Below are 144,179 nucleotides of genomic sequence, written 5' to 3' on the forward strand. Positions count from 1 at the left end.
TTATAATGTCCAACAAAAAGAGCATAGTTGTTGATTCCATGATGTAGGGGGTTTCCACTGTTTTGTTTGCTTTGCCACACACCAGCAAAAACCAACGAATCTAGTGACTTTGATGTGCATGCAACAAATCTAGTGATTTTGATGTGCATATAGGTACATGAGAACGGTAGACACAGGTTACATGTAAGTGAAAGTCAAAGGATGATCACACAATTATGCTAGAGTAGAAGGGTTGACATCAGTTCCTTACATGTTGACTATTCAATAGGGTCACGACATTGATAATAAATTTTAATTTTACTCATGCTATAAAACATTAGAGGTGGACTTCATATATTCTCTTTGTAGGGAAAGGCATTAGGCCTCTTTGGTTTTTATGCAATGATAGAATTAAAGGACTCTTCTTTGGACTATAGCTTTATGAGCTTCTTCTATGACTCCTGGATGAAAGGGTTCCATTAGTGGATGATGGTAGCCAATTACTGAAAGCACTAAATATGTTGATGCTAAAGATATTGATGAGAATTATACTCTTTTGATTTTCTATTAATGTAACCATATGTTTTTACATTCCAAACATTTTATTGTAACCAATTTTTGAAGTGATTTGGATTATCTTCCTAATTTAACCTTAGATATGTTAAATTTGTCATTAAACTTTATGTTAGTATGAACTTTTTGAACATAAGTATTAGACTTTGATAGGATGTTTGGGTTGACACTTGCAAACACAAAGGTTTCTAAGATCCTATTACCTATATTGTAAGTTGTATGGGCATGGTTTCTCACGCACCTTATGTAATTGTGAGGTTTTCATCTAATTGTTTGATTCAAAGTGTGAACAAAGAACAAAATTGTTGACAATATGATATTGTATTCTCTTACCAATTATACTAAAATTGTCACAACATTTAATATTACTAAGTAACACTATTCCACTTTAACTAAACCTACTAACTAAATTGAAAATTATATTATTCTAATTAGAAATCAATATTTTCAAAAAAAATCCTACTTAATATTTTCACTTAAACTACTTTTGAGTGATTAAGATCTCATCTTCCTCATACGTAAGAAAACATCGTAATGACCCCAAAATAGAGGTCTCCGGAATAACTAGCACTTTGTGCCCTTATGGACCACCAAACAAGTCATTTCAGCTGCCCACATTTTCTCTACATAAAATGATGTCCCTGCAATTGGGGATCTTGCAAGTGGGGGTATTGAAGTTGTATCAACAAAACTTGGCTAATACCCTCTTGGAATGTTTTTTGGACTGGTTTTGAAATTTCACATGGGAAAGAATCCAACCATGTAGAAAATGAACTTTGGAAAGAAAGAGAAGTAGCAATGTGTAAGGTGATAGTTTGAACCAACCAAGGTTTCACTTCCAGAGATGTTGGTTTGTCTATGAAGGGAATTTCAATACAATAACATTCTATTAACATGCATGGTAGAGAAGAGCATCATATTCGATTAAATTATCTCATCTTAAACATGCCCATTTGAATTTGTGAAGTAACCACCAAATTTTCTATGGTACCTATATCATCACTCTTATGTTAAATTAGACTGATTAAGTGCAATTTATCTAATTTAAATTTCTTGATGCAATAAATGAAACTTGATAGAATGTAGTATGTTGTTGCCCTTCATCAACGGTGCCAAGAAGTTGAGGGATCAGAGCCAGGGCTCATTAGGGGAATTTTGAGGTCTAAAATGGGCCTCCTAAGAAAACTGTACATCCAAAATAAACTTTATAAGAACCAATAGGATTCAATATGATGATGTCAGCCATGGGGGATGATTCACCATTTTTGGATTAAAAAAGTGAAAAGATTAAAAGATAATAAAATAATAAAACTACCTCTTCAACTTATCTCCCTAAGGTTTTACACAAATTTCGAGCGGGATTACTATTTGGATGCAAAATTTAATTCCTAATCCAAGGAGTACCCATATTGAATACTTTTGATGGACCCTGCTACATGAAAAATGAGAAATACATGAAAAGTGTGATTGCGATCACATTATTCATGTATTTCTGATTTTTCATGTAGTAGGGCCCATTAAGAGTATGTAACATGGCTACTCATTGGATGAGGAATCAAATTATACATCCAGCAAGTGTTTCCACTCGAAACTTGAGTAAACCCATCGGGAGATAAGTTGACAATACGAGCTGAAAAAATAGTCTTTTCCTTCTTTCCCTCTAAAATTTGAGGATGTAATCTAATATTATTTTATTATTGCCATTATTATTTTATAGTTTGCATAGGAGGCCCATTTTAGATCTCACAATTACCTTAATGCATGTTTTAAAATTCCTTTTAAATTAGTTGAGGAATCATTAATAAGGCCCCTAAGTCAAAAGACAGTGAAATGACCCATGGGGGGCCACTATCAGGGCCTAGAGCTATAGAGGAAGGTCTGAAGGAATAAACGCTACTCACGGGACCCCTAGCAGAAAAAAACAACAAGGCAGAGGGACGTTTTTGCACATGTGCGCGTCACTGGTTAAAGGTCGAGTAGTTTCCAAGCATATCATCGTCCATCCCCACCGACCACCCCCTGGAAGCACTTTGGGGGTGGGGTAACCTGTGGAGGCAATAAATAAGCGCCCCCCCCTTCCCCCTTCAGATTTGAAAAGTCAGACATGGATCTAATAGTCCCTATTGATTTTGGGGGGAGAGTGTGGGGTCCGACATCCCGTTATCCGACCCGCCGAAGGATTGTGGGAGTGGGGACCATGCGCCACATGGGCCAATCCATAGCCACCTTATCAAGCCAACACAAATTCAAAAGGTAAAATGGTAACTCCATTGGCCCTCGCTCTTGTACACTTGTCCTCGTCATCATTGTTGGGTGCAGGAATTGCACTTAAGAAAAATCATCAATACTTAATTGTCAACAAATGATGACAGGCTTTGGACCCCTACCTCTTTTAGGCATTCATTTCAAAAAATGACAAAACAAAATTTCAATAAAAACTGTTGCAACTTAAAAATAACACGACACCTATAAATTCCTTCAAGAAAATAGAAGCACACTGCAGAAAAAATAATAGCAGACTTACCCCTATTGCAAAAAATGGAAAATTCTTACCAATTCAAATCGCCTCCCCGGCAACGGCGCCAAAATGTTGGGTACAAGAATTTCACTTAAGAAAACTCCTCAACACTTAATTGTCAACCCAGGGGTTTTGTAAACTTAGAGACGAAGCACAGACAATGCTAGAAGTGGTATGGACTTTTCCTGTTCCTAATCCTACTTCGTAAATGAAATGTTGCAGAATCAGACGGAAAGCAATCTTAAAGACAATCAATACCAAAGCGATTCTAGTGATAGAATGTAAAAGAATAATTTGCGAGGAAATCAATTAAAGGAACTTTCACACAACTGTAAGCAATCTTAAATGCTGAAATGAAATACTATATTTATCTTCAGTACAGATGGCTAACAGTTTAACAAGTGGGCCCTTGCGAGATATGTTTCCCAAATGATCTTTCTTCTACACCAAAAAACTTGTTCTTGTACTATTGCAATATGCTTGCACTAGTGCAGGTACAATACTTTTTGTGAAAAAGTATCTTTTACCTTCTTGCTGAAGACATATGTCTTTATGGAGGTTCTCTAAGCCTCAAGGCTTAGAGCACTTTCTTCCTGTGACAAGAGATCAGCTCTTGCACGGAGACAGAGCTTCCTTCACCAAAGTTTTCAACTTACTTTCGAAAGAATTAAAAGACACGTTGAAAAGATTTACAATTGCAAGCTAGCTTATGAGATAAATTACATGTGAAAAATAATGCTTTAATTAACTCAAATTTGCAATGAAAGTAAATTTCATAAAGAAAAAATAATTCAAAATAATCAAGCAATAGTTAAAGTAATTTGCGTGCATCAACTTACTTTCGGCAATTCGCTTATAACATTTATGTTCCTTGTTCTTAAGTCACAAACTACAAGTATAAAGTAAAGTTTTTGTAATAACATTCTTTCTTAATTGATGTAAAGATACTTCAGAAGTATAATTCTTAGCATTGAGAATGATTACATGAATTGACAATACGTTTGATTGCAGGAATAAATGAGATTATAAGCAGGAAAGGAACATAAGACTTGCTGTAAAGTAAAACCGAAGTGTAGGGAACTACATGCACTGGTATAGGAAGAATGTTGCACGACCCAAGTGGAAGCAAACTAAGGCAAAAATTGCAAGAAAGTAATTTGCATGAAAGAAATTGCAAGAAAGAAATAAACTTAATTAAACTTCCAAACTATGGATCCATTCACGCTTGACTATAAAATGAATTAATCTCAGAAATCTAAAATAAACATAAGAGCAATCAAAGCCACGCAACTACAAATGAATAAATGTTCACATAGAATTTTTAAATGGCGAAAGCAAGGGTAAACGAGTTGGGTTGGCTAGGTCCTAGCCAACCAGCTCGTTTCCTATTTAGGAAATGAAACGATTCGACACTTAATCACACATAAAATAGAAATTAAACAAAATGTGAAGAAAACATGGCATGTTCCTTGTATTAACTTGATCAACAAATATACATGATAGTGCAGGTCTAGCCCAGAACTAAGGGCGATACAAAATTACAAGTAAACAAAATTACAACTCAGAGATTGCTAGCTTGGATCTACCTAGAGTCTTCATTATATACAGTCTCTCGGCCTTAGCCATATTCTGCTAATTATAGTCATTTCCTATTCAAGCCTTTTGGCTGAACGAACTAACAAACGAACTTTGAAAAACTGGCTAATGGTTATAATAAAACACGGACTTTGTTGGCCGTAGACCATATTCTCAGCAAGCATCCTTGACTATACGCCACCAATGTCCATCCTCAGATAGTCTGCAACTGAACTAGGAGTTGTGGATCAAAAACGCCCGCGTGGAATATCACGGAGATCACGGAGCAACATTGTTGGCGGTGCAGGAATCTACCTGCACTGATCACACTAAATGATGATTAACACTTAGTTCTTCAATTACTTTTTAGGAAAGTTAAACATAAGTTACAAGAGATACTAAAACGCATGAAATCTATGTAAAGTAATTAATAAAGCACTTAATAAATCTTAATTATGAAATACGAAGTATATGTAGGAATAGATGATTATCTTGGAGTAGTGCAGGAATGAGAGGGTTGAATAAAGATAAAACATAGGTTAAGGCTTATGGGAATAGGGTAAAAAAAGAGCAATTTGGGAAACCAACATCCTCCCATCCCTAAGTTTTTGTGTGTCCTCACACAACATTTTAACTTCTGCAAAAAATCTTCAAAAATGGGTGGCCAGCTATCAATCCTGTACTTCAATATTTATCCCTGCTTTCACTACCTTTGTCTTTTTACCTCAGGCTGCTTCCAGTTGTTTAGTCACCTTCTTGAGAAGTTTGTAGCACTTGGAAGTCTGATACTTCCATACTTTCACTTTCTATTTCTGCTTCTTGACTTCTACGAGCAACTCTACCTCACCTTGCTTTTGCCAATTTTTCTCCTTCATGACCTGGTTCAAAGCCTCCAGGTCATGAACTTGCTTCTCTAATTCCACTGCTAGGTTGTTGAGGTAGAGGGTAGAGGGATGCATGCTCAGATCCTCTAGTGTAAATACCTTCTCTGCAACGGATTCCAAGCAAGTCCCGTTATTGTCGAGACTAAGGTTTTCCAGTGTTTTCATTATGACATCGCCAGAATTTTCTGCACCTGGGGTTTCCTTATCACTGAGGGTTTTGATGCCCTCCACGGCCTTCGTGCCAAGGGTTTCAGTACCTTTTGCACTTAACTCCACAGGGTTTTTAATGCCCTGTTATTCCAATTCCTCAGGGATTCAGTACCTTGTTCATATAAACTAGCAGGGGCTTCAGTACCCTGTTTATCAAAAACATCAAGGGCTTCAGTACCCTATTCATCAAAAACATTGAGGGTTTCGATGTCCTGTTCATTGAAATTGTTGAGGAGCTCCATGTGTTGTGCCTCGTCATCCTCGTGACCCTCTACCTGGACTTCTTCTACACTCGGTGCCATCTTCTTCTTTCTTAATCTATGAACATCGATAGACAACAATATGGTGTCTTCCTTTTCCACGTTTTCTTCGTTTACCATAGTGTGGGTTGCTGCATCTGCAAGAACTAAAAGGTTATGGTCTTTAGGTGAAACCTGAGGTGATTCATCAATCACAATCAGAGAGCTTGACTGATACTGATTTGTCCCAGTCTTCTTCCTTGTCGAGGTTCTGGTTTTTCTTTTCTTTGCTGAGGGCAGAGTGTCTTCAACAGACTTCTTTTCTGCTTGCACCGGTGTGCTTTTACCCTTTTTCTTGGCAGGGGACAATGTCTCTACCTTCCTTTTCTTGCTTGTACTCGTGCCAGTAGAATTCCCTGCACTACTCGCCTGAAACTCCTTCAGGAATGCCTTCCAGGTCACTCCCTTCTCTTCTAGCACTTTCTTGACAAGGATTGTGATAAGCCCATGATGATATAGCTTATTTGTGACTTGGCTTGCATTCCCACTCTGCACACCCTTCACCATTTTCTCGAGACTTTGGAGCAGATAGTAAGGAAAATTAATAAGTTTCCCTGACTCAAAGTGCAACAACAATTTCATGTGGTACACGAATGCTAATGTGTAATGTCCCTCGTAGGTCACAAATTTCTATAGTATGAACAGGAGGTCTTGCCATTTTCCAAGCATGGCACTCTGCGGAAGCCCATTCTTCCAGTTAACCTCAAGCTTTTTGTCACTCACAAACCGATGCCATCATTTCTTTTCAAGCTGCTCCTTTTTGAACCACTGCTCCTCTGTAGTTGGAAAGCCTGTAGATCATGCAATGGACTCCTTCGTGACTTTAAATTCTAATGAGTCGACTCTGGCTCAGCCTCCTTCAAACGTCTTCGAAAGCTCCAGCACCACGACCATGTTGAAGCCATCAAACTTCTGCAAAAATGGAAGGAATCTGGATTCTTGCAATAGTGCAAGATTGTTCTAGTATTTCGCAGTCTATTCTATCTCCTTCAAGGATGATGGCTCATTCCTTACAGGTGCCATGTTCGAATTTTCCACAATTCCCTATCACAACCTCAAAAGGATTTTCGCGAGCGAGACCAATGGTTGCTGAGAGTTGTATGCCGGAGTTCCATCCATCCTTTGTCCTTTTAGTCACATCCAACCGATCATGTTTAATGATAAAATAATGGCTCCTTGGTTCAAATGCGGATACGTACCATCCTTCTACGAGTGAGAAATAATGATTAGATGTGGCAGAGGCTTGTGCAGCGGCAGTGTAAATGTCATAATGATCGGGTTAGGAGGTAAGACAATGATGAACAAGTGATGGGAGATTGGTTCGAAGGGAGGTGAGTTATGAGTTTTCGAACAACCTGTACTATCCCACGGTCTACCTCATAATTCAATTAAGACATATTTCAGTACCCATTAAAAAATTAGATTTCAAAACCAAATATATCTTGTACTTTAAAAATTTTCCTAAGTCAGTAAATGATAAGAAAAAGTATCAAATAAAATATATAATTCTATGATCTATCAGTGCAAGAATCACTCATGTACAAAGTAATAAAATTCCATAAACATTCCTCATAAGACGCTCATGTACTGTGTGAAATTTATTTTACACTTGCTTCCACAGTCGGTCGCGCTCCTGCACTAATCCTGCTTAGACTACATCGTGCTTGCACTGATTGCTTGCACTGCATCATGCTTGCACTAACTTCTTGCACTACGCATCTTGCACCAAGGATTTTACCAAATAACAATTTTGATAGAACACAATTCTGTAGCTGGAACTTATTTTTTCCTCAATATACAAGGAAAGTTTTATTCACCATCCTTTGGTGTTTCACGAGCATGCCTTCTGGATTGAATACATCAAGTTCTACAATCAATTTATGAGGGAATAAAGAAGTGGGAAATGGGTAATTTTAAGAATGGGTAGGAACATTACTGCAGGGATTCCAGGAACAATATCGCCAAGGGGGATAAATGAGAATGGGATGTGGAAAAAAATTCAAGGGAAGTAAAGGGATTTTACGAGATCAGGTAAGGGTATTTTTCTTTAGAAGAAGAAGGAGGGTAATTCATTGGGGATTTATAAAAAGAAAAGTAGTGGGAAATACGAAACGGTAAAATAGAAGAAAGGCAGAATTTTATCTTCAATGTCTTCCTACACTGGTGCTGGAAAAAGTAATTGCAACGTGAATTAAGTGTTCACTTGGATACAAATTTCCATGCTAGTTACCCCAAACTTGGGTAGGGGCTAGGTTCCTTGAACCTGCTTCTTCTTGGTGGCAGCCAGCATATCTAAAAATCAAGTAACATTCCCTTTTTATTGAAATTTTGATCTTCTTGCTAGCATGTTGGTTTTTAGGTTGATCTTTCTGCAATCATGCTAGTCAACTGATTTTCATAATGTCATTTTTCTTTTTTCTTTCTATTATTATTTTTTCTAATTAGGAAAAGAAAGAATAAAATATTTAACAAGTTGGTGTTACCACCTACCAACTCCTTTTCAAATTTCTATTGGACTTTCAAATCTCCCTTAGTAAGGGGCTGAAAATATACCTTCAATCTATGCCCATTTACCAGGAACACAGAATTCCATCCATCAATAGTTTTTATCTCTACCACTCCATTCTCAAACACTTTGACCACCTCATAGGGTCCCATCCAGCGTGTATGGAATTTCTGTTTAAAATATTTGAAACTAGAATCGTAAAGGAGCACCCAATCACCTGGTTCGAATTGCTTCTTTTGGATAGACTTGTCATGCCACTTCTTACGATGTTGTTGAACCAAGATGTTATGCTGAATAGCATCCCTTCGGAATTCATCTAACTCATTCAGTTGTAGAAGACATTGTTGTTGTGCTTCAGAGAGATCTAGCCCCAATTGGACTGCAGTCCTGAAAGTCTTGATCTAGAATTCTATTGGCAAGAGGACTTGTTTCCCATACACCAGCTCATATGGTGTGTGTCCTGTGTTGTTCCTCCAAGTGGTTCGGTATGCCCACAATGTTTCTGGTAATTTGTGAGCCCAATCCTTTCTGTGAATATTTACTGTCTTTTTGAGGATGGATTCAATCACTTTGCTTGTGGACTCCACCTGACCATTTTCTTGCGGGTGATATGGTGTAGATTTCCTGTGCCGTATTTTGTACTGCTCCATAACACCCTATACCAGATTAGAAATAAATTGTGATCCATTGTCAGAAACAATTTCTATAGTCACACCAAATATAGTAAAGATTTCATTAAAAAGAAAATCAACAACAACTCTTTCAGTAGCAAAATAAATAGCTTTAACTTCTACCCATTTTGTAATGAAATCTGTACAAACCAAAATATTATTTTTATTTAATGATGTTGGATTTATTGGTCCTACAAAATCAATGGCCCATTTTTCAAAAGGCTTAATCATAACCTGAGGACATAAAGGCATTTCATTGGTTTTATTAGGTTGGCCAATTCGCTGACAGTTGTCACATCGCTTGATGTACTGTTTGGCATCCTTAAACAAGGAGGGCCAAAAATAGCCAGCTTGTAACACTTTGTATGCAGTCTGCTTATCGACGAAGTGACCCCCGCAAGGTTCATCATGGGAATATTTTAAAATATCAAACACTTCTTCCTCTCTTACACATCTACGGATAATGAGATCTGCTCCAGTGTAAAAGAGGTCTCCTTGAATCTAGGAATATGCAATGCTTTTCTATATGATATTCCGATTTTCATGAGCGGATAAGTGAGGTGGTAATTTCCCAGTGACTAAATAGTTAGCTATGTTAGAAAACCATGGGGATTATGTTGACACAACAAAAAGATGTTCGGGAAAATCATCATCATCAGGAATTCCTTCACCGGGATTATTAAATCTTGAAAGATAACCTGCTACTACATTAGATTTCTTGGTCTATCAATATGGTAATATCAAATTCCTATAACAATAATAACTACCTAATCACTCTACTGCTAATTAATGGTTTATTGATCAAACATCTTATTGTGGAATGGTCAGTATGCACAAAAACTTCATATCATGTAGTATAATGTCTATTTAATTAATGGAAAAAATTACAGCTAAAAACTCTTTCTCAGTAATCATATAATTTAGTTTTGTGGGTGAAAAGATTTTACTAATGAAATAAATAATATAAGATTTTTGGTCTTCTTCTTGTCCTAGAGCTGCACCAATAGAAGTATCTGAGGCATCAGAGGAAATATGAAATGGTAGGGACCAGTTTGGTCCTCTCAAAACTAGTGCCTCGACTAGTTTTTCCTTCAATGTCTCAAAGGACTGTTGGCAAGATGTGGACCAAGAAAACTCACTATCTTTAGCCAAAAGACGAAAAGGGGGGTAGCTATTTATTGAGAAATTCTCAATGAATCTCCTATAGTAGCCCGCATGTCCTAGAAAACCCCTCACTTCCCTCTGATTTTTGGGTATAGGAAGACTCAAAATAATTTCTATTTTTGCAGGATCAACCTGGATACCTTTGTCAGAAACAAGATGGCCAAGAACCACCCCTTCCTTGCACATTATTCTACATTTTTTATCACTCAAGGTGAGATGAGCTTCTTGGCAGCGAAGAAGCACTTTTTCTAGATTCTTGAGGGTTTCCTTAAATGAATCACCAAACACAGAAAAGTCATCCATATATATTTCCACACTCAAGGTCAGCAAAAATGGCCAAGTTCGCCCTTTGAAAGGTAGTCGGGGCATTACATAGCCCAAAGGGAAGCACACCGTAAGAAAATATACCCCATGGACATGTAAAACTAGTTTTGTCTTGATCCTCGGGTGTAATCTGTATCTGGTTATACCCACTAAAGCCATCTAGAAAAGAAAAGTACTTCTTACCAGCAAGGGTATCAAGTACCTGATCGATGAAAGGAAGGGGGAAGTAATCTTTTGGAGTGGCTTTGTGATGAGACTCATCATTGGGTAATTATATGGGCCTTAATTCACCTCATAGCTTAGTCAAACCAACTATTCTCATAACTTATTGCATACTTTTGATTATATTTGGTTTATGAGATGAGTTAGAGTTGGATATTTTCCTTTGTGGTCTAATGTGCATTTAATGCAGGATTAAAGGATAAAAGCAAGGAATTTTGACAAAGAACAAGGTCAAAACTCAAATGGGACAAGAGATAGGGATTATAGGAGGTAAATAATCCTCATTTACTACCCCTCCATTCAAATATTCTTCCATCAGCTTGGAGTGCAAATAGCCAAGTCATGAGGACTAGAAGGCAGCCGAGCAAGTGAAAGACAAAGCACTAGTTTATCTTGAGTATGGGAGTCGATCCTCCCTAATTTTAAGGAATTCTTTGGAGACTTCAAATGTATAAGTAGAGAGGCCTAGGACCTCAGTAGGATTCAGATTTTTGATTGTAAAAATATACTCTATTTTCGAGCTGCAAAACCTGTGACAGTTTTTGATGTAATCCATTGTTTGGTAATAAGAATGAGTTTTGTTTTGAGCCAACACTGAGTTAACTCAGAGTGTTGAAGCTCTTGGGTTAGGGCCCAAACCTAACAGCTAAGGCTCCTCTTTATTGTACATGTATGCTAGTGTAGATTCATAGCTTAATTGTTCATTTGTTTGGTAGCTGCATTTCCATTACAGCAGTGTAGGTTAGATTGGTTGTGTGATAGTTTTCTTCCATTTGTGCCTTATTTCAAGTAACAGGTTATCAAGGAGAAAAAGGATCACCACAAGGTTGTCATCGGGTGTCTCGGCCTCACTTCCTCCCTCTGGGACCATGACTTGAGGAAGGGACCCTTCAGCAGCCCCAAAAACACAGATTTCTAGTTCTTGTATGAGCTTTGGAGTTTGTTGTCTTTGATTCAGTACTTGGTTAATGTTGCAAGGAAGATTTCATTGTCATATTTTTCCATCTCCATTTCTACAATAAGATCTCACTCATGCTTTCATTCCCTTCAGCAACTTCCTTCATGCATAATATAGGTAATTGATTCATGCTTTTCTAGTTTATGAAAACGTATCTAGTTGCATAGTTCTTGGAAGACACACATGTTTTAAGTAGAGAAGGTACTTCAAGAGGGGACCAAGACTTCATCACCAACAACCACCTTCCACTTCATCCACCTTAGCCATCCCTTTTTTCACCATCACCCTCACTAGTTTTTCATCATTTTTCATTGAAATTCCCCTAGATACATTGAGCGAATCTAGCCATCTCTTATCTTGGATATTGACTCCTGAGTGCTCCTAGACCTTCTAACACCCCATTCCACCCATCACACACCTTTCCCAAGCTTCCCAACACCTCACAATTATCTCTCGGTTGTATCCTGCAGGTTTCCTATAATTCCTACAGGATCATCCTATAGGTTTCTAGTTCATCCTGTAGGTTTTCCTGAAACGACCTGTTTTGAGGCCAAATGATCCAGGAGGATTTTGTTGATTCAGTTGCATAGATGTTCAAGTGTCGTCATCAGTGTTTAGTGTCATCATCAATTTAGTTTAGCTTCGACAGTTCGACGGTGTTGGTTATGGATCAGGTTGTTCAGGTACTGTTATGGTCTTCATGGTGTTCAGTTGATATGGGTTTGTACCTGGATGTTGACTTGTGTTCATCAACAGTTCTACCAGGATTGGTCGATGACATGTGTGTTTTCGTTCATCTTCACAAGTTTTGGTGTCAACCTAGGTGTTGTCCATTGTAGAGGTTTGATATGGTTCGTCGTCAGGTTGTCGTCACAACTGTGGTACGTATCAACGATATGCATTGGAATGTCATCATGCAACAAATGTCACTAATGTCGCTTAGTGATGAAAGATTGTACAAGGGTGACAAATGAATTATAAAAACCCTAGTCCTAATCCAAAACCTAAATCATAAAACCTAATCTATCCAAGCCATGTATCAAAACCTAAAGCTCTAGACCTAAACCCTAAAGTTCTATTAATATCGAAGTTAAATACATTGAAAACCTATTGTATAAAATCCATCACCTAATCTAAGTCTAAAACAAAATACATTTGCATATGTATTAAATACTAGTTCGAAAACCTAAGTGGTAATGCTAAACCTAAACCAAGAACTAGTTCTAATCTATCGAACCTATCGCATGAAACCATGTATTAACCCTAAGCCTAAGTCCTAAGCTATACCAACTCTCAGCCTTGTTAACAAACATTACATTACAAAACTATTAAAAAACACAGTTAACCTCCACCTAAACTGCTAGCACTAACCACGTCGGAGGTTTAGGCACATGTGACAGGTTTTTATAGACCGTCGGGTTTGTAACCACAAATAGTTGGTTACACCACAGTGGAAAGGTTAGTGGTAACCGTCGGGGTTAGAGGTGGTTATGTGAACAGTTTGTAAGTTTTTGGGTTAGCATTTGGAGTTAACCGCATCTGGTTCTAAAGCCGCAGTTTACATGTGAACAGGTTGATAATCGTCGGAGTAGGAAACCATAAGATATAACCACCAGAGCACCGTCAACTGAGACCACCGGAAACAGATGTCACATGCATTGTCTTATCCTCCGCGCGGTTAGCAAACAACTAACGGTCTTTGAGTTATCATAAAGTTATTTTTGGTGTTTTATTGGATTTTTATGGTTTCAAACTAGTGCGGCCACCATGTAACCTGACTAGGTGTCAAATTACAACTAGACCGAGCCCAAACTTATCCGGATGGAAACCACATTCACCTCGAACATAGCCAAGGTGGTTTTGATGTATTTGCAGGCCTTTAAAAGGAAATTTTCCTTCATTGATCAAAAGAGAGTGGTTTTTACTTTTGTTTGCAGATTCTGGAGGTCATAGATAGTTTTGTTTTAAGTGTTACGGGATAATCCAGAGTTGGAATTGGAATCCGTAAGAGGCATTGGAAAGTTGTTTCAGAGGGATATCTGATGATAGAAATCAGAAGTGCTTGCATACATATTCAGATTGATCAAATCTCTGTGTAATCAACTCCCTCTTTCCATTCCCTAATAAAAACGGTCACCCATCTTGAAAGCGGACCCAGAGACGTAGTCCATCAGGGATGAACTTCGTCATCAATATTTCTGTCTGGTATCACTTTGTTTTTATTGTTTTCACGTCTGTTATGCATCTTTATTATGTTTAATAAGTTGTCATAAAGTCATCTTCTCAAGCAGTTTTCATCGATTCTGTACTTTTCAGTTAACATTCAAATCATAAATGGCTAATGACTTCTACATTAGTTTTAGTTTATGATCATTTCAGATCATATAATTTGGTATCAGAGCATGTTGCATTTGTAGAATTTTCCATTGAATGTTAGCTAGGTCAAAGTCGCAATGAGGAGAAGGAATCCTTGAGAAGATCAATCCAGAGATTGGAAAGCAACTACTTGTTTATAAATCGACCATGTCAGGATCTGATGCAAGTAAAAACATTGAAACTAAGATGAGTGAAGAAAAATTTTAGCAAGCATTCTTGACTATTGTTATAGACATATTTTGGCACTATAACCCCAATCTTATATGTCGATAAACCAAGGGCTCTTTAACCCCTAAAAGTGTTGTTTCATACCCTAAAGGATCATGGTCAATTGATTACATCATTCCCCAAAAGTTCCACCTGAAAAACCACTCAGAACTCGCCAAAATTGGACCATACTAACTGCTCCATGTCAAGGTGCAATGAATACTGACTTCTACACTAGCCAGGTGCGATGCATACTGAAGAGGCCTTCTGTGGGCTGCAATGAGTGAGGATGGACAAATGTCTGAGACAATTTGCTAAGTGGATGCTCATGGAATCTTCCAGAAATTTCTCCTATGACACTTACCTCTCTGAATTCGCCCAGGGATGAGTAAGAGATCCAAGAAATCTCCAAGTGGAACCAAAAACAACAAGTGGAATGACACTAATCAAAAACCCAGAGATGACTCACACCCTTGTAGACATCTATAAATGGATCCCTCATCTGAGAGATATAGAAGCTGGAATTTGGTAATTTGTAAGGAAGTGCTGATAGTTTGTCTTTGAGAAAGAGCATTGTATTGTTGGGTGATTTTTCTTTTCATGAGGTGAAGAGGGCTTTGATGCTGGGAGGATGATGCTGGATCAGACAGCTGGGTTGTAACTCTCCCTTCTATTTTAATAAATTTCTTTGATTTTTCCTCCATATAATCATGTATTTGTGGATCTTGTTATTTGTGAATGCTATTGAATGTTCAATGTATTTCTAATTCTACATTGTTTATGATATAATAGATCGAGATGCTTTAATGGTGTTTTGTTACTTTGTTTCTACAGATATTCTCTAAGCAGGACAAGTAGGAGAGGAGTTGCAAGATCTATCAAGGGGGAGAGAAATCAAGCAAGGAGTCAAGCAGAAGATCTAGGTTGGTCTTTTTGCCTCTCTCTTATCTATCATACATAGAGGAAATCACAAATTACTTTGATTGTTTGTTTCTAGGATAGCTGCCAATCCTAGTGGGACTAGCAAATCGAAAAGACACTAGTTTTCCAGGAAACAAAATGGCGACTCCACTGGGGATCGAATAGTTTGTTTGTTTGTTTTTGATTTTTTGTTTTATAAACTATAAACGGAGCCTAAATTTATCCAAATAGCCTTTGAACTGCTCTTGCTTTGCAATTGCAAAATACATGAATGCTGCTTCAGTCGATCTCCGGTTTAGTTTATGATTTGAACATCTTACTTACAAGCATTCTAGATGCCCTATTGGTAGCTCAATAACCTTCCAAGATCATACCCCTGTAATTTTTTCTTCACTGTCCATAATACCTCAGCTTAAATCACTGAAATCAGCTGCAAATTTGAGCCAAAACCCATCTAAGTTGCGTTCCCTAGCCCATCACACTATCTATCACTGGAAGCAAGTATGCATCACACTTCTCGAGTGTAACAGGTGAGATGCATCCCTGTTTCTGTGAATCACAGGTGTGATGACTGAGTAATCCTATTTCTTTCCTTGAAATTTGGGTTTTTTGTCCTTGTTTTCAGCTCTCTTTAGTTGTTTTGCTGCTTATGAACAGTATCTCATTACTGAAGCCTCCTTCCATTACATAAACTAGCCTCCATTGATTAGGATTAGTAAATTTTTTTGTGTATTTATCCATCATTTACAATCCTTTGTCGAAAAGTTGCTTAAATCGTTCTGTCATCTTGGTGTAAAAAGTGTTGTAACTGTAGTTTTGTGTGAAAAAGATGAGTGTCGTAAAGTCTTCCTTCTCTAAATAGTTGATTTAACTTTTTTGTCATGTATTTGATTTGATTTTTTTATATTTGAAGTGTCGAAAGCATCTTCTATTCAAAATTGAAAAGTTTCATTTAAGTCTTCCTTTCATTTTGAAAAGGAAATTGTCGAAATGTTGCTTTGAAGAAAATATTTCAGATCTATACTTAGTTTTCCTTTTTTGCATTTCTCACATTAAGGGAACGAAAAAAAATACATTCATTTGCATTTGCATTTAGACTGTGTGAAAAAAATTATTTAGGAAAAGTGCATTTAGTGTGTGTTGTTTGCTCTTTGTTTGAAAGAATCGTAATCTTCTTTCCTTACTAGCTAGGATTTTCATTGCTAAAAATAAACAACGATTGTTTATCATTTTAGATTGCATTTTTAGGAATTTTACATATACATCACGTCGTGAACCATTGAAATGCAAAATTCTAAGCAAGATCAACTCTAAAATAAATTTCAATGAACTTAACAACGCTTTGGAACCTAACGCAACAAATTTAGAGGTCTAGGCTAGAGATGTGTTCCGACATCGTAAAATCTAGTAAATATCATTTTCATCGAAGGTTGGGTGATTCCTCCTCTTTGATATGACAAGTGCTAGCATGGACCTATGCTCCCCATACCATTGAGTCTATATTGGGAGACCACAATAGGCTTATATCCTTTATCCATAGGAAGCCCTGTCTGCCACCCTATCGATCGCAATGCACTGAACATAGCTTTCAGGAAGATTGACTGTCATACATAAGTCTTTGGTAATTTCTCTTTAATTTATCACCAAGGTGTATTTTTCAGTTTTGCGATTGGTTTGGTAATCCCTCGGTCTAGATATCCAGAGTAGTCACTTTCATTCCTTTTCGACTCCTTAAAAGAAAGGTCCATCTGAGCACTTGTCACTTCAGGCTCATTAAAAATCGAAGGGGACTAGAGTCATATTTAGCTTTTTCTCGACTCTTAAAAATTGAAAAAGCAAAGTTGTGTCAAAGTGTCATTAAAATTTATTTAAATTCGGAATAACATTATTTTCCCCTTAATTTTGAGTTGATCTAGTAATCTGCAATGGTGGAAGAAAGTCAATCAAAACCCCATAGTTCGTGGATATTGGTGAGTCAATCGTCTTTGACTCTAGAAATGAAACCATTCCGAGCAAAATGGTCTCATTTAACTGAGTCCAATTCACCTGATTTATTTGAAACTTGTGTTTCAACATCATCAGAGACTACAGTTACTCCGATCATTTCTGGTACATCTGCCTTTAGAGAAGGAATTCTGCAGTTGCAAGAGGACATTAGAACTGATCCTAGTGTAACGGTAGACACTTCTATACCTGAAACAGCTCTAGATAGAGCTGATCCAGAGACTGAAGTTCACTTACCTGAACATCTGGAAGTTGAGTTCTAGAATTCAGAAGGTGTCACCCCTTCGGTATCTGTCACTGCAGAAGCAATACCTTCTTCGGCTCCAGAAGTATTTTACGGACCTGACGTTCTACCTCTTCCACATGGACTAATTGCAATAGAAGAGATAGTAGAGGATATTCCATCCAATACCCCATTGCATTTTGGAACTGGGATTCACTTATATCCTTCTACTCCTGAAGTTAGTTCTTTTAATCATCCTTCATCACAAGTTCTTGTTGAATCGCTAGAAAATCTTTTGGATAGACTAAATATGTCTGAACAACCATCAACATGTAGGACTGTATCATCTGATATAGCTACAGCAGAACCTCCTGTTGCCGTTGCTACAATGTTTGCTGGTATAACATCTGTCCCGGCTAGTTACCAATCACTAGCTGGAGTCCATTTAGGGACTCTTTTGACAACATGGTCTATTCCTATTTGTTCATGCGGAATCCCATCTGGTATTTCATATGTTGAGACTCAGCAAATTGATCTTGCATTCCAATATCAATTTGGGAAGTCCAGTCTTCAAAGACCAATATATCCTTTGAACACTGGACTGCCGCCATATGGAGGGCAGCATGCTTTTTCATTGTTCACTTCTGGAGAACAACCATATGAGAGTTTACAACAAGATTCAGGTCAAACTGGAATTACATCCAGTGGTTGGGTACCAATACTGCCTCAATAACCAAGGGTTGTATATTAAATGCAACCGACCCAACCTATGTCGAATATTCCCACTACACTTGTTATTGTGACTGTGTCACAAGTACAAGCACTGTCTGTTGTTTGTCAACCTCAAGTCTCTCAGGTTGCAATACAACATCCTCTTGTCTCTACAGCTCAATCACAACCTCAGGTTAGTGCTTCCTTACCTGGAACGACTCAGGCCCAAACGGGTATAATCACTCTGCATCTTGGTCAATATTCCAGTATTGGGCAACAGCAAATGGTCCAACAACCATTGCTGGTACAATACCAACAACCGCAATTCCAGCAAATCTACTGAGGACTTGAGCAACAAGGCTTTGTAGGTAATGGACAACAACATTTTCAAAACGGTTATCAATAACCATACTATAATGGTTATTTCCAACAGCCTTATCAAAGTTACCAGCATCAGGTACATTATGCTGGTATGCAAAGACCTATTGCTCAGGTGATTCCATCTTATCCTGGGTATGCTTTGCCTAACCTGAATCAACAGTTGCCTTTTGTGGCGACCCTAGAGTTACCGTATTTGAATTGGCTGACTAATGATCCAATTGCTTATGCCCCTTGGTGGCCAACGATTCCTCATAAACTTCCCTCTGATATTCCTAAATTCAATGGAAATCCAGGTGAAGATCCATCAAATCGCATAATGACCTTTCATTTGTGGTGCTCATCTAACACCCTAACTTATGATTTGATTAGGCTTCGCCTTTTTTCAGAGAATGCTCACTGGTCCGGTAGCAAAATGGTATATCGAATTTCCTAGAGCTTTGTTCGATAACTTCAGCACCCTTGCCACTACCTTTTTAACCCATTTTCAGTTACCAATAAGGTACGAAACAGGGACATGACTCCTTACCAATTTTAAATAGACCACGGCCACTCACATATCTGATCATATTCATGAGTGGCAATGCCATCGTCCAATGGTAAAGACGTATGTTCCTAATTAGATTCTAGCTGAGTGGTTTCTTAAGTCAGTATTGCCTTCTATTACTAAGGATGTGGCTAAGAGAGGATTTGTCACTGAAGAGCAAGTCATTGCTCGTGCACAATATTTAGACTTGATCTATACTTAGTCTGGCACGCTCTATAACAAAATTCCTGACGCTCCTAGACCAGAATTTTCTATTCCTCCCCCTCCTAAATCAAACAGGGACTCTCACACCGATGATGGTTTAATTGGTGTCTCAAGCGCGCAAACCGCAAAGGCTCCATCTAAAAAAGCCCTTGCAGTTTCTAGTAAAAAGGCAAATGATGAACCTCCTACCTCAGAGATTAATGTCGTGTCATCTGACGAGGGCAAGAATCCAAAGCAACCATGTTATAGACATTTTTGGGCACTACAACCCCAAGCATGAAATGTCCATAAACCAAGGGCTCCTAAGTCCCTAAAAGTGTTGTTCTAACCCCTAAAGGAACAAGGTCAACTGATTACAGCTTCTCCAAGAAGTTCTCCATGAAAAACTGCTCAGAATTGGTCAAAACAGGATCATTTCAGTTGCTCCATAAGCAAGGTGTGTTGCATCTCACCTAAACACACTGTGTGGGTGCGTTGCATTTCAAAAATACCTTCTATGGGGTGCAATGGGCCAGAAGTGACAAATGGCAGTGTCATTCCGTGAGGTGGAGAGGCATGGAAACTTCCAGAAACTTCTCCTGTGACACTTGCCTCTCTGAATTTGACCAAGGATGAGTAAGAGATCATCAATCTCCAAGTGGAAGCAAGAACTATCAGAGGGAAGACACTAATCAAATCACAAGCTGACTCATCTCCCTTACAGATATCTATATATGGATCCCTCATCCCAGAGATCCAGAGGCTGGAATTTTTCATATTGTAAGGAATTTTTGTTGGTTTCTTGAGACAAACATCAGATTGTTGGGTGATCTAAGCTCTGTATGAGGTGAAGAGGGGCTTCCTTGTTGAGAGGATGATGCTGGGTCAGAACAGCTGGTTGTAACTCCCCTTGGCTCTTTCTTGTTTATCAATAAAAGCTATACAAGTTTTCCTCCATACTCTCGTGTAATTTATGTTTTATGCATTTGTATGGTCAATTTACATCTGATCCTAGATTGTTTGTGATTATAGATCCATGTTCTTGTATAGTGCTATGCTACTGTGATCTTAAAGGTACTCTGTGAAGCTGGGCGTGCAAGGGAACAAGTAGCGAAAGACTATCAAGAGAGAGAGGAATCGAACTAGGAGATTAGCGCAAGACAGAGGTTGGTCTTCTTTGTTCTTCTCTCATCTATACTTCATAAAGGAAAAACGAAAGTAGCTTTACTTTGTTTGTTTCTAAGGTAGCTATCACACCTTAGTGGGATAAGCAGTTCGGAGTAGACACTTTTCCATGTAACAAAATGGCGACTCCACTGGGGACAAATTAGTTTGTTTGTTTATCTTCCTTGTTGTCTATTTTATAAACTTACAGATGGAGCCTGAAGTCGAGCCAGGTAGCTTTCGAACTGCATTTTCTATGCAAATGCAAAGTAGATAAATGTCGCTTCAGTCAATAGCCGTGATTTGTTTATAAATTAAACAACTGATTTACGAACTCTCTGATTGCCCCTTGTGGTAGCTCTTAGATCCTCCTTAGATCTACCCCTGATTGTTGAATTACTGATTACCATTTGCTCGGAAAAAACCCATGAACTGAACTGCAAACTGTGACCCAGAACCCAAGCAAAGTCTCGTCTCTGGCCCAGCGCAGGTACTGTTCTGTGAATCTGAAATTCAGCGCACTTCCCGAGTGTAGTAGGTGCGCTGAATTTCAAATTCCCTGTGTTACAGGTGCGCTGATCAGACTAGGCATTGTTCAGTTTTGTTTCTGTAGTTCATTCTTTCCAGTTCTATTCATGAATTTTGCTGCCTGTGATCAGTATATCTCTGTTTGAAACCCCTTTTCCTCGCTGTTATTCTGCCTCCTTTGTACAAAAGAACTGTAAATGTTTTTGTGTGTTTTTTGAGTCATTTTTAGTTCTCCTTTGCAAAAAGTAACATAATCGCACTGTCGTCCTTTGATTTGAAAGTGTCGCAAGTATCGTTTTCAGGCATAGGAAAGAGTTTGATTGCTGTATATAGTCTATTATCCTGTTACTATTGTATTTGGTCTGAAATTGTAGTTTTTCTAGTGTCAAAAACAAGTATTCATTTAAAAATCGTAAGGTGTTGTGATTGTATCCATTTTTGATTTCGAAAAGAAACTTGTTGATAATTGTCGCTTGAAAAGTAATTCAGATTTGTGCATCAACTTTCTTGTTACCATTTATATACTAAGAAAGTCGAAAACAAATACATGCATGTGCATTTGCATTTAGACAGTATGATTGGTTTGATTTAGGAAAGTGCATTTAGAGTGTGCTCTTTGCTCTTTGTGACAGAATTTTGTCTTTCTTTCCTTAGTAGATAGGATTTTCATTGCACAAAGAAGATAAAAAGATTTTTTATCATCTTAGATTGCATTTTAGGAATTATACTACATCCCACGGTGAACCTGAAAGGCAAACTTCATAAACAAGATCAACTATAAAATAAATTCAATGAATCTAACAACGTTTTTGGAACCTAACACACAACATTTAGAAGTCTAGGCTAGAGACGTATTCCGGTGTCGTAAAGCCTGGTAACTGTTGTTCTCACTAATGGTTGGGTGATTCCTTCACTTTGAGACGATAAGTACCAGTACGGACTTGTGCTCCCATGTACCGTCAAGTATATTTTGGGAGACCCCAATAGGCTTAATACTTTATCCATAGGAAGCCGTGTCTACCGCCCTAGCGATCGCAATGCACTGAACACAGCATTCGGGAAGATTGACTGTCGTACCGTAAAAAGTATTTTGTAGTTTTGCGATTGGTTTGGTAATCCCTCTACCTAGATTTCCAGAGTAGTCCCTTTCGTTCCTTTTCAGACTCCTTAACGGAAAAGGTCCATCTGAGCACTTGTCACTTCAGGCTCATTAAAAATCGAAGGCAACTAGAGTCATCTTTTGTTTTTTCTCGACTCTTTAAAATTGGAAAAACAAGTTGTGTCAAAGCGTCTAAAATTTATTTTAAACAAAATAATCATCACCTTTTCCTACGTTGATCTTAGGTTGAGAAAATGGAACCCACCAACCAAGGAATTCCCCTTGGAGGAAATCCTAGTCCCTTCTCCTCTTGGGGAGATGTTGGTGCACCCAATATGGCCACATTGTCGCTTCCAGGATTGACAATCGGCTTGCCCGTATGGCTCTTCTCAACCTCTGTCGTTAAAAACACTGCAATTTCTGAACAATGGGAGTAAGCAACTAGACGCGTCCAGAGCTACCCACCAACCTTCTACTTCCTCCAATTCTTCCTCTCCTCCTTCTTCTTCGCTTGATGGGGTTAGTAAAGCCAAAAATAAAGTACCTGAGAAGAAGAAGGAAAAGAAGAAGAAAGAGAAGAAGAAGAAGGAGCCAAAACCGAAAGGGAGCAACCAAGCATCGTCTAGCGAAAATCCACACACTGCACCGACCAGCTCTAAATCGCCATGTGTCATTTGCAAAGGATACCACTATAATAGAGATTTTCCTTGCATCCCTCGGATCTTAAGGGACTTGTCTCCTCGTTTGCACAACCTGGTGTCGTCAACCTCTGATGATCATGTTGAAAACACACCGTCGACTAGTGAAAGTGAAGCCCCAGGACAAAAAGGAAAATATAGATTTCCTTGTAAACTATGCGAAGGCGACCATGCCGTCCACTATTGTCCCTTCTTAGACGAGGCTAAAAGAGTTTTGGACGATCGTCTGGTCTCACCGTTACAACTTCCTCCTGGATATAAAAAAATCTTGCCGAGTCCGTCACTAGTTGAAAAGCCAGCTGACCCGCTCAGGTGGTCGGCCAAAGCATCTATCCTTGAAGACAAACCATCTAAACCCATACCAGACAAAATTCAAAAGGTCGAGGCAGTAGTTGACGCGGTCTTGCCTTCAGAGGTTCCATCTTCAAATGATATAGTCATTGAAGAGAACAAGGATGGCACCGTCCAAATTCTTTTTGTAAGCATAGACTCCGATGAACATGGGGGAAATTTACCCATTCCTTTACTGCAGGAAGGAAGTTTGTAAGAGTCGTACCCGGCCATCTATTCGGTCCCACCTCCAAGCAACCTAGTTGTCTCCTTTGACTGGAATCAACTAGGAACACCCCGCTTACCGGCTAGTGTACCATTCCGAATCATTGTTCAAATATATAGAATGGTTATGGCCGGTACCATCATAGATGAAGGGGCTTCTGTGAGTATCCTTTCCTCGACTGCTTGGAAAGTGCTTGGTTCGCCATCGCTTTTGCCTGAAATGAGAAATCTAACAGGCTTTGACAAAGGAACGAGTCGACCGTTAGGGATCCTTCCCAATGTGCCCATAACATTGAGGGGGAAAACCGTTCAAATGAATGTAATGGTAGTTCAAGGACCCCTGGATTATAATCTACTCCTTGGACAAGACTATATTTATTGCATGGGAGCGATTGTATCCTCACTCTTTAGAGTAATGTGTTTTCCGCATGAAGGAAGAGTGGTCAAGCTCGTAGACCAGCTTTCATTTCCCGGATCACACAGAGAAAATCGTCATATACCATCCCTGAATGGTCTTTTCACACAGGGAATGTCTCATCAATCTCCAGTTCGTCCGCCTGATGAGCGCGAGTGATTCGGGGGACATGACTGAAACCCAGGGGGCATGCACCCTGGTCTGCTTCGGCAAGAAAACTTCGAGTATAGGATAGGTTTCCACGAGAAGTATATTACCTCTGTACTCCCATCCGTGATTGGAAGAGGGAGTTAGACTGGAATAAGATTCTCTTGTCAAAGTTATGTGGGTTGGCAGGCATTGCCACTCACCTTTGTTTATTTTGATAAACATCGCCGAAGAAATGTTTTGTTTACGCCGTGAATAGAACAATCTTTGGTAACCTGTAAGAGGTAGGCCTCTCTCAGTAAAACAAATGTTTTAACGGAAGGAAGAAGGGGTAACCTTGAAATTCTGTTTTATACCTGGGGGCATGCAAGCCTTTGGCGTGCAAGTGAAGAGTGACTATTTATTTTTTTAAATTTGTAGGTCCTCTAACCCTTTAAACTCGTAGGATTGGTCGTTTCCTAACTTGCATAAAGAAAGGATGTGGAGAAAAACTCTAAAAGTTGTTGTTTTTATATATGAGACATTCTTATTATACGACTAGATTCATCGAGCAGTTTTACGACATAGTTCAAGCTCGTTAAAAAATAAACATAAGTCATGAGAAAATGTTTCCCCCTAGTGTTTAATCTCAATAAAAAGGAAATGAACCGATTTCCCGGTAAATAACCATCGTGAATGTAGTATTTCAGCATTTAAAAGCCTTGGTCATGTTCTCATCATCACCTCCACTCTGTATTGGCCGATCATTCACCTCCATTTGATTGTTTACCCATTTTTGAGGAACAGCTGCGAAGAGTGATCTCACTAGCCATCCTTGTAACACTGCCGTGATTGGAAAATTCCAAACCTTACCTGGAATCAGTTGCTACCCAATTTTATCACTCGTTCCTTAAAAGACGAGTCTCCTTTAAGCTCTTTTCAACTGACTCGTAAAATATGAAAAGATTGCCGAGCCATTGGCCTCTCCAGCTCGTTAAAGGGACCGGAATTGCTATCCCTCCTCTAAATTTTAATCTTTTTTGACTTGAGGGATTATTACACAAAAAGATCGAGCGCTTGTTTTGCTCGGCTCGTTAAAAGTATCGAAAATTCATCCCTTCTGTATTGTTTTATACTTTTTCAGACTTAAGGGATTAGATAATGAAAAAGGAATTTTGGAGTTTCCTTTACGTTCCTTTTCAGACTCTCTAAAATTGAAAAGGACTGAGTTATCTTTGTCGTTAAACTCGTTAAAATTTAATAGCGACAAACTTGTCTATAGACGAGAACAAGTTTCACTATCACTAGGCTCGTTAAAACATAGTGATGGGTTTGCCCGAAGGGCAAATTATAGAACAAGCATATGTTATCCTCCTCAAGCTTGACAAAAATAAAGAGGTACTGGTTAGCAATGACTGGGGAAAATTGGGAAGAAAACTTGAAGAAACTCTGTTGGTAGCAAGTCGCTCTTGAACATGACACTTTCACTCCGCATCCAAGTCGGGTTGGGTTGTTTCATTCACCGGTGAGATCACCATGGTCCCATCACACCATCCACATTTGGGGTTAATGCTACCAATCCATCACGTCAGTGTCGCCGATATGTTCAAGAGAAGTCATTCAGAGAATTCACTTGTGTCTCACCCGCTACAATACATTTACACTCCATTCTTTCATGACCGCCACCCTGAACCTTATATCACCAGATCGTTTTCACCTCCACTAAAATCATTTGCTCCGTTCCATGTCATTGATGTGGGATTCATTAAGGCCCTCCTGTGATGGATCGCTTCTTGTCAACATCAGCTCATTATCCAAGAAGTCGATCTAGGAACACCCCATTCAGTACTTTGAAGCTTGCATGCCTCAATGGCAAGTTTCTCACTTCCGGTGACAGGTTTACATCAATGACCTTTGACCAAAAGATTTTGCATGGTGTTCGACGCCAAGTCCTTTATTCACACCACGTGAATTGTACTGCAGTACCTTGAGGGTCATTATCATTATCGGTGATTCCTCTCGTGCTTGTTAACATCTTACATCATTGGCTGGTAATCAGGTGATGTCTTTCCATGTTTGACTCCAGAACATCTCTCACATGGATAGACTTTTACTTCGAGTGAAGATCGAACGAGATTGAAGACCTTGGATCTAGTTTCATCCATCCGGGTTGTGATATATATTCAGGGAAATAAAGGCATAAAATGTACATCATTGCTGCACAAATAATCATCCAATCAAAGGGAAGATGGCTCTACTAGAATCATCAGTCTACACTCAGAAGATTGTCTGTCCTATGTACATGAAAATGAATTTATAAAGATGAGCATGGGAATGCCTGCCTCAGCTAGATCATGAAAATATTATGAAGATAATGTATTGTATTGTATCTTATTACAGGTCTCCTCCCAGCTTGAAAGAACTTTGGATCCTCATAATAAAGCATTTCACCCGACATCAAAAGATTAAAGACCTCATGCTTTAGGGGACAACTGTTATAGACATTTTTGGGCACTACAACCCCAAGCATGAAATTTCCATAAACCAAGGGCTCCTAAGTCCCTAAAAGTGTTGTTCTAACCCCTAAAGGAACAAGGTCAACTGATTACAGCTTCTCCCAGAAGTTCTCCATGAAAAACTGCTCAGAATTGGTCAAAACAGGATCATTTCAGCTGCTCCATAGGCAAGGTGCGTTGCATCTCACCTAAACACACTGTGTGGGTGCGTTGCATTTCAAAAATCCCTTCTATGGGGTGCAATGGGCGAGAAGTGACAAATGGCAGTATCATTCCGCGAGGTGGATGGCATGGAAACTTCCAGAAACTTCTCTTGTGACACTTGCCTCTCTGAATTCGACCAAGGATGAGTAAGAGATCATCAATCTCCAAGTGGAAGCAAGAACTATCAGAGGGAAGACACTAATCAAATCACAAGCTGACTCATCTCCCTTACATATATCTATAGATGGATCCCTCATCCCAGAGATCCAGAGGCTGGAATTTTGCATATTGTAAGGAATTTCTGTTGGTTTCTTGAGACAAACATCAGATTTTTGGGTGATATAAGCTTTGTATGAGGTGAAGAGGGGCTTCCTTGCTGAGAGGATGATGCTGGGTCAGAACAACTGGTTGTAACTTCCCTTGGCTCTTTCTTGTTTATCAATAAAAGCTATTCAAGTTTTCCTCCATACTCTCGTGTAATTTATGTTTTATGCATTTGTATGGTCAATTTACATCTAATCCTAGATTGTTTGTGATTATAGATCCATGTTCTTGTATAGTGCTATGCTACTGTGATCTTATAGGTACTCTGTGAAGCTGGGCGTGCAAGGGAACAAGTAGCGAAAGACTATCAAGAGAGAGAGGAATCGAACTAGGAGATTAGCGCAAGACAGAGGTTGGTCTTCTTTGTTCTTCTCTCATCTATACTTCATAAAGGAAAAACGAAAGTATCTTTACTTTGTTTGTTTCTAAGGCAGCTATCACACCTTAGTGGGATAAGCAGTTTTGAGTAGACACTTTTCCCTGTAACAAACTAGGGGTCAAGAAGAAAGGGAAAAATAATATGAAGAAACAGGAGAATTCAACTCCTGAAAAATCTTCTGAAAACCATACTGGGAAAAAGAAACCTAGTCAACCATGTTTCATATGTAATGAGGACCATTTCATGAAGAATTTTCCACATCGAGCTGAGGTTGCAAAATTTTTAAAGACTTCAAGTATCTCAACGGTGTTGACTGGTCCGTTTTTGAACCCAGAAACTAATCTGGTTGTTATCGATCATGCTTCCCCATCCCAAGTGCTTATGCTATCCATCTCGAAACAGCAAAATGATGCTTTGATATCGACAAGGAATAAATATTATGGGAATCCACCATCGTCAAACAACAAGGCTACAGATCAACCCAGTAGTTCGACAACAACTTCGCCAGAAGTTATTCCACCCATCATTCGTGGACTAACTATAAAGCCACCAAAGGGAGTGGTACATAAATAGACATTTAATCCTCGTGCTCGAGTAGCACAAAATTATAATATAGTGGAGGATTTGGCTCAATCGCCATCCGCTATGTTGACACTTGAAGTACTGCAAAATTTCCCCTCCCAAAAGCAGGTTTTGTTGTCAGCAATAGGTGGGATTGACCCAACGGATTTGAATCTTGTGGCTTTTAACCATAAAGGATATGAACTTCAGTTACCAGCCCAACTCGCTTTCCTTATATAGGTAAAAGCCCTCAATAAAATTTTTCATTGAATAATCATTGATGAGGGGGAATCTACTTGTATTATGTCAATGAGTTGCTGGAAAACTTTAGGCTCACCACCCTTGTCACGATCATCAACGACATTGAAAGCATTCGATGGAAGAACATACACACTGTATGGGATATTAAGTAACCTGAAAGTTGAACTAGGGGGCAAGACAATAGAAATTGAAGTCGAGGTCATTGATGGAAACCTTGACTACAATATCTTGCTAGGAAGGCCTTGGATTTATGGTATGGCCGCCGTTGTGTCAACATATTTTAAAAATATTGCATTTCCCTTCCAAGGTGGAATTACAATCATTGACCAACTAACCTTTTTCCCCAACAGTTCACAAGCTACTGGAAGCATTCCATTGATCCATGGAAGTTCTCAATCACTTCAAAGTGTCGGAGTAGATCTCCTGAAAGACCCTTCCTTGATGGGTACTTTTGCCCTCCCGCCTCCAAGTAATTTGGCGGAAGTGGCCACAGTGGAAATCTATCATATGATATCTTCTACATCATCAATGATTAAAAATAATTCTGACCATTTTGATAGAGTGGATCATCGCGAGGTGTTGCCCCCAAGCCCCATAGAATCTTTGTAGCAATCAATTTTTTGGGCCTGGGCGGCGAACCCAAATCAACACTCAGTGAGTGTTTGGCTAGATAGGTCTCTAGAGTATGGTACCTATTCCGATCCTTGGTCTCGTGTACATTCCACAGATGAAGGAATCATTTAGTCGATGATGATAGGAGAGACACCATGGGAAGAATACCACCATCATTCCCACCTTCAAGATAACAATGAAGATTATTCAAGCAACCTTAATCATCCTTCAGTTTTTTATTTTCTATCAAATACTGTAAATACAGCGGATTCCGAGTGAAATCTGTGCAATATTGAAGAAACTATTGCCATTAATATCTCGACCAAACCTAATGTTGTAGAGAATATTCTTGTTGGAAAATCACGTTCTTCATCAGAACTAGAAATTTACTACACTCTCTTTCGCGAATTCAGAGATGTCTTTGTTGTTGTGTGTGAAGCATGATTGTTCAGAGGTCTTTGTTTCAACCGGATGTATACCCCAGGAAGTTTTGTACACCCCTCCACGCAGGGGGGACTTGTCCCCCCCGCGGGGGTCTGGGGGAGCCCATCCCCCTCAGCTGGGGGTCCGGGGGCCAGCGGTCCCCCGGTGGGGGCTCGGGGGCAGCGCCCCCGAAGCCAAAAATAAATGTCAAATTGCCTTGTAAAAGTATAGTAATTTCTAGTCAATCTGGGCCATTAATTAGGCGGATGATCTGACGGTAGAACTTGTGTTTAGTTTAGGGTTTTTTGCCCTAGAAGGCAACCCCTCTCTTTGTATGAGGGAATTGTATTTGAGGCTGTGTGATAGATGTGTACTTCGTGAGCGAGAAACAGAGAGGTGAGACTGTGAGAGAAAACAGAGAATATTACACCGGATTTGCTGTAGGTTGTGTCTCTTCATTTTGCTGGATAATAGAAAGGAAGGACTGGCTGTTCGGGGTGGACGTAGCCCAAACTGGGTGAACCACGTATATCTGTGTCTCTCTTGTTTTGCGCGTTTTCTGTGTTTATATTTCTGCAATATTTTATGTGTTCCATTGCTCCGTAATATATAACTTTCTAACATTTGCATGGTCATATGAAGAAATGTCAGGCATTGACTCGATCATCGTTGAACATGAGATCAAGATGTATCCAGATGTCAAACCAGTATGACAACGACTTCGACCGGTTCACTCGAAGAAAGCCGCTGCCATTAAGGCAGAAGTTGAAAAACTTTTGCATGCTAGTTTCATTTACCCTGTTCCTCTCACTGATTGGGTATCGAACATTGTTCCTGTAATGAAAAAACAAGGAACAATTAGAGTGTGCATCGATTATAGGGATGTAAATCAATCCTGTCCAAATGACAACTATCCTACACCCTTCACCGACCAGATAATTGATGAATGTGCTGGATGCGAAATCTTTTCATTTATGGATGGATTTTCCAGATATAATCAAATCAATATCCGCCAACAGGACCAGTCAAAGAATGCATTTATATGTCCATGGGGAACATTCGCATATCACAAATTACCTTTCGGTTTGAAGAACATAGGGGCAACTTTTCAGAGGGCAATGAACTACGCCTTCCATGACATCAAACACATCGTTCAACTGTATCTCGACGATTTACCGACTCATTCGCGAAAGCGGACTGATCATGAACAAGTGTGTGTTTTATGTTGGTTCCGGTCTATTACCTGGTTTTGTAGTTTCTAAGGACAAAATTCAACTCAACCCATGTAAGGTTTAGGAAATCCTTGACATGCCTCCACCTTCAAATTTGCTTCAGATTCAGAAACTCCAAGGGAAAGTAAACTTTCTAAGGAGGTTCATTCCACATTACGCCGAACTTGCATGTCTTTTGAAAAAAGAAGTACCCTTCAACTGGGATAAGGTTGCACAAGCTTCCTTTGATGCTTTAAAATATACCCTGATAAAAGCATCATTAATGTATGCTCGTGACTATCAAAAAGACTTTAACCTGTATCTCATTGCCACAGATACAACCGTCGCTATGGTTTTAGTGCAATAAAATGATGGAATAGAACATCCTATATATTATTTAAGTCGAAACTTAAATGATACAGAAAGAAAATACTCCTATGTTGAAAAGCTAGCTTTAGCAGCTGTTCAAGCAGTACAGAGATTTCGACACTATATACTCTTTCGCAAAACTACCATTGTGTCAGATTGCAACCCTATGACCTACATTCTGTCGCGTCAATTATTGGGGGGCAAATATTCCAAATGGATAGCCATTTTGCAAGAGTTTGATCTGGAATTCACCAAATCCAAATCAAAGAAGTCTCTTGTCTTCGCGGAGTTACTTTGTGACCTTCCATCATCATCCAACGATTTAACATCTAAAGCATCAATCGTGGATGAGACTCTGTTTCTGATATCGTCAAGCGATCCATGGTATGGAGATATACTAATCTATCTCCAAACCCAAACTTTTAGGCCAAACACCTCTTGCTCAAAACAGTGACGTATTCAATACCAAGCCAAAGACTACATGATCGTCGGTGATACACTTTACCATCGTGGTGTCGATACAGTTCTACGAAGGTGCCTCATGCATGAGGAGGCCGAAAAAGTTCTGAATGACTGTCATTCAGGTGCGTGTGGGGGGCATCTATCTAGTTACACTACTGCACAAAATATCTTACGAGCTGGTTACTTCTGGCCCACTATATTCAAAGATTGCATAATTGCAGTCAGAAGTTTCCATGCTTGTCAAATTTTTTATCACAAAACCAGATTACCACCTGCACCACTGCATCTAGTAGTTGTTGTTGGGCCATTCGCTAAATGGGGAATTGATTTCATGACATGTAACCCCACCTCGGCTGAGAGGCATGGCTACATTAAACAACAGCGGCAAAACGACTGCTCTTTTCTTTTTCAATCATGTAGTCTCTAGATTCGGTGTTCCACAGGCTATAGTCACAGATCATGGATCGCATTTTCGCAATCACATGATGGTTGAATTGATTGCCAAATTAGGACTATCCCACGATAGTTCTACTCCATATTATTGGAAGGCTAACGAATAGGTTGAGGCGATCAAAAAATTCCTTAAGCGCATGCTACAGAGAATGATTGGAGTCCACAAAAGGAATTGGCATTTAATCATGTACTCATCTCTATGGGCATATAGGACTTTGTTGATAAATGTGACTAGATTTACGCCTTTTTAGTTGGTGTATGGTCTGGAAGTTGTCTTACCAATTCAGTGCGAAATTTTGTCTCTCAAGCTTGCAATTGATCTGCTTCCTGGAACTTCGGAGAAAGAGGCCCGTTTCTTAGAACTAATCCACTTGGATGAAACCCGTCGTGATGTCGCGTTGGCTAACGAAGCACACAAGAAATGTGTCAAGGTGCAATTTGACAAAAATGTCAAGCCTCATGTCTTCTCAGAAGGTGACCTGGTCTTGCTTTACGATTGGGACTCTGACAAATTTGGAGCATGAAAATTCGAACCATTATGGATGGGCCCCTACATTGTTAAACGAGTATTGACAAAAGGGGCCTATGAGCTGATGTATTATGATGGGATTCCACTGTCGTAACCCCGAAACAGGTTGTATATTAAGTGTTACTATGCTTAATTAAGTGTAGTACACTCTTTGTATATATACTTTCGTTACATTTTTGTTTTCTTTTAGAGTTATCATTTTGGTTAGGTAATCCACTTTGCATTTGTTGCAGATGTCAGACTTTTTGGAACCATTTTTTGGGTATGCCGACGGAGCTAGTCGTAATGCGTGAAATCTATCTTCTGCGGCCTGGGCCATTTTCAATCCAAGAAGTGAGTTAGTGAGTTTCGGGGGGATATGTATTGGTCGATCGACGAACAACATCGCTGAGTATAGCACATTGATTGAACTTCTCTTTGATGCCATTTCTCATGGCATATGTCGACTCGTTGTTAGGCTAGATTCACAACTCGTCATTCTACAGCTCACTGGTGTTTATTCCGTTCAGAACCCGACTATTTATCGTATGTTCCTAAGAGTCAGGATTTTGGAAAGACAGTTTGATTCCATTCAATATCAACATATTTCCAGAAACTTAAACACATTAACTGATTCATTAGCAAACTATGTGTTAGATAGACATTTGCAGCATTTGTAAAGAAAGCATTTTACATTAATATTTGCATCAGGATTGCATAACTTAACCAAAATAAAACTCTGAAAATAAAAAATATATAACTGTTTGTAGTTTTTACAAAATGTTTTGTGTCCAAGACAAAATCGGTCACATGACCAAGAAACTTAAAAAATGAATGCAGAAAAGCATCCTAGACTAATGATGCTGGTGGTAACATGTCACCGCCTATGCGATCATGCGCAAGAGTTGGGTCCATCGACTTGGCATGCCAGTAGTGTGGTGCTGTAACCTCATGGGTAACTTATCGGTCATGGCATACTAAATACCGAGAGTGAGGCCCTCGATCTGATCCTGCAGCACTGCCAGTGTCTCTGATATGTCCAGATCTCAAAGGACGGCCCTCCCTATAGCCTCTCATGTTGGAGCTTCAACTGCCACCCATGGGCGTGCCACTGGTCGCACTGGCCTAATATCTGTGCACACATATGATTTCGATTAGTCTTGATAACTTTTAAAAACACAAAAACATTATAAAACTGAAAAACAAAGATGTGGTCGGATCTTTTTACCTATCGCACTCCACTACTCACCAACTGGTAGCACCGAATCCAGGTCGCCTCGGAAATCCATCCCGACATATGGATACTCTGCAAAGACCATCTCTTGACAGTCGAACCACTCAAAGAAGGAATGAGAGAAAGAAATTTGTGACTGACCAGCATGTTTTGCCATAAGATCAACCCATCTCTGCATCTGTGGTTCCCTCGGTGCTGGCAATCCTAGTGAAATGTACTGAGGCTGCATCAGTGGAATCCTCTCCAAGGAAAAAGTAGTTAATATGGAACCGTAGCCAAAATTCTTGGATCTTCCATTCTTTATCGGAAGTACCGCCTCACACCAGTTGAACACCTTTGGTTCTAGGCATTCTAGGGCATAATGCATGTAATATTTGTTTGCCAAATGAAGAGCCGCGCTACCAGCCAATCTAGCAAAGGTAAATAAGATGGTCGTCAAGGGTTGATCAGTGACATCCCGGATATTGATCTTGCCGTCTCTGCTAGGCTGAGTTCCATCTCCATAAAATTGGCGGATATAATCTCTCACAGATTCACCCCCACGGACGGATCCTGATAGTGAAAGAGGGACACCTTGTCTCAATAACCCCGTCAGAAAGTAAATATCCTCAATTGTCAATGGAATATATTTGCCGCTGATCTAGAATACCTAGTTGATCGGATCCCAAGCATCAAGAAAATATTGCAAACAAACTGATTTGTTGCCTCATGCTAGATATGCGGAAGAATTTGAGCAAACCACAATTTCGTAATGTAGTAACTGTGCCCTAATGGTGTAAGGAAATCATGTCCTCTTTTTCATGCTCTCGTTCACGCCATGTGACAACCATCTTGATCCAACAGATATCTGAAACACAGACAAAAGATAAGTTAGGATCCAAATTTGAGCAAAAAGCAGGCAAAAATTTCATGAAAAATCATTGTGTGAAGTTTCCCTTTTGCGCCCATCGCACCCTGCCTTTGAACAAGCTGAGATGCATACTGACTGGCCAGTGTACAACTCGGTATGCATTGTTCCTTTCAATGTAGGACATGTGCGATGATGGGAGAACAAATTCTTCAAACCCCAGGGGCCCAGAAGAATTGGAAAACTTGCTCAAAATCAAGAAAGGACAGAATGAAAATGAAGAGCTCAGGGTTAGCTCCTACCTAGTCCTGACGGCACAGAGAATATTCCACTAGATCTCCCAAAATCAGCTGGTGAAATTTGAGGGGGAAAACCACTCCAGAGCTCGAAAATCCCAAATTTGAAATGAAATGATGAAAATGAAAGGTAAAACTAATTTTTTTGTTACTATTCATGTACTTCAAGTAAAATGTTAGTTTTCATTCATTTATCATGCATATATATGTATTTCTAATTAATTTGATGGAGTGATTGAGCAGGTTGAACGACCTATGAAAGAATCTAAACTGCTAAACGGTGAATTGAACATTTCTGACCACTAATATGATCAATGTTTCCGCAAGGTTCAAACTCGTTAAAAAATAAACCTGCCAACTGAGCATATGTTCCCCTAGAGTTCAAGCTCGTTAAAAAAGGAACCCACCTTCGATAAATAACCTTTGTGATTGCCATTACATCAGCCTTTTGAGCCTTAGTTGTGTTCCTTCCATCACCTCCATCCGTTTGGCCGATCATACACTTCCACTTGATTGTTTACCATTTTGAGGAACAGCTGCAATGAGTGGCCCTATTAGCCACCCTCTTCACATCACCATGTTTTGAGAAGTTCCAAGCTCAACCAGAACCAGTTGCTACCCTGAAACACCTCTCGTTCCTCAAAAAATGAGTCCACTTTAAACCCTTTTTAGACTCACTAAATACGAAAATATTGTCGATCAATTAGCCTCTCCAGCTCGCTAAAGTGATTGGAAGCACCATCCCTCCTGTATATTTTAAACTTTTCAGACCTGAGGGATTATCTCGTGAAAAAGTTCGAGCACTTGTCTTTTTCGGCTCGCTAAAGTGATCGGAAAAGTCATCCGTTTTGTATTATTTTAATCTTTTTCAGACTTAAGGGATTATGCTACGAAAAAAAACTACCAGAGTTTTCTTTTTGTCCCTTTTCAAACTCTCTAAACATGAAAAGGACTGAGTTGTCTTTGTCGTTAAACTCGTTAAAACAATAGCAACAAACTTGTCCACCCAGACAAGAATGATTTTCACTGTCGCTAGACTCGCTAAAACATATTGATAGGTTTGCCTGAAGGGAAAACTATAGAACAAGCATATGTTATCCTCCTCAATCTTGACAAAAATAAAGAGGTACTGGTCAGCAATGACTGGGGAAAAGGGAAGAAAACTTGAAGAATTTTATGGTAGCAAGTCGCTCTTGAACATGACACTTGCACTCCATTTCCATGATTGAGTCGGGTTGGGTTATTCCGTTCACCAGTCATATCACCATTGGTCCTCCATACCATCCATCTTTTGGGGTTAACACTACCAATCCATCTCAGTGTCACCGATATGTTCAAGAGAATTCATTCATAGAATTCACCATCCAGTTAATGCTTCATCCACTACAATACCTTCACCCTCCATTTTTCATGACCGCCATTCCTGAATCTTATACCATCAGATCGCTTTCACCTCCAGAAAATCATTTTCTTCGTTTCGTGTCGTAGATGTGGGATACATTAAGGCCCTCCTACGATGGGTCACTTCTTGTTGACATCAGCTCATTATCCAAGAAGTTGACCTAGAAACAACCCTTTCAGTACTTTGAAGCTTGCATGCCTCAATGGCAAGTTTCTCACTTCCGGTGACAGGTTTACATCAATGGCCTTTGACAAAAATATTTTACGTGGTGTTCGGCATCGGATCATATATTCACACCACGTGAATTGTACTGTAGTACCTTGAGGGTCATTATCATTATCGGTGATTCCTCTCGCGCCTATTAATAGCTTACATTATTGGCTGGTAATCAGGCGATGTCTTTCCATTTTCGACTTCAAGACATCTTTTCACATGGATTGACTTGTACATCGAGCGAAGATTGAACGAGTTTGAAGACCTCAGATCTAGTTTCATCCATCCAGGCTGCAATATATTCAAGGATATAAGGACATCAAATGTACACAGAAGCTGCACAGATCATCATCTAAGCCAGGGAAGATGACTCTTCATATGAAGAATCACCAGTCTACAACTACAGATGATTGTCTGTCCTATGTACGCAAAAATGAATTTATAAAGCTGAGCATGGGAATGCCCGCCTTAGCTAGATCATGAAAATAATATAATGATGATGTATTGTATTGTATCTTATATAGGTCACCTTCCAGTTTGAATACCTCTGATCCTCATGATAAAGCATTTCACTCGACATCAAAAGATTTATGATTCATGCTTTAGGGGGCAACTGTTATAGACATATTTGGGAACTGCAACTCCGATCTGATAAGTCGATAAAACAAGGGCTCTTTAACCCCTAAAAGTGTTGTTTCATACCCTAAAGGATCATGGTCAACTAATTACATCATTCCCCAAAAGTTCCATTTGAAAAACCACTCATAACTAGACAAAACTGGACCATACTAACTGCTCCACTGTCAAAGTGCGATGCATACTGACTTCTACACTAGCCAGGTGCGATGCATACTGAAGAGGCCTTCTGTGGGGTGCGATGAGCAAGGATGGACAAATGTCTGAGACAGTTTGCTAAGTGGATGCTCATGGAATCTTCTAGAAACTTCTCCTATGACACTTGCCTCTCTGAATTCACCCAGGGATGAGTAAGAGATCCAAGAAATCTCCAAGTGGAACCAAGAACAACAAGTGGAATGACACTAATCAAAAAACCAGAGATGACTCACACCCTTGCAGACATTTATAAATGGATCCCTCATCTGAGATATCTAGAGGCTAGAATTTGGTAATCTGTAAGGAAGTGCTGATAGTTTGTCTTTGAGAAAGAGCATTGTATTGTTGGGTGATTTTGCTTTTCATGAGGTGAAGAGGGCTTTGATGCTGGATCAGACAGCTAGGTTGTAATTCTCCCTTCTATTTTAATAAAGTTCTTTGAGTTTTCCTCCATACAATCGTGTATTTGTGGATCTTGTTATTTGTGAATGCTATTGTATGTTCAATGTATTTCTAATTCTGCATTGTTTACGATATAATAGATTGAGATGCTTTGATGGTGTTTTGTTACTTTGTTTCTACAAATATTCTCTAAGCGGGACAAGTAGGAGAGGAGTTGAAAGCTCTATCAAGTGGGGGCGAAATCAAGCAAGGAGTCAAGCGGAAGATCCAGGTTGGTCCCTTTGCCTCTCTCTTATCTATCATACATAGAGGAAATTGCAAATTAATTTAATTGTTTGTTTCTAGGATAGCTGCCAATCCTAGTGGGACTAGCATATCGAAAAGACACTAGTTTTCCCGAAAACAACTATGCAATAGATGTTGGCAGAAATGTACGAAGACAAGAAGGCGAGAGATGCAGCTTCTTCTACAAAGACATCGAATAAGAACAAAGGTAAAGGGAAGAATGAGTTACCTTTCTATGATGGAAAAATGAGTCCTGAAAAGTTAGATAATTGGATAAAGCAGTTAGAAGTGTATTGTCGCATTTAGAACATTTCTAGCGATAAAACTAAAATTCAGTTAGCTACACTTAGAATGGGGAGAACAAATTCATGGTATAAGTTTTTACTTCAGTTAGTAAAACTCAGATAGATGTAAAGAGTAAAGGAAAAGTCATCTCTTCATGGTATAAGTTTTAAAAGCCCTTAGGAAACAATTCTATCCTTTAGGATACATGCAGCAAGTTGTTATTGATTGGCAGCATCTGAAGCAAGGTAAAGGGCAGAGTGTTTAGGAGTTTATTCAGGACTTCAGAAAGAAATCATTGGCGCTTGGTATTTCATTAGATACACATGAAACTTTGTTAAAATACATTGGCAATTTACATTCATATTTGCAGCATACTTTATTGATGTTTAAACCTGATGATTTTGATGAGGTGTGTGTTCAGGCCATACATATTGAATCAGGTGGTAGACCATTAAATTTTTCATTGTAGTCATCCAAATAGTTGGAAACCAAAGATTCCAGTGACAGTAAGGGGAAGAACATTTCGAAGAGAAAGAAATCAGTGATCGTTTAGAAGGAAATACCTACTTGTTCTCATTGCCAGAGAATCGTTCATGATGAATCAAAGTGCTGGAAACCTCGTCTAGAACTTAAGCCCAAAAATTTCCTTAAGGAGAAGGATGAAAAGAAGGCCATTGCAGCAGTCTAGCAGGATCTAGGTTCAGATTCAGGTGATGAAAGGAGGATAACCACCATGGTTACAACAAGTAAAACTTCTAACACTGGTTCAAGTTCGAAAAATATTGCATCTTCATCAAACATAAATCCTTCACATGAGGATAAAAGAGTTGAATTGTTTAACATAAGGATAAATTCTAAGCATACAAAGATAGATACAATGTTTGACAGTGGATCTCAGGTGAATTTAATATCTGAATATTTAGTTAAAATTTTGGGTTTGGAAACACGGAATCATCCAAGACCTTACTCATTAGGATGGCTAAATAAATCAACTCAGATAAAAGTCACCAAACAATGCCGATTAAGATTTTCCATAATAGCTAATTATATTGATGAGGTGGAATTAGTTGTGGTTCCAGTAGACATATCTGGAGTTGTCTTAGGAAGTCCTTATCTTTATGATCGTGATGCAATATTTTACAGGAGAGAGCATAAATATCACCTTAAGAAAGATGAGGTTGAATTTATTATTAGGGCACATCAAAATAAAAATCACTTGAATTCAGTTAATGTTAATCAGATGAAGCGATTAATAAGTTCAAACAAGAGGTTTGTAATCATGTGTGTAAAGGATCAACATATCAGTCAACATGATTCTTGTTTAAGTTGTGCAACTCAGCTTAAAGATAGTTTAAGTAAAGAGATAGAAACTATTCCAGTTCTATGTGAAACCAAACATCTTACTCATAAGAAAGGAATACAACATGAAATATAGTTTGTGCCTAAAGCTCCTCTTCCCAATGTCAGAATGAATCAATTCAGTTTAAGTTAGGAACTTAACAGTTGCAGGGATATAGATCAATATTAGGGAAAGTCGGTGTTCAATTTCTCTTGTATTGTGTCCCCATGTCATGTCTCGAACAGTTTGGAAACCTCTTTTCAAGTGGAGAGGAAATCTATTTGTTTTCATATCCAAGCCTTTTCTAAAGCAGTGTCAAAGTGTCTAAGGGAAACTTATGCATCAGAGGAAAGTGCTAATCAATGGAAACATCATGTAATAAATGAAGAAAAAGTGATTCAAACAAATCAACAACTAAATCAATACTTTCAAAGACAAACTAAGTTGCAGCAAATTTCACCTTACAGTTGGATAGGTTCATTGCAGCAAGTTCACTTAGTAATCAGGAATCAGGAAAGTATAGCTGGTTTGATATCAAGAATATCTTTTATTGTCTCTTTCATTCCGCAAAATAGATTGTTTATACATGTTGATGGTATTAAACAACATTTAGTAGAGACTATTTTCAAAGATTATGAATCACTAACTCATGGTTCTTCATGGAAAGAAATCAATTGCCATGTTCATAACAAGTTGTTTGCCCATCGTCGCAAGTTGTGTATACTGCAGATGGATGAAATAGGTCACTGACTCAAAAGGTACCATGGTCAGCATCATCAGGGTCATCACTTGCAGGTGATTGATCGAATGTATTGGTACATCGTCAGGTCAAGGTGGAAAGAGAGGGAGTTCTACCCTCATCGACTATTTGTTTAGTCAAACTTTTGTGGTCCAAAATATTTCAAGTGGAGAGGAATGATCCAGGAGGATTCTGTTGATTCAGTTGCATAGGTGTTCAAGTGTCGTCGTCAGTGTTCAGTGTCGTCGTCAATTCAGTTCAGCTTCGACAGTTCAACAGTGTTGGTTATGGATCAGGTTGTTCAGGTAATGTTATGGTTTTCATGGCGTTCAGTTGATATAGGTTTGTACCTGGCTGTCGACTTGTGTTCATCGATAGTTCCACCAGGATTGGTCGACGACATGTGTTTTTTCGTTCGTCTTCGCAGGTTTTGGTGTCGACCTAGGTGTCATCCATTGTAGAGGTTCGATATGGTTCGTCGTCAGGTTGTCATCACAACTGTGGTATGTGTCGACGATATGCATTGGTATGTCATCATGCGACAAATGTCACTAATGTTGCTTAGTGATGAAAGATTGTACAAGGGTGAAAAATGTATTATAAAAACCCTAATCCTAATCCAAAACCTAAATCATAAAACCTAATCTATCCAAGCCATGTATCAAAACCTAAAGTTCTAGATCTAAACCCTAAAGTTCTATGACTATCGAACTTAAATACATTGCAAAGCTATTGTATTAAATCCATCACCTAATCTAAGTCTAAAACAAAATATATTTGCACATGTATTAAAGAATAGTTCAAAAACCTAAGTCCTAAGGATAAACCTAAACCAAGGCATAGTTCTAATCTATCAAACCTATTGCATGAAACCATGTATTAACCCTAAGCCTAAGTCCTAAGTTATACCAACTCTCGGCCTTGTTAACAAACATTACATTTCAAAACAATTAAAAAACACAGTTAACTGCCACCTAAACTGCTAGCGCTAACCACATCGGAGGTCTGGGCACATGTGACAGGATTGTATAGACTGTCGGGGTTTGTAACCACAGAAAGTTGGTTAGACCACAACGAAAAGGTTAGTGGTAACTGTCAGGGTTAGAGGTGGTTATGTGAATAGTGTGTAAGTCATCGGGTTAGCGTTAGGATTTAACGCATCGAGGTCTAAAGCCGTGGTTGACATGTGGAGAGGTTGATAATCATTGGAGCAAGAAACCGTAAGATATAACCACCAGAGCACCACCAGCCAAGACTGACAGAAGCTGCTATCACATGTGTTTTCTTCTCCTCCGCGTGGTTAGTGAACAGCTAACGGTCTTCGAGTTATCATAAATTTATTTTTTGTGTTTTGTCGGATTTTTATGGTTTCAAACTAATGTGACCACCATGTAACTTGACTAGTTGTCAAATTACAACTAGACCGAGCCCAAACTTATCTAGATGGAAACCACATTGACCTTGAACCTAGCCAAGGTGGTTTTGGTGTATTTGCAGGCCTTTAAAAGGTATTTTTCCTTCATTGATCAGAAGAGAGTGATTTTGACTTTTGTTTGCAGATTTTGGAGGTCATAGGCAGTTTTGTTTTCAGTGTTACAGGAGCATCCGAAGTCAGAATTAGAATCTGTAAGAGGTGTTGGAAAGTTAGTTTAGAGGGATATTTGATGATAGTGATCAAAAGTTCCTATGTGCAAATTCATACTAATCAAATATCTATGTCATCAACTCCTTCTTTTCATTCTTAATAAAAACGGTCGCCCATCTTGAAAGTGGACCCGGAGACGTAGTCCATCAGGGATGAACTCCGTCATCAATCTCATTGTCTGTTATCATTTTTTTTTTACTGTTTTCACGTCTGTTATGCATCTGTATTATGTTTAATCAGTTTTCATAAAGTCATCTTCTCAAGAAATGTTCCTTGATTTCCACACCTCTCAGTTAACATTCAATCATAAATGGTTAATCACTTCTACCTCAGTTTCAGTTTATGATCATTTCAGATCACCGAATTGATGGGAAACCTATAGGAAGTCACAAAAAGCCTCCTAGCACCCCTCCACACCATCCAACAACCTCATAAACCTTCTAGGCATCCTTAAACACCTTCCATCCACCTGTCACATCCGCAAGAACAAATAGTTTACATACTTGATTTTGCCTAAAAAAACCCAAAAAAGTGAAAACAGATTCAGTTTAGTTTCTTTGCCTGTACATCAGTAATGTTTGATGCTTCTTTGACTTTTGAAACTTAGATAGTAGCATTTGTTTAATGTTGATTTAGCAATTCTTTTTAGCATAGCTGCTTAAATGGTTAATTAGGGTATGGTGTGATTTAGCATTACATGTTTTTTTCCATTACTGCAGTAGAGTAGCTCTCTTAGAGTAGATTTTGCCTTCTTCCAATAAAGAATCAAGCTTCTTCTGACTCTACAGAAGTCTGGCTTGGAACCCCAGAGGTCTCTTGCTAGCTAAACAGTGACAACAGGCAGAACCATCACTTTTACTTGTGCATACAACACTGTCACCTCCAAGTTTGTACGAACCCCGGGTTAATAAGTAAAGCTGGTAGCCCATAAGTTGCAACATCCTTGGTGCAATACGGGGGCTCATCACATTTTGGTGTTGTTTCCAGGGAGGTGTCTGAGTAGAATGTGATTACTGCTTTCTTTTCTTCTATTTCTTGTCTTCAATATTTTGTCGTTAGTTTATTTCTGCAAAAGTAATCTAGTTGCTTCCTTTCTTTCATTTTTCATTATCTTCTTTCCTTTCCATTCTGCAAGTAGGATTTCAATTCAACAAGTAGCTTTTTCATTCTGTCAGTAATTTTCATTCAATCAACAATTTCATTTCTACAAGTACTTTCCAGGTTTAAAAAAAAAAAAAAATACAAAACCAACCCAAAAATATTTCCTTTCATGCCTCGTAGGAATAGGGAAAACTTAGGGAAATTTTTTCCAAATACCCCCACTGCATCTAACAACCAACCTTCTCTCTTCTTCGATGGCTGTGAATTGGAGGAAACTTTAGATGAGCAACCTGACATATTTGAAGAGCCTACAGGGGAAGAAGAATAAGAGGAACCCATTCCTACTGAACCAATGGTTGAAAACAGAAATGACAGAGGGAATAGAGAGAGAGTTGAGGGTGCCTTCCCCATCAGGGAAACCAACGGGGACACTGAGATGAAAAATATGAGCCCCTTTTCCCTACCTCATTTCCATGGCTTGACCATAAAGGACCCCGACACTTTCCTATTTGAGTTTGTTGTGATATGTCAAACCTATGACTATACAAATGATCATCAAAAGTTAAAACTATTTCCATCTACCCTCAAGGATACAACATTGTGCTGATTCATGGGCTTACCTAGAGATAGCATCACAACTTGGGCTGAGATGCAGCAAGTCTTTAACAAAAAATATCGGGACTATTTTCAATTAAAGGATACTAAAGAAGAAATTTTCAGGATGACCATAGGCCATGATGAATCCTTAGAAGACTATGAAGAAAGATTCCAGCTCAGTTACAAAAGGGCCAGGTGCACACTTGACCCTAAGTCACTAAAGCTGGTCCTTCTTAGGGGAGTAAGAGAAGATCTTCTGGATACCTTAAAATTGTTAGCAGGAGGATATATCTACCAATTACCCTATGAGGATATCAAGACTGTCTTTAGAAACCATTCTAGGGCGGCCAGGAAAAAGGGTAGGGGTAGTCAACCTATGGCCAGTACATCATCTTCCAACTCATCCATCAAGGGTGAAATTGGAAACATGTTGGAAGATTTCAAAAGTGAGATGCTACAAACCCTTGCCTTGCAAATGGACACCATGAACATTAAAAGGAAGCAGGAGGAAGCAGAGAGATCCTTGGCCATCTTTTGTCCTAGATGCACTAGGAGGCATCTTAGGAACGAATTTCCATTGAACTGTATTGAATTTTTCTCTGTTTGTGAAGAAAACCACTCCACAGACAAGTTCCCTTCTTTACTCGAACTCAAAGCTGTATATCAAGGAGTTTCTACATTAACCGAAGGAGACCTCCCGGGTCTATATCATACCAACAGGGCATGCAAGGGTCATCCCATGCATATTACAACCCCAACCAAACCAAAACCATACCTTCTTGGGTACCCCCTCCTCATCCTTCTTGGTCTACACTCCCTCCTTGGTCCTATACATCTCAGTATCATTCCCAACTAGTCATCCAGTCATTTCAACCTTATGCTCCACCACAACCTTAGTGGAATGCACCACTCTAGGGGTGGAGGTGCCAATACAACAATTCTCCAGCTCTATTTCCTCCACCACCTGTCCAACCAAAACTCCTACACTCTGCTCCACCCAAGCAACCCCATATTCCTACCCATCCAAATCTGAACCCGAAAAATAGGCAGCCTCAGCAGGTATACAGTGGAGAGACATCGTATCCAGCTTATGCTGTGGAAATCTGGGAGATTAACCTGAGATCTGGGAGAGTTCTCCTGGATAACCAACCTCCCCCTCCACCTAGGGAGGTTGAGGAAGAAAGAGAGGAAAGAAACGTTAAATTAAATCCACCTTTTCCTAAGAGATTATCCTAACCACTCTAGCCTACCCCAAAAGAGACTGAACTTCTGGGAGAATTGAAAAATCTATGTGTAAAGATCCCCCTTCTCCAGGAAATAAAAGATGTTCCCATTTACAATAAGTTTATTAAGGAGAAATGCTTCAAGCATCCAGGGAGGCGAAAAATGGATGCCCCTACCATTAATGTCATTGGGAATATGTCTGACTTAATGCTAGGACAGGTAATATGTACAAAATGTTTGGACCCTGGAAGCCTTGTAGTAGATGTGCACATCAATGGCACCATTGTCCCACACACTCTGATCGATATTGGGGCTTCCATTAATGTTATGACCAAGGACACCATGCTCAAGCTCAACCTCCAAGGGTCATTTAGGAAGACCACAACAATTCTGCAACTTGCATACCGTTCCACAGTAATCCCTGAGGGAATTGTGGAGGATGTGATGGTCTCCATTGACTCCTGGGAGTAACCTATAGATTTCCTAGTTCTTTAGCCTAAGGCTAAGCTTACTAGTTATCCTCTCATCCTTGGGAAGCCATGGTTGGCCATATTCGATGCTTATATTAGCTGCGGAGTTGGGAATATGACCATCAAGAACGAGCATATGTCCAAGTATTTAGTCCTATACCCTCCTGCTCAACCTTCTCTAGAGCATGATTTACCTTTATGGTTAGAGGAGGAGGAGGAAGATGAGGTTTATTTCGACCAACTTTATGCTTTGGAAGCAACCATGGGAGGAGGACAGCAAGATGAGGATGACTTGATTGAACACCTACTCCAAAGTCCAACTCCTGGTTCATTACCTTTAGAAGAAGCAATAAAGGAAACCCAGAACAATCATCCAATTGACTTATGCTTGGCTGATTCCAACCTATTTCATGTCAAAACCATAGAATTCGGCCCAAAGAGAACCTTGAAAATCAATCCATCTCTTTCTGCTCTCGAAGAGGAGAAGCTATGCAACATGTTAAAGGCAAATCTAGAAGCCTTCACTTGGAGTTACAAGGAAATGAAGGGAGTAAAACCCTCAGTGTGTACTCACCACATATACATCAAATAAGGTTACAATTCGGTCCATAAACTACAAAGGAGGATGAATCCAGCTATTAAAGATATAGTCAAATAAGAACTGCAAAAACTGGTAGATGCAGGATTCATTTACGCTATCTCCAATAGTGATTGGGTCTCCCCTTTGGTGTTAGTTCCCAAGAAAAATGGTAAGTTGAGTATTTGTGTCAATTACAGGGAGATGAACAAAGCCACAAAGAAGGATCGCTTTCCTCTACCCTTCATTGACCAAGTGCTAGACGGCTTGGTAGGGAAAAGGTTTTTCTCTCTCCTAGATGGATTCATGGGGTACAACCAAATCCAGATCAATCCAGAAGACCAAGATAAGACCACATTCACTTGTCCTTGGGGTATTTTTGCCTATATGGTCCTTCCTTTTGGCCTATGCAACGCTCTTGCCACTTTCCAGAGAGCACTCTTGAGTATTTTCGCCGAATTAGTCCATGATGCAGTGGAAATTTAAATCGATGATTTTACTTATGGCTGTGCTTTTCAAGAAGCCCTATCTAACCTATGCAAAGTACTACACAAATGCATTGAAATGAACCTATCTCTCAATCCTGAATGTAATGTCTGCCCTAGTTTTGAATGTAATTTCAGCCTGCCAAAACATCGTGACTCACCCTCGAGTCACTCTGTCGGCGCAATGATCTTGGCATGGAGTCCTCCAACTGTTCTCGAATGGTACTAATGTCCACAACACATTAAGCTACTTCTTTCTGAACCTACTGCATCCGTTCTTCTGAGACCTTTGTGTTCGGCGTGCTTCCCTGCATCTGCACATGCATCCCTTGTATGTGCACAAGCCTTCCTTCGATATTTTCCGTGATCATGAAGGCCTTGTCAATCCATGGCTAAACATGTGCTTTGAGAACTGCATCCTTATGGTGTGCCACATCCACCTACTCCTTCAGTGCCTTAGCTTACTGCATCCTCACAAGCCGCTGAGTGAGGACTACTATCTGTGCAGTTCCTCAGACACTCTCATATTGCTGCTGGAGTTCTTGCGCCTCTGTCTCCAGGCGTTGGATGTTGGGGTCCTCCTGCAATGTCATGAGGACCTCTAGTGCTTGTTCCAACATGTCGGTGCAATCACGCACTACACCTCCAATTTATGCCAATCCTACTGTAGTAGAACTAGCGTGATGTTCTCTGACTTTCAGGGGAGTGGAAGGTTGTGACTTCAACCACAGCTCGGCGATCTAGAGATTCAACTCCAGCTGCACCTTTGCCGTCTCTTCTCTAGCCTCGCAGACTCTGGTTTCCAAACTGTGGATCCGCACTTCTACTAGTAGATTTGTTGCGATGGCCAGCTCCGGGACGCGTCGGCAAGCGTCATCTACCGTCTGCACCAAATGTTGATTTTATGACCCCAATTCCTCACGCTGCAAGCTGAGATGTTCTATTTTTATCTTCTGCTCACCAAGAACTTGGATTGCGCGGCTCTCCCTGGCACGTTTTAGGTTCCTATACCAATAAGAGTTATAATTTTTGAATGACTGAGATTAAAACTGTAATATGTACATACCTTTGCTTTCTGCAAATGTTTTTCATATTCAAAAAATTAAAAAATGTAAAGAGGGTATGTCCTAAAAGAAAAATCAAAGGACAAAAATAATAAAAAGGTCAAAAAAGATGAAAAATATGAACCCCAAGAAAAGAAAAAGGACCATGAAAGTGAGCAAGCCAAAATGACACTCCTACTTTACTTTTATGCAGAATAAAATGATTGTGTGCAACTTGTAATCCACGTCACAATCCATGATATTGAAAATGTTTAAACTTGGCTATTTCATGTTTTCAATTTCATGTCTATAGATAGAGAACAAAAATCTGTCCAAACAATGTAACCTTGGTAGATAATTAGACAGGTAGAGTAAATAGAAGGAGCTCAACTGTTTAATCTAAGCCCCTGGATGTAATAAGGATAGATTTAGTTAGTTTACTATTGTAAAAAGAAAGAAAAATGTTTGATAAGGGTTTGCTAGCTCAAATGCACCCTAATAAAGAAAAGTGAAAATGGTAGGATTAGTAGATGGGTAAGTAGAAGAAAGTTTGTAGAAGTATGGTGATTGATTAGGCAAAAACATGTTTATCATCTTTTACATCATAAAAGTTCTATAGATGAATGGACAATCAAGCATGAAATTGGATTTCAAAGTCAATTAATTAACTTCCTTCATTCATTTCACCTTTTACTTAACTAATTTCCCATAATAAAGTTTAAAGTATTTAAAAACCCTAAGTCAAAGAGGCTCAGAGCATTTCTCTGACTTTTGGAGGGACCGAACCCTCAACTCAATGACTTATAGGCAATAAGTACTAAAACCCCCTCATAAAAATTCATCTCCCTTCATTCCCCCTCATTTCCTTAATAATACTCTTTTCCTAAGGTTAAAATACTTTTACCTAGGAAAAGTATTTATTCCCCCACATAAATCATTTTCATATAAAAAACCCACAAAAACACCATATCCTAAGTATTTATGTTATTATGGGAAAAGCATTAAAACATGAAAAATCATATACTTAGGGTATTGTGCCCCTTTCCGCTCATTTGATTAATTACTAATTTTTATTTATTAAATCCCAAACAAAAATCCTTTTTCCCCGTATATATTTAACTCCTACATATAAATTAACCCCACCCTAGTTTAATTATATAAACTATGATTTTCTACCCAAACCCTGACAAACCCACTAACTAATCGATCCGCGATTAAGTTAGGTAAAAACCCAATTAATCCCTCCACTAATGACCCCAACACCTTAACCCCGCTTTAATCCCTCATTAATCCAAAAACCACCGCACTTAAATTCCCACCAGGCCCCCCACTACCTCTGTGCAACTTCCTCGCCCGATCACCATACGATCACTTCCCTCCACATCTGACGGCCCTTATCCATTTCAAGCGGGCCCAACGTCCGAACATTACCCGCCCGAAAAAGTTGTTTTCTGTCGGGCCCCCGATGCTATGTGTTGTTCAATGTATGGAAACGGGCGGCCTCCCCCCAATACCACTGAGCGCCCAAAAGCGGTACCACCTACCCGCTACATGCCAAAATGATTACTGTTCACCCCGCTACACGACAAATGACCACTGTTCACCCCTACTCGCCAAAATTGACTTTCACGCATAAAGCCAAAAAGCTCCAAATCATTTGTTTTTATCATTTTTTCAACTGCAAACCTCCATGCACGCACTTGCGAACATCGAAGCTGTCAACCTACGTACAATTTCACCCTAAAGATGTGACAGAGCACCCAATTCACTTTCCAGCCTACATACACCCTTTTCAACCATTCACAGTTGCTAGCCACCCTGTTTAGAGCTATTTTTCCTTAAATTCCAAGTATTTAAGCCATAATTCACTGGAAAACTTGTCAATTTCAGAACCATTTACTGAGTTTTATTAGTTAAAGTAAAAAATTAATTAAAAAAACTCTAGCAACTCAAACCTACTATGTATTAAACCACCATTGCCCAAAAAACTTAAAAACACCTAAACCACTCTCAAATCCACAAGAACTAAGAATGGATGCCCAAATTGCAATGGATGTTAGACCTATTTCGACTCCTCATCTGGACCTAGACCACCTCCCCCTGGCTGATAAGGATTTCCAGATAAAGGACACCTTTGTCCATGAATCCCCTCTCAAACTATACTACCGATACAGAGACCAATACCTGAACCATGCTGATAAAATTGGTTTTTGGGAGTCCAATTTGCCCAAGTACCAATTCCCTGAAGTTCACATTTTCCTAGAAATTGTCCATTACTACCATGCAAATTATATCCCCAATCAAAGAGCAGTGATGTCCCCTAACCAAACCATACTTTTCACCATCACTGCTGAATCAATCAATGAAATGCTACAAATCCAGCCTGGCCAAAACTTGACTCCCCTCTCCATTGGAGATCTGTTGGACTTATTTCCCAAGCTCAGCCCTGCAATATTGGCCCAAATAATCCAAACCTTCATTGTAGAAGAAAATTATACCCCTAAATAACCCCCTCCATATGTGTATACCATATTTTCCCCATTTGACCAGGACATTGTAGCAATGATATCCAGTGTCCTAGGTTATACCACTAGTGAGTATATAGATGAAATCATCCTGGCTTTCATGTCCATATACACTCCAGGACAACCTCCTGCTGTTATTTATGATTATGCCAAGTTTATAGCCGATAGGATGCATGACCAGTTTCTCAAAATGAGCAATGAGAGAGTCTTCAAATACTCCTTTGTTTTGTACCACCTTTTTCTATATTTCCAGTCAGACAAGTTTCCATTCACCTTGTAGAAGCTTGATACAAAAGGTCAACCCAGATCAGTGATTTTCTGGACTCCATTGATCCATAAATATCACTCCCCATATTCATATATAGACTTCATAGACCTATTTGTACATCCCATTGTGACAATGCTGATAGGAAGCCCTCCTCCAAGAATCAGTTCAGATATAAAGAGGATCCTGCAACTCTCAAAACAATCCAAAGTGGGTGATTGGTACTTGTACCAAAACCACATTGAGATCAGGATTTATGGCTATGAGCTGGCCCCATACAAACTACCTAAATACCTCCCAATGAGGTTATTTGCTCTGGAGTACTACATGCAGATAATAAATTCAGAGGAGGTACACTTTGTTAAAGCCAAAAAGAAGCCCAACTCAATATTAAAGACCAATTAGATCCCTTTATTTGTAATAGCAGAGAAGCTGGAAAGGAGGCAGACCTAATCCTTCAAAGATTAAATCTAAAACAGAGCTTCATATGGAGATATGATCCCTTGGATTTCATCTGCAAAAGAAGGCAGAAAAACAAGATGGCTCCCTATATTCATCACCGCATCCCTGAAATAGAAAAGTATGCCAACCAATTGCAATGGGTGGAAAATACTTTAGAGGACAGGGATAGTACTGAAGTTGTTGTGGAAAACACATTGATTGACCTAGAGAAACAGCTTGATGAGGGTTCTTTCCTGCATGTGCCAAAAGAATCACAAGTGCCATAAGAATCACAGGTGCCGGAAGAATCAGAGGTACCAGAAGAATCAGAAGTACCAGACCTATCAGAGGTACCAGAGAAATCAGACATACCAGAGAAATCAGAGAAAACAGATAGACCAGAGGCCACCATGAGTACCCCCCCAGTCTTACAGACTCCTCTAAATGAGGAGAAAAGCCTCAAGAGAAATAGGGAAGGGGCCACTACTTCAGAAAGAGAAACATCACAAGCCTATGCAGAGACAAGTCAGGCTAAAAGACAAAGAGTGAATCCTGTCTCTGAGCAAGAATATACAAAGGAGATAACTAAGGTTACAAGCACAGAAATAGATGGGAGTAGGCTTGCCACTCCATCTGGAGGCACTCTAGAACCTTCGACATCACATACTCAGATGTTGGAAAGGCAACAAAGTGTTGAGGTATCCTCTTTCAGAATGCCAGCAGATAAAAACCAAGATATCAAGGAGAGATACAAAGAAATAAAGGCTATAAATGAGAGGCTGAAAGCCCAAACCTATGCACAGTATGTAAATATGACCCCTACAAATCAAACAAGGCTTATGTCAGCCTTTGATGTTAAAGAGGGGAAAATGCAGATGACCTTCATCAAGCCAGCTACTCAGCAGCCAGGAACAACTTCAGATTTTAAGAAAGTATATTTTGAAGTACTGGCAAGGATATTCATCCCATTGAGGATATTGAGTTGCATAAGAAAACAGGTGAGATGATTTATTCTACATTGGCAGGGAAAGCCATAGCAACCCACCAATTGCAGAACTCTTTAAACAATATGTATGATCAGTTTCAGTTGGAGAAGGCCTCCTCATAGGCCAAAGATACAAGAATCGAGTCCTTAGAGGACTTAGTGATAGAATTGGGACATGATCCCAAGAATGTGAAAGTAATAGAGTAGCTAATTAAAAAGAAAAATGATGACATTGCTGCATTGAAGAAGCAACTCAAAATTCCCCAACGGCATCACCCTCAAACAATGGAAGTCCTAGAAGCACAACAAGGACATGAAGAGCTTATGGACCTAGTCCTAAAGGTAAATTATGAGCTTAAAGAAACAGAGAAGGAGTTGGACAGTTTGATTCAGTCCAAGCAAAATGACTCGGCCACAACTCCCAAAACTGTCATCCCCATAGTATCAACAACAATTCCTTCCACAATGGTAGCGTCATTGGCACCTACAACTCCACCTGCCACAGCACTGCCAATTACAACTTAGTCCACTACAACAATAGGTACATCAACTGAGAAAATAGAAAAACTAGTAAAATTTATGGAGGAGATGTCGATCCAAGCTACAGAGCTCAAAAGATTAAAGGAGAAAGTGGAAAGTTTGGAAACTGATTGTAAACTTGCCCAAATTCAACAAATAGAAGAGACACAGAAATCCCTAAGGATGGGTGAGAAAATGAAAGTCCAAGAGAAAGCTTTGACACTACAGAAGCCACTAGGACAGACTAAAGAGATGCTCTGGGCCAATATCATTGACTCTGTCAATGATATTTGGCCATCAATCCAAGTTATATTTGAGAAAACCGAACTAGTGAAGGTAGCCATAGAAGCCATCCAGAAAGTAAGGGAAGAATTAGGAGATAAACTTGAGGATGCAAATCAACTCATCCACCTCCTGAATAGTAAGAACATATATGAGCTCCATGAGCTTGGCATATAGGATAGGACTGAAGCCATCGTAGAGATTAAAAAGTTTCTTTCCAAAAGAAACCTCATGCTCAACTTAGAAGAAAAATGCCATAACATGCATGTAGCCATTGACAGGTTTATGGCTAAATTTAAAATTTTGAGGGACAAAGGCCTTCCCAGTCCTATGGTCATCAATGACAAATTCATGACCCAATTGGACTATACTGATAGACTCATGAGGTTGGCCAAGGAACAAGCCATATCTTCAGGAATTAAAGCCTTGCCAACAGGAAAAGTATTATATGATACATTGGAAAACCTGTCTTTCCTAGAACATGAGGTGAAACATTTGTTTCTCACCAAACCCAATTTTGCAAAATAAATAGAGGCAAATGAAATTTACAGAAGAATGTTGAAAATGAGATTTCTTGAGACAAAATGGTGGGAGAAAATGACCAATTTACTATGAAAAAGTTTTACATCAGAAAGTTACCACAGTAAATTTGAAGGTAGCCAGGTGAGACAGGTAAAATATAGATCAGCAAAGTCAAAGAGTATCAGTAAAAGATCACATTAAAGAAGATTTCAGCGTAGAAATACCACAACTATCAACTAGCTTAAAGGGCTCCAACTCAACAGAAACAGCCAGCAACACCATAATAAAAGGGATAGCATGAAACATTTTAACATCTCTCTCTATCTTCATGCAAGAAGATATTCTTATTCCCTATATTAAGGCTCAAGTTGTTTTGAGATATTCTGTAATTATTTTTTGTATAAATACTTCACATTTCGAAGCATGTAGGTGTGGATTCCAAGAAATTTCTATAGAATTTTTCTCTCAAATCAAAATTCTATTGTATCAATGACTGGATTGGCTTGCTGGATCAAGGAATAAAGATCAGATATTTTCCAGGATTCTTGTGTAAACCAAAATAAAAATAAGTATTCTCTCATGTTTACTATTGTTTTTTCTTATGTTTCTTCATAATCGTGTTTGTTTCTCTAAAATCTAAATGTATAACAAGGAATGATATTTCAGAAATTGCTTGAATGCACTATGTCTTGACTGTTTTTCATCCTGAATATTTTCTCCTAAACTATCTTAGCTAGGGAATTCTTCACTGCTCCTTAGCTTCCATAGTTTTTTCTCTGGTCTATAGCAAAGGATTCTTAATTGTGCTTTGTTCATGATCATTGTTAGCCCCCTAAATTGCTCTCTTTTTTCCATTTTCCCTTTCCTAAATCATAACCATTTACTGTTGTTTTACCTCTTTTATACACCCTCATCTTGCACCAGTCCAAGCACGGTGACATATTTCGTATAAACATTATTTTTCATACTTTTAATCTAACTTGGCATTAATTAATTATTTATTACATGATTTCTTACTTTTAATCACTCTTTGTAACTTATCGATATCTCCAATGTTTATTTGGTAGTTAGAGTACTTACCGTGACCACTAATCCTAGTGCAGGATCGGATCTTGCACTCTTGCTAGCACAACAAATCCTTGTAGCAGATCTGAACCTCCTTGATCACCACCTTGTTTTGAGTAGCTTCAACCACAACAGCAAGATCGATCCAAACGCAGCTGAGCTCGAATCGCCTCATTTTGTGTAGCTTCAACCATGATAGCAAGATCTATCCAAAAGCAGTCAAGATCGAATATGTGAAGAACGAAAGCTGAAGATTGGCTAAACCCAGTTTTGCTAATTATCTAAGTTTAAAGGCCGAAAAGCTAAATTCTACGTTTGGTTATGTAATGAGTTGAATGATCTATTTTGGCCTTTGGCCAAAGATCTATATAATGTAGAATTTAAATAGGACTAAGGGAGTTTTTGGATAGAAAAGATACACAGCCAGAGAGGTAGTAACAGGTTGTTGTATTTTGTTATTACCCGAATCTGGGTTGGACGATGTATTAACGTATGTACTTGCCTCAGTGAATTAATAAAAGGGAGCTTCGCCTCATGTTTCACAAAATGCATTTATGCATTTGAGCTGATGAATTGATTAAAGTACTGAGCAACGTTTTTATTTAAAGGGGAAATGCGTTGGTTGGCTAGGGCCCAACCAACCCAGCACATTTACCCCATTTCCTATTTTCCCGTAATTGGTATTTATATTGTCAAATGTGATTTAATTTTAAGCACTTGCATTCCTGTCTGAGATAAAGCGGATCTGTTGTGTGAAGTAGATAAATTTCCTTTCCTGCACTTGATTTCAGATTGGTTTTCCTCTGCCTGGTCCAAGCACGAGAAATAACCCTGCACATTAGTGTGATATCTCCTTTTCTACAATTCTATTCGATTGGTTTTCCCCGCTTGGTCCAAGCAGGAGAAATGAACCTGCACCAGTGCATCTTGGTGTGATGCAGAAAGCCTTCTTGGTCTACTTCCTTCAATATTCTTTCTTTCATTAAATGCTTATGACAGGATAAATGTATATGGATTGTTTCTTTATTCCTGCACTCTGTCAAGATCATAAACATTCACTTTTTATGTGTGCAATTTGGTTTAACAGTATAATATCACTTGCAATAATTAAGCACTCATTTTAGGAATTAAATGCTAAGTGTAAGAAGCTCTAATCCGGTGCAAGAACTAGTTTCTTGCCATGGGATCTGAGTGCTTTGAACCTGGAAAAGTTCAAGCCTTGCAGGAAGTAAAAAGCCTTTAGTAAAGACACCATTTATACCTTCTCAATAAATCTTTGTTCCTGCACTAGTGCCAGTAGACTGCGATAGCACGGGACATATTAGTGCAAGAAGGAAATTTCTAAAGGAGCAGGATTAAGGGCCCATCTGATGAGACTGCTAAGTGTCTCTGTTAAAGAAAAACACACACTCACTAGCTAAACAATAATTAGCTAGAGTGATTTCCCTTTATCTTTAATTCCCTTTTGCAAATGCATTCTTCCTTATTCCAGTCTTAGATTATTTTGATGGTTCAAGTTGCCTTTTTCTCTTTTAATTTGATTCTGCAATCTTTCCTTTAAAGAAAGTAGGGATTTATATTAGAAAGATTCATACCATATCTAGCATTGCTTGTGCTTCGTCTCTAAGTTTACGAATCCCTCGAGTTGACAAATTAAGTGTTGAAGAGTTTGCTTAAGTGTAATTACTGCACCCAACATTTTGGCGCCGTTGCCGGGGAGGCGATTTGATTTGGTAAGAATTTTTTGATTATACAATAGAGGTAATTTTTCCTTTATTTTTGCACTATTGTTTGAAAGAGCTTCTTTGAAGGAATTTTACTGGTCTTAATTGATTTCTGACAACATTTTTTTATTAGAAGTTGTTTGTTATTTTTCTTTCTTTTTTGAAATGAATGCCTAGAAAAGGTAAGGGTTTGAAGCCCACTAGGGGGCGAAAGAATTTTGAAAATAATTCTCATATTGGGTCTCCTTCTGTAAGCAGGAAGCCGAATCCAATTCAAACCCATCACGCAGGAACAGTCCACCTGGATTTTGGTGACAATGACTCGGGTGTGGTTTAGCCTGTTGAGAGCGGTTCAAGTAAAAGGGAAACAATGGCGGACCATGAAGATCATGTGGAAGGGACTAGTGTAAACCAGGTGTCACACGGAATAAGTCGATCTTGCGGACAAGATAGACCTTCCTAGAATCTAAAGAAGACCTAATGACAAGAAAACCAACCAGACACTATCTTTCTCTAAATATGCTTTGATAAACAATAGCAAACAAGTGTTTTTAGGGCCTACCTTTGGTCCAACGCAAGCTTGTGGATGCCCTCGCTCCTTTGATCCAAATGAGCTCCTTTTCGTGAATCTGCAAACACAAACAAGGCAAACAAATTAAATAGCACCTGAAAAGCCAATTGCATAAAACATATTTAACATGAAAGTCAAGGAGTCCATGAAACAAATAACATAAGATACTTGTTGAGAAAAATGAGTTTGATTGTATTAATTCAAAAGAAGAAGAACTTTACAACCTTTGCCTTGACATTGTACAAGCTCCTTCCAGGGTCCAACAAGATGTCTCCTCTACTTTGACAAATTTCACTCACTCTCCAATGGAACCAAGAGGTATGTGATCTCTCCTCTCAAGCTCAACCAAAGAGTCTTAATTTCACCAGCATTTACCCTCAAAATGTTCAACTTCTAACCTCTCTAGTCCTCACCCCAATGCCTGTATTTATAGTGCAATGGAGGGAAGTTACTAGGTCCTCCTTCAAACGGATAAAGCCCTCCTTCAAAGGGATAGCTCCTTTAGTCAAGGGATTATCTCCTTCTCTTTTGGGATGCATGAACCACCTCAGAGCGAACAATCCACGTCAAAATTCCTTCTAGAAAACTCTAGAATTAACCCAAAGTGAGGTTTTTAAGATAAAAATTGCGCCTTTTGACTTTCACAGGGGTCCGCACCTACACCGTTAGGGACAGAACGGGTAGGTACGCAACTTTTGTACACAGAAGGTGCGGGACCGCAGGTGACCATGAGAGAAAGTGCGGAACCAGAGTTACATTGCTTTTTAATGTCTTTCTCCCATTTCCAAAGCTTGATTTGAAGAGCTGAGGTCTTAGACTTGCTTAGGAGGACAGTACAAGTGATGATAGACCCATACTGACTGTAAATAATCATAGTGACGATATTTTTGTGTAACAGATTTCCCCCTAAAGTGCGAAGTCTTTAGTAGATGAGGATTTTATTTATCATATAGGAAGAGTGAAGCACTTTATCATTTTGAGGATCATCTTGTGGAGAGCCCGGTCGGAACCTGTAAAAACATTCAATGCAAGATATATATATGAGATCATATCATCGTTGAGGTAGGCATTCCCATACTCAGATCAAAACTAACTAGAAAACTATCTACTGCTCTGATATAGGAATGATCTTGTAACACATCACAAGCATAGAATCGTGTGAACACAGTATGGACGTAGCCATCTGTTTATAAATAGTCCACAACACAATGAATACAAAATTCCTCGCTGCCTGGATAGTGGAAACTAGATCCAGGATCTTCATTTCTACTTCCCGAAATAGTACGATTCTATCCATGCGAATAAATGTGTTGATGTCGAACATGGTAGAAACCACTTGATTACCAGTCAATGATGTAAACTGTTAACAAGTGTGAGAGAAACCACCAGTGATGTCAATGGCTCTCAAAGTACCCAGTACAATCCATGAGATGTGAATAGATGTGTTGATGTCGAACATATCACGGAATCCTTCGATTGAAAGTCAATGATGTAAATTGTCATCAAAGGCGAGAAACCTACCATTGAGGCATGCAGATCTCAAGGTACTAACGATTCCTAGATCATCTTTCTATATAATAAGCTGATGTCGATGGAAAGCGATCCGTCGTAGGCAACCCCACAACACAAAATCATAGATCAAGTTGAAGAAATTTAGTTGCAAGGACTGACTCAGGGATGGTCAAGATGGATGACAGATATGTTGCAGATGAATGGCTTATTGGCAGTGACCTCTTGAACACATAAGGACACGACAGATGGCTTGCTGACAATTGACCCAAAGTTAATACCCAGAAACCAGCTGAAGACTTTCAATGTGGTTTGATCAACTATTAGGCAAAGGATTTCCCAACCCAGGTGAATAAAAGTGTCGTGTTCAAGAGTGGTTACAAAGTATGACAAACAGACTCATTTTTCTCTCTTTTCCCCCACCATTTCTGGCAACTACCTCTTTATTTTTGACAAGCTTGAGGAGGGTAACATTTTCTTGATTATAAGCTCATCCTTCGGATGAGTCCAACATAATTTAAATTCGGACCCTAAGAAGGAGTTGTTCGTTCCTGTTTGTAATTGAACAGGTCCTTTACTTTGAAATTTTAATGAGTCCAGTATAGGAGAAACTCGACGTTTTTCAATTTTAGAGAGTCTGAAAAAACTTAAGAAGACTCCAGGGTTGACCTTTTTCGTAAATTTGTGTCTCCCAAGCCCGAAAAAGTATAAAATAATACTTGAGAGAACCGCTTGATCTTTTACAACCAAGGAGTACTTTTCGTCATTAGTGCCTTTGACCTGAAAAAGTAAAAAAGCGATCAATGACACGTCGTTTTATAACCAATATCGAATTTGAAACGACAAAAATCCGGCAATCTTTTCATGTTTTTACGGTCGGAAAAGAGCTGTAAGTGGACCGTCTTTTTAGTTCCGTTTTAACGAGTTTAAAAAGAAAAACTCGGCAATCTTTTCATATTTTGAGAGTCTGAAAAGGGCTTAAAAGAGAACTCCAAGGTTTCATTTTTTCGTAAGTTTTAACGAGTTCGAAAAAATGACAAAAATGTACTCATGGTTTTCACTTTTTTGTAAGTTTTAATGAGTTCGAAAAAATGATAAAAATGTACTCATATGGCCGACTTTCAATTTAATTTACGAGCAGGAAAAGACGGAAAGAACTCGGCATTTTCATTTGTTTTACGAGAATGAAAGATAGCAAAATAATCTCGGTATTTTCATGAGTTTAACGAGTCTTGAAAATAACTGAAATTGATTCGAAATAGGTTTCATTTTTACAAAAGCTTGAAACAGAGAAAAACTATGCTTCAAAGTAGTTTCATTTTTACACAAGCTTGAAACAGAGAGAAAACTGTGCTTGATAATGTCGAACATATCACGGAATCCTTCGATCGAAAGTCAATGATGTAAATTGTCATCAAAGGCGAGAAACCTGCCATTGAGGCATGCAGATCTCAAGTTACTAACGATTCCTAGATCATCTTTCTATATAATAAGCCGATGTCGATAGAAAGCGATCCGTCGTAGGCAAGCCCACAACACAAAATCATAGATCAAGTTGAAGAAATTTAGTTGCAAGGACTGACTCAGGGATGGTCAAGATGGATGACAGATATGTTGCAGATGAATGGCTTATTGGCAGTGACCTCTTGAACACATAACAACATGACAGATGGCTTGGTGACAATTGACCCAAAGTTAAAATCCAGAAACCGGCTGAAGACTTTCAATGTGGTTTGATCAACTATTAGGCAAAGGATTTCCCAACCCAGGTGAATAAAAGTGTCATGTTCAAGAGTGGTTACAAAGTATGACAAACAGACTCATTTTTCTCTCTTTTCCCCCACCATTTCTGGCAAGTACCTCTTTATTTTTGACAAGCTTGAGGAGGGTAACATTTGCTTGATTTTAAGCTCATCCTTCGGATGAGTCCAACTTAGTTTAAATTCGAACCCTAAGAAGGAGTGGTTAGTTACTGTTTGTAATTGAGCAGGTCCTTTACTGTGAAATTTTAACGAGTCCAGTATAGGAGAAACTCGACGTTTTTCAATTTTAGAGAGTCTGAAAAAACTTAAGAAGACTCCAGGGTTGACCTTTTTCATAAATTTGTGTCTCCCAAGCCCGAAAAAGTATAAAATAATACTTGAGAGAACCGCCTGATCTTTTACAACCAAGGAGTACTTTTCGTCATTAGTGTCTTTGACCCGAAAAAGTAAAAAAGCGATCAATGACACGTCGTTTTATAACCAATATCGAATTTGAAACAACAAAAATCCGGTAATCTTTTCATGTTTTTACGGTCGGAAAAGAGCTGTAAGTGGACCGTCTTTTTATTTCCGTTTTAACGAGTTTAAAAAGAAAAACTCAGCAATCTTTTCACATTTTGAGAGTCTGAAAAGGGCTTAAAAGAGAACTCCAAGGTTTCATTTTTTCGTAAGTTTTAACGAGTTCGAAAAAATGAAAAAAATGTACTCATGGTTTTCACTTTTTTGTAAGTTTTAATGAGTTCGAAAAAATGATAAAAATGTACTCATATGGCCGACTTTCAATTTAATTTACGAGCAGGAAAAGATGGAAAGAACTCGGCATTTTCATTTGTTTTACGAGAATGAAAGATAGCAAAATAATCTCGGTATTTTCATGAGTTTAACGAGTCTTCAAAATAACTGAAATTGACTCGAAATAGGTTTCATTTTTACAAAATCTTGAAACAGAGAAAAACTATGCTTCAAAGTAGTTTCATTTTTACACAAGCTTGAAACAGAGAGAAAACTGTGCTTGATGCCCCCTAAGCATAATTGCTAGAGTGCATGCCCCCCCAGCTTCATTTCATTCAACTAAGTACACTGCTGGTAATTAGCTAGATGGAATGAAGGTTCAGTTACGTGAATGAAAGATTCAACCTAAAACTGTAAGAAAATTATGCAAAAAACTGAAATAACTAACCTAAATATACAACTTAACATTTATGAGATCTAGTCAAACTCTCGACTTAATTAGAGGAGGATTTGTTTCATTTTTTAACGAGCTTGACACAGGAAAAGAACTATGCTCAGATTCGGTTTCATGTTTACGCAAGCTTGAAACGAAAAACCATGCTTGTTATAAGTTCGCATGCCCCCAACATAATGATGCAAATCAAGGTACATGCCCCCCAAGCTTCATTGCATTCAACCAGGTGGATGAAATGAAGGTTTACTTTCGAAATATTGGAAAGACTAGTGGGAGTTGTTTCATGTTTTAGTGAAGTTGACACAGGAAAAGAACTATCCTCAAAACCCTTGTTTCATTTTTTAAACGAGCCTGACACAAGATAAGGAACTATGCTCATAACTACTCTCTACAATCTACCTATATAACCTACAATCTACCTGATTCATTTTTTAATGAGGTTGACTCAGTAACAGGAACTATCCTCTAAAACCCTGACTCATTTTTTAACGAGGTTGACACAGGAACAAAACTATCCTCGCTTCTACTCTCTACAATCTACCTATATAACCTACCCTTGTTTCATTTTTTAAAGAGCTTGACACAAGACAAGGAACTATGCTCAAGACTCCTTGTTTCATTTTTTAACGAGCTTGACACAAGACAAGGAACTATGCTCCAGAAGTTCGCATGCCCCCAGCATAATGATGCAAAGCGAGGTACATGCCCCCCAAGCTTCATTGCATTCAACCAGGTGGATGGAATGAAGGTTTACTTTCAAGATTTAACTTGAAAAGGGAGTTGTTTCATTTTTTAAGGAGGTTGACACAAGAAAAGAACTATCCTCATACCAACTGATTCATTTTTTAATGAGGTTGACACAGGAAAATAACTATCCTCATACTAGCCTGTTTCATTTTTTAACGAGGTTGATACAGGAAAAACTATCCTCACGCTTACTGATCATGGCTTCCAACTGGAAGAAAGACATGTCAATGGACACACCTTGATCATGGCTTCCAAGAGGTCTTCATCAGAAGGAAGAATAGTTCTCTGGAAGGAACACATGTCAAGGGACTCAAAAGGGATAAGAACATCGTGTTCAAGTAATCCCATAGAGTTTTCCATGTCAATTACCGGATCTACATCAAAGGAAGATGAGCAAACAGTGGGAGGCTCACGTACGTCGGTAACTGAAAACATGGGACCAGTTGCCACATAATTAACCCGTGGCGGGGTAGATACCACTTTAGAATCAGGAACATTTAGGGGTGTCATATTATTGGTAGTTGAAACAAGACTAGGGAATGAAAGCTGGTCTACAGTCACAATACTGCCATTGTGAGGGAAAGACATCACGCGAAAGAGTGTCGATATGACAACTTTCATTGCATAAACATAGTCTCGCCCAAGGAGTAAATTGAAATCCAAGGGACCTCGAACTACCATAAGATCAATATAGACAATTTTACCTTCCAAGGTAATAGAAAACTTAGGAACGATCCCTAAAGGTTCACTAATGGTTCTATTAAAAGCTTTCAGATTCTGCGTAATAGGTGCAAGCTGAGGGGAACCCAAAGCTTTCCAAGCAGTTGAGGATAAAATACTAACAGAAGCACCTTCATCTACCTGTGTGCGGTGCATGGCCCTACCATCAGCCTTGACAATTATTTGGAAAGGGATGGAGGAGGGAAGACGAGGTTCTATCAGTCTATTCTAATCAAAGGAAAAGACCTCAGTACTTGGAGGGGGTTCTGTAGAAACAGGTGAAATGACCCCCGACATAGAAGAATCTGATGTAACACAAAGAACCTAAGCGGTATGAAGTTCACTCTCTAAAGGGAAAGTGGGATCGACCGAATGTGAAATTGAATCGACCACTTGATCAACTAATGGATCATCAACCTGAGTGACATGAGTTTCACTCTCCAATGGAAGAGTGTGATCGACTGTACTTGAAATTAGATCATTCACTCTGTCAGTTGATGGTAGGTTGGGATAAAGTTTACGGTAACCAGATGGAAATTCTTGCTGTGGAACAGTAAGGTTTTTCAACAATTTTGAGGCTTCATCCATGTGAGGGCAAATGTGAGTTTGATGACTCCCTTTGCATAACTTACAAGGAAACCTAACTTTACCCTTTTTCCTAGGAACCTGACTATCACTGGTTGATGGATCAATGGAAATTTGATGAGATTTTTCTGACCATACTTCCAAGACCTTTGGAATACCAGGACAATTGACAAGGAAGTGGTCACCCTTACAAAGCCTGCAAAGTTATTTGGGTTTACGATGCATGTCAGAGTTTTCCTCAACACAACTAACACTTACAGTCGTGGTTGGTTGGTTGACTTCTTTCTTATCTTGCTTCTTCTTCTTCTTTTTCTTCTTCCCTTTCTTCTTCTTCTTAGCCACCCGGTTACTAGCATCAAGGCTTTTACCAAGTGAAGAGGAAGAAATGGAGGAAGAAAAATTAGGCGAAGAAGGTAAAGGGTCAACAGAAGGTTGGTGATGTTGAGATGGTGAACTCTGTTGAGGTGAAGCATTCGGTTGAGGTGGAACAATTGGAGTATTTGGGGCCAACGAAGTTGAAAATAACCATATCGGTAAACCTATTGTAAATCCAGGTAATGACAAAGTAGCCATGTAAGGCGGACCAACATTTCCAAAGTAAGGAAAAGTACTAGGATTCTCGTCAAGAGGGATTCCTTGGTTGGTAAATTCTGGAACATTTGCCATTATATTCAACTTCAGTGAATTTTATTAACAATTTTAAAACTAAAATTAACAATTCACAATTCACACCTAACAATTAAAATTCACAATTCACACCCATGGTCTCTAAAAGTAAAAACAAACAAATTAACACGCACTATCAAATCTAGGAGTCAAACCACACACAAACAGTAACTTTCCGTACCGAAAACACTAGTTGGTGATGAAATCCAACGTCGCAGAGTTCAATACAGAAATGGCGGTTGGAACAGTTACCCCGACAACCTGCTTAATGAATAGACTGGCACAAGTTCCTCCACTTAACCGTCTCGAGTGAAGAGAACCCCCCAGAAAATCCAAGTGAGTCTATCCGACGTCTGCTCCAGGTACAGTGGGATCTTCCCACCACTGTCACCTTAGGAAGAATCCTAAAGAAGATGGTCACTAAGGTTACCAATCGAAACAAATATACCTGGGGGAACAGTCTACGATCCGATATGCACGTAAGGGCAGAGTAGCAAGCTCAATCCCCTTGAAGGCTCCTTGACATAATCCAAGGTTTACCAACAAGTGACCCCAGGCTCCTCAACAATGGTTAATCCGAGGTTTAGGGTTTTTAATACATGAATATCTGGCGTCGTTCCCAATGAGGAAGGATTGATTCCCACACTGGTTCGGACACGATCTCATGCTTCTCCTTTAAGAGGAGCTTTCCCAGAGCATAAATGCAACAATTGGATTTCTTCCCTACCACAATATACAACTACTTGTTTGTTTTACTATCTTGGAGAGTTAACTAAAACCTATTCCAAGACACTAGCCTAAACTAGATTGGTGGAAAGAGCCCTAAAAATGTAAAAATTACTAGATGAATTTTAATTAAGCGTTGTGTTATTTAGGCTACTATTACTCAAAAGGGTAAATGGATACGAAACCAATGGTGTTATGACCCGACTCAAAACTCAATGCAATCGAATATGATAAAGTAATCCTTTCAATTTAATGAATCCTAACTAAAGTAAGGAGAGAGTTTCCATTCACTTCCAACAATGCAAAAAAAACTTATCACTAAAGAGAAAATATAACAAATTCTCTAATGCACTAATTTCATCAAGAAAAACTAATGCAAATCAATTTAAAAAAAAAAAAAATATTTTTATTTTTATGTGTAAAAAACAAGCATAAAAATATGTAAATTCAAATCAAAGAAAACTTATCTAAATCTACGATTGATTTTTCAGAATGTAAACTATGCAATTGTAATCTATGCACAATTCACTTGAAAAGTATGCAAATGTAATCTATGCACATTTTTCATTCATATTCTGAAAATGAGAATTCTAATTATGCAAATGTGATCTATGCAAGAGAATTCTCAAACACAAGATGATTATAATGTAATCTAAGAACCAATCAAGTGCAAGTCAAGAAAATTGGGTGAGAGTTCCAAAGATCAAAAAATAAAAACACTCAAAGGCGATTAACACTCGTACACAATTTAGCCCCCCCCGCCCCCCCCCCCCCCCCGGCGAATGAGGGGGAAATTTTTTTGCAAAAACAAAAGCAAAAAGATGCAAAATTGTGAAAAGACTGAGACAAACCTCCAAGTAATGACCAAAGGAAATCAAATTAAGAATTTCTCAAAAAAGAGACTCAAAACACCCAATTGATAAAAGCTTAAAACAGGAATGCCAGTGGAATTAACCTAAGAAAAGCTTCTGACAGGTTATATGCAGGTCTGGGCAGGGGATAATAATATCTAAACAAAATCTAAACTGAACTAAATGAAAATATTTTAAGTTTTTCAAAAATTTGACAGGGTTCGCAGGCCCCTGGTAGAAACAGGTGCGGTACCGCACTATGCAGAACAGAAACAATGCGGGTATGCCCGCACTGTGCTACACACAGCAGGTGCGGTCCTCTCAAAAACTTGAAAAAACAAAAAATAATTCAAAAACTACTAAACCTACCCAATTCCACACACAACAAGCCAAAAACAGAAACAAAAACATTGTTTCTCAAGTCAAAGTAACAAACAAGGAAAAAAATCAAGTCCCCAGTGGAGTCACCATTTTGTCACACGGAATAAGTCGATCTTGCGGACAAGATAGACCTTCCTAGAATCTAAAGAAGACCTAATGACAAGCAAACCAACCAGAGACTATCTTTCTCTAAATATGCTTTGATAAACAATAGCAAACAAGTGTTTTTAGGGCCTACCTTTGGTCCAACGCAAGCTTGTGGATGCCCTCGCTCCTTTGATCCAAATGAGCTCCTTTTCGCGAATCTACAAACACAAACAAGGCAAACAAATTAAATAGCACCTGAAAAGCCAATTGCATAAAACATATTTAACATGAAAGTCAAGGAGTCCATGAAACAAATAACATAAGATACTTGTTGAGAAAAATGAGTTTGATTGTATTAATTCAAAAGAAGAAGATCTTTACAACATTTGCCTTGACGCTATACAAGCTCCTCCCAGGGTCCAACAAGATGTCTCCTCTACTTTGACAAGTTTCACTCACTCTCCAATGGAACCAAGAGGTATGTGATCTCTCCTCTCAAGCTCAACCAAAGAGTCTTAATTTCACCAGCATTTACCCTCAAAATGTTCAGCTTCTAACCTCTCTAGTCCTCACCCCAATGCCTATATTTATAGTGCAATGGATGGAAGTTACTAGGTCCTCCTTCAAACAGATAAAACCCTCCTTCAAATGGATAGCTCCTTTAGTCAAGGGATTAGCTCCTTCTCTTTTGGGATGCATGAACCACCTCAGGGCGAAAAATCCACATCAAAATTCCTTCTAGAAAACTCTAGAATTAACCCAAAGTGAGTTTTTTAAGATAAAACTTGCGCCTTTTGATTTTCACAGGGGTCCGCACCTACACCGTTAGGGACAGCGCAGGTAGGTACACAACTTTTGTACACATAAGGTGCGGGACCGCAGGTGACCATGAGAGAAAGTGCGGAACCAGAGTTACATTGATTTTTAATGTCTTTCTCCCATTTCCAAAGCTTGATTTGAAGAGTTGAGGTCTTAGACTTGCTTAGGAGGACAGTACAAGTGATGATAGACCCATACTGACTGTAAATAATCATAGTGACGATATTTTTGTGTAACACCAGGTAATTGGACAATAATCCACTTTTGTGTTTCCAATTATGGACCCTGATACTATGGCACAAATGAAGAATATTCCACCATCAGCTCTCCCTCATTTCCATGGTCAAGTTCAAGAAGATCCTGACTCTGATATTCTTGTAGAATTTATCATTATTCAACTGACACTCAGAAGTTAATATTATTTCCTATTACTCTCGAGGACTCAGCTCTATGTGGGTTTATGGGGTTAGGAGGAAAAACTATAACCTCTTGGGATCAGATGAAGAGAGTGTTTTTGTCTAAATATCAAGAATATTGCAAAACTCGGGACATGCAGGATGAGATTTTTACAATCATACAGGATGATTATGAAACTCTTGAAGATTACCTAGAAAGATTTATGTATATTTTACAAAGGTTGAAACTTAAGCTTGATCCCAGTACTATTAGAACCTTGTTCTTAAGAGGAATTACTGATAATGCTAGAAATAATTTAAATCTATTAGGACAAGGTGATATTTCTCAACAAATTTTTGAACAAATTTGTGAATTATGGAGGAAATTTTCAAGAAATCAGTATATATCCGATAGAGGAACTCGAAATAGAAATAGAAAAATTGAATCTACTGATGCTATGATTATTGGACTAGAAAATAAAATGGAAAACATGAAAATTGATATAATGAATATTGTTACCAAACAGTTCGACTCTTTAAAATTTCAACAAAAACTCATGAAGGAACAAGAGTCATTATGTATTTTCTATCCTAAATGTAGAGACAAGAATCCTCCTAAAGAGTGTCCTCTTAATTTGAAAGAAGCTAATAAGTGTGCTATTTGTGCAGAAGACCATGTCACAGAAAAATGTCCCTCTATACTAGGACTTAACGATGTATTTATAGGGGGACAACCTGAAGCTGAATACCTTTATGCTATGTGAACAAGAAGGAATTGGCCTTGGGTAGGTGCAGGTATGGCTCCTGAATGTTCTCCAAACTATTTTGGTTATAATTCACATGCATATTCTTATCCTAACACTAATCAGCTGTGGCATTATGGGAATCAATATCAGCATGGGAAACCCTCTCAACCGTGGCAACAAGGTTGGAGAGGGCCAACTTAGTCTCCATATTCCTACCAGCCAACCATGCAGTCATATCCATCTACGCCTACACCTTATTCAATGCCTAAACTTCTGAGTCAGTCTACTCCACCGTTGCCTTTACCTCCACCTTTTCGACCTCCTCATTTGCCTGCTCAACCTATGCCCAATCCTAACAATAATAAAGTAGTGCAAATGATCTACAAACCCACCTTTACTATTCAAGTACCAGTCTATTCCAGTTGGGGTTCATGATATTCAATTAAGATTGGGAAGGACTGTAACATTAGAAAATCGGAAGAAACCTACAGTGATTGTTGAAGAGAAAGGAGAAGAGGAAACTCTTAACCATTCTTCAAAAACTGTCACTAAGCAGCCCTTACCCTCTGAATCCTTGCCATCTTCTTCCAACCAGCCTCCCTTCCCAGACAGACTAGTAATGGAAAGAACTGAGCCTATTTCTGAGACTAGCTTGGCATCAGAGCATTAGAATCTTTTCATTAAGATACCTTTGCTTCAAGCCATCAAAGAGATCCCCATTTGTACCAAGATTATGAAGGAACTCTGTATCAAGAAACCCAGGAGGAAGAGATTGGAACCCCAAACCATTCAATTTGTTGGTAGGGCAGTAGAGTTGATGACAGGATGTGTGTCTATGGAAAAATATATTGATCCCAGAAACCCTGTTGTCTCAGTTCAGATTGGTAATGTCCTTGTCTCTAACGTTCTTATAGACTTGGGGGCAGCCATTAATGTGATGACTAAGCAAACCATGGATCAACTTCGGTTATCTCATCTTCACCCTACTCCCACTATGTTTGACTTAGCAGATAGATCTAAAATTAAGCCAAAAGGAGTATTGGATGATGTGATCATATCATTAGATTCTTGGGAATATTCTACTAATTTCATTGTTCTTTAGCTAAGGAACCTAGTAGGACCACATCCCTTGATCATGGGTTGACCATGGATTGCTACAGCCGATGCATATATTGGATGTCGTTCCGGTGATATGTATATTTCGCATGGAGATTCTAGGAAGATAGTTACCTTATACCCCCTGCCAGATCCATTCAGGACCTTCGAGATACTTTATGGTTGGATCAAATCAGTGATGAGGAGACTTAGCCCATTTCCCTTATCCATAATTCTACTGGGTCTTCACAAGAAGATGAGATTCAAGATTTCTTGAATAATATCGACACTATTCCTAATTTTCAGCCATTAAGCCAGATTTTTAGCGTAAATTTTCAAGATAATCATGATTCTCATTCTTCTATATTGCTTGTTATTGGGAAAACTAGTGTCTATTCAGAGCTGCTAGTCCCACTAAGACGGGTAGCTATCTTAGAAACAAATAGATTAAAGTTAATTTTATTTTCCTTTATGAGAGATAGATGAGAAAGAAGCAGAGAGTACCAACATCAATCTTTCACTTGGCTCCTTGCTTGTTTCCTTTCCCCTTTGACAAAAATTCACCACTACTTCCTTACTTGTCCCGATTCAAAGAACACCTGTAGAGTCAAAGCAGCATAATACCATCAAAGCATAGAGATCTATAACCATAAACAATATAGGATCAGATGTATATTAACCATACAAATGCATATATCAATACAAGATTAAGAGATATACAAGAATATGGAGGAAAACTCAAATAGCTTTATTGATAGAAGTAGTAGAAGAGAGGATTACAACCCATTTGTCTGACCCAATGCCATCCTCCCAGCATGAAAGACCTCTTCACCTTATACAAAGAAAAATCACCCAACAATGTCTTCAAAGAGAAACCAACAACACTTCCTTGCAAATTACAAAATTCTAGCCTCTTGATTTCTTAGATGAGGGATCCATATATAGATGTTTTCAGGAGAGTGAGTCAGCTTCTAGGATTTTGATTAGTGTCATTTCACTGATAGTTCTTGGTTCCACTTGGAGATTTTAGATCTCTTACTCATCGCTAGGCGAACTCATAGAGGCAAGTGTCATATGAGCAGTTTCTAGAAGATTCTCTAGGTTTCCGCCTAGCACACTGCTTCTGCCATTTGTCTGCTCTCACTCATCGCACCCTACACAAGGGCTTTCCAGTATGCATCGCACCTCCCGTGTGCTGTAGGTGAGATGCATCGCACCCTATGCATGGAGCAGTCTGTATGGTCCATTTTTGACCAGTTCTGAGTAGTTTTTCAAGGAGAACTTTTGGGAGATGATGTAATCAGCTGACCTTGTTCCTTTAGGGTATGAAACAACACTTTTAGGGGTTTAGAAGCCCTTTTTTTATGGACATATGTGATTGGGGTTGCAGTGCCCAAATACGTCTATAACAGTTGCCCCCTAAAGCATGAGGTCGTAAATCCTTTTGATGTCGGGTGAAATGCTTTATAATGAGGATCCGAGGTTTTTCAAACGGGAAGGTGACCTGTAATAAGATACAAAAAAATACATTATCTTCATAATATCTTCATGATCTAGCTGAGGCGGGCATTCCCATGCTCAGCTTTATAAATTCATATCCATGTACATGAGACAAACAATTGTCTGTGTGGCAGACTGATGATTCTGATAGAGCCATCATCCTTTAGTTTGGATGATTATCTATGCAGCTGTTATGTACATTTGATGTCTTTATTTTCCTGAATATATCACAGCTCGGATGGATGAAACTAGATCCGGGGTCTTCAAACTCGTTCAATCTTCACCCGAAGTACAAGTCGATCCATGTGAAAAGATGTTCTAATGTCAAACATGGAAAGACATCGCCTGATTACCAGCCAATGATGTAAGTTGTTAACAGGCGCGAGAGGAATCACCGATAATGATGATGACCCTCAAGGTACTGTAGTACAATTCACGTGGTGTGAATACATGAGTTGATGTCAAACACCACGTAAAATCTTTCGGTCGAAGGCCATTGATGTAAACCTGTTGTCGTAAGTGAGAAACTTGCCATTGAGGCATGCAAGCTTCAAAGTACTGAAAGGGTTGTCCCTAAGTCAACTTCTTGGATAATGAGCTGATGTCGACAAGAAGCGACCTGTCGCAAGAGGCCCTTAATGAATCCCACATCTATGACACGAAATGGAGCTAATGATTTTGTGGAGGTGAAAACGATCTGATCATAAAAGGTTTAGGGTGGCGGTCATGAAAAATGGAGAATGAAGGTATTGCAGCGGATGAGACGTTAGCTAGGTTGGTGAATTCCCTGAGCGACTTCTCTTGAACATATCGACGACACTGAAATGGATTGGTAGTGTTAACCCCAAGGTGGATGGTACGGTGGACCAATGGTGATGTGACCAGTGAACAGAATAACCCAACCCAACTCAATCATGGTGATGGAGTGAAAGTGTCATGTTCAAGAGCGACCTGCTACCCTTTTTCCCCAGTCATTGCTGACCAATACCTCTTTATTTTTGTCAATCTTGAGGAGGATAACATGTGCTTGTTCTATAATTTTCCCTTCGGGAAAACCCGTCACTATGTTTTAACGACCCTAGCGACAGTGAAACTCGTTGTTGACTGCATGGACAAGTTTGTCGCTATTGTTTTAATGAGTTTAATGACAAAGATAACTCTGTCCTTTTCAATTTTAGAGAGTCTAAAAGGGATGTAAAGGCAACTCTAGTGGTCCTTTTTCATAATGTAATCCCTTAAGTCCGAAAAAGTGTAAAATAATACGAAAAGGATGGCTTTTCGATAGTTTTAACGAGATGAACAAGACAAGCACTCAATCGTTTTGTGTAATAATCCCTCAGGTCCAAAAATATTAAAATCTAGAGGAGGGATAGCACTTCCGGTCACTTTAACACACTGGAGAGGCCAATTGCTCAGCAATCTTTTCTTATTTTACTAGTCAAATGAAAAGAGCTTAAAGGAGACTCATTTTTTGAGGAACGAGTGATGTTTTTGGATAGCAACTGGTTCCAGGTAAAGTTTGGAACATTCCATTCACGGCAGTGGAAAGAGGGTGGGTAATAGAACCATTCATTGTAGTTGTTCCTCAAAAGGGTAAACAATCAAATGAGGGCGTATGATCGGCTAAAAAGGAGTGGAGGTGATGGTAAGAACATGACCAAGGTTCAAAAGCTGATAGTCATGCGATCAAAATGGTTATTTACCGGAGGTGGGGTTCATTTTTTAATGAGATTGAACTCTATGGAAACATTTTCTCATTGCTAGGTTTACTTTTTGACAAGCTTGAACTTCGCTTAAAACTTCTCATGGTGAGGTTTATTTTTTAACGAGCTTGAACTTTGCGTAAAACTACTCGTGCCAGTCGTATAATAAGGATGTCTCATCGATAGGTTCTTTTTTTAGGGAGCTTGCCCCATTCAAAAATTTGTTGCGGATCCTTTCATTATGCAAGCTAGGAATGACCAATCCTACAAGTTTAATGGGTTAAGAACCTACAAACTAAGAAAATAAATGGTCGCTTTTCACTTGCATGCAAAAAGGTTTGCATGCCCCCAGGTATAACGAAGTAGAGTTTCTAGGTTACGATTCAATTTGCAAACAATACACTTCCTTGGCTTTGTCGGGAAAGGCATACCTTCTGACGGAGGAATCTTATTCCAGTCTAATCCCATTTTCCTAAAGAGACGGGTGTGTCAGACTAGTCATATTCCTATGCAGAAACCTACCTTATAATTGGGGTTTTCGTGCCGAAGCAAACCAAGGTGCATGCCTCCTAGGTTTCAATCACAATCACTGAATCAGTCGCGCTCATCAAGTGGACGAACTGGAGATTGATGAGACATTCCTTGCTAAAAAAGACTAGTTAGAGATGGCATTTGACTATTAGCTATGTGTGAACCGAGGAATGAAAGCTGGTCTACAAGCTGGACCACTCTGCCTTCATGCGGAAAACACATCACTCGAAAGAGTGAGGAAACAATAGCTCCCATGCTATAAATGTAGTCACGCGCAAGGAGTAGATTATAATCTAAAGGTCCTTGGACTACCATCACGTTTAGATGATTGGTTTTCCTTCTCAAAGTTATAGGCAAATTTGGAAGGATCCCTAACGGTCAACTGGTTCCTTTGTTGAAGCCCGTCAGATTTCGAATCTCAGGCAAAAGAAATGGCGAACTAAGTGCTTTCCAAGAAGTTGAGGAAATGATACTCACAGAAGCCCCTTCATCTATTATAGTACCAACCATTATCATTCTATAAGCTTGTACTATGATTCGGAATGGTACATTAGATGGTAGGCGGGGTCTGCCTAGTAGATTCCAATCGAAGGAAACGATTAGGTTGCTTGGAGGTGGAACCAAATAAACGGCCGGATAAATCTCTGATGAACTTCCTACCTGCAGTAAAGGAATGGGTAGATTTCCCCCATGTTCATCAGAGTCTGTGTTTACGAAAAGAATTTGAACGGTGTCATTCTCATTCTCTTTGGTGACAGTATCATCTGAAGGTGGATCCTCTGAAGACAAGATGGGGTCGACTATCATCTCTGTTGGATCTTGAAAATGTCATTCATTTCCATTACACTTTCACTATTATGTCCATTATATCACTTCCATTTCACCTCCATTTCACTACTATGTCACCACATTCATCCCACTTTCATTATCATTGGGTCACATTTATGTTTTTTCAAACTTTATTAATTCTAAGCCTTTTTCAGTGAATTTGTGGTTAAAAATTAGGAAATAATGTGCATATGCTTATACCTAACAAGTGGGTTGAGATTGTTGACATGTGTAGGTTGAAAGGAGGCTTCTAGAAGACCCTTATGTGGCACTTTAAGGCCAAATTCGAATTTGAGTGGAAATAATCATGGGATCATGAGGATATGTGTCACATCTCCTAATTATATTGAAACTCTAAGAAGACATATGTCTTATCAGTTCCTATTTTAATTAGGACTCTAGAGGTAGAGGGAGAGATTCATGGACTCTCATTAATGAGATGGCTTCTCATCTTTTTGTATAAATAGGAGATCTCTCTCCTTCATTGGTTAGCTTGTTAGTCTTAACTTAGCTTGGTTTTTAGCTCTTTAGTTTGGAGTTTGTAGTTCTTCCTTGATGGCTTTGAAAAGCTTTGGTGATCTTTGTTGTACTTTGTAATTTTGAAGAATTTGAATAAAGCTTTGATGTTCTCAACATGGAAGGAGATGTGAAGTAGATGTTATGGAGCACATAAGAATGTAAGGTAGAGTAGATTTTATTTTGTAATTATGCTTTGATTTCATTCATGTATGTCAATTTATTGCTTTCAAGTTTGATAGTTTAGATTTTCCATTCATGCAATTTTAATTCATGCAAGTGTGTTCAACCGGTTGGTTGTAGATTAGTTTTTCTTTACATGTTTTTGCATCAAATAGGGACATGAGATTTGCCTCTCTGCTGAACTTTTTCTTAAGCTTTTCAATTTCAATTATGCTTTGATTTCAGTCGTATTTATTTGTTGTCGTTAGTTAGTTTAGATATCAAATTCTTCATGTCATTTGACGTTATCTCCAAAGCCATGGCTTAACCCCCAAAAGCTACTTGGTGAGCTATCGGATTATGAGTGAAATGATTTGATTTCACTTTCACTTACAAGTAGGTAATTTCGATATTAGGTTCTTCATGTTATTGACGTTGTCTCCAGAGACATGGCTTAACCCCGAAAAGCTACTTGGTGAGCTGTCGGATTATAAGTGAAGTGACTTGATTTTACTTTCATTTGCAAGTAGGTAATTTAGATATTAGGTTCTTCATGCTATTGACATTATCTCCAGAGCCATGGCTTAACCCCGAAAAGCTACTTTGCAAGCTATCAGATTATAAGTGAAGTGACTTGATTTTACTTTCATTTGCAAGTAGGTAATTTAGATATCAATTCTTCATGTTATTAACGTTATCTCCGGAGCCATGGCTTAACCCGGAAAAGATTCTTGGCAAGCTATCGGATTATAAGTGAAGTAAATTAATCTTGCTTTTGTTAGTCTGCAATTTTTTATTTGTTTGAGTGCAATAGTTTAGATTTTATTTCTGTAATTAGATGGGCAGCAGAGGCAGTGATTTCATGATCAGTATTTCATCTTTTGTTTGATTTAAGTAGCTACATATTTACATTCATGTTCAAGTATTAATTTTATCAATAGCATGTTTTGAGATCTTTTGAAGTACTAAGTTTTGGAAGTTACTATAAGGGACATAAACCTTGTCTTGTAATTTACATCCATACTTGACCTTTACAAGTATTTTTTGTAGGAAATTACAGGGTAAGTTCCACAGAAAGAATACCAAAAGGACACCGCTCACAACCAGATCTCAAATCAATACACCAGTATTTTTGACGTGGTTAAAACCCTCAGAGTGCAAGGAGGGAAACAGTCCACGGCCTGTCCCAACGTGGGTACTACAGGCAATTTATTAATCAAAGAATGAAAATTTACATAAGCTTCTCTCATGCACGGATTACCCGAACAATGACCCTCCATGCGCTTTAAATAGAACTCATGGACCAATCAGGTGTCAAGCCACGGATCAAGTGTCGGTAATACCGAGGTGAGAGTGAACCGTCGGATCACTACATATCGTGACCGTCGGATTGTAAGTTACAAAATGTACAACGGTAAAGAAACACACTTTACCTAACTCTAACCTAACTCTATACTAGACCAAGTTGAACTTAACTATATCCTATGTGTCGGAATATCCTAACATCCCCCCTTAAGAACAACTTGGGATAGGATTGAAGGATTTACAAATATGACACAATAGGAGAAGGACGGAGGCACTAGAGCCTATCCCCCCTTAGTGACAACTTCCTGAACTCCAAGCATATATCGAAGTTTAGTGAACTTCGCCTCTGTGAGAGCCTTTGTGAAGATGTCTGCAACCTGATCATCTGTTGGACAATATTGCACTTCAAGAACATGGTCATGAATGAGATTTCTGATGAAGTGCATGTGTAGTTCAATGTGTTTGCTGCGCTGATGCTGGACTGGATCTTTGCATAGCTGAATGGCACTTTGATTATCACACCAAAGTGTGGTTGAATGCTGCTGCTCAAAGCCAAACTCTGATAGGATCTGACGAAGCCACAAGGCTTCCTTACTAGCTTCCACGGCACCACGATACTCTGCTTCTGCTGACGAAAGAGAAATGGCAGCCTATTTCTTACAAGCCCATGTAATAGGTCCTGAACCAAGAGTGAAGACATAACCGGCAGTAGACTTCCGATCATCAGGGTCACCAACCCAATCAGAATCAGTGAAACCAACTAACAGAGGAGCTGCTTTGGCACTGTAATGAATCCCAAACTGTACTGTACCTCGAACATAACGAAGTATTCTTTTAGCTGCTTTCCAATGACTTTCACGGGGGTTTTGCATAAAACGAGCAACAAGGCCAACAACAAAGGAAAGATCAGGATGAGTATGGGTTAAATACAGAGTTTTCCGACAAGTTGACGGTATAAGGTAGCATCAACTTCAGGAGAAGTACAAGAGACTGAAAGTTTGACTCCAGACTGAAAGGGAGAAGGGGCTGGCTTACAGTCTTCCATGTGAAAATGACGAAGAATATCACAAGCATACTTGGACTGGGAAAGGAAAATACCCTCTTGGGATTGCAAGACTTGAAGACCGAGAAAATAGTGTAAATGTCCTAAGTCTGTCATTTCAAATTTCTTTTTAAGGCTGGACTTCACATGGTTTATAAGGTTGGGATCACTACCAGTAAGAATAAGATCATCAACATAAAGAACAAGGATGATAAGAGAGTTGCCCTCTTTCTTGGTGTAGACAGTATTGTCAGAATGACACCTAGAAAAGCCAGATTCTAAAAGAAAGCTATCCATTTTGGCATACCAAGCCCGAGGAGCTTGCTTGAGGCCATAAAGGGATTTCTTAAGTCGACAAACAAGGCTGGAGTCTGTTTGTATGAAGCCAATGGGTTGTTCCATATAGATTTCTTCCTGCAAGTCCCCATGCAAGAAGGCAGATTTAACATCCATCTGATGGACTTCCCATTTTAAAGAGGCAGCAAGGGAAAGAACAAGGCGGATAGAGTTCATTTTGGCAACAGGAGAAAAGGTTTCAGTGTAGTCAATGCCTTCAACCTGTGAAAAGCCCTTAGCAACGAGACGAGCTTTATGTTTATCAACTTTCCCATCTGGTCCATACTTGGTTCTGTAAACCCATTTACATCTAACAAGTTTGCGTCCCTTTGGTAGAGGAACAAGATCCCATGTATCATTTGTCATCAATGAATGATATTCTTCATTCATAGCTGCTTCCCAATGTGGATGGCCTGAAGCTTCTGCAAAAGTGTCAGGATCATGATTTACTGGAGCTTGAGCCAGTAAAGAAGAGGCTCTTTCAAACTGAGAACGTGTACGTCGCTGATCTGTAGGATCACCGGCAAGATCACCTGCTGCATCCCGAGTAGCACGGACCCATCTTGGAAGTTGAGGATCCTGAGAAGGTGGGGGAGGATTATCATCCTCGCTTTCATCATCTGAAGAAGAAATGTTTTCAAAGATAGAAGAGATAGGAAGAGGTGGCACATCCGCCGGACTAGGCTCGCAGGCCGATTTATTTTCATCAAATTTTACATCTCTTCTAATGATAACATTTTTGGACTTAAATGGAATAAGTCTATAACCTTTTACATCTTCAGAATATCCAACAAAAGTACATTTCTCACTTTTAGGTTCTAAAGCTTTATGCTTTTCATCTGGAATATGGGCCCATGCTTCACTTCCAAACACACGAAAGTGACTTACATCTGGTTTAATGGAACTCCAAGCTTCTTCTGGAGTGATATTCTCTAGAACCTTAGTAGGAGTGCGATTGATTATATAATTTGCACAATTAATTGCTTCGGCCCAAAAACTAAGACTGAGTCCTTTAGATTGCAGCATACAATTAGCCATTTCCTTTAAGGTGCGATTTTTCCTTTCAGCTACACCATTTTGTTGTGGAGTGTATGGAACAGTATGTTGCATTTGAATTCCATTTTCGGTGCAAAAGTTGATGAATGTGTTTTTAACATATTCTCCACCATTATCAGTTCTTAGCTTAAGAATTTGATGTCCAGATTGTTTTTCAACAAATGCTTTGAAGGCCAAAAAAGTGGTAAATACTTCGCTCTTGAGTTTTAAGAAGTATACCCAAGTGCGTCTGGAGAAATCATCAATGAAAGTTAAGAAGTACTTGCAGCCAGAGAATGAAGCAACAGGAAGAGGACCACATAAATCACTGTGCACAAGCTGTAAAGGGGCTGAGGCGTGCCAAGAGGCACGTTTGTCAAAACTGTCCCGATGATGTTTTCCGAGTACACATCCGGAACAAACACCATCTCTGCAAGATACCATAGGAAGACCTGTCACCATATTTTCTTTACATAGATGCTGAAGGGAGCGATAGTTTAAGTGACCAAATCGCTCATGCCAAAGTTTGCTCACTTCATCATTATGAGCAACAAATACTGAGGGAAGATTGGATGACCCAAAGTTGTGAAACTTATACAACCTTTTGGAATCATCAGCAAGACCAGTAGCTAGAATCTGTTTAGGATCTTTTAGATCCTTGATTACAACATCATGAGGTGAAAATTCAACAATTTTACCTTCACCTGAATGAGTTATCTGATAGACAGATAGAAGGTTGCAGGATAAGGTTGGAACACATAATACATCATTAAACTGACCATTGTCTAGATGAACAGTTCCAGTCCCTACAACATTAAGAGATCTATCATCACCAATATATATATTTTTGGTGTTACAATCATTTAAAGAAGAAAACATGGCTTGGTTTTTGGCCATGTGACAAGAGGCTCCAGAATCAATGAGCCACTCATGAGAATGAGAAGAAGAAGAAGATACATTTAATGCATAACCAGACTGAGATGATTGACAATGACATGCAGAAAGTGCCATTCCGGAAGTTGAAGTTGAAGTAGGCTCCACATGGATGTTATGTTTCTTCATTGCGGCTTCCAAGGCTTCCATCTTCTTAAAGCATTTAGATTCTAAGTGGCCATCTCGATTACAAAAGTTACAATGTCTATCAGTCTTCTTCCATTTGTTTTTATTGGTCTTATCATTTTGCTGAAATGATCTTTCATTTTGAGGCTGAAATGGTTTAGGACCATTCTTTTGAGGATATGACTTCTTAGGATTCTTTGAATTTGGTTGCTGCTGGGCGGCTAACGCTTTCGTGGAAGAGTTTCCAAGATTAAGAAGACCAAGGTGTAAGAGTTTTTCTTGTTCTCTTATTAAGGAATCACAAAAGGAGTCAAAGGAAGGGGGCTTGTAGTCTTGTCCTTGACAAATGAAAGCTTCCCTTGTAGAATGGAAAGTGGAAACAAATACAGAGTAGGCTGGTCCCAACTTAGTAAGGATGGAATAAATAAGGTTACCATCTTCTTTCTTAACTTTAACACCTTCCAAGAGATATCTAAGGTTCTTGAATTTGGACAAGAAATCTTCAATGCAAGAAAAATTATTAGGATCCAAAGTAAGCAGCTCATTTTCAAGTTGATGGGCTCTAATTTCATTTTTAATCCCAAAAACTTTAGCAAGTTTTTCTAATGCTTCATGAGGAGTCTCAAGTTCCGCAATGTGGAATCTAAGATCAGGAGAAATAGACATCCCTATCAAACCACGTGCTTGATCTTGTCTATTTTCCCATTTTGCCGCCTTGTCTTCATCTTTTGGTTTCTTCTCTTGGTCTGTGGCTATTCTGAAGAGACCTTTACTTCTAAGTAAATCTTCGATGTAGGCTACCCATTGGAAGTAGTTAGTGCTGTCAAGAATGACTTGGCATGGACTTTCCATTTAAAAAAAAAAACTGAAGCTGAAGATGCTGAAAGTAAGTGTTCCAATGGATAGATCTCGAAAAAATAGGCGGTTTTAAAAAAAACGGCTCTGAAAAAGGCTTCCGGATGAAGAAGTTATGGCTTTTTGAAAAAAAATTGTTGAAGTTGCCGGCAAAGTGCGCGAATGTGCGGGAATGAAAAAATCCGCCCCCACAAAATGGAGACTTGAACCCAAGACCTCTACTCTCTTAAAATAGCTTTGAACCAATTGATCTATACAAAAAATTTGAGAGAGAGAGAGAGAGAGAGAGAGAGAGAGAGGGGGGGGGCTCGGTTTGCGTGCTTGCCTTGAGAAAGCTCTTTTTCCCTACAAAACACAAAACACAAAACCCAACACGAATATGCAAAGAAAAACGAACCTTGCGGCTCGAAGTTAGCTTTAGCCAAAAAACTAGAAATTTTAAAAAAATCTCAAAGTTAGCTTTAGCCGAAAAACTAAATATTTTTCTCAATGTTTCTGATTTTCCGAGATCACACTAAGGTGCAGGGAAAAGAGCATACGCATGAGAAAAATCCTTCCTTTCTGTTTCTGATTTGCCCAGATCGCACAGAGTCGCAGGGCAAAGAGCATACGCAGAAATGAAAGGTATAGATCCGGTTAAAAAAAAAGGCTAAATAAACTGAGACCGAAATAAGCAGAGAGAAAATAACAGTAAACTGCAAAAAAAACACTGTATACCTCCCGATCTGAAAAATGACGCAGCTAGGGCTACCGGAAACCTTTTCGCGTGAAACGAAAGGGGTTCCTCACTAGAACAGATGCTCCGAACGCAACAGAGCAGTCCTCTCGGCCCGAAAGCAGTCAGAAACAGCAGATCTAGGAAACGACAGCCGCATGCAGTTCTACCGGCTTCAGATTTGGATCACCAACGGACGCGGCCCTCAAATAGCTCTGATACCATGTAGGAATTTACAGGGTAAGTTCCACAGAAAGAATACCAAAAGGACACCGCTCACAACCAGATCTCAAATCAATACACCAGTATTTTTGACGTGGTTAAAACCCTCAGAGTGCAAGGAGGGAAACAGTCCACGGCCTGTCCCAACGTGGGTACTACAGGCAATTTATTAATCAAAGAATGAAAATTTATATAAGCTTCTCTCATGCACGGATTACCCGAACAATGACCCTCCATGCGCTTTAAATAGAACTCATGGACCAATCAGGTGTCAAGCCACGAATCAAGTGTCGGTAATACCGAGGTGAGAGTGAACCGTCAGATCACTACATATCGTGACCGTCGGATTGTAAGTTACAAAATGTACAACGGTAAAGAAACACACTTTACCTAACTCTAACCTAACTCTATACTAGACCAAGTTGAACTTAACTATATCCTATGTGTCGGAATATCCTAACATTTTTAAGACCTTAGAATAGGATTTCCATTTGCGTTAAACACTTTAGGAAACCAACAAGAACAAAACCCAAAAAACAACATAAACTATAAAACAACGAAGTAATAAAAAGGTTAACTAAGCACATATGGTGCACCACACTTCATCAATTTACGATACCCAGATTGATAATTTATGTAGAGCAATTTAAGACGTTAAATTGACTATACATTTTGGTGCCATTGCGGGGGAAGTGTAATTAGGAGACCTTATTTCTTACATCTAAAAAAAAATTAATAATTCTTGAGTATGCTCTCCTCCTGCACTTTGTGTGATCTAGAAGATCAGAAAAAAGATTGTTATGTAAAAAAAAAAATTAATAATTCTTGAGTATGCTCTCCTCCTGCACTTTGTGTGATCCAGAGGATCAGAAAAATAATTGTTATGTTACAAAAAAAAGAAGAGAAAAGAGACTTCATCATTTCAATTGATTCAATAATTAACAAAAAAAAAGAAATAAAAAAAAATGAAACCCAACTACTTTGATAGGTTCAATTGTCCAAGATTGACTGGTTATGGTTTGTAGTGGTCCTCAAAACATTGTATCCTATTTTAATAAGATTTTGCAACTTAGCTGCGGAATGTAGCCTGATTCCACAGCTAATTGTGAATTCCGCAACTAATTGTGAATTCCACTGCTAATTTCAAGGTTTAGCAGGTTACAAGCGTCCAATGAAGAAACCGACCACATGGGCATCTCCAGAATTGTCCCGACATGGATCCTATCCTAGTCACCCAACCTAGATTGATTAAAAATCAGCTTAAGACCTCAGTCAAAGTTCTATTTTTAGCATATTTTACTTGAAGTCTTTGCTGCCTGAAATTGAAAATCATTAATCCTTCTTATAAAAATTTACAATTTCAGTGAGAAAAAAAAATAACGATCAATGACTATCCCTAATTCCAGTTTCACTGTGGCCTGAAAATTTGCATTCCTGTTTGAGCTTTGGCCTAGAAACAAACCTGCAAAAGCATTAACTAAATAAATAAATAAATAAAATAAAAATAAAAACTTGCGGAGTTAACTAAGATCGACTCAAATAATTATGCCATAGCTTGGAATAGAGTGCGTTATCTATTTGGCAGAATTCATGACAAGAGATGCCACAATGTTGCTGAATTGCAACCATGGCTTCCACACAGAATGCGTAGACAAATGGATTCATTCTAACTCTTCCTGCCCTACTTGTAGACATTGTCTTCATTTTGGCTCTAAAATAAGGGGAAAGCACATTCGAATCAACAAATTATATCTTTGACAAGCTCAAATTCATCAACCAAGAACTTCTCAGGAGTCTGATGTAATCGTCGACTTAGAATTTGGGGTTAATCGATTTATAATTCCTTGATCAAATTATTCTGAGAGTGCACCTTTGTTTGAAGTAATGTTGCACTGGAGGAAGGGAAGGAAAGCTAGTCAAGCCAAAAGCTAAACCATCTTATGCTACAGCAGTTGTTTTTGTTCTTGATCCAGTCGTCGATGAAGCAACAGAGGCTATTCTCTGTGCTGAAAATTGCAAAACTACCCATAGCTCAACATGTTAAAGATTTAGTTGTTTCTACAAAAACATGGGATAGTTACTGTAAAAGATGTTCACTTGCTGCCATTGGCTACTGTAGATATTGCAAACTTGAAGAAAACGCATTTGCCACAGCAATTTAGAAAAAAACGCAAAACAGAGAAAAACATCAAACTTTGAATGCATGATCTTCCCAAACGGAGGTGAATTTGAAAAAAATAAAACATGGGTTTTTTTGGCAATAGCATCAGTTAGATAACCTGAAAACGGTTTCAATAAATTCGTGGTGATTTAAGATAATTTCTCAGTTCTTTGAAGCCTTTTTTTTCCTGCCGCGTGAAGAAAAATGAAATTTGAATTAATAAACTGGTTGTTTGATTTAATTCGATTGTCTGGGAAAGGGAATTCCAATTTGGAGACCTAGTATGTGCTGAAAATTTAACATGATTACACGTCTCCCACCTTTTAAATGCCACCCGTCTGTAAACAGCAATCCTAATTGGATACGACTCTTCACAACCAACTGATAGACGTAACACCTGTTAACAACAATCCTAATTGTATACGGCTCTTCGCATCCAACCAATAGACATGGCATGGAGATTCTTGGCATTCGATGCAAAGGCCATTCGAAAACCCACTCACATTCTGCTCATGTCTATTTCCCATGAGTTAAACCCAAAATTTCCTCTAATTAAATTGGTTGCCTCGAACTGCCAGAAAGGAAGAAGTATCAAAGTGGAATGAATTCCATGTGGGTAGTTGTGTTGTTTGTTTTTAGAATCATAGCTTGGATATTCTTGGGAGTTGTCTTAAAACATGAGTTATGGCTCAATATATGCATGCCTGAACCAAAAACAACTAAACTCTATCAAAGGAAATGTAAAAGACCATGGCTATCTCATTCAGCAACTATGGAATTTTGGGAAATGGTTTCTTGAGAATTGTCAAATCCAAAACAAGTTCAAGTGTTGCAGTAGTTGGTCTACAGAATAATCCTCTGTACATAAAAAAATAAAAATAAAAAAATAAAAAATAAAAAAAAAAATGGTTGGTTGTCTTTTAGCTATAGAATGCAACCTGATTCCGCAACTAACTGGCAATTCCGCATCCATTTTCATACTTCAATAGGTTATAGGTGTCAGGAGACAAAACAAACCACATGAGTAGCCGGGAAAATGTCAGTACATGGATGGTGTCCTATTCATTTGATCCAAGTCAATGGAAAAAACCCCGATCAAAGGAAAGTCAAAATGTGTGTTATCACTAAGTCGCCACACTAAGTCGCCGCATGTCAAGAAAAAAAATAATAATTTTGAATAAATGAAATGAATAAGTTATTTGCTCACTTTTCTAAAGGTATTGATTAATTTTGAACTGATGATGAAAGATGAATGGCTAGCTTTTTATTCAAGATTTTTAGCTACAGAAACTGTGGACATTCTGCAGCTGTTCTCTAATTCCGCCGCTGAAAAACCTCATTGTTCAAATAAGCCTATCTTTCTCATACAAAATCAGATTTTGATAATTCAAGTACCGTTGGAAAGATCTCAAAAAGATATACATAATGAGAAATCCATCATTAGAGTTTGTAATGGCAAATAATGAAATAAATTGTTGAAAAGAAGCAACATTCAACTTGAAGCACTAATTCCAAAACAGGTATAAATTCTTTTGATTTTTCCTTTGAAAACTTGTTGCATTAATACAAATTCTTAGTTTTGTGTGTAAATATGATAACTAGAGAGATTGATCACCTCTCTCCTTTGATAATCTTACATTCCATTGTAGAAAAAGTATTAGTTTTTTTGCAGGTTCCAAGAGGAAGGACAAATGACTACAAGAGAATGGTGTCTCTCTAAGAGACCAATTTGTTTCATAAGAGGATGATTAGCAACAAAGAGGAAATATGTTGATGCAAAATCAGATCCAAACACTTGAAAAAATTTCAGATACTATTGTCTCCATCACATTCATACCTCATAATAAACCATTCACCTCATTTCACTTCATATTTTCCATTTACATTCACATACACTTTCCATCTCTTTTTGTCCATTCATAACCCACAAATAAAAACAAGAGGCTCATTCACATGCTTATTTCCAATTTCCATTTCTACTCTCCATTTCCATCTTCCATTTTCATCTTCCCTTTCTTGTCATTTTCATTTCGCAAATAAGCCCTGCTTCAATGTAAATTATTCAGTCCATAGTCCTTTGAGTCTAAGTTCCTTGTAAAGACACCTTGAGGCTTGCATGCCTTAATGGCAAGTTCTCATGTTGACAAACAATGGGAATATATTAATATCCCTTGTTTGATAGATCTTCTAGGTGACTCGACATCGGCAAAACTATTTGTACCTAGCAAGATGTGTTTGGGCATCTTGACTCTCATTGTCATCAATAGTGAGAGTTCTCGTGTTGATTAGTGGCATCCATCAATGGCCACTAAGTCAACAATTTGATACTATGTTTGACATCAGAACATCTTTTCACATAGTAGAAATTGCGCCAATGAGTTTTGAAGACATGAAGGCTATTATTTTCAGCATTTTGGAGCACATTCAGCAACTTTTAGTAGAAGCAATAAAAATTCATCTTAACTCTTTATCCATGACTCTTCTTGTTCAGCCACTTGAAGAAGAATATGAACAGAATTTTGCAACCACCACACATACAACTCATCCATTCCAAAGGGTAAGTTAAGGTATGTCATTTTCTAATTTTGTGACCATAGAATTCCATAAAAAGCTAGAATGATAATTGTTGGAAAAACATTTCTCTTCCTCATTTCATAAAATTGCCAATACCATCAGTTGGGGGGGGAATACATTCATATTCATATCTTGCCATGTCCTTATCATATTCAGGAGCCCACATACTTCCAACATATATTAACTGTTACATTGTTATTATGAGCATACACTGGCTTTTCAAAAAGTGCTTAAAGGATAAATTGGATACAAACAAAATCATGGTTGTCACACAAGAACCAACTATCATGCAATCCAATAAATATATACTTTGCAACAATAATCAAAATATCATTATGCAAATTTCAAAGATCAAAATAGAATGCAACAAAAAAAAATGGTTGTAACACAAGAACCAGCCATGTTGCAATTCAAGTAAAACACTTTCCAGAAATATGAAGTTATCAAATGATATCATGCAAAGTTAAGCCAAAGCTCAAGGATCCAAAGAATTAATGTAATATATATTGCATGAGGACATGCAATAACTTCAGTTGGGGGGTATGTTGGGTCTTGAAAATGTCATTTGTTTCCATTACACTTTCACTATTATGTCCATTATATCACTTCCACTTCACCTCCATTTCACTACTATGTCACCACATTCATCCCACTTTCATTATCATTGGGCCACATTTATGTTTTTCCAAACTTTATTAATTCTAAGCCTTTTTAAGTTAATTGTGGTTAAAAATTAGAAAATAATGTGCATATGCTTATACCTAACAAGTGGGTTGAGATTGTTGACATGTGTAGGTTGAAAGGAGGCTTCTAGAAGACCCTTATGTGGCACTCTAAGGCAAAATTTGAATTTGAGTGGAAAGAATCATGGGATCATGAGGATATGTGTCACATCTCCTAATTGTATTGAAACTCTAAGAAGGCATGTGTCTTATTAGTTCCTATTTTGATTAGAACTCTAGAGGTAAAGGGAGAGATTCATGGACTCTCATTAATGAGATGGCTTCTCATCTTTTTGTATAAATAGGAGATCTCTCTCCTTCATTGGTTAGCTTGTTAGTCTTAACTTAGCTTGGTTTTTAGTTCTTTAGTTTGGAGTTTGTAGATCTTCCTTGATGGCTTTGGAAAGCTTTGGAGAGCTTTTTTGTACTTTGTAATTTTGAAGAATTTGAATAAAGCTTTGATGTTCTCAACATGGAAGGAGATGTGAAGTAGATGTTATGGAGAACATTAGAATGTAAGGTAGAGTAGATTTTATTTTGTAATTATGCTTTGATTTCATTCATGTATGTCAATTTATTGCTTTCAAGTTTGATAGTTTAGATTTTCCATTCATGCAATTTTAATTCATGCAAGTGTGTTCAACCAATTTATTGTAGATTAGTTTTTCTTTACATGTTTTTGCATCAAATAGTGACATGAGATTTGCCTCTCTGCTGAACTTTTTCTTAAGCTTTTCAATTTCAATTATGCTTTGATTTCAGTCTTATTTGTTTATTGTTGTTAGTTAGTTTAGATATCAAATTCTTCATTTCATTTGACGTTATCTCCAGAGCCATGCCTTAACCCCGAAAAGCTACTTGGCGAGCTATCGGATTATGAGTGAAGTGATTTTATTTCACTTTCATTTACAAGTAGGTAATTTAGATATCAGGTTCTTCATGTTATTGACATTATCTCCAGAGCCATGGCTTAACCCAAAAAAGCTACTTGGCAAGCTATCAGATTATAAGTGAAGTGACTTGATTTTACTTTCATTTGCAAGTAGATAATTTAGATATCAGGTTCTTCATGCTATTGATGTTATCGCCAAAGCCATGGCTTAACTCCGAAAAGCTACTTGGAGAGCTATCGGATTATAAGTGCAGTGACTTGATTTTACCTTCCTAAACAAAACCAAATAACTGCAGCTCCTTCAGGGTCTCATGCCGCTGATGGTATGATTGGTATGGTTAATACCAAAAGTAAGAAGAAACCTTCCAAGAATTCTTCTCCTATCATAACTTTACCAGATTCCGCGATAAGAGATTCTTCCGCGGAAATTTCTGTCGATATTCATGTTGTAGAATCATCTACAGCCAAATCAAAATCCAGCGGTAAAAAGAAAGGGAAGAAGAAAAATAAAACAGATAAAAATTCGAAAGAGAAACCAGAAAAAACAGAATCAACTGATGAAAAATGCAAACCTCGTTATCCTTGTCTCATTTGTGACGAAGAGAATTTTACAAGAGACTGCCCTCATCGCGCTAAGGTTGCGAAAATTGTCAAAGGTTCCCAAACGCCTGTTGTTTTGAAGGATCCTTTTCCTATTCAAGACAGTAAGATGATAGATTCTTCCTCAAATGCCTTTGAAGAACCCATAATGATGATGTCCCATGTTAGGATTGCGACTCGATCGCAAGATTATGGAAGTAAAAGTCCTGTTCGTGGTAAGGAAGCAAAATCTTCTCATTTGAACCCATCAACTTCAACTCCCGGTTCCGATCCACTATAGATCGAGAAACCTAACCCAGACTTAGTAATCAAACTGCTTGCCAAGGGTATGCCTCGAAAGTCAGCTAACAATCCACATGCAAGAGTGGCTCAGAACTATAACATTGTTGAAGATTTGGCTATTTCACCTTCAGCAATGTCGGCTTTGGAAGTGCTGCAATCATGTCCAGCACAACATAAATTGCTATTGTCGATTATAGGAGATTTTGACGTTCAGGACTCGAACCTCATAATTTTCGATCTAGAAAATAGTACACCTCGTTTACCTCATCAAATGGCTTTCCAAATTCCAGTGTTAGTCAAAAACTACCTTGTTATAGGACTGTGATTGATGAGGGAGCCTGAACATGTATTATGTCGATCCAGTGTTGGAGATCGTTTGGTTCTCCTACACTTAATCAATCCCCGACGATTCTAAAGGCCTTTGATGGCCGTGGGTTCCATCCTTTTAGTATTCTACAGGATCTACCTATAGGGGTTGAAGGCAAAACTGTTAATCTAGATGTGGAGGTCATTGATGCCCCTCTAGATTACAACCTTCTCTTGGGTCGTACTTGGTCTTACGCTATGACTGTTGTTAGCTCATCGGGCTTGTGGCTTATAAAGTTCCCTCATAATGGAAAGATCATAAATATAGACTAGCTAACTTACTTTTCATCTGATCCAGCATCTTCTAAAATTATTCAGCATGTCAGCAAAAAAACTATCCCTTATAAGGATGTTGGTGTAGGTCTAGTTAAAGATTCTGGTTTACTAGGAACTTTTCCTTTTCCTCCTACCAACGCATCGTCTTCTACTGCAACCATTCATATGATTTCGTCAGACACTATTTTTTATGATGATCCTTGGATCGTACCTTCCAAATCTGAGATAGATTCATTTGGTGATGCTATGCCTTTAAGTCCATATGAAATTGCATATCAGGCTTTGCAGTCATTTTCCGACCCTTCTTCAACCGAAATTGAATTAATGAATGTGGTCCATGAGGAATCACTTTCAACATCAAACTCAGATTCAACAATGTTTTCTGAACTTGTTCACACTGATGAGAAAATTCGTGAAATCTTGTGTGTTGATGATTTACCATGGGAAGATCTTCATCATAGATCTTCGTTTTTTACCTGAGATTGATCGCTTCGAAAATGATTTTTCATCTATTTTTATGACTGAATATGTCAAGGAACCTCAGAATCCAATGAAAAATCCTGATTCTAAGTTAAATTTGGGAAACATTTCTCGAACTATTCCTATTGATATTTCGGTTAAGCATGGAATTGTTGAGAACATTCATATAGGTGCCTCTTGTACGGAAGATGAATTTCAAATATATAAGGCCCTATTTCAAGAATTCTTCGACATGTTTGCCTGGCCATATGAAGAAATGCCAGGAATTGACCCAGCAATTGTTGTTCATGAAATCAAAACTTACCCGGATGCTAAACCCGTCCGGCAACGTTTGCGTCAGATCCACCCGCGAAAAGCTGCTGCCATTAAAGCAGAAGTTGAAAAATTACTTAAAGCAGGTTTCATTTATCCAATTTCGTTAACGGATTGGGTATCGAATATTGTTCCTGTTAACAAAAAGCAAGGAACAATAAGAATATGTATCGATTATAGGGATATTAATCGAGCCTGTCCAAAAGACAATTACCCAACTCCCTATATCGATCAAATCATTGATGATTGTGCCGGCAGTGAAATATTCTCCTTCATGGATGGTTTTTCCGGATACAATCAAATAAATATTCTACCTGCTGATCAACCAAAAACGGCTTTCATTTGTCCATGGGGGACATTTGCTTATTGCAAATTACCTTTTGGGCTCAAGAATGCTAGGGAAACTTCTCAAAGAGCCATGTCTTACGCATTTCATGACATCAAGCACATTGTGCAACCCTATCTCAATGATTTACCTGCTCATTCATTTCATCAATCTGATCATCTCATCCATTTACGAGCAATATTTATGAGGTGCAGGCATTATCAAATTAGGTTGAATCCACACAAGTGTGTTTTTTGTATAGAAACGGGTCAGCTATTGGGGTTTGTTGTTTCGAAAGCCAGCATTCACGTTGATCCCTCGAAGGTTGAAGCTATTGTCAAATTGACTCCTCCTTCGAGTCTTCGCCAGCTCCAAAGTTTACAAGGGAAAGCAAACTTTTTACATCGACTCATTCCTAACCACGCCGAGATCACAAACGATTTTACCAGGTTGTTGAAACAGAATACTCCATTCTTTTGGGATGAGATAGCTGACAAATCTTTTGATGCACTAAAACACGCGTTGATCCATGCACCGTTATTGCATCCTCCCAACTACAACCAGGACTACTTCTTATATCTCGCCGCCTCGCATTCCACCATGGGATGGTGTTAGTTCAGGAAGATGAATTCGATAGTGAACATGTGATATATTACCTTAGTCGAACTTTAAATCCAACTGAGCTAAAATATTCACATGTGAAGAAATTGGCATTGGCAGCTGTTCAAGTTGTCCAACGTTTTCGTCATTACATTTTACTACGCAAAACTACAGTAATTTCCGATTGCAACCCTATGATCTATATATTGACCAAACAATTGCTAGGGGGCAAGTACTCCAAATGGATTGTGATCCTGCAGGAGTTCGACTTGGAATTTGAAAATTCTAAGTCAAAGAAATCTTTAGGTTTTGCAGAGTTGATGTGTGACTTCCCGCGTGCTGACACGGGAACTGTGGTGGAGGAGCCCATTGCAGATGAATCCTTTTTTATAATCAGCACTTTAGATCCTTGGTATGGGGATATCATAGTTTATCTCCAAACCCAATCCTTTCGGCAAGAAATTTCAAGATCAAAACGTCGGAAAATACGATTCCAGTCCCAACAATTAAAAATTATTGGAGATACACTTTATCGTCGTGGGGCGGACTCCGTTTTCCGACGTTGTTTAACTCATGAGGAAGCTGAAAGCGTTCTAAATGATTGTCACTCTAGAGCGTGTGGTGGTCATATGTCTGGGTTTGCCACAGCCCAAAAGATATTGCGCGCTGGATATTTCTGGCCATCTTTGTTTAAAGACTGTATTAATGCGGTCCAAAAATGCCACAACTGCCAAATTTTTTATCGAAAGATGCACGCTCCACCTACTCCTCTCCACCCTATAATTGCCATTGGTCCTTTTGTGAAATGGGGTATCAATTTTATTACATGTAATCCTCACTCGGCCGGGGGGCATGCGTATATCATCCTTGCGGTATATTATTTTACCAAGTGGGCCGAGGTGATGCTTACATTTGAGGCAGACGGCAGAACTGTTGCCATTTTCGTGTTCAATCATATAATTTCTAGGTTTGGTGTTCCACAAGCGATTATCACTGATCATAGGTGTCATTTTCGAAACATTATGATGACTAAACTTACAGACCAACTTGGCTTGCGTCACGATAGTTCAACTCCATATTATCCATAGGCTAATGGTCTGGTTGAAGCCATCAAAAACGTTCTAGTCATCATGATCCGACGAATCATTGGGATTCATAGGTCGAATTGGCATAACATGCTATTTTCAGCACTTTGGGCGTATCGAACCTCAGTAAAAACGTCAACCCGTTTCACTCCTTTCCAACTAGTTTATGGTTTGGAAGCTGTGTTACCCATTGAATGTGAAATCCTGTCATTGCAAATGGCCATCGAATTACTTCCAGCCACTTCCGAAGAGGGAAGACGTTTGTTGTACTTGGCTCAGCTAGATGAGAATCGACGTGATGCTGCATTAGCAACCGAAACTCATGCCAAACGTATTAAAGCTCAGTATGATCGAAATGTTAACCCTCGTAATTTTTTGGAAGGAGACCTAGTCTTATTGTGGCATGGTCCTTATGTTGTTAAGCAAAAGCTAGCAAAAGGGGCCTATGAATTGGTAGACTTTGACGAGGTCTCTTTAGGTAAACCCAGAAATGGTCTTTACCTGAAGAGGTATTATGCTTAAATTTGGGTGTGGAGATTTTTAATTAGGTTAGTTTTCTTTCTAGCTGGTGTGTTTTAGATTAAAAAGTGTGCTTAGCTTAGAGAGTGTCTTTTGTCATTATTCTTGCTTATCTTGATTTTACTCTTAATATTGCAGATGTCAACACCTCTCCAAACATACATTCGTTTTGCTAATGGTGCTTGTCGTAATACACGGAACATTTCTTCTGCAGCTTGGGTTATCTATTCGCCCTCTGACGAGTTGGTATCTATGCATGGGGTAAGCCTTGGTCAAACAACGAACAACATTGCAGACTATAGTGCAGTGATTGAGTTATTATCTGAATCCATCTCATTTGGGATTTGGAGTTTGATAGTGAGGTTAGATTCTGAACTCGTTGTATTACAACTTAATAGAGTATATGCCATTAGAAATCCAGTGCTATTAAGATTATTTTTGAGAGTTCGTCTCTTGGAACGTCATTTGACTATATTGAATATCAGCATATTCCAATATATTTAAATACATTAGCAGATGCAATTGCTTCTCGAATGTTAAGTAGACATTTGCAATAATCATACAAGTAAATTTAAAAACATTCCATAAACATGTTTTACAAGATAAGCCGGTAATAGTGATACAGTATAGCATAGAAGTGTGTCAAATATACATCGTCTTCGATCATAGGTTTAAAAACACCTTATGATCGGCAAAAATGATAGTACAAAAAGAAAAAATGTCATATGTGTCTACAATAGGCGATCATCCTATCACTGGTGATGACCACGATAAGAAACCACTATACGGGCTACCCTACAAAGGAACCTCCTGAAAAGTCCTAGGACCCCAATCACATAGTGCTGTGGCCTAAGAGGAATGTCATCTATGCTTGTCTCTGGAATGTCTACTGCCAAACACTCTAGATGACTCTCCAATTCGGCTAAGGTCTCTGTAAATTCGTCCTGTGGGGTTGGTGCTGCTGTAGCTGGTTGTTTCCTCTCATACGGCCGGAAAGTGGCTGGTCGCCATGGACCTACATCTGCATTTGAAACTTTTACTATCAATTTTGGGACAAGATAAAAAATAATAATAATAATAATAATAATAAAAAAATTAAAATTAAAATTAATTAGAAAATGTTGAAAATGATTTTACCTGAATCATCCCATTTCTCTCCTGGTGGAAGAGCCATGTTTGGGTCACCACGATAATCTACCCTAGCATAAGGAAAGTCCTGAATAGCAAATACTTGGTTCTCCAACCAATGAAAATACTCAGGAGTGAATCGAACGACTTCTTCCCCCTCCTCAGGATGATGGGCCATAACTGCAACCCAACGCATCAGTTTGGGCTCTCATGGAAGTCCAGCTCCAACGGTAAGATGGTGCGGGACCAACAATGGGACCCTCTCCAGACTAAAGCTCACAACTAAAGCACCATATCGAAAGGTGTTCAGTTGTCTGTTCTTTGCTCTAGTCAGTTGGCCTTTTATATTAGCCAACACAGCCTCGCACCAGTTGAAGATGGTGCCTCGAAAGTAGTCTACTTCCATCCGCATTTGGGATCCAGTGGCTACACGTAGTGCTACGCTTCCGCAGAGCCTGGTAACAGTAAACACAATCACTTTGAGTGCAGGACGGGATATGGTTTTTATATCAATCCCTTTGTCTCTAGTCTGGTCATTACAGAACTCTAGCCAGAGGCTATCGACATACTGGCCACCTGGCCTAGTCCCGAATAGAGTCAAATGTTCACCTCTCTTAGGCAAACCAGTCAGAAAGTAAATGTCTTCCAGCTTCATTTCGAGCTGGTGGGCACCAATAAGGAAGCACTGGTCCTGTATATTCCATCTGTCTACCAGCCACTGCAAAAAGTCCACCTGGGCCCTCATGCAAAGTATGGCCCAGAATTTGTATAAATCGCATGCCTTCGATGCATCAATCAAAGGTTGATGATTAATCGTGGTAAGATCTACATCCTCGTGCTCCCGTTCCCGCCAATCAAGCATGATGTATACCCTACATTCAATAAAAAGGCGGTTTAGAATATCTAAAATCAAAATTTTTGGGTGGAATTTGATAAATTTAGGTTTAAAAAGCTTTGTTGTGGGGACCGCACCCTCTTTGTTAGAGACAGTGCGTGGGTCCGCACTTTGCCTTCACGGCAAGTGCAGACCCCTGACTTTTTTCCTTTTACGAAAAATTTGGGGTCCACAGGTTACCTGTGCTATGCCTGCGGACCCGTGCACGCGGGTTTTAACCTAAAAAATTTCCTAAAAAACAAAATGAGACCTAAAAACAATTTTCAAATGGATGAAATGAAAGAATAGGATGATGTGGATTACCTGGAGGAGATGGCGTTCGATTCCAACGGACAGATTTTCCGCAATCTTCACAGGAAGTTTCTGACCAAAAGCTCTCTTTTCTCACTTGGAAGTCAAACGGTAAAAATGAATTTACAAAAGCCCTTTTTATAAGCTTTTTTGAATAAATGAGTTTTTAATTTGTTTATTTTTCACTGTAAGGAGGCAACTTTTGAAGAATTTTTATCTATTTTAAACAGGTATGAGTAATGTTTGAGTTTTTGTGCAAGATAACAGATATTTTAGGCAAAATTGGTCATTTTCGACAAAAAAACATTAGAGTCACCTTTAAGCCCTTTTTTGACTCCTAAAATATGAAAAGATTGCCGAGTTTTTCTTTTTAAGCTCGTTAAAACGGAACTAAAAAGACGGTCCACTTACAACCCTTTTCTAACCGTAAAAACATGAAAATATTGCCGGATTTTTGTCGTTTCAAATTCGATGTTGGTTATAAAACGACGTGTCATTGATCACTTTTTTACTTTTTTGGATCAGAGGCACTAATTATGAAAAGTATTCCTTGGTCGTAATTATCAAGCGATTCTCTCAAGTATTATTTTGTACTTTTTCGGACTTGGGAGACACAAATTTACGAAGAAGGACAACCATGGAGTTTTCTTAAGTTTTTTCAGACTCTCTAAAATTGAAAAACGCCGAGTTTCTCCTATACTGGACTTGTTAAAATTTAACAGTAAAGGACCTGTTCAATTACAAACATGAATGGACCACTCCTTTTAGGGTTCGAATTTAAAATAAGTTGGGCTCATCCGAAGGATGATATTATAATCAAGCAAATGTTATCCTCGTCAAGCTTGTCAAAAAAATAAAGAGGTACTTGCCAGAAATAGTGGAGGAAAAGAGAGAAAAATGAGCCTATTTGTCATACTTTGTAACCACTCTTGAACACGACACTTTTTATTCACCTGGGTTGGGAAATCCTTTGCCTAACAGTTGATCAAACCATATTGAAAGTCTTCAGCCAGTTTCTGGGTATTAACTTTAGGTCAAATGTCACCAAACCATCTGCTGTGTCATTATGTGTTCAAGAGGTCAGTGCAAATAAACCATTCATCTGCAAAATATTTGTCATTCATCTTGACCATCCCTGAGTCAGTCCTTGCAACTAAATTTCTTCAAACTTGATTTATGATTTTGTGTTGTGGGCTTGCCTACGACAGATCGCTTTCTATCGACTTCAGCTCATTATCTAGAAAGATGATCTAGAAATCGTCAGTACCTTGGGATCTGCATGCCCCAATGGCAGGTTTCTCGCCTTCAACGATAGGTTGCATCATTGACCTTCGATCAAAGGATTCCGTGACATGTTCAACATCAACACATCTATTCACATCTCATGGATTGTACTGAGTACTTTGAGAGCCATTGACATTACTGGTGGTTTCTCTCACACTTGTTAATAGTTTACATCATTGACTGGTAATCAAGTGGTTTCTACCATGTTCAACTTCAACACATTCATTCACATGGATAGAATCGTACTATTTTGGGAAGTAGAAATCAAGACCCTGGATCTAGTTTCCACCATCCAGGCTATCAGGAATTTTGTATTCATTATACAGTGGACTATTCATAAACAGATGGCTGCATCCATACTGTGTCTACATGTGTCTATACTTGTGATGTATTACAAGATCATTCCTATATCAGAGCAGTAGTTAGTTTTCTAGTCAGTTTTGATCTGAGTATGGGAATGCCTACCTCAGCGATGATATGATCTTATATATATATATATATATATATATATATATATATATATTGCATTGAATGTTTTTACAAGTTCCAACCAGGCTCTCCACAAGATGCTCCTCGAAATGATAAAGTACTTCACTCTTCTTAGATGATAAACGAAATCCTCAACGACTACATACTTCGCACTTTAGGGGGCAATATGTTACACAAAATATTATCACCATAACTATTTGCAGTCAGTATGGGTCTATCATCATTCATATTGTCCTCCTAAGCAAGTCCAAAACCTCAGTTCTTCATGTCAAGCTTTAAAAATGAGAGAAATACTTTGAAAATCAATAAAGCTCTGGTTCCGCACTTTCTCTCACTGTTACCTACGGTCCCGCACCCCTTGTTCATGTTACCTCCGGACCTGCACGCTCTGTCTCTAAAGGAGTGGGTACGGACCCCTGTGAAAGTCAAAAAGGTGCAAGTTTATTCTTAAAAACTCATTTGTGGTTAATTCTGGATGATTCTAGAAGGAATCTTGACGTGGATGGTTCGCTCCTAGGTGGTTCATGCATCCCAAAGTAAAGGAGCTAATCCATTGATGAGAGGAGTTCATCCCTTTGAAGGAGGGCTTTATCCCTTTGAAGGTGGACCTAGTAACTTCCCTCCATTGCACTATAAATTAAGGCATTGGGCTGGTTGCTAGGGAGGTTAGAAGTTGAACATTTTTTAGGGTAAATGCTATTGGAATTGAGACTTCCTAGTTAAGCTTGAGAGGAGAGATCACATACCTTTTGGCTTCATTGGGAAGAGAGTGAAACTTGTCAAAGTAGAGGAGACTTCTTGCTGGACCCTAGGAGGAGCTTGTATAGCATCAAGGCACCAAGGTTGTAAAGTTCTTTGATTAAAGTTAATACAATCAGATTAATTTTTCTCAACAAATTGTCTTATGTGATTTGTTTCATGAATTCCTTGATCATCATCGTAAATATGCTTTATTATATTGGCTTTTCGGGTGCTATTTAATTTGTGTGCTTGTTTGTGTTTGCAGATTCTTTACAAAGGAGCTCATTTGGATCAATGGAGCGTGGCTTCCACAAAATTGCATTGGACCCAAGGTAAGCCTAAAACACTTGTTTGCCTTTATTTATAAATTGAATATTTAGAGAAAGATAGAATTTGTTTGGTCTGCTTGTCGCTAGATATCATTAGATACTAGGGAGGTCGGTCTTGTCCGCAAGAACGACTTATCCGGCCGACAAAATGGCAACTCCACTGGGGACTTGAATTTTTTATTTTTCCTTTGCTTTTACTTTGACTTGAGAAACTGTGTTTTTGTTTTTGTTTTTGGCTTGATGTGTGTGGAATTGGGTAGGTTTAGTAGATATTGAATTATATTTTGTTTTTCATACTTTTGGGAGAGGAACGCACCCTCTTCTTGTAACACAGTGCGGACCTATCCGCACTTTTTCTTTACACACAGAGCGTTCCTGCACCTGGGTAGACTGGGGGCTTGCAGACCCTGTCAAAATTTTGAAAAACTTAAGATTTTCTCTTTCAGTCAGCTTAGGATTTGTTTATATGTTTTTAGCCTCTACCCAGATCTGCACGTGACTTGTCAGGAACTTTTCTTAGGTTAATTCCATTGGCATTAGGGTTTTAGGTGAAATTCCTAGAAGTTTTGGTTGCCGGGCTTGATTTTCATTTTGGTCTTGTAGTATCTTAGAGCTTAGAAGCCTTAGAAGCCTCAGATCACCTTGGTTTTTACTGGCTTTCTTATGAGTCTAACCATTTTGTAACATATGTCTTTGTTGAGGAATCCATCTTGTGTTTCTCTTTACAAAAATTCGAAAATACTTGTGTTGAAAGTTTTGGATTTCATTTTTAGAAAAGAAAACAAAAATTGGTTGTTTTTCGACTGATTTGTGATTCTGGACAAATTAGTCCTTAGTTTGCTTATAGCTAAGTAAAACATCCGTGAAAAGAAATCTCGTAAGCTTTTACTTCAATAGTTTTTTAGAATTTATAGAATTTCGTGAGCATAACTAGTTGTCTTGTTTTTGAGTGTATTGGAAAAGACGAAAAACTCTTCTTTTAATTTGTTTGTTAAGGAAAGATTTGCTTTTACAAGCATTTGCATTCTCAACTCTCTCTTTAGCTAAAAACACATTGAAGGGAAAAGATTGCTTATCATCTTAAGTGAATTTTTTAGTGATTTGGAGTCGATTCTTCACACCATAAGTTTCATCTCCGCACCTTTTGACTTAAGAAAAAACCAATAAAAATAACGCTTAAAGTAAAACCTATCTAGTAATATTTTTATTTCTAGGGCTATTTATCACCAACATAGCTTAGGCTAGTATCTTCGAGTAGGGAGTAATTAACTCTCCAAGATAGTAAAACAAACAAGTAGTTGTATCTTGCGGTAGGAGATAAATTCCAATTGTTAAATCTATGCTCTGGGAAAGCTCCTCTTAAAGGAGAAGCACGAGATCGTATCCGAACCAGTGGGGTAATCAATCCTTCCTCATTGAGAATGATACAAGATATTCACGTATTAAAAATTGTAAACCTCGGATTAACCATTGTCGAGGAGCCTGGGGTCACTTGTTGGTAAGCCTTGGATTATGTCAAGGAGCCTTCAAGGGGATTGAGGTTGTTACTCTGCCTTTGCGTGCGTATCGGATCGTAGACTGTTCCCCCAGGTATATTTGTTTCCATTGGCAACCATAGTGACCATATTCTATAGGATTCTTTCCTAAGGTGACGGTGAAGGGAAGATCCCACTGTACCTGGAGCAAACGTCGGCTAGGCTCACTTGGAATTTCTGGGGGGTTCTCTTCACTCGAGACAGTTTAGTGGAGAAACTTGTGCTAGTCTATTCATTAAGCAGGTTTCCGGGGTAACTGTTCCAACTGGCATTTCTGTATTGAAGTCTGCAACATTGGATTTCATCACCAACTAGTGTTTTCGGTATGGAAAGTTACTGTTGTGTGTGGTTTGACCTCCTAGATTCTTTAGGCATGTGATTCAAAATTGTTTGGCTCTTTAGAGGTTTTAGCTGGTTTTCATTGAAATTTTTCTTTGTTTGTGTGTGAAGTAGTTAAAATATTTCATCGTGGCTGAATTACCGAGGAAGTCCCCTAGACTTCGGGGCTAACCTCCTGAGTTTTCACTGAGCCAGACTGAAGGGCTACGAGCCCTTGTAACTCCTAGAGACAGTAGAGTTGGGTCACCTGAAGAAGGAGAGTCTTTATTGGTTGTACATCGTGATTATCAAGCTCTAGTAGCAGATTATAATCCACAATCTATTTCATTTTCTGAAGTTACTGGTAGTTTTTCATCTACTAGTGATTTAGCTGAGGAACCTGAAATATTTGAACCTGAAACTAAACCTGCTGCTACCCCAACATCAGGATCTGCCTCTCCAACTTCTAGTGGCCCTAGTTCACCCAGGGTAGAAAGAGTCATTACCCAAAATCTTCCTTCTGGACTTATTGCTATTGAAGAACTTGTTACTCCAGAAGAAGGTATCCCTATCCCTGAAAATCAACCAGTTATAGAACTTAGGGAGCATGAATCGATCTTTTACAGTCCACCTAGGAGCGACGCTTGGTATCTTTCATTGACCAATTTTTGGAAAACTCGGGACTAAGATTCTCACCACCTCATATTCCTTTTCACCCACCAACTAGGGGTTATTATCCTCCGTTAAATATGTCAAGACAGTCGTCCATGTTTTCTCAATCTCCAAAAACCTTTTTATACAGCGGTCCTTCTATTCCCTTTGGGTATCAGTCACTTACTGGTATTTTTTCAGGAGCATCTCCTCAACCTATTGAACAAGGGTTATTAACTGGTAATAACGGAACTAAGCCATTGAGTGTAGAATATATTCTTATGATGTCAGGTACTATTCCTAATCCGCAACCTCAAGGTGGCTAGTTACCGCCTGGGGGGCAGCCTCAAAGTCCTCAATTATCGCCTGGGGGGTAACCTCAAGGTACAGAATTACTCCCTGGGGGGCAACCTCAAGGTACAGAATTACTCCCTGGGGGGCAACCTCAAGGACAGTACATTCCTCAAGGTCAACCCCAGACTCAGTATGTACCAGTACATTCCTCAAGGTCAACCCCAGACTCAGTATGTACCTTAAAGACAACCCCAGTATCAATATGTACCTCAAGGTCAACCCCATTATTAGTACGTGCCTCAAGGTTATCAACCTCAAGGTCAGTACCCAACCCAAGGTTTCCAACCACCTTCCGGTCAATCATTTGTCCAAGGAGCTGGAAATGTACCTTTGAATTATCAACCCTACCATCAATCTGGTTATGGTCCTCAATATTCTCAACCTACTATGGGTCCATACCCCTGAATAAATTTAGTGTGGGATCCATCTCAGTCTCAACAGATTTTGCAACCGAATGTGTAGTTGTCATCTCAATCTGGACAACCCTTGGTTTCTGGTTCAACCCAACAACCTGTCCAGTCTACTATTCAAACTTCTGCACCTTCTTTAGTTTCTCAGCCTGGGCCTAGTACGCCTCGTACTATGCCTCAAATGACTGCTGCAACTACTGCAACATCTGTTCAATCTACCCCACCTACTTCTAGAGTATCGACAGCTCTGGTTTTTACTGTTCCTGTATCAACTCCTCAAGCATCTTTACCTCAGTCTGGATCCACAGTTCAGACTTCGGTTCAAATGCCTATAGGACAACCTGGTCCAAGTACGGTTGTCACAAGTCAACCTCAATTTACTTATCAACCGTACCAGGGACAGTACCAATTCGGTCCTACTGTGCAGCAGCCAATCTATCAGTATCAACTGTACCCTGGGTATACATATCAACAACCTCAACAACCCTAGTACGGTCAGGTTAATCCTAGTTTTCCGGGAGGATATAATATCCCAACTACAATTCCAATTCCTAGTTATCCTGGATATCCTCCTCCTGGGGCTGGTCTCATGACCCAAGGTTTCAGGGACCCTAATCGCCAGTTACCGTTCATTGCAACTTTGGACTTGCCTAACTTGTCATGCCTTATGAACGATCCAATTAACTATCTTCCGTTTTGGTCGCCAATGTCGGATAAGTTGCCTAGTGATATTCCTAAGTTTGAAGGCAAATCAGGAGAGGACCCATCAAACCATGTGATGACTTATCACCTCTGGTGTGCGTCTAACTCCATTTCAAATGATTCAATCCATTTAAGGCTTTTTCAACGCACTCTAATTGGTCTTGCAGCCAAGTGGTACATTGAGTTATCGCGAGCCACTTTTTATAACTTTAGTCAGTTAGCTACTTCATTTTTAACTCATTTTCAGTTGCCAGTCAGATATGACAATGGCACGGAATTATTAACTTCATTAAAATAGTCAACGTCCACTTACATTTCAGATCACATTCATGAATGGAGACATTGATGGCGTTTAGTGAAAGTTTTTATTCCAGATCAGATCTTAGCTGAATGGTTTGTCAAATCTTTATTACCGAAAATCACTGAGGATGTGGCTAAGGCAGGAGTCGCTACTGAAGAGCAAGTAATTGCTCAAGCTCAGTACCTTGACTTAGTTTATACACAGTTAGGTATGTTACATGAGAAAATCCCCGACCTTCCTAAACAAAATCAAATAACTACAGCTCCTTCAGGGTCTCATGTCGCTGATGGTATGATTGGTACGGTTAATACCAAAAGTAAGAAGAAATATTCCAAGAATTCTTCTCCTATCATAACTTTACTAGATTCCCCGACAGGAGATTCTTCCATGGAAATTTCTACCGATATTCATGTTGTAGAATCATCTACAGCCAAATCAAAATCCGGTGGTAAAAAGAAAGGGAAGAAGAAAAATAAAACAGATAAAATTTTGAAAGAGAAACCAGAAAAAATGGAATCAACTGATGAAAAACACAAACCTTGTTATCCTTGTCTCATTTTTGACGAAGATCATTTTACAAGATACTGCCCTCATCGCGCTGAGGTTGCGAAAATTGTCAAAGGTTCCCTAACGCCTACTGTTTTGAAGGATCCTTTTCCTAGTCAAGATAGTAAGATGATCGGTTCTTCCTCAGATGCCTCTGAAGAAACCATAATGATGATGTCCCATGTTAGGATTGTGACTCGATCGCAAGATTATGGAAGTAAAAGTCCTGTTGGTGGTAAGGAAGCAAAATCTTCTCCTTCGAACCAATCAACTTCAACTCCTGGTTCCGATCCACTACAGATCAAGAAACCTAACCCAGACTTAGTAATCAAACCACCCGCCAAGGGTATACTTCGAAAGTCAGCTTTCAATCCACATGCGAGAGCGGCTCAGAACTATAACATTGTTAAAGATTTGGCTATTTCACCTTCAGTAATGTCGGCTTTGGAAGTGCTGCGATCATGTCCAGCACAGCGTAAATTTCTATTGTCGGCTATAGGAGCTGTTGACGTTCAGGACTCGAACCTCATAATTTTCGATATAGAAAATAGTACACCTCGTTTACCTCATCAAATGGCTTTCCAGATTCCAGTGTTAATCAAAAACAGACCTTGTTATAGGACTGTGATTGATGAGGGAGCCTCAACGTGTATTATGTCGATCCAGTGTTGGATATCAATTTGTTCTCCTACACTTAATCAATCCCCAACGATTCTAAAGGCCTTTGATGGCCGTGGGTTCCATCCTTTTGGCATTCTACAGGACTTACCTATACGGGTTGAAGGCAAAACTGTTAATCTAGATGTGGAGGTGGTTGATGCCCCTCTAGATTACAACCTTCTCTTGGGTTGTAGTTGGTCTTACGCTATGACTGATCTTATATCATCGATCTTTCGGCTTATAAAGTTCCCTCATAATGGAAAGATTGTAACTATAGACCAGCTAACTTACTTTTCATCCGATCCAGCCTCTTCTGAAAGTATTTAGCATGTCGGAAAAACAACTATCCCTTATAAGGATGTTGGTGTAGGTCTAGTTAAAGATTCTGGTTTACTAGGAACTTTTCCTTTTCCTCCTATCAACGCATCGTCTTCTACTGCAACCATTCATATGATTTTGTTAGACACTATTGTTTATGATGATCCTTGGATCGTACCTTCCGAATCTGAGATATATTCATTTGGTGATACTATGCCTTTGAGTCCATATGAAATTCCGTATCAGGCCGTGCAGTCGTTTTCCGACCCTTCTTCAACCGAAATTGACTTAATGAATGTGGTCCATGAGGAGTCACTTTCAACATCAAACTCAGATTCAACAATGTTTTCTGAACTTGTTCACACTGAGGAGCAAATTCGTGAAATCCTGTGTGTTGATGATTTACCATGGGAAGATCTTCATTTTTACCTGAGATTGATTGCTTCGAAAATGATTTTTCATCTATTTTTATGATTGAATATGTCAAGGAACCTCAGAATCCAATGAAAAATCTTGATTCTGAGTTAAATTTGGGAAACATTTCTCGAACTATTCCTATTGAAATTTCGGTTAAGCATGGAATTGTTGAGAACATTCATATAGGTGCCTCTTGTATGGAAGATGAATTTCAAATATATAAGGCCCTATTTCAATAATTCCGTGACGTGTTTGCCTGGTCATATGAGGAAATGCCAGGAATTGACCCAGCAATTGTTGTTCATGAAATAAAAACTTACCCGGATGCTAAACCCGTCCGGCAACGTTTGCGTCAGATCCAACCGCGAAAATTTGTTGCCATTAAAGTAGAAGTTGAAAAATTACTTAAAGAAGGTTTCATTTATCCAATTCCGTTAAAGGATTGGGTATTGAATATTTTTCTTGTTAACAAAAAGCGAGGAACAATAAGAATATGTATCGATTATAGGGATATTAATGGAGCCTATCCAAAAGACAATTACCCAACTCCCTATATCGATCAAATCATTGATGATTGTGCCGGCAGTGAAATATTCTCCTTCATGGATGGTTTTTCCGGATACAATCAAATAAATATTCCACCTTCTGATCAACCAAAAACAGCTTTCATTTGTCCATGGGGGACATTTTTTTATTGCAAATTACCTTTTGGGCTCAAGAACACTGGGGAAACTTTTCAAAGAGCCATGTCTTACACATTTCATGACATCAAGCACATTGTGCAACCCTATATCGATGATTTACCTACTCATTCATTTCATCGAGCTGATCATCTCAACCATTTACGAGAAATCTTTATGAGGTGTAGGCATTATCGAATTAGGTTGAATCCACACAAGTGTGTTTTCTGTATAGAAACGGGTCAGTTACTAGGGATTGTTGTTTTGAAAGCCGGCATTCGCATTGATCCCTCGAAGGTTGAAGCTATTGTCAAATTGCCTCCTCCTTCGAGTATTCGCCAACTCCAAAGTTTGCAAGGGAAAGAAAACTTTTTACGTCGATTCATTCCTAACTACGCCAAGATCACAAAGGGTTTTACCAGGTTGTTGAAACAGAATACTCCATTCTTTTGGGATGAGATAGCTGACAAATCTTTTGATGTACTAAAACAAACATTGACCCATGCACCATTATTGCATCCTCCCAACTACAACCAGGACTACTTCTTATATCTCGCCGCCTCACATTCCACCATTGAAATGGTTTTAGTTCAGGAAGATGAATTCGGTAGTGAACATGTGATATATTACCTTAGTCTAACTTTAAATCCAACTGAGCTAAAACATTCACATGTGGAGAAATTGGCATTGGCAGCTGTTCAAGTTATCCAACGTTTTCGTCATTACATTTTACTATGCAAAACTACAGTAATTTCCGATTGCAACCCTATGATCTATATTTTGACCAAACAATTTCTAGGGGGCAAGTACTCCAAATGGATTATGATCCTGCAGGAGTTCGACTTGGAATTTGAAAATTCTAAGTCAAGGAAATCTTTAGTTTTTGCAGAGTTGATGTGTGACTTCCCGCGTGCTGATACGGAAACTGTGGTGGAGGAGCCCATTGTGGACGAATCCTTGTTTCTAATCAGCACTTTAGATCCTTGGTATGGTGATATCATAGTTTATCTCCAAACCCAATCCTTTCGTCCAGAAATTTCAAGATCAAAACGTCAGAACATATGAATCCAGTCCCACCAATTCAAAATTATTGGAGATAAACTTTATCATCGTGGGGTGGACTCTATTTTCCGACGTTGTTTAACTCATGAGGAAGTTGAAAGGGTTCTAAATGATTGTCACTCTGGAGCATGTGGCGATCATATTTCTGGGTTTGCCACAGCCCAAAAGATATTACACGCTGTCTATTTCTGGCCGTCATTGTTTAAAGACTATATTAACGCGGTCCGAAAATGCCACAATTGCCAAATGTTTTATCGAAAGATGCATGCTCCACCTGCTCCTCTCCACCCTATAATTGTAGTTGGTCCTTTTGCGAAATGGGGTATCAATTTTATTACATGTAACCCTCACTCGGCCGGGGGGCATGCGTATATCATCCTTGCGGTAGATTATTTTACCAAGTAGGCCGAGGCGATGCCTACATTTGAGGTAGACGGCAGAACTGCTGCGATTTTCATGTTCAATCATATAATTGCTAGGTTTGGTGTTCCAGAAGCGATTATCACTGATCATGGGCATCATTTTCGAAATATTATGATGACTGAACTTACAGACCAACTTGGCTTGCGTCACGATAGTTCAACTCCATATTATCAATAGGCTAATGGTCTGGTTGAAGCCATCAAAACATTTCTAGTCATCATGATCCGATGAATCATTGGGATTCATAGGTTGAATTGGCATAACATGCTATTTTCAGCACTTTAGGCGTATCGGACCTCAGTAAAAACGTTAACTGGTTTCACTCCTTTTCAACTAGTTTATGGTCTTGAAGCTGTGTTACCCATTGAATGTGAAATCCCGTCATTGCAAATGGCCATCGAATTACTTCCAGCCACTTCCGAAGAGGAAAAATGTTTGTTATACTTGGCTCAGCTAGATGGGAATCGACGTGATGCTGCATTAGCAATAGAAACTCATGCCAAACATATTAAAGCTCAGTATGATCAAAATGTTACCCCTCCTAATTTTTCAGAAGGAGACCTAGTCTTATTGTACAATCAAGCAAATGATAAATTAGGCGCTGGAAAATTCGTACCCATGTGGCATGGTCCTTATGTTGTTAAGTGAAAGCTGGCAAAAGGGGCCTATGAATTGGTAGAATTTGACGAGGTCTCTTTAGGTAAACCCAGAAATGGTCTTTACCTGAAGAGGTATTATGCTTAAATCTGGGTGTGGAGATTTTTATTTAGGTTAGTTTTCTTTCTAGCTGGTGTGTTTTAGATTAAAAAGTGTGCCTAGCTTAGAGAGTGTTTTTTTTCATTTTTCCTGCTTATCTTGATTTTACTCTTGATATTGCAGATGTCGACACCTCTCCAAACATACATTGGTTTTGCTGATGTTGTTATCACTCAGGTTGTCCTTCTGGTCGGCATCAAAAGGATACGGCCGAGGTAACCACAGACAAATCTTTGGACTGCAGGTTCTAGCCCACCTGTAATCAGAGAGGGCCCTCTCTTTTTTGATTTAGCTTTGTTGATAATGTTTTTAGGCTAGTTATTGAGTTCAAGGGGTTTTGTTTTGTTTTTGGTGGGAAGGATGATGCTTTCAAGTAAAGAGGCAGGGATAGCATGAAAGTTCTAGAACTATTGGGCATGGAGTCAAAGAGTAGGACTGCTGATGCGTTTTCTTGGTCACAAGAGGGAATCTAGAGCAAGCTAGCTGCGTATGAAACAATCATTCAAGGCAAAAGGGATGGATTAAAGGCTAAGGAATGAGGGGCAATTTAAGAATCTCTCATTCAGATTAGCAGGAAGAAGACAAATGAGCCCTATCTAGGAGCAGTTAAGAATTCCTACATAACAGTCATTTATATATGAAAATAGGTCAAACATGAGCCATAACAGAATTCATATTCATGCCTAATTCAAGAGGAAAACATTAAGAAGCCACAGAAACTGAGCATAGAGGCAACCAAGCAAGGTCTGAGCCAATCCTTTGTTCTGTGACTTGAGCATATGTGAAATTGAAATAACAGAGATAAGGAAAACTTATTAATTCATATAGCAGGACAAGAATTCCACATTCAATTCTTCAAACCATTAGACACAGAGCAGACAGTCATTCCACCAAAGCTTTTCAACAATCTTTGATTAAGTAAAACATCTCCGATATCCAGTGCGAGTCTCTCATGAGGATTATCAACCAACCAACCCTTTAAACAATACAGAGGGTCGGTATATATAGGGAAAATGATCAAAAATTAACTTATTACAGCCGACCTAAATAGGTCTGAAAGAAAATGATTACTTTTAACCTAATCTTATCCAGAAATAAATGCATGAAAATATCTTTGGGCTGCGCATAAGGCAGCTGTATCAAAATTTAGTTAATGTCTGTCCTGGGTAGCCTAGTGCAGTCCTTCTGTAATAACTGTGATTTGTCCTTTATCTCCACCTCTAACTTGGTTTTGCTACTGTTTTGTTGGCATTTATGTGCACTAATCCCGACCAGATAGGCTTTTAAATGGCCTTAACTGCTTTGCTGACTTTGATGAAGGTTTTTAGTTTTCACCTGATTTGATGTTGCTGAACTGATACTCTCTGCCGCTTCCTGATACTCTTTCGCGTTGATCCTGGAGTCTTTAAAATCTTCTGAATGGTTTAGATTGTCCCATCGATTATTCATGGCAGATGCTCGGTCTTCTGTTTCTTTAAAAAGTGTGTTTTCCCCTTTCTGAATGCTTCGCGAAGAAAAACGGGTCATTCTGCGCCTTTCAGGCTTGCTGGGGGCTGCGCGATGAGCGGCTTTCCACTTTGGCCCATTTCTCGTAGCCATGCGTGATTAGCACTAGGCACTAATCGCGCATGAAAAACTGCCTCAGAATCTGAATCTGAGCTTCCTAAGCACGATTTTCGCCTTTCGTGCCTTTTTGAGTGATGACGTCAGTGGGTGGGACCTAGTACGGCGGGATGACGTCAGCTGATGACATCAGCAGTGTGGCGAGTGACGTGGAGGTACACAATGGCAGTGACGTGGCAGGGTGACTTGGCAGTGTGGTGGCAGGAGGCCGACGCAAGTCGATGATGTTAGCGATGACATCACTGGGCGGAGGACGTGGCTTTGACGTCACCAGGGGAGGGTGGTTTGGCAGTTTCGGGTGCACCGCTTTAGTGCCTGGGTGGTTTGGGAGGAGGGGGCTCCGCCACAGCCGGGAGGGCGATGCGTGGCAGGAGTACGACGGGAAAACCGCCCATCTCCCGGACGCTAACCCTCGGCGTGTTGGCGTATGAAAAATCCCCGCCCATCGTAGATCTTGGGCAGGAAAAATCTAACGGCTGGCGGGACGGTTCAAGCGGGGGAAGGTTAGGGCAGGGACCCGCCCGCTATTTCATTTAATTATTCATGCGGCGGGGGGGGGGGGTTTAAACATTAATAAAGTGGGTTTTGGTTTTATATCGATTGGGGGTTAAATAAAATTTTAATGTTTAACATAACATTTAAACATTTAACTTTTGGGAATGATGACTGTGAAGGGGAATAAATGGCTGTCAGTTCAACCAGGGGTTAACTGATCCCAAGGGACAAAATGAGGAAAGGTTAAATATAAGTCCTAGATGGACTTAATATTTCCCCAGTTTTTAGAACATATGGCTATAGTGCCAAGGGGTGGGTTATTTGATATTTTTTGGGATTTATATAGTTTTTGTAGGGGAAGGAGAGATAGATAGGGAGCTATATAATAGAATTAGTAGTTAATATGGAGGTGACTAGAAAGTGCTAAGGGTGTGAATCTTAGGCTATTTTAAGGGGGAAAAGTGACTTATAGAGGAGGAATGAACAATCCTTGAGTGAATCAGATCTTCACCAAGGCAACTGATATGGAGAATGATGAAACTAAGAGGAATCAAGCAGATCTTGACCTCTTGGGGGAAGTTAGTGAGTGATTTTGGGGATAAGGGAGAATGGGGAAGTTAGAGATATCCAGCTTGAGCTCCTCCAGATGAAAACTGCCTCCAACTTGTGATCTGAAAAGATATAACACTTTGAGACACAAAATTGATCACATATCAACATTCTGCAACCTCAAAAACTACCTACCCAGCCTACTTACCTAGCATTTTTTCTTCCTTCAGGAAGGGTGCACTTAGACTTGCAGACCCTGTTTTACAGGTTTTCTTTTTGACTGCCCTCCTATCTAAATCTATCCTTATTTCTTCCAAGACCCCAGATTAAGCAGTTGGAGTCCTTTGTTTCTCTACCTATCTACAAATCTACCAAGATTAAGCTGTTTGGACAGATATCAATTCTCTATATTCTAAAACAAGAAATTGCAACCTAGGGAAGCCAAGATTAAGCTGTTTGGACTTTCCTTAATAGAACATTCTTCAAAAATGGTTAAGTCATCAAAATTGGAATACAACAGTGGCATTTGGACTGGCACACTTTCATGGCCTCTTCTTTGGCCTTTTTATGGAAATATGGAGCATTGCAGGATGCAAAGTATGACATATTTGGTATGTAAAACTATCAATCATGAAAGATGAACACCTGTTGCAACAGGAGGCTAATAGTGGCTCCACTTGGGGATGGCTTTTCCTTATGAAAATCCAAGAACAACAGGTCAGACTGCCTTGACCTTCTATTGTTGTTGTGGATTGAAAAACTTCTATATGTTGGCTGTTTATAGTGTGAAACTTTGAAATATGAACAGTTCCCTCCTCAACTGAATTACTGTAAACTGCATAGCATTGCCTGCCTTCTTCTGCATGCTTGATTTTGTGTACAGTATTTCTTGAGCATTGTGCCATTGAAAAACAGAGGTCAAAACTGATGTGTTTCCTTTAGCTCTAGTGCGGAAAGAGTTGCTGATATGAAATTTAAAGCATTATCCTCTAATCACTCAGATTGCTTACACATAAACTAAAAAATAGAGCGCTAATATATACAAATATCAATGTACAAAGGATATATACAGAGCTGGATTGTATCCCTTTAAAAGGGATCATGGTAATGTTTCAGCATTCAGACATTCACAGGGCCTTCTTCAGTTGTGCCACCCTCTACAGATTTGAGAAAATATGTGTTATTCCCCTGAACAGCAGAAATAATGAATGGCCCTTTCCATAAAAAATCAAATTTTTCATGTTTTCCCTTGTCTTCTCTTCATGAATCCCACCTTAGAACTTTGACACCCATATAGAAATCCTCAGTCTTAGCTCTCTTATCAAACATCCTTTTGAGTTTTTCTTGCAAAATCTGAGCTCTGTCATAAACTTGCTCTCTAGTTTGCTGAAGGTGAATGGTTTGGTTGATTCTTCGTTGAATGTTGTTTGGTTCAGCCTGAATCTCCTGTAATAGTCTGATAGTAGGGATGCCCAAAGATGAAGGAAACCTGGCTTCCATGCCATATACTAGCTCATAACGGCTCATCCCAATGGATTTCTTTGTTGAAAGTCTGTCTGCCCATAGGGCATTTGTGAGCTTTCTATGACAATTCTTCTTGTTTTCTTCTAGCACTTTCTTTATGATATTAATCAGGCTCTTATTAGATGACTCAGCTAGGCCATTACCTTGGGGGTAATAGGCTGTAGAATGCCCAAAGGTGATGTGAAATTTGTGGCAAAAATTGATCATTTTTTTGGATTTAAAAGCAGCGGCGTTATCAGTAATGATCTTCTCAGGGCAGCCAAATCTAGAAAGGATGTTGCACTCAAGGAATTGGATAATGATGGTCTCATTGGCTTGTCTGCATGGTATGGCCTCAACCCACTTGGTGAAATAGTCGGTGGCTGTTAAAATTCATTTGTGCTGGCCTGAGGAAGAGGGATGGATTTCTCGAATGAAGTCAAGACCCCATTGTTGAAAAGGCTTTTCAGTTGAAATGGTTCTACGGGGCATTGGCAACATCTTTCTTTTGCCTTCAAAGATTTTGCATTTGTGACATGAAATGGCAAACTTCTTTACATCTGCAAAAAGAGAGGGCCAATAGAAACCAGCCCTTAGAATTTTATCAGCAGTGGATTTCCAATACAGATGCCCTCCACAGTCACCTGCATGGAAATCTTTCATGACATTGTTAGTTTCATTCATGATTAAACAATTAAGCAGTATACCTTCATGATTTTTCCAAAATAATGCACCATCTATGACACAAAACTTTAAAGCCTTCATTCTTAAAAATCTTTTCTTAGTTCGGGACAACCCTGGGGGAGCAAAGAGGTTTAACAAAACAAAGCATATATCAGCATACCATGGGGATTGCAAAAAGGTTTCACTGATCTGTGAAGTCGCCAGCTCCTGTTCATTGTCTAGTTGGTTAATGTCTAAGGGTTGAAAGTTTGTTTCGGACATCAGTTTGGCTAAACCTTGTCCCTTTATGAGCTTGGTTGGTTTTATTTCTATGTCATACTCAAGGATGTTTGCAATCCATTTGCCTCTTTTGCCCTCTAATCCCTCTTGGGTTAATATGTCTTTTATAACAGCATTCGGGGCATAGGCAATTACATGTGAATATAAAATGTACACTCGGAAATACTTGATTGCTTTGACCAGGGCATAGGCCTGCTTCTCCATGATTGGGTATTTCAAAGGGGCATCTCTTAAGGCTCGGCTAAAAAATGCAATTGGCTTTTCAGCTACCTGATCATCCTTTTGCAGAAGAACAGCAGCTATGGTGTGATCAGATGCAAAAGAAAATATGATAAAGTCCCTATCAAACTGTGGGCTTGTAAGGACAGGGGCTTGGGTTAAGGCAGATTTTATGCCCTCAAAGGCTTGTTTGGTTTCAAGAGACCATCTTACCTTGGCATCCTTTTTTAACATGTTGCTTAATAGTCTTATCAACTCAACTAGATTTGGAATGAATCTCCTTAGGAAATTGATCTTTCCCAAGAATGCTTGCAACTCTTTTATGTTCCTTGGGTATGGGATTTGGAGGATGGCTTGGATTCTTTCAGGATCAATTCTAATCCCGTCCTTTGATATGATATGGCCAAGGAGTTTGCCTTCTTCAAGGCCAAAGAGGGATTTTTTGGGGTTCAAGGAAATGCCATATTTCCTGCATGTCATGAATATTTGTCTTAAATGTTTCAGGTGCTCTTGATCAGATTTAGAGAAAGGGGTTAGATCATCAAGGTAGACAACTAGGAAATCATGTATTTCTTTGGAAAATGAAATATCCATTGCCCTTTGAAAGGTAGCACCGGTGTTTTTAAGTCCGAATGGCATCTTTACATACTTAAATGTTACCCACGGTGTGGTAAAGGCTGTCTTGTCTTGGTCATTCGGGTGAACCAGTATTTGATTGAAACCTGAAAAGCCATCTAGCAAAGAAATTCTAGATGATCCCACTACTCTTTACAGAATATGATCCATTTTGGGCAACGGGTAGTGGTCTTTTAGGGATACTTGGTTTAAATTTCTTAGGTCTATGCATAGCCTAATCTCTCCTGTCTTTTTTCTTGTAGGAACAAGATTGAATACCCACTCAAAAAATCTGATGGGTGCTATGATACCTGCTTCAAACATTCTTTTCACTTCCTTTTCAATCAAAGGGAGAAGCATGGGATTGATTCTCCTCAGTTTCTGTTTGAAGGGCTTTTGGTTTGGTTTTAAGGGAATGGTGTGTTGGATTACTGAGGTGTCATAGGATTTCAAGTCCTCATAACTCCAAGCAAATACATCTTGGAATTCTTTGAATAAATCAATATATTTGGGCTTTTGATCAGATGGCAGATTTTTGGATAATTTGATTATTTTGGGATTCTCTTCTGTCCCAATGTTGTGTTCCTCTATAGCAGCGTTCAGGGGTTGCATTTTTGGTTTCTTGGGAACATCATTAGCATCAAACATGTCTTCCAACGGAGTGAGGCCAGCAGGGAGTAAGTTGTCTTTCAGATCAACGATCTCGGCCTCTGTTTCGGCTATTTCCTCCAAATGCATCAGTTTCAGTTCTTCTATATTTGTTTTATCAAAAACAGTTGGGTTCAACATTCGTTTGGCCGTTATAGGCGTTACAGCCTACTGATTTTCATTGGTTTGTTGTTGTTCATCTGTCATAGCATCCATGTCAATGTTAATATTTGAAAACTCATGCTCAAGGGTGAGGAAATTATTAATCTGGGCATCGTTCTCGAACACTTGCCAATCTTTAACATTATTTGGGACAGCGGGTCTATGTTTTATTTCAGCAGTGAAGTGATGATTTGGTTTAAAAGGAAGCTTGCATGTACTAGCAAAAGTGGCCTGTCTATGTGCATGAATGTTATGCTCTCTTGAAATCTTGGTAAGCTTGGATTTAGTGAATGTGTTGAGTATACTAGTGGAAGCAGTCCTATAGGCCTTCATTCTGTTGTCATTGGTAACAAAATTACCTTTCATCTGTTGTATGATTAAATCATAGTCACCTAATATGGATATTTTTGCAGTTCCTAGAGCTTTGAGCAGTTTAAGGCCTAAGAGGAGAGCCTCATACTTTGCCATGTTATTAGTGCATTTGAAGTTTAGTTTGTAGGAATGGCCTTTTGCATAGTTGTTATGTGTATTGTGAACCCAGACACCTGCCCCTGCTCCTAACTTGTTGACAGAGCCATCAAACTCTAAATACCATACGATTTCTTGCTTGTATTTAGTGTCAAGAGTTTCAGTCATTCTTGCAGCAGACAGATTTGAATTTTCTGTTTGGGGAGGTTCTTCTTGTAAGCTGGTTGCCTTGATTGTTTTGACAGTTATATCAGTATGGGCAACTGATTCTTCGTTGATGGGTTTGTTCATTCCTAAAGCCAACGACTTGTCATCAATTGGAAGACTTTTTTCATCATTAAATAAAATAAAAGAATCCATATCAGAATGGATTGAGTAGATGGGAAAATTTTCAGGCTTGCTCTCACTAGTTACCACATATTTCATCAGTGTTTCTCTATACAGTTTCTTTGGTTGCCCAAAGACAGATATATTGGCATAAGAGAGATCTAATTGGAGGGATCCTTGGAGTTTTTCACCCCAAGATCTTGATAGTAACATGCCATACTTTGGTAGAATATCAGCAACCACCACATCCATGAGGATTGTCTTGTTAGGAAATTGGACTAAGGAGACACACAGGTCTTTGATGAGGCCTAAACACTTGACTTGACTTGAGTCAAAGGAGAATAGCTCTTTGTAGGGTCTTGTAACATCAAGGTTCATCTTTTCCATTATGGCCTTAGGCATAAGGTTGTGTGAGGCACCTGAGTCAAACATGGCATTGTGCAGGACTTTGTCATGTATATGTAAACTGACGTAAAAGCGCAAGACAGATCCATATGTTGATTTTCCATTAACTTCTGGAGCAAACAAAAGCTCAGGTTGATCATCAAGAACATTCACATCATCCTTTACCTCCGGCATTTGAAGTGACCTTTGAATTTGTTGCCTATACATATCATGTTTGGCCAGTTCAGATAAGGGGATGGATATCTTCAATTTACCTATTTCTGCCTCTAATTCAAATGATTTTTCAGATTGGGTTTTAGTAATGTGAGAAGCAGGTTTCCCTTTTTCTATTGGAGTATCAGCAGCTTGGTCTTCTTTATCAGTGTTATGGGAAGTGTTTGATTGCGGCTTTTCTGTTTTAGGAGGGATTTTTGGAATGCTGTCCACATTTTCTTTCGAGGAAGAAGGTGGCCGAGGCTGGTCAATGGAAGGCTGCATTTGTGTTTTGTCCTCTACAGTCACTTGATGCAGGCTTGGGACAGGTATATCAGTTGGTTCTGTTATAACAGCCTTGCCTTTAGTTTTGTTGGGTTGTTTGCCATCCTTTGGTTTGTTAGGTTCATGAATGTCAATGGTCCTAGTTCTCAGCTTATATTGTTTGTGGACCTCATACACAGCAGTATCATAGCCCTTTTTAAAATCAAAAGACTCACCAGACTTAGTCTGAAATTGATTAAAGTCATGCTCATCTTGGTCTTGTTGAGTTAGGAAAATTTGTTGCTAGTGCCTCGAATCCACCAGGTTCATGTGAGTGTCCTCTGGGGGTTCACTAGATGTAGATGCTTCTTCATAATTTTCATGAAAAGGTGGTCTTATATCATGGTCTGGACTAGACCTACCAGCATTTGTGTTCTGCGTTTTCCTGAAATTTGGGTTCCTTATTGTATTGGGCTGTTGTCCTTCCCATGATGATTTCCTCTCAACACTTTCTACTCTGTCTCCCAGCCTTTGCATGCCATTGATAATAGCATCAAGTTTCTGATCTAAGGCTGTGGGTTATTCTTTGAAAGTGGTTCTTCTCTCCATTCTAGCTCTATTTCTTTTGGCAATCAGGTTGGCCTCTACGCTAACAGCAACATTCTGCATGTCTGCAAGGGTTTGAGGGGCCCTTTCTTTTAACTGGTAGGCCATATCTGGGTCGAATCCATCAAGGAATTTATACAAGGCAAGGTCAGGTGGAGGTCTCAGGTTCTGTGGTATTGCATTATAGACATTATTGAATCTAGCACAGTAATCTAGGACAGACTCTTGAGGGCCTCTTTTTATTGTATCGTACTCAGCAAGTATGTGCAAGGGGTCTTTCTTTTTCTCCCATCTATTGGTAAAGGATTGGTAAAGCTCATCCGGGGTGGTTATGGAATTTGCAGCAAGTGATATGAACCAAGTTCTTACATCACCTGTTTGACTTTGAACAAAATTTTCACTCTCACACTATCATCATCTATTTCGTAGTTCTCAAAGTAGTCTTGCATTTTCTTTGTATGCTGAAGGGTTGTGCAACTGCCAGTTCCATCAAAATATGTGATTTTAGTTTGATAGTCCTGAGGCATAGCCCCAAGGTTTGCAGGTAATTGCAGGGGTGCATATCTATTGGCCATGTTTACAGGGACGACCGGAACAACAGGGATAAATGGAACAATTGGGACAATTGGTACAACAGTAGTGGTAACGGGAGTATGTTTAGTGAATGGAGGTGTGGAAGGAGTGCTTTGGGAAGTAGATGATGAACAAGGGGAAGTAGGGTTTGAACGAAATAAGACTTTGAAAGGGGTTGGAACACTGCTTGGGCGAACTGCTTGAGGACTATTATCAGCAAAATCGTCTTTTTGATCTTTTTTCCTAAGGATTTTTGGGATTAAGTTCGGATTTTCAAAAGTAGCTGGTGGATTTGGGTCTGGATTTGACCTATTATAACAAGAATTCTTTTTGGGAGCTAGATTCTGAATTTGTTTTGGTATTTTCTGCGAATGTTTTTTAGAATTGGCCAAGAACTAATTAAATTTTGGGGACAACTATCTATAGTTCAAACCTAGCATGAAGATTTGCTGAAGCAACATCTATTTACTCCTGTAACTGCAAAGCAAGAACAGTTTCAAAGGCTTGTTGGCTGACATTCAGACTTCATCTGTAGTCTTAAGGAACAGACAACATTGATTTTTGTTCTTCCGTAGTTTTCCAACTTGATTTGTGAAAATAACTAAGGATTTCCCCAGCGGAGTCGCCATTATGTTATCACTCAGGTTGTCCTTCTGGTCGGCATCAAAAGGATACAGCCGAGTGTTATAGACATTTTTGTGCCTTACAGCATGGAGCATGAAATGTCAATAATCTGAGGGATCCAAAGTCCCTAAACATGTTGTTCCTACCCTTAGGTGAATAAGGTCAGCAAACCACAGCACTGCAAATCAGTTCTCCACTGAAAAACACTCAAAAACAGGTCAATTTTGGATCAAAGCAGCTGCTCCACTAAGCATCTGCGCTGAATGTCAAAAGCTCTATGGTGTACCTGCACTGCATAGCAAGTGCAACAAAGGCTACCTGCGCTGGGCGTACTTTGACATGTGGAGGAATCTTTTCTCAATGTGCCAGTGCCCAGGAAGCTTCCAAAATGACACTTGGATCAGAAGATTCGCCTAATGATGAGTAAAGAGGTTCTAAAACTCCAAGTGGAAGGTAGAAACTCCGAGTGGACTCAAGGACTGAAGAACAACTGGAGTTGAAGAGGACAACAAGTCACACATCAAGCTGACTTATCTTCACTCCAAAACTCTATATAAGGATCTCATCCCATGGGATCTGGAGGCCGGAATTTTGTGCAAAGAATTGCTGTTGGTTTACAGTTGTGAGTATTGGGTGATTGCTTGAGGGAGGTGAAGAGGAGATTTCTTTCCGTCGAGAAGGTGATGCTGGATTGGACCTCTCACGGTTGTATCACCGCCTGAACCTTACTTCCTTATATTAATAAAGCATTTGAGGTTCTTCTATTCGCATGTGTTTCAATGGTGTATTGTCTTACTTGCGTATTTGATTTATGCTAATCCTTGAATCAATTATGAATGCATGCTTCTTGTAGTTTCCTTTTCTTGTCTTGTTCGCAGGATCTCGTGTAGATGGGCCCGTGAGAAGACTTGGAGCTGGGAGCGAGCAGCAAATAGAGGAGATTGGATCGACCATTTGCACAAGACATCGGTAAGTGGATCTCTTCCTTTCATCTCTTGCATGTCATAAAGAAGTAACTTTAGATAGCTTTGCTTCAGCTGTTGCTAAGGAACTATCACCCTTAGAGTGGGATAGGGTCATTCCGTGTTGGATACTTTTCCCCACAACAGACTGGCGACTCCGCTGGGGATCGTGTCTTGTTGGTAGCTTGTGTTTCTTGCTATTCATTTCCTAAACAAAGGGAGTACTAAATCGAACTGCATTCGAATCCTTCGAATGCAAAGTAGAGGGAAGCTACTCTAGCTCAGCGCTGGGCATGTTTATGATTTGAAGAGTTGATCCACAAGGACTCTTTTTAGCTCTTTGTGATAGTGTTCATCTTCCTTAATCATCCTCTAGTGTATACTTGGCTGATAGCCTCTGATTTGGCCAAAAACCATTGATTTTTGAGCAAACTGTGACCCGAAATCTGAGAGAGACGAGAGTTGTCTCTTCAGTGCAGCTGCAGCAAAGGCTACCTGCGCTGCAACGCAGGTCCCGAAGGGGCTACCTGCGCTGCATGTCAGATTGACAGTGCAGTACCTGCACTGATCTAGTTTTTCCTTGTGCAACTGGGGTTCCCTACTGTCTGTTGCCCAGTTTTCAATATTGTTTTTGCAGCCTGTTGTCAACCTATATACCCAGCTGAAACTACCTTTCTTTTCCTTCATTCCGCCTCAGTTGTATGAAGAAACCGTGATTGTTCTTATTGTATTTCTTGCTTTCATTCACAGTTTCCCGTAGCGAAAGTGAACTAGTATTGCTGTGACCTCTTGGATCTAGGCCTGTAAGAAAGTGTCGTTGTGATTCTAAGAGCTAGTTTATTACTGTTCATAGCTGCTTGAACATTTGCTTTCGTTATATGGTTCGAATTTCAGTATTTCTTGTGTTGAAACGAGTGAATCTTAAGGTGTTCTTTTGATTATTGGACAAAAACTTGTTTTCTTTCACTTGAAATTGAATTCGAAATTGTACAACAACTTTCTTTTTGTAATACATCAACATTAAGGAAGAAGAAAAGAAATACTTGCATTGTGCATGTGCATTTTGACAGTTTGCATGTCGATTTAGGAAAAGTGCATCAGTGTGTGCTCTATGATCTGTTTGAAAAGATGATGTCTTTCTTTTCCCTCAGTAGTTAAGATTTTCATAAGTTGAAAGAATTGAAAAGCTTGCTTATCATTCTTAGACTGCATTTAGGAGTTGTATCATACATCACGTGGTGATCCATAAAGGCAAACTGCTAAGCAAGATCAACCTAAAAAGAACTGAATTTATCTAACAGCGCTTTGAAACATAACGAAACACAGTAGAGGTCTAGGTAGAGACGTGTTCCGGCGTCGTTAAACATAGTGACCGTCGATCTCTACGAAGGTGGGTGATTCCTCCTGAGGGACGATAGCACTAATACGGACTTGTGCCCCCGCGTACCGTCGCGTATATTGGGGGACCCCTATAGGAACAAAGCCTTTATCCATAGGAAGCCGTGTCGGCCGCCCTACTGATCGCGATGCAGTGAACACAGCATTCACGAAGATCGACCACTCATACCGTAAAACGTATTATGTGGTTTCGCGAAAGGTTTGGCACACCCTCTGCCTAGAACGCCAGAGTAGTTTCTTTTGGCCTTTTTCAAACTCTATAACTGAAAAATTCCATCCGAGCATTTGTCACTTCGGGCTCGTTAATAGATCGAAGGAGACTAGAGTCATCTTTAGCTTTTTCTCGACTCTTAAAAAGTGAAAAAGCAAGTTGTGTCTAAAGCGTCGTCATATAAAATTCATTTTAAACGGAACATACTCTCCTCCTATTCCTGCGTTGATCTTCGAAGTTAGTCTTTTGGCATCGTAAGTTCTTGTAGAATCGCTAAGAAATCTTTTGGATAGACTAGATATGTCTGAACAACCGTCGACATCTAGGACTGTGTCGTCTGACACAGCAGCAGCAGAGCCTCCTGCTGCTACTCCAACGATGTTCGTTGGTATACCATCTGTCCCGGCAAATTGTCAACAACAAGCCGGAGTCCAATCAGGGACAACAATATGGTTAGTTCCTTTTTCTTCATCCGGATTATCATCTGGTACTTCTTATGTTGAAACTCAACAAATTGATCCAATGTGTCTTCAAAGGCCAATTTACCCTTTAAGTACTGGATTTCCACCATGTGGAGGGCAGTATGCTCTTTCATTGTTCCCTCCTAGAGAACAACCATATGAGAGTTTACAACAGGATTCAGGTCAAACTGGAATTACATCCAGCGGTTGGGTACCAATACTGCCTCAACGATCAGGAGTTGCATATTCAATGCAACCAGTACACCCTGTGTCGAATATTCCCACCACACCTGCTATGGCGAATGCGTCGCAAGTACAAGCGCTACCTGTTATAATACAACAACCTCTTGTCTCAGCGGCTCAATCACAATCTCAGGGTAGTTCCTCCTTATCTGGAGCAACTCAGGCTCAAACAAGTACTGTGACTCCTCATCTTGGTCAATCATCCAGTATTGGTCAACAGCAAATGGTCCAACAACCAGAGCTGGCTCAATCTCAACAACCGCCATTCCAACAATCATATCAAGGACCTGAGCAACAAGTCTTTGTAAGTAATGGGAAACCATGCTATAATGGTTATACCCATCAACCTTGTCAGAGTTGTCAGCATTATGCTGGTCTGCAAAGACCCATTGCTCAGGCGATACCATCTTATCCTGGATATGCTTCGCCTAACCTGAACCAACAGTTTCCCTTTATAGCAGCTCTAGAATTACCAGATCTAAACCAGCTGACGAATGATCCAATTGCTTATGCCCCTTGGTGGCCAGCAATTCCGCATAAACTTCCATCGGACATTCCTAAATTCAATGGAAATCCAGGTGAAGACCCGTCGAATCACGTCATGACTTTTCATCTGTGGTGTTCATCGAACACTCTAAATGATGATTCGATAAGACTTCGCCTCTTCCAGAGGACATTGACAGGTCCAGCGGCTAAATGGTACATTGAATTGCCAAGAGCCTCTTTCGACAATTTCAGCTCCTTAGCCACGACTTTCTTAACCCATTTTCAATTACCGATAAGGTATGAAACGGGAACAGAACTCCTTACCAACTTCAAGCAGACAACGGCCACTCACATATCTGATCATATACATGAGTGGCGACGTCGTCGTAGGATGGTGAAAACTTACGTTCCCGATCAGCTGTTAGCTGAATGGTTTATAAAGTCGTTACTTTCGGCTATAACGGAAGATGTGGCCAAGGGGGGAGTCGTAACAGAGGAGCAGGTCATTGCTCGTGCTCAATATTTAGACTTAGTATATACTCAGTCTAGCACGCTCTACGACAAAATACCTGACGCCCCCAGACCTGAATTTTCAATTCCTCCCCCTCCTAAATCGAATACTGACTCTCACGCCAGTAATGGCATGACTGGCAAACGCAAAATTTCTAGTCAAAATGCAAATGAGGAACTTCTTGCCTCAGAAGTAAATGCCATGTCGACCGACAAGGGCAAACAACTGAAGCAACCAGGGGGCAAGAAGAAAAAGAAAAGGAAAGGGAAACCCCCGACAGGGTGTCATATATGCGATGAGGATCATTGGATGAAAGATTGTCCACATATAGCTGAAGTTAAGAAGCTCTTTAAGAGTTCGAAAACCCCAGCAATATTGACTGATCCGTTTCCTAACCCAGGCCAAAATCTGGTTGCTAATCGAAATGCTTCCCGATCCAAAGTGCTTATGTTGTCCACCTCAAAGCAGCAAAATAATGCTTTGACAAGGAATAAAGATCACAGGAATCCAAAGCAGTTGAACAACAAGGCGAATAAACAACCTAGTAGTTCAACAACAACTTTGACCAAAGTCGTGCCACCCATCATTCCTGAACCAATGATAAAGTCGCCAAAGGGAGTAGTACACAAATCGACATTTAATCCTCGTGCAAAAATAGCACATAATTATAATATAGTAGAGGACCTGGCCCAATCGTCGTCCGCTATGTCGACACTTGAGGTAGCGCAAAATTGCCCCTCCCAAGAGCAAGCTTTACTAGCAGCGATAAGTGGGATTGGCCCAATGGATTCCAATCTTGTGGCCTTTGATCATAAAGGATATGACCCTCAGTTACCAGCTCAACTAGATTTCCTTATTCAAGTGAAAGCCCTCAACAAAACTGTTCATCGAACAATTATTGATGAGGGGGCATCTACATGCCTTATGTCGAGGAGTTGCTGGAAAAGTTTAGGGTCACCACCCTTGTCAAAATCGTCAACGACATTAAAAGCATTTGATGGACGATCATACACTCCATACGGGATTTTAAGTAACTTGCAAGTTGAACTGGGGGGCAAAACAGTAGAAGTTGATGTGGAAGTAATCGACAGAAACCTCGATTACAACATCCTACTGGGAAGGCCTTGGATATATGCCATGGCTGCAGTTGTGTCGACCTACTTCAGGAGGATTGTATTTCCTTTTCAAGGAAAAATTACAATCGTCGACCAACAAACATTCCTCCCCAACAGTTCTCAAGTTACGGGAAGCAGCACAATGATCCATGAAAGTAATCAATCGCTCCAAAATATTGGAGTAGGTCTCCTAAAAGACCTTGCCTTAATGGGTACTTTTGCCCTACCGCCGGCGAGTAATCTGGCGGAAGTAGCCACAGTGGAAACCTACAACATGAAATCTTCTATATCTAATGGATTCAGAAGATTCCTAAACATTTTGTCAGCGTGGATCATCGCCCTAATCGAAATACTGTAAATACAGTGGGCCCCGAGGACGGTTCTTATCTCGTGTCAACCTCGTTAAAAAATGAAACAAGGAATCATGAGGATAGTTCTTTTATTGTGTCAACCTCATTTAAAAATGAAACAAAACCCCTTTTCAAAATTCAAAGGTAAACCTTCATTCCAATCACCAAGTTGAATGCAATGAAGCTTGGGGGGCACCCTCCTTTGACGTGCATTATTATGATGCTGGGGGCATGCAAAAGAACAAGCAGTTTTGGCAAAGTTCATGCTCGTTAAAAAATAAATGCAAAACCGAGCAGTTTTAGCGCATAGTTCATGCTCGTTAAAAAATAAACATAACCTGTGAGCAAGCTTCCCCCAGAGTTCAAGCTCATCCAGAAAAAATGAATCGGTAAATGACCATTTGAGACAGTAAATCCATCAGCCATAAAAGCCTTGGTCGTGTTTGCACCGTCACCTCCACTTTTCATTTGGCCGATCATTCACTTCCACTTGATTGTTTACCTATTTTGAGGAACAACTGCGAAGAGTGATTTCACCTAGCCATCCTTGTAACATTGCCGTGATTGGAAAATTCCAACCTGTACCTGGAATCTGCTGCTATCCCTGTTTATCAATCGTTCCTCAAAATACGAGTCTTCTTTGAGCTCTTTTCACTGACTCGTAAAATATGAAAAGTTTGCCGAGTTTTGGCCTTCCAGCTCGTTAAAAGGACCGGAAGAGCTATCCCTCCTCTAGATTTTAATCTTTTTGGACCTGAGGGATTATTGCACAAAAAGATCGAGCGCTTGTCTAGTTCGGCTCGATAAAGATATCGAACATTCATCCCTTTTGTATTGTTTTATACTTTTTCGGACTTAAGGGATTAGATGACGAAAAAGGACCCCTGGAGTCCACTTTATGTACCCTTTTTCAGACTCTCTAAAAATGAAAAGGACCGAGTTGTCTTTGTCGCTGGGCTCGTTAAAAATATTAGATAGCGACAAACTTGTCTTTAGACAAGAACGAGTTTCCCTATCGTTAAGCTTGTTAAAACATAGTGATGGGCTTTCCCGAAGGGCAGGTTATAGAACAAGCATATGTTATCCTCCTCAAGCTTGAGAAAAATAAAGAGGTATTGGTCAGAAATGACTGGGGAAAAATTGGGAAAAACCTCAAAGCTTAATGGTAGAAAGTCGCTCTTGAACATGACACTTTTGCCTCCGTAAATATCGGGTTGGGTTATTATCATTCACCGGTCCCTTCACCATGGTCTCGCCATACCATCCATACATGGGGTAATGCTACCGATCCATCACATCAGTGTCGTTATATGTTCAAGAGATGTCATTCAGAAAGTGTCAACTGGGTCCCATCCACTACCATACATCATCTTTCGTCCTTCCATGACCGCCACCCTGAATCATATTTCACAGATCGTTTTCACCATCATCACTAGCTCTGTTCCGTGTCACTGATGTGGGATTCATTAAGGCCCTCCTTTGACGGATCACTTCTTGTCGACATCAGCTCACTATCCAAGAAGTTGATCTAGGAACACCCCCTCAGTACTTTGAAGCTTGCATGCCTCAATGGCAAGTTTCTCACTTCCGGCGATAGGTATACATTAATGACCTTCGACCGGGAGACTTTGCGTGGTGTTCGACGTCATATCCTATATTCACGGCACGTGAATTGTGCTGCAGTACCTTGAGGGTCATCATCATTATCGGTGATTCCTCTCGCGCTTGTTAATAGTTTACATTATTGACTGGTAATCAAGCGATGTCTTTCCATGTTCGACTCCAAGAAATTCTCACATGGATCGACTTGTACTAGAGTGAAGATTAGACAAGTTTGAAGACCCCGGATCTAGTTTCATCCATCCAGGCTGCGATATATATTCAGGAGATAAAAACATAGACATGTGCAGCAGATGATCATCCTACTAAAAGGATGATAATTAAAAGCAGAGAATTATCAGTCTATTATCAGACGATCGTCTGTTTATGTACAACAAATGTATTTATAAAGCTGAGCATGGGAAATGCCCGCATCAGCTAGATCATGAAAAGAAAGTATGAAAAGATAATGTATTGTATTGTATTTTGTTACAGGTCACCTCCCGACGATTGAATGAACTTCGGATCCTCCTAATAAAGCATTTCACCCGATAAACGACCTCATACTTTAGGGGGCAATTGTTATAGACATTTTTGTGCCTTACAGCATGGAGCATGAAATGTCAATAATCTGAGGGATCCAAAGTCCCTAAACATGTTGTTCCTACCCTTAGAGGAACAAGGTCAGCAAACCACAACACTGCAAATCAGTTCTCCACTGAAAAACACTCAAAAACAGGTCAATTTTGGATCAAAGCAGCTGCTCCACTAAGCATCTGCGCTGAATGTCAAAAGCTCTATGGTGTACCTGCACTGCATAGCAAGTGCAACAAAGGCTACCTGCGCTGGGCGTACTTTGACATGTGGAGGAATCTTTTCTCAATGTGCCAGTGCCCAGGAAGCTTCCAAAATGACACTTGGATCAGAAGATTCGCCTAATGATGAGTAAAGAGGTTCTAAAACTCCAAGTGGAAGGTAGAAACTCCGAGTGGACTCAAGGACTGAAGAACAACTGGAGTTGAAGAGGACAACAAGTCACACATCAAGCTGACTTATCTTCACTCCAAAACTCTATATAAGGATCTCATCCCATGGGATCTGGAGGCCGGAATTTTGTGCAAAGAATTGCTGTTGGTTTACAGTTGTGAGTATTGGGTGATTGCTTGAGGGAGGTGAAGAGGAGATTTCTTTCCGTCGGGAAGGTGATGCTGGATTGGACCTCTCACGGTTGTATCACCGCCTGAACCTTACTTCCTTATATTAATAAAGCATTTGAGGTTCTTCTATTCGCATGTGTTTCAATGGTGTATTGTCTTACTTGCGTATTTGATTTATGCTAATCCTTGAATCAATTATGAATGCATGCTTCTTGTAGTTTCCTTTTCTTGTCTTGTTCGCAGGATCTCGTGTAGCTGGGCCCATGAGAAGACTTGGAGCTGGGAGCGAGCAGCAAATAGAGGAGATTGGATCGACCATTTGCGCAAGACATCGGTAAGTGGATCTCTTCCTTTCATCTCTTGCATGTCATAAAGAAGTAACTTTAGATAGCTTTGCTTCAGCTGTTGCTAAGGAACTATCACCCTTAGAGTGGGATAGGGTCATTCCGTGTTGGATACTTTTCCCCACAACACCGAGGTAACCATAGACCAATCTTTGGACTGCAAGTTCTAGCCCACCTGCAATCAGAGAGGGCTCTCTCTTTTTTGATTTAGCTTTGTTGATAATGTTTTTAGGCTAGTTATTGAGTTCAAGGGTTTTTTTTTTGTTTTTGGTGGGAAGGATGATGCTTTCAAGTAAAGAGGCAGGGATAGCATGAAAGTTCTAGAACCATTGGGCGTGGAGTCAAAGAGTAGGACTGTTGGTGTGTTTTCTTGGTCACAAGAGGGAATCTGGAGCAAGCTAGCTGCGTATGAAACAATCATTCAAGGTAAAAGGGATGGATTAAAGGCTAAGGAATGAGGGGCAATTTAAGAATCTCTCATTCAGATTAGCAGAAAGAAGACAAATGAGCCCTATCTAGGAGCAGTTAAGAATTCCTAGATAACAGTCATTTATATATGAAAATGGGTCAAACATGAGCCATAAAAGAATTCATATTCATGCCTAATTCAAGAGGAAAACATTAAGAAGCCACAGAAACTGAGCATAGAGTGCAACCAAGCAAGGTCTGAGCCAATCCTTTGTTCTGTGACTTGAGCATATGTGAAATTGAAATAACAAAGATAAGGAAAACTTAATAATTCATATAGCAGCACAAGAATTCCACATTCAATTCTTCAAACCATTAGACACAGAGCAGACAGTCATTCCTCCAAAGCTTTTTAGCAATCTTTGATTAAGTAAAACATCTCCGATATCCAGTGCGAGTCTCTCGTGAGGATTATCAACCAACCAACCCTTTAAACAATACAGAGGGTCGGTATATATAGGGAAAATTATCAAAATCTAACTTATTACAGCCGACCTAAACAGGTTTGAAAGAAAATGATTACTTTTAACCTAATCTTATCCAGAAATAAATGCATGAAAATATCTTTGGGCTGCGCTGAGGGCAGCTGTATCGAAATTGAGTTAATGTCTGTCCTGGGTAGCCTAGTGCAGTCCTTCTGTAATAACTGTGATTTGTCCTTTATCTCCACCTCTAACTTGGTTTTGATGTTGTTTTGTTGGCATTTATGTGCACTAATCCCAACCAGATAGGCTTTTAAATGGCCTTAGCTGCTTTGCTGACTTTGATGAAGGTTTTTAATTTTCACCTGATTTGATGTTGCTGAACTGATACTCTCTACCGCTTCCTAATACTCTTTGGCACTGATCCTAGAGTCTTTAAAAATCTCCTGAATGGTTTAAACTGTCCCATCGATCCTTCATGGCAGATGCTCAGCCTTCTGTTGCTTTAAAAAGTGTGTTTTCCCCTTTCTGAATGCTTCGCAAAGAAAAACGAGTCATTCTGCGCCTTTTGGGATTGCTGCCCGGGCTGCGCGATGAGGGGCTTTCCACTTTGGCCCATTTCCCGTAGCCATGCGCGATTAGCGCTAGGTGCTAATCGCGCATGAAAAACTGCCTCAGAATCTAAATCGGGGCTTCCTAAGCACGATTTTAGCCTTTCGCGCCTTTTTGAGTGATGACGTTAGCGGGTGTGACCCAATATGGTGGGTGACGTGGCGGGATGACGTTAGCTGATGACGTCAACAGTACGGCGGGTGATGTTGCAGTACACAGTGGCAGTGATGTGGCAGGGTGACTTGGTAGTGTGGTGGCAGGAGGCCGACGCAGGTCGATGACATCATTGATGACGTCACTGGGTAGAGGACGTGGCGCTGACGTCACCAGGGGAGGGCGGTTTGGCGGTTTTGGGCACACCGCTTTAGCGCTTGGGTGGCTTGGGAGGAGGGGGCTCCGCGACAGCCGGGAGGGCAATGCGTGGCGGGAGTACGACAGGAAAACTACCCATCTCCCGGACGCTAACCCTCGGCATGTTAGTGTATCACATCTCACGGCTGGCGGGACGGTTGAAGCAAGGGAAGGTTAGGGCGAGGACCCGCCCGCTATTTCATTTAATTATTCATGCGGCGGGGGGGGGGGTTAAACATTAATAAAGTGGGTTTTGGGTTTATATCGATAGGGGGTTAAATAAAAGTTTAATGTTTAACATAACATTTAAACATTTAACTTTTGGGAATGATGACTGTGAAGGGGAATAAATGGCTATCAGTTCAATCAGGGGTTAACTGATCCCAAGGGACAAAATGAGGAAAGGTTAAATATAAGTCCCAGATGGACTTAATATTTCCCCAGTTTTTAGAACATATTGCTATAGTGCCAAGGGGGAGGGGGGGGGGGGTTATTTAATATTTTTTGGGATTTATATAGTTTTTGTAGGGGAAGGGGAGATAGATAGGGAGCTATATAATAGAATTAGTAGTTAATATGGAGGTGACTAGAAAGCGCTAAGGGTGTGAATCTTAGGCTATTTTAAGGGGGAAAAGTGACTTATAGAGGAGGAATGAACAATCCTTGAGTGAATCAGATCTTCACCAAGGCAACTGATATGGAGAATGATGAAACTAAGAGGAATCAAGCAGGTCTTGACCTCTTGGGGGAAGTTAGTGAGTGATTTTGGGGATAAGCGAGAATGGGGAAGTTAGAAATATCCAGCTTGAGCACCTCTAGATGAAAACTGCCTCCAGCTTGTGATCTGAAAAGATATAACACTTTGAGACAAAAAATTGATCACATATAAACAATCTGCAACCTCAAAAACTACCTACCCAGCCTACTTACCTAGCATTTTTTCTTCCTTCACGAAGGGTGCACTTAGACTTGCAGACCCTGTTTTACAATTTTTCTTTTTGACTGCCCTCCTATCTAAATCTATCCTTATTTCTTCCAAGGGCCCATATTAAGCAATTGGAGTCCTTTGTTTCTCTACCTGTCTACAAATCTGCCAAGATTAAGCTGTTTGGACAGATATCAATTCTCTATATTCTAAAACAAGAAATTGAAACCTAGGGAAGCCAAGTTTAAGCTGTTTGGACTTCCCTTAACAGAACATTCTTCAAAAATGGTTAAGTCATCAAAATTGGAATACAGCAGTGGCATTTGGACTGGCACGCTTTCATGGCCTCTTCTTTGGCCTTTTTCTGGAAATATGGAGCATTGCAGGATGCAAAGTATGACATATTTGGTATGTAAAATTGTCAATCATGAAAGATGAACACCTGTTGCAACAAGAGGTTAATAGATGGTGCTTGTCGTAATACACGGAACATTTCTTCCGCAGCTTGGGTTATCTATTCACCGTCTGACGAGTTCGTATCTATGCATGGGGTAAGCCTTGGTCAAACAACGAACAACATTGCAGAGTATAGTGCAGTGATTGAGTTATTATCTGAATCCATCTCATTTGGGATTCGGAGTTTGATAGTGGGGTTAGATTCTGAACTCGTTGTATTACATCTTAATAGAGTATATAACATTAGAAATCCAGTGTTATTGAGATTATTTTTGATAGTTCGTCTCTTGGGACGTGAATTTGACTACATTGAATATCAACATATTCCAAGATATTTAAATACATTAGCAGACGTAATTGCTTCTCGAATGTTAAGTAGACATTTGCAATAATCATACAAGTAAATTTAAAAACATTCCATAAACATGTTTTACAAGATAAGTCTGTAATATTGATATAGTATAGCATAGAAGTGTGTCAAATATAAATCGTCTTCGATCATAGGTTGAAAAACACCTTATGATCAGTAAAAATGATAGTACAAAAAGAAAAAATGTCATATGTGTCTACAACAGGCAATCATCCTATCACTGGTGATGATCACGATAAGAAACCACTGTACAGGCCACCCTACAAAGGAACCTCTTGAAAGGCCCTGGGACCCCAATCACATAGCGTTGTAGCCTAAGAGGAGTGTCATCTATGCTAGTCTCTGGAATGTTTGCTATCAAACGCTCTAAATGATTCTCCAATTCGGCCAAGGTCTCTGTAGATTCGTCCTATGGGGCTAGTGCTACTGCAGCTAGTTGTTTCCTCTCATAGGGCCAGAAAGTGGCTAGTCGGTGTGGACCTACATCTGCATTTGAAACTTTTACTATCAATTTTGGGACAAGGTAAAAACAAAAACAAAAAAAATTAAATTAGAAAATGTTGAAAATGATTTTACCTGAATCATCCCATTGCTCTCTTGGTGGAAGAGCCATGTCTGGGTCACCACAATAATCTACCCCAGCATAAGGAAAGTCCTGAATAGAAAATACTTGGTTATCCAACTAATGAAAATACTCAGGAGTGAATCGAACGACTTCTGCCCCCTCCTTAGGATGACGAGACATAACTGTAACCCAACGCATCAGTTTGGGCTCTCGGGGAAGTCTAGCTCCAATGGTAAGATCCTGTGGGACCAACATTGGGACCCTCTCTAGACCAAAGCTCACAAATAAAGCACCATATCCAAAGGTCTTCACTTGTTCGTTCTTTGCTCTAGTCAATTGGCCTTTTATATTAGCCAACACAGCCTCGCACCAGTTGAAGATGGTGCCTCGAAAGCAGTCTACTGCCATCCGCATTTGGGATCCAGTGGCTACATGTACTGCTGCACTTCCGTAGAGCCTGGTAACAGTAAATGCAATCACTTTGAGCTCAGGACAGGATATGGTTTTTATATCAATCCTTTTGTCTCTAGTCTGGTTGTTACAGAACTCTAGCCGGAGGCTATCGACAGACTGGCCACCTGGCCTAGTCCCGAATAGAGTCAAATGTTCACCTCTCTTAGGCAAACCAGTCATAAAGTAAATGTCTTCCGGCTCCATTTCTAGCTGGTGGCCACCAATAAAGAAGCACTGATCTTGTATATTCCATCTGTCTACCAGCCACTGCAAAAAGTCCACCTGGGCCCTCATGCCAGGTATGGCCCAGAATTTGTATAAACCGCATGCCTTCAATGCATCAATCAAAGGTTGATGATTAATTGCAGCGAGATCTACATCCTTGTGCTCCCGTTCCCGCCAATCAAGCGTGATGTATACCCTACATTCAATAAAAAGGCGATTTAGAATATCTAAAATCAAAATTTTTGGGTGGAATTTGAAAAATTTAGGTTTAAAAACCTTTGCTGCGGGGACCGAACCCTCTATGTTAGAGATAGTGCATGGGTCCGCACTTTGCCTTCATGGAAGGTGCGGACCCCTGACTTTTTTCTTTTTATGAAAAAGTCGGGGTCCGTAGGTTAACTGTGCTATGCCTGCAAACCCCCGTGCACGGGTTTTAACCTAAAAAAATTCCTAAAAAACAAAATGAGACCTAAAAAAAACTTTCAAATGGATGAAATGAAAGAGTAGGATGATGTGGATTACTTGGAGGAGACGACATTCGATTCCCAGGGACAGATTTTCTGCAATCTTCACAAGAAGTTTCAGACCAAAAGCTCTCTTTTCTCACTCTGAAGTCAAACGGTAAAAATGAATTTACAAAAGCCCTTTTTATAAGATTTTTTGAATAGATGAGTTTTTAATTTGTTTATTTTTCACTGTAAGGAGACAACTTTTGAAGCATTTTTATCTATTTTAAACAAGTATGAGTAATGTTTGATTTTTTGTGCAGGATAACAAATTTTTCAGGCAAAATTGGTCATTTTCGACAAAAAAACATTAGAGTCACCTTTAAGCTCTTTTTTGACTCCTAAAATATGAAAAGATTGTCGAGTTTTTCTTTTTAAGCTCGTTAAAATGGAACTAAAAAGACAGTCCACTTACAGCCCTTTTCTGACTGTAAAAACATGAAAAGATTGCTGGATTATTGTCGTTTCAAATTCGATATTGGTTATAAAACAATGTGTCATTGATCGCTTTTTTACTTTTTCGGATCAGAGGCACTAATTATGAAATGTACTCCTTGGTCGTAATGATCAAGTGGTTCTCTCAAGTATTATTTTATACTTTTTTAGGCTTGGGAGACACAAATTTATGAAAAAGGACAACCATGGAGTTTTCTTAAGTTTTTTCAGACTCTCTAAAATTGAAGAACGCCAAGTTTCTCCTATACTGGACTCATTAAAATTTAACAGTAAAGGAACTGTTCAATTACAAACAGGAATAGACCAGTCCTTCTTAGGGTTCAAATTTAAACTAAGTTGGATTCATCTGAAGGATGAGCTTATAATCAAGCAAATGTTATCCTCCTCAAGCTTGTCAAAAAAATAAAGAGGTACTTGCCAGAAATCGTGGGGGAAAAGAGAGAAAAATGAGCCTGTTTGTCATACTTTGTAACCACTCTTGAACACGACACTTTTTATTCACCTGGTTGGGAAATCCTTTGCCTAACAGCTGATCAAACCATATTGAAAGTCTTCAGCCAGTTTCTGGGTATTAACTTTAGGTAAAATGTCACCAAACCATCTACTGTGTAGTTATGTGTTCAAGAGGTCAGTGCAAATAAACCATTCATCTGCAAAATATCTGTCATCCATCTTGACCATCCCTGAGTCAATCCTTGCAACTAAATTTCTTCAAACTTGATCTATGATTTTGTGGTGTGGGCTTGCCTACGACGGATCTCTTTCTATCGACTTCAGCTCATTATCTAGAAAGATGATCTAGAAATCGTTAGTACCTTGGGATCTGCATGCCTCAATGGTAGGTTTCTCACCTTCGATGATAGGTTGCATCATTGACCTTCAATCAAAGGATTCCGTGACATGTTTGACATCAACACATCTATTCACATCTCATGGATTGTACTGAGTACTTTGAGAGCCATTGACATTACTGGTGGTTTCTCTCACACTTGTTAACAGTTTACATCATTGGCTGGTAATCAAGTGGTTTCTACCATGTTCGACTTCAACACATTCATTCATATGGATAGAATCGTACTATTTCGGGAAGTAGAAATCAAGACCCTGGATCTAGTTTCCACCATCCAGGCTGCGAGGAATTTTGTATTCATTATACAGTGGACTATTCATAAACAGATGGCTGCATCCATGCTGTGTCTACATGTTTCTATACTTGTGACGTATTACAAGATCATTCCTATATCACAGCAGTAGTTAGTTTTCTAGTCAGTTTTGATCTGAGTATGGGAATACCTACCTTAGCGATGATATGATCTCATATATATATTTTGCATTGAATGTTTTTAGAGGTTCCAACCGGGCTCTCCATAAGATTATCCTCTAAATTATAAAGTACTTCACTCTTCTTAGATGATAAATGAAATCCTCATCTACTACAGACTTCACACTTTAGGGGGCAATCTGTTACACAAAATATTGTCACCGTGACTATTTGCAGTCAGTATGGGTCTATCATCATTCATACTATCCTCCTAAGCAAGTCTCAAACCTCAGCTCTTCATGTCAAGATTTAAAAATGAGAGAAAGACTTTGAAAATAATAAAGCTATGGTTCCGCACTTTCTCTCACTGTTACCTGCGGTCCCGCACCCCTTGTTCATGTTACCTCCGGACCTGCCCACTCTGTCTCTAAAGGAGTGGGTACGGACCGTTGTGAAATTCAAAAAGGCGCAAGTTTATTCTTAAAAACTCACTTGTGGTTAATTCTAGAATATTCTAGAAGGAATCTTGACGTGGATGGTTCACTCGTAGGTGGTTCATGCATCCCAAAGTAAAGGAGCTAATCCCTTGATGAGACGAGTTTATCCCTTTGAAGGAGGGCTTTATCCCTTTGAAGGTGGACCTAGTAACTTCCCTCCATTGCACTATAAATTAAGGCATTGGGCTGGTTGCTGGGGAGGTTAGAAGCTGAACAGTTTTTAGGGTAAATGCTATTGGAATTGAGACTTCCTAGTTAAGATTGAGAGGAGAGATCACATACCTTTTGGCTTCATTGGCAAGAGAGTGAAACTTGTCAAAGTAGAGGAGACTTCTTGCTGGACCCTGGGAGGAGCTTGTACAACATCAAGGCACCAAGGTTGTAAAGTTCTTCTTTGATTAATGTTAATACAATCAGATTCATTTTTTTCAACAAATTGTCTTATGTGATTTGTTTCATGAATTCCTTGATCATCATGATAAATATGCTTTATTATATTGGCTTTTCAGGTGCTATTTAATTTGTGTGCTTGTTTGTGTTTGCATATTCTTTACAAAGGAGCTCATTTTGATCAATAGAGTGTGGCTTCCACAAACTTGCATTGGACCCAAGGTAGGCCTAAAACACTTGTTTTCCTTTATTTATAAATTTCATATTTAGAGAAAGATAGAATTTGTTTGGTTTGCTTGTCGCTAGATATCATTAGATACTAGGGAGATCGGTCTTGTCCGCAACAACGACTTATCCGGCTGACAAAATGGCGACTCCACTGGGGACTTGAATTTTTTATTTTTCCTTTGTTTTTACTTTGACTTGAGAAACTGTGTTTTTGTTTCTGTTTTTGGCTTGGTGTGTGCGGAATTGGGTAGTTTTAGTAGATCTTGAATTATTTTTTGTTTTTCATACTTTTGGGAGAGGACCACACCCTCTGCTTGTAACACAATGCGGACCTATCCGCACTTTTGCTTTACACACAGAGCATTCCCGCACCTGGGTAAAATGGGGCCCTGCGGACCCTGTCAAAATTTTGAAAAGCTTAAGATTTTCTCTTTCAATCAGCTTAGGATTTGTTTATATGTTTTTAGCCTCTGCCCAGATCTCCACGTGACTTGTCAGGAACTTTTCTTAGGTTAATTCCATTGGAATTAGGGTTTAGGTGAAATTCCTAGAAGTTTTGGTTGTCGGGCTTGATTTTCATTTTGGTCTTGTAGTAGCTCAGAGCTTAGAAGCCTTAGAAGCCTCAGATCACCTTGGTTTTTACTGGCCTTCTTATGAGTCTGACCATTTTGTAAAATCTGCCTTTGTTGAGGAATCCATCTTGTGTTTCTCTTTGCAAAACTTCGAAAAGACTTGTGTTGAAAGTTTTGGATTTCATTTTTAGAAAAGAAAACAAAAATAGGTTTTTTTTTACTGATTTGTGATTCTGGACAAATTAGTCCTTAGTTTTCTTATAGCTAAGTAAAACATCCTTGAAAAGAAATCTTGTAAGCTTTTACTTCAATAGTTTTTTAGAACTTATAGATCTCAAGATTAGATTTTTCCATAGTTTTGAGTGTTTTATAAAAATAAAAAAATTCTCTTTTGAAAAAGTTTGTTTTAGTAGTTTTTGTGTGTTTGAAAGAAAAGGGAAATTTTCGTGAGCATAACTAGTTGTCTCATTTTTTAGTGTATTGGAAAAGACGAAAAACTCTTCTTTTGATTTTTTTGTTAAGGAAAGATTTGCTTTTACAAGCATTTGCATTCTCAACTCTCTCTTTAGCTAGAAATTCATTGAATGGAGAAGATTTCTTATCATCTTAAGTGCATTTTTTAGTGATTTGGAGTCGAGTATTCACACCATAAGTTTCATCTCCGCACCTTTTGACTTAAGAAAAAACCAATAAAAATAATGCTTAAAGTAAAATCTATCTAGTAATCTTTTTATTTCTAGGTATCTTTATCACCAACATAGCTTAGGCTAGTATCTTGGAGTAGGGAGTAATTAACTCTCCAAGATAGTAAAACAAACAAGTAGCTGTATCTTGCAGTAGGAGATAAATTCCAATTGTTACATCTATGCTCTGGGAAAGCTCCTCTTAAAGGAGAAGCACGAGATTGTGTCCGAACCAGTGGGGTAATCAATCCTTCCTCATTGGGAATGATACAAGATATTCACGTATTAAAAACGGTAAACCTCAGATTAACCATTTTCAAGGAGCCTAGGGTCACTTGCTAGTAAACCTTGGATTATGTCAAGGAGCCTTCAAGGTGATTGAGCTTGTTACTCTGCCGTTGCATGCATATCGGATCGTAGACTATTCCCTAGGTATATTTGTTTCCGTTGGTAAACATAGTGACCATATTCTATAGGATTCTTTCCTACGGTGACGATGGAGGGAAGATCCCACTGTACCTGGAGGAGACGTCGGCTAGACTCACTTGGATTTTCTGGGGGGTTCTCTTCACTCAAGACGGTTTAGTGGAGAAACTTGTGCCAGTCTATTCATTAAGAAGGTTGTCGGGGTAACTGTTCTAACCGCCATTTCTGTATTGAATTTTGCGACGTTGGATTTCATCACCAACTAGTGTTTTCGGTACGGAAAGTTACTGTTGTGTGTGGTTTGACCTCCAAGATTCTTTAGGCATTTGATTCAAAATTGTTTGGTTCTTTAGAGGCTTTAGGTGGTTTTCATTGAGATTTTTCTTTATTTGCATGTGAAGTAGTTAAAATATTTCATCGTGGCTAAATTACCAAGGAAGTCTCGTAGACTTCAGAGCCAACCTCCTGAGTTTTCACCGAGCCAACCTAAAGGGCTACGAGCCCTTGTAAATCCTAGAGACAGTAGAGTTGGGTCACCTGAAGAAGGAGAGTCTTCATTGGTTGTACATCCTGATTATCAAGCTCTAGTACCAGATTATAATCCGCAATCTATTTCATTTTCCGAAGTTACTGGTAGTTTTTCATCTACTAGTGATTTAGCTGAGGAGCCTAAAATATCTGAACCTGAAACTGAACCTACTGCTACTCCAACATCGGGATCTGCCTCTCCAACTTCCAGTTTAGGAAGAGTCATTACCCAAAATCTTCCTTCTGGACTTATTGCTATTGAAGAACTTGTTACTCCGGAAGCAGGTATCCCTATCCCTAAAAATCAACCAGTTATAGAACTTAGGGAGCGTGAATCGATCTTTTACAGTCCACCTAGGAGCGATGCTTGGTATCTTTCATTGACCAATTTTTTGGAAAACACGGGACTAAGTTTTTCACCACCTCGTATTCCTTTTCACCCAACACCTAGGGGTTATTATCCTCTATTAAATATGTCAAGACAATTGTCCATGTTTTCTCAATCTCCAGAAACCTTTTTATACGACGGTCCTTCTATTCCCTCTAGGTATTAGTCACTTACTGGTATTTTTTCGGGAGCATCTCCTCAACCTATTGAACAAGGGTTATTAACTGGTAATAACGGAACTAAGCCGTTGAGTGTAGAAGATATTCTTATGATGTCAGGTACTATTCCTAATCCGTAACCTCAAGGTGGCTAGTTACCGCCTGGGGGGCAACCTCAAAGTCCTCAATTATTGCCTGGGGGGCAACCTCAAGGTACCCAATTACCACCTGGGGGGCAACCTCAAGGATAGTACATACCTACGGGACAGTACATTCCTCAAGGTCAGCCCTAAACTCAATATGTACCTCAACGTCAACCCCAGTATCAATATGTACCTCAAGGTCAACCCCAGTATCAGTACGTGCCTCAAGGTTATCAACCTCAAGGTCAGTACCCAACCCAAGGTTTCCAACCACCTTCCGGTCAATCATTTGTCCAAGGAGCTGGAAATGTACCTTTGAATTATCAACCCTACCCTCAATCCGGTTATGGTCCTCAATATTCTCAACCTGCTATGGCTCTGTACCCCGGAATGAATTTAGTGTGGGATCCATTTGAGTCTCAACAGATCTTGCAGCCGAATGTACAGTTGTCATCTCAATCTAGACAACCCTTGGTTTCTGGTTCAACCTAGCAACCTGTCCAGTCTACTATTCAAACTTCTGCACCTTCTGTAGTTTCTTAGCCTGGGCCTAGTACGCCTCGTACTCCGACTCAAACGACTGCTACAACTGCTGCAACATCTGTTCAATCTAACCCACCTACTTCTGGAGTATCGGCAGCTCCAGTTTCTATTGTTCCTATATCAGCTCCTCAAGCATCTTTACCTCAGTTTGGATCCACAATTCAGACTTCGGTTCAAATTCCTATAGGACAACCTGGTCCAAGTACGGTTGTCACAAGTCAACCTCAATTTACTTATCAACCGTTCCAGGGACAGTATCAATTCGGTCTTGCTGTGCAGTAGCCAATCTATCAGTATCAACCATACCCTGGGTATACATATAAACAACCTCAACAACCCCAGTACGGTCCGGTTAATCCTGGTTTTCCGGGAGGATATAATATCCCAAATGCAATTCCAATTCCTAGTTATCCTGGATATCCTCCTCCTGGGGCTGGTCTCATGACCCAGGGTTTCAGGGACCCTAATCGTCAGTTACTGTTCATTGCAACTTTGGACTTGCCTGACTTGTCGTGCCTTACGAACGATCCATTTAACTATCTTCCGTTTTGGCCGCCAATGCCGAATACGTTGCCTAGTGATATTCCTAAGTTTGAAGGCAAATCAGGAGAGGACCCGTCAAACCATGTGATGACTTATCACCTCTGGTGTGCGTCTAACTCCATTTCAGATGATTCAATTCGTTTAAGTCTTTTTCCATGCACTCTAAGTGGTCTTGCGTCCAAGTGGTACATTGAGTTACCACGAGCCACTTTTTATAAATTTAGTCAGTTAGCTACTTCGTTTTTAACTCATTTTTAGTTGCCAGTCAGATATGACAATGGCATGGAATTATTAACTTCATTAAAATAGTCAATGTCCACTTACATTTTAGATCACATTCATGAATGGAGACGTCGACGGCGTTTAGTGAAAGTTTTTATTCCAGATCAGATCTTAGCTGAATGGTTTGTCAAATCTTTATTACCGAAAATCACTGAGGATGTGGCTAAGGCAGGAGTCGTTACTAAAGAGCAAGTAATTGCTCAAGTTTAGTACCTTGACTTAGTTTATACGCAGTCAGGTACGTTACACGAGAAAATCCCCGACCTTCCTAAACAAAATCAAATAACTACAACTCCTTTAGGGTCTCATGCCACTGATTGTATGATTGGTACGGTTAATACCAAAAGTAAGAAGAAATCTTCCAAGAATTCTTCTCCTATCATAACTTTACCAGATTCCTTGACAGGAGATTCTTCCATGGAAATTTCTGCCGTTGTTCACGTTGTAGAATCATCTACAGCCAAATCAAAATCCGGCAGTAAAAAGAAAGGGAAGAAGAAAAATAAAACAGATAAAAATTCGAAAGAGAAACCAGAAAAAACGGAATCAACTGATGAAAAACGCAAACCTCATTATCCTTGTCTCATTTGTGATGAAGAGAATTTTACAAGAGACTGCTCTCATCGCACTGAGGTTGCGAAAATTGTCAAAGGTTCCCAAACGCCTGTTGTTTTGAAGGATCCTTTTCCTAGTCAAGACAGTAAGATGATAGGTTCTTCCTCAAATTCCTCCAAAGAACCCTTAATGATGATGTCCCATGTTAGGATTGCGACTTGATCGCAAGGTTATGGAAGTAAAAGTCCTGTTGGTGGTAAGGAAGCAAAATCTTCTCATTCGAACCCATCAACTTCAACTCCCGGTTCCAATCCACTACAGATCAAGAAACCTAACCCAGACTTAGTAATCAAACCGCCTGCCAAGGGTATACTTCGGAAGTCAGCTTTCAATCCACATGCGAGAGCGGCTCAGAACTATAACATTGTTGAAGATTTGGCTATTTCACCTTCAGCAATGTCGGCTTTTGAAGTGCTACAATCATGTCCAGCACAGCGTAAATTGCTATTGTCGGCTATAGGAGCTGTTGATGTTCAGGACTCGAACCTCATAATTTTCGAGCTAGAAAATAGTACATCTCATTTACCTCATCAAATGGCTTTCCAGATTCTAGTGTTAGTCAAAAACAAACCTTGTTATAGGACTGTGATTGATGAGGGAGCCTCAACGTGTATTATGTCGATCCAGTGTTGGAGATTGCTTGGTTCTCCTACATTTAATCAATCCCCGATGTTTCTAAAGGCCTTTGATGGCCATGGGTTCCATCCTTTTGGCATTCTACAGGATTTACCTATAGGGGTTGAAGGCAAAACTTTTAATCTAGATGTGGAGGTGATTGATGCCCCTCTAGATTACAACCTTCTCTTGGGTCATAGTTGGTCTTAAGCTATGACTGTTGTTATCTCATCGGTCTTTCGGCTTATAAAGTTCCCTCATAATGGAAGGATCATAACTATAGACCAGCTAACTTACTTTTCATCTGATCCAGCCTCTTTTGAAAGAATTCAGCATGTCGGCAAAACAACTATCCCTTATAAGGATGTTGGTGTAGATCTAGTTAAAGATTCTAGTTTACTAGGAACTTTTCCTTTTCCTCCTATCAACGCATCGTCTTCTACTGCAACCATTCATATGATTTCGTCAGACACTATTGTTTATGATGATCCTTGGATTGTACCTTCCGAATCTGAGATAGATTCATTTGGTGATGCTATGCCTTTGAGTCCATATGAAATTGCGTATCAGGCTGTGCAGTCATTTTTTGACCCTTCTTCAACCGAAATTGACTTAATGAATGTGGTCCATGAGGAATCACTTTCAACATCAAACTCAGATTCAACAATGTTTTCCGAACTTGTTCACACTGATGAGCGAATTCGTGAAATCCTATGTGTTGATGATTTACCATGGGAAGATCTTCATCATAGATCTTCGTTTTTACCTGAGATTGATCACTTCGAAAATGATTTTTCATCTATATTTACGACTAAATATGTCAAGCAACCTCAGAATCCAATGAAAAATCCTGATTCTGAGTTAAATTTGGGAAACATTTCTTGAACTATTCCTATTGATATTTCGGTTAAGCATGGAATTGTTGAGAACATTCATATAGGTTCCTCTTGTATGGAAGATGAATTTCAAATATATAAGGCCCTATTTCAAGAATTCCACGACGTGTTTGCCTGGTCATATCAGGAAATGCCAGGAATTGACCCAGCAATTGTTGTTCATGAAATAAAAAATTACCCGGATGCTAAACCCGTCCGGCAACGTTTGCGTCAGATCCACCCGCGAAAAGCTGCTGCCATTAAAGTAGAAGTTGAAAAATTACTTAAAGCAAGTTTCATTTATCCAATTCTGTTAACGGATTGGGTATCGAATATTGTTCCTGTTAACAAAAAGCAAGGAACAATAAGAATATGTATCGATTATAGGGATATTAATCGATCCTATCCAAAAAACAATTACCCAACTCCCTATATCGATCAAATCATTAATGATTGTGCAGCAGTGAAATATTCTCCTTAATGGATGGTTTTTCTGGATACAATCAAATAAATATTCTACCTGCTGATCAACCAAAAACGGCTTTCATTTGTCCATGGGGGACATTTGCTTATTGCAAATTACCTTTTGGGCTCAAGAATGTCAGGGCAACTTTTCAAAGAGCCATGTCTTACGCATTTCATGAAATAAAGCACATTGTGCAACCCTATCTCGATGATTTACCTGCTCATTCATTTCATCGAGCTGATCATCTCGTCCATTTACGAGCAATATTTATGAGTTTTAGGCATTATCAAATTAGGTTGAATCCACACAAGTGTGTTTTCTGTATAGAAACGGGTCGGTTACTGGGGTTTGTTGTTTCGAAAGCCGGCATTCGCGTCCATCCCTCGAATGTTGAAGCTATTGTCAAATTGCCTCCTCCTTCGAGTCTTGCCAACTCCAAAGTTTGCAAGGGAAAGCAAACTTTTTACGTCGATTCATTCCTAACTACGTCGAGATCACAAAGGGTTTTACCAGGTTGTTGAAACAGAATACTCCATTCTTTTGGGCTGAGATAGCTGACAAATCTTTTGATTCACTAAAGCACGCGTTGACCCATGCACCGTTATTGCATCCTCCCAACTACAACTAGGACTACTTCTTATATCTCGCCGCCTCGTATTCCACCATCAGAATGGTGTTAGTTAAGGAAGATGAATTTGGTAGTGAACATGTGATATATTACCTTAGTCAAACTTTAAATCCAACTAAGCTAAAATTTTCACATGTGGAGAAATTGGCATTGGCAGCTGTTCAAGCTGTCCAATGTTTTCGTCATTACATTTTACTACGCAAAACTACAGTAATTTCTTATTGCAACCCTACGATCTATATTTTGACCAAACAATTGCTGGGGGGCAAGTACTCCAAATGGATTGTGATCCTGCAGGAGTTCGACTTGGAATTTGAAAAGTCTAAGCCAAAGAAATCATTAGTTTTTGTGGAGTTGATGTGTGACTTCCCGCGTGCTGACACGGAAACTGTGGTGGAGGAGCCCATTGCGGACGAATCCTTGTTTCTAATCAGCACTTTATATCCTTGGTATGGGGATATCATAGTTTATCTCCAAACCCAATCCTTTTGGCCAGAAATTTCAAGATCAGAACGTTGGAAAATACGATTCCAGCCCCAACATTTCAAAATTATTGGAGATACACTTTATCGTCATGGGGTGGACTCTGTCTTCTGACGTTGTTTAACTCATGAGGAAGCTGAAAGGGTTCTAAATGATTGTCACTCTGGAGCGTGTGGCAGTCATATGTCTGGGTTTGCCACATCCCAAAAGATATTACACGCTGGCTATTTCTGGACGTCTTTGTTTAAAGACTGTATTAACACGGTTCGAAAATGCCACAACTGCCAAATTTTTTATCGAAAGATGCACACTCCACCTGCGCCTCTCCACCCTATAATTTCCGTTGGTCCTTTTGCAAAATGGGGTATCGATTTTATTACATGTAACCCTCACTCGGCCAGGGGGCATGCGTATATCATCCTTGCAGTAGATTATTTTACCAAGTGGGTCGAGGCGATGCCTACATTTGAGGTAGACGACAGAACTGCTACGATTTTCGTGTTCAATCATATAATTGCTAGGTTTGGTGTTCCACAAGCGATTATCACTGATCATGCGCGTCATTTTCGAAATATTATGATGACTGAACTTACAGACCAACTTGGCTTGCGTCACGATAGTTCAACTCCATATTATCCATAGGCTAATGGTATGGTTGAAGCCATCAAAAAAGTTCTAGTCATCATGATCCGACGAATCATTGGCATTCATAGGTCGAATTCACATAACATGCTATTTTCAGCACTTTTGGCGTATCGAACCTCAGTAAAAACGTCAACTGGTTTCACTCCTTTCCAACTAGTTTATGGTCTGGAAGCTGTGTTACCCATTGAATGTGAAATCCCGACATTGCAAATGGCCATCGACTTATCCAGCCACTTCCGAAGAGGAAAAACGTTTGTTGTACTTGGCTCAGCTAGATGAGAATCGAAGTGATGCTGCATTAGCAATCAAAACTCATTCTAAATGTATTAAAGCTCAGTATGATCGAAATGTTACCCCTCATAATTTTTTGGAAGGAGACCTAGTCTTATTGTACAATCAAGCAAATGATAAATTAGGCGCTGGAAAATTTGTACCCATGTGGCATGGTCCTTATGTTGTTAAGCGAAAGCTGGCAAAAGGGGCATATGAATTGGTATACTTTGACGGGGTCTCTTTAGGTAAACGCAGAAATGGTCTTTACGTGAGGAGGTATTATGCTTAAATCTGGGTGTGGAGATTTTTAGTTAGGTTAGTTTTCTTTCTAGCTGGTGTGTTTTAGATTAAAAAGCGTGCTTAGCTTAGAGAGTGTTTTTTGTCATTTTTCCTGCTTATCTTGATTTTACTCTTGATATTGCAAATGTCGACGCCTCTCCAAACATACATTGATTTTGCTGATGGTGCTTGTCGTCATACACGGAACATTTCTTCCGCAGCTTGGGTTATCTATTCGCCCTCTGACGAGTTGGTATCTATGCATGGGGTAAGCCTTGGTCAAACAACGAACCACATTGCAGAGTATAGTGTAGTGATTGAGTTATTATTTGAATCCATCTCATTTGGGATTCGGAGTTTGATAGTGAGGTTAGATTCTGAACTCGTTGTATTACAACTTAATAGAGTATATGCCATTAGAAATCCAATGTTATTGAGATTATTTTTTAGAGTTCTTCTCTTGGAACGTGAATTTGACTATATTGAATATCAGCATATTCCAAGATATTAAAATACATTAGCAGATACAATTGCTTCTTGAATGTTAAGTAGACATTTGCAATAATCATACAAGTAAATTTAAAAACATTCCATAAACATGTTTTACAAGATAATCTGGTAATAGTGATATATTATAGCATAGAAGTGTGTCAAATATACATCGTCTTCGCTCATAGGTTGAAAAACACCTTATGATCGGCAAAAATGATAGTACAAAAAGAAAAAATGTCATATGTGTCTACAACAGGCGATCATCCTATCACTGGTGATGATCACGATAAGAAACCACTGTACGGGCCACCATACAAAGGAACCTCCTGAAAGGTCTTGGGACCCCAATCACATAGCGACATAGCCTAAGAGGAATGTCATCTATGCTAGTCTCCGGAATGTCTATTTTCAAACGCTCTAGATGACTCTCCGATTCAGACAAGGTCTCTGTAGATTCGTCCTGTGGACTGGTGCTGCTGCAGCTAGTTGTTTCCTCTCATAGGGCCGGAAAGTGGCTGGTCGCTATGGACCTACATCTGCATTTGAAACTTTTACTATCAATTTTGGGACGAGATAAAAACAAAAAAAATAAAATTAATTAGAAAATGTTGAAAATGATTTTACCTGAATCATCCCATTGCTCTCTTGGTGGAAGAGCCATGTCTGGGTCACCACAATAATATACCCCAGCATAAGGAAAGTCCTGAATAGAAAATACTTGGTTATCCAACCAATGAAAATATTCAGGAGTGAATCGAACGACTTCTGCCCCCTCCTTAGGATGACGAGACATAACTGCAACCCAACGCATCAGTTTGGGCTCTCGGGGAAGTCTAGCTCCAATGGTAAGATCCTGTGGGACCAACATTGGGACCCTCTCTAGACCAAAGCTCACAAATAAAGCACCATATCCAAAGGTCTTCACTTGTCCGTTCTTTTCTCTAGTCAATTGGCCTTTTATATTAGCCAACACAGCCTCGCACCAGTTGAAGATGGTGCCTCGAAAGCAGTCTACTGCCATCCGCATTTGGGATCCAGTGGCTACATGTACTGCTGCACTTCCGCAGAGCCTGGTAATAGTAAATGCAATCACTTTGAGCTCAGGACAGGATATGGTTTTTATATCAATCCTTTTGTCTCTAGTCTGGTTGTTACAGAACTCTAGCCGGAGGCTATCGACAGACTGGCCACCTGGCCTAGTCCCGAATAGAGTCAAATGTTCACCTCTCTTAGGCAAACCAGTCATAAAGTAAATGTCTTCCGGCTCCATTTCTAGATGGTGGCCACCAATAAAGAAGCACTGGTCTTGTATATTCCATCTGTCTACGAGCCACTACAAAAGGTCCACCTGGGCCCTCATGCCAGGTATGGCCCAGAATTTGTATAAACCGCATGCCTCCAATGCATCAATCAAAGGTCGATGATTAATCGCGGCGAGATCTACATCCTCGTGCTCCTGTTCCCACCAATCAAGCATGATGTATACCCTACATTCAA

This window comes from Pinus tabuliformis, chromosome 8, assembly GCF_031772625.1.
Source record: "Pinus tabuliformis cultivar Carrire ecotype Pingquan chromosome 8, CPIR1, whole genome shotgun sequence".
In the NCBI taxonomy this organism is placed as follows: domain Eukaryota; kingdom Viridiplantae; phylum Streptophyta; class Pinopsida; order Pinales; family Pinaceae; genus Pinus; species Pinus tabuliformis.